Genomic DNA, 130,752 nt, shown 5'->3' on the forward strand with positions numbered 1-130,752 from the left:
TCTGTACTCTGCCCTTGGGTTTTTACGTCCAAGATGCATTATCTTGCACTTATCCACATTAAATGTCAGTTGCCACAACTCTGACCATTTTTCTAGTTTACCTAAATCATTTGCCATTTGGCTTATCCCTCCTGGAACATCAACCCTGTTACATATCTTAGTATCATCCGCAAAAAGACACACCTTACCATCAAGACCTTCTGCAATATCACTAATAAAAATATTAAAGAGAATGGGTCCAAGTACAGATCCCTGAGGTACCCCACTGGTGACAAGCCCAAGCTTCGAATATACTCCATTGACTACAACCCTCTGTTGCCTGTCACTCAGCCACTGCCTTACCCATTCAACAATATTGGAATCCAAACTCAAAGATTGCAGTTTATTGATAAGACTTCTATGTGCAACAGTGTCAAAAGCCTTACTGAAATCTAGGTAAGCAATGTCTACTGCACCACCCTGATCTATAATTTTAGTCACCCAATCAAAAAAATCAATAAGATTAGTTTGGCATGATCTCCCTGAAGTAAACCCATGTTGTCTCTGATCTTGAAATCCATGTGTTTTTAGATGTTCAACAATCCTATCCTTTAACATAGTTTCCATCACTTTCCCCACTACTGAAGTAAGGCTTACTGGCCTATAGTTGCCCGACTCCTCCCTATTACCTTTCTTGTGAATGGGCACAACATTCGCTAACTTCCAATCTTCTGGGACTACTCCTGTTAACAATGATTGGTTAAATAAATCTGTTACTGGTTTTGCTAGTACACCACTAAGCTCTTTTAATAGCTTTGGGTGTATTCCATCAGGTCCCATTGACTTATTTGTCTTTACTTTTGACAGTTGAAATAGAACCTCTTCCTCTGTAAACTCACGTGTAATAAATGACTCATTTATCCTTTTTTTTAACTGATCCTTGCTCCCGACACCATTCACCAAGCCACAAGCTAAAGTCCCTAATACGCATCCGCCTGCCATTCTGAGTGTTTTTTTTTTTTGCTTAACTTTGAATCTTTAATAAAATGCTTGATTTGTAAACTCAATTTCTATTCCACAGTCTGTGTGGGAGCTGCCCCTGTTCCCTTTCCTTCATTTTCAGCTGTAAATACCGAACAAAAATATTCATTGAGGCAGTCAGCTAGACCTTTATCCTCATCTACATACCTTCCTTCTTTTGTTTTTAATCTAACTAATCCTTGTTTTACTTTTCTTTTCTCATTTATGTATCTAAAAAAAGTGTTGTCCCCCTTTTTTACTGACTGTGCTATTTTCTCTTCTGTGTGTGATTTGGAAGCTCTTATAACTTGCTTAGCCTCTTTCTGCCTAATCTTATAGGTCGTTCTGTCTTCCTCACTCTGGGTTTTTTTATAATTACTAAATGCTAACTTTTTGTTTTTTACTATTTTGGCCACATCTGCGGAGTACCACAGTGGTTTCTTGAATTTTTTGCTTTTACTGACAAGCCTAATGCAATTTTCTGTTGCCTTCAGTAGTGCAGCTTTTAAATAATCCCATTTATTTTGGACTCCATTTAAATTGCTCCAGTCTGATAATGACTCCTTTACACATATTCTAATTTTAGAAAAGTCTGTTTTTCTAAAGTCTAAAACTTTTGTTTTTGTGTGGTGTGACTCAGTCACTGTTCTTATATTAAACCACACTGACTGATGATCACTGGATCCTAAACTTTCACCTACAGTAATATCTGATACCAAATCTCCATTTGTTAACACTAAATCTAGTATGGCCTCTTTACGAGTTGGCTCGTAAAGAGTTGGCTCCTCAACGACCAGTTCAGCTGAAGTGAGGAGACGAGAAAAAAAATAAAAATAAAAGAGATTGTCTTAATGTGAGAGCCACGCTGCTGAAGACAGTGTGTTTTCAGGTTTGCCGGATCCCCTGGATCCCGAACTGTCCTGCCGCCGACCTGTGAGTGATGTGAGCCGGATCGTGATGGGAGGGTGAGTCCTGTATCTGTGGGTCGTCTTGTGTCCTTGCCCGGAGGATGAGGGAAGCGCCGGGACCCCGCGGAAGGCACTGTGCTTTCAATCTCGATGGAGGTGGGTTGTTTGATGAGGTCCGAGGGTGCATGGGAATGGCTGCAGATAGGATCTGTGCCGTTAATGTCAACGGTCCGCCCTGGGTTCTGCCGGTGCGGGTGTGCAGCTTGTTGGGGCTCTGGTTTTGGCACCATCACCCCCCCGGTCCAAAGGGGGGGGGGGTACGGAGCCGGTTCCCCGCGGGCTGACATGTGATTTAGCGCTGTTTGACAGGACAGCGGGGCAGCGGCCGTTCCCCTCCGCTCACTGCTGGAGTAGGCCTTGAAAATGTCAGCGAGGAATCTTCCTCCAGGGGACTGAAACCCTTAGAGCCAGCCTCACCCTGGATCCAGAGCCCTCTACCCACTGAGTGCCACCATTGCCGGTTGGTTTTATATCATTAATCATATTGTTTCATGCTTATCTGGGCTTAGGTTGCAGGAGCTGGTCTCGCTTGCGACCATCCAGCTCGGCGGTCCGGCCCCGCCCCCGGGATAGCTAATATTTTGACGTCTGAAATTAAACTTCTATGAACGGCTGGTCCAAACTTTAGGCAGGATGCCCTGTACAGATAGTTGGGTCTTACGTTTATGTTAACATTTTTCGTTATTATTGTTTCAGTCTTTTTCCTTTAACCATATGTCTGGTTGATTAATTATGATTGGAAACAAGCATGCAGAATGTCTCGAAATGTACTGAGATCAATGTACCGGTATGTCCATGTAAATGATGACTTATGCACGAAAAGACCTTATGTACAAATGGAAACTATGGATTGTATTACCGAGATATTATGTAATGTTATTTTTTTGGTGAAAATCAATAAAACATTAATGAGGGGGGAAAAAAATTCACTTTGAAAACTTTTGTAAATGTCTGAGCGTTGGCTCTAACACCCGGGTATTATTTTTGTCACCATGTCGCACTGGGTTTTTTTTTTTTGGTTTCCATGGAAATACATTTACATTCTCCTCAGGTATTACAGTGTCAATAAAATGTCACATACTTGTTTATTAATCTTCAATTAATCTTCAATTAATAAACAACATCACCAAGACGGAGAACAAATACACTATCCTTAAAGTCTATAGCGCTGCGGAATTTGTTGGCGCTTTATAAATAATAATACATTCTTTAGAATAGGATAATTTGATAAATCTCTTTAATGCTGGATACACTTTAAAGTAACATTGCCCATCATAAAACCATATTTTCCTAGTCAGGTGCACATGATACTCTTTCAAAAGGAAAAAGTAACAGCCAATGTCCACAGCAAATGTGCATCCCTTCACACCCTCTTCTATACCCTTGACGTGGATACAATTTTTGCCCATACTTATCATGGCGGCCGCCTTACAAGTCCCAATTCGTTGCCCTTACTAAAAATGGCCGCGGGGGCTTCGCGTGATGTGTGCCGTGCCCTGGAAGCCTATTGGGCAGGGGCATGCATTGTAGTGGCAGCTGTCGGGGGCTTGCAGCAGCAGCAGCAGCGATTCCCGTAATGTGTCCGGTATAGTATGGCCGAGGGTGGGGGCAGCGCGGTGCTTCCTGTAGGTTCCACTTCGCCAGGTGACCATGAGCGGGCCGAGGCCGGGGATAAGGGGCGCTCCGTGGGGCCTGCTCCAGACCCGCCAGAGACCCACTACCACAGGCAGGAGAACGAGCTGCAGGTCCTGGATGCCATCTATGGGAAAGACTTCGAAGACCTGAGGAAGAACTCCGCCTGGAAGGTACATCCTGTCAGAGACACCCCAAAAACCAGCACTCTGATATGTGGGGGCTACCTTTTAAACAATAAGGGCTAACAAAACATTGACCCCCTGCAGGCAGACAAGAGGGCTAAAAGTAAAAAAAATGTATTTATTTTTGACAACCCCTGACTTACAAAAAAAACCCAAAACAATTATAGAACTTTTCCAACTAGTTCCAATAAAAGGAACTCTCTCAGGTCCATTAGAACCATTATGGAATGCTGTGTTGGGTACGTTAAAGTAACTGAGCATTGTTACCAGGTTTGATGTAAAACTGGTTAGATATGGCTCCTCATAAGGGAAGTCTTTTTCCTGACTCCCAGAGACCACTTTCTACCAGTTTGCATTGATAATGTTGAATTAAAGCGGCTCTCGGTATATAATATTGATTTAAATACTAATGCAGACTGTGTTGGAATGTCATTGAAATTCCAATACAATCCAAATATACCATAGCACAAAACATTATTATTTATATAGTAGGGGACTATTTTGTCTTAACCCCTTAAGGACCGGCCTGTTTTTGCAATGTTTGTACGTTAAGGACCAGAGCACTTTTAACACTTTTGTGGTGTTTGTGTTTAGCTGAAATTTTCCGCTCTCTCATTTACGGTTCCCATACAAGTTATATATTTTTCAGGACAAAAGGGGCTTTCTTTACATACCATTATTTGTATTATGTCAAATATTGTATTTAAAAATAATAATAAAATATGGTGAAAAATGTAAAAAAAAACATGTTTTTGGACTTTTACTTGAAAAATCTTTTACTTATCTACAAAAGCTAATGAAAAAAACTGCTAAATAGATTCAAAATTTTGTCCCGAGTTTAAAAACACCCAGTGTTTACATGCTTTATTGCTTTTTTTTGCAAGTTATAGGCCTATAAATACAAGTAGGAAATTGCTGTTTCAATATATATATATTTTAAATGTATCAATAGTGACCATGTAACACCGTTATCTGTCATAAATCCCCGAAACACACCTAACATGTACATATTTTTTTAAAGTAGACAACCCAGGGTATTCAAAATTGGGTATGTCCAGTTTTTTTTAGTAGCCACCTAGTCACAAACACTGGCCAAAGTTAGCATTTATATTTGTTTGTGTGTTAAAAATGCAAGAAACGCTAACTTTGGCCGGTGTTTGTGACTAAGTGGCTACTAAAAAAGGCTGAACATACCCCATTTGCAATACCTTGGGTTGTCTTCTTTTGCAAATGGTATGCCATCATGGGGCTAATTCTCATTCCTTGGCTACCATACGCTCTCAAAGGCAACCTAACCAATCCGACAAATTTCAATAAAAAAAAAAAAGTAAAATCAAGCCTTATATTTGACCCTGTAACTTTCACAAACACTATAAAACCTCTACATGTGGGGTACTGTTATACTCAGGAGACTTCGCTGAACACAAATATTAGTGTATCAGAATAGTAAAATGTATCACAGCAATAATATCCTCAGTGAAAGTGCTGTTTGTGTGTGAAAAATGCAAAAAACTTCACTTTCACTGACAATATCATCGCTGTGATATGTTTTACTGTTTTGAAACACTAATATTTGTGTTCAGCGAAGTCTCCCGAGTAAAACAGTACCCCCATGTACAGGTTTTAGGGTGTCATAGAAAGTTACAGGGTTAAACACAGTGCTAGCAAATTAAATTATCTGGACTTTCGGCCTGGGTTGGCAGGCAGGTCCCTCAAATTGCAATCATTAAAATTACTTAATTAGGTAAAAATATTACATAAATACACATGTAAAATTTTAATATATATACATATTTATATATTTGACGTCTACGTGTATATTTATGAAATTATTTATGTAATTATGTATATTTCATATGTATATTTTGTATTGTTTTTATTTTATTTATATATATATATATATATATATATCATTACATTCTAAGTGTATTTTGAGTTAAATAAATATATATATATATATATATATATATATATATATATATATATATATATATATATATATATATATATATATATCAAAATACTGTTAGGATAAAATTGCATATATAAATATTTTTTTTATAATTATTAAAAATTATTTTTATTTTTTGTTATTTATTTTTATTAACATATTTGTATTTTATAATAATATATATATATATATATATACCATATATATAGCAATTATATATATTGTATATATTCGTGTGTAATTTAAATATAAGTGTATTTTTATATTAATATACGTGTATATATAAATATAAAAATACACTTAATATGACATTATGTATGTATGTATGTATATGTATGTATATATATATATATATATATATATATATATATACACACACACACACATATTATTTGATTTTATTTTTTTTTTACACTGTTTTTTTTTTTTTTACTTTATTTTTTTGATTTTTCACTTGCAGGGAGACTGCCTGTCAGCACAGACAGTCCCCCTGCAGGCAGATACACAGACACCTATTGCGGTCATGTGATCGAGTGATCACATGGCCGTGGGGTCCTGATCTGCCGAGGGGGGACTGCCCGGGCAGACAGGCAACCCCCCTGGACCGGGTGGAGCACTGATTGCCGCCGTGGGACCGACGGCGATCAGGTAAGTAGCACCAGACCGTTATGACGGTTCAGGACCGTCAGCGGTCCAAACGCACGTTTTACCGCTGACGGTCCTGAACCGTCAGCGGTCCTGAAGGGGTTAAAAGGACACTACAGGCACCCAGACCACTTCATCTCATTGAAGTGGTTTGGGTGCAATGTCCCTGTCCCCTTTCACTGGGTGTCAGGGGCTTCCTGGAGTTTAATAACATGAAACGATGCTGCACTTCCTCAAGCTTTGCATTGGTTCAATGCTATTCAATAGAGTCGCCTTAGAGCACGTGTCGCACATGCGCAATTGGTTCCCCCATCACCATCCGGGCTGGAATAGGATGTCACTCTGGCCCGGCATGATGTGTGTGTGTGTGTGCGTGTGTTTAGGTGACCAGCTCCCCCCCTCCGAATGCATATAAATGGTGTTTTTACTCACCTCATATATCCATGCTGTGTTGGTCTCCCCGCGCCTGGCTCCGCCTCTATGGCAGAGATAATCAAGCTTGATGATCTCCGCCAATCCATTGCTTTCCCTTAGGGAAGTATTGGGAAGCTATTGCACATGCTCTGCAAAACACTGCACAAATCGGCATCCCCTCATAGAGATGCATTAAATCAATGCATCTATATAGAAAATGTTCAGCGCCTCCATGCAGAATGTGGAGGCGCTGATTGTAGATGCTGCACACTGTGCAGCACTGAGATAGGAAGCACTTTAGCGGCCGTGTGAGTGACTGCCACTAGAGGTGTTACTAGGCAGCAATGTAAATACTGCCTTTTCAGAGAAAAGTGCTTACATTGAGAAGTCTGCAGGGACAAGCTATAGACCGCAGAACCACTACATTAAGCTATAGTGGTCCTGGTGACTATAGTGTCCCTTTAAGAATTGTATTTTTGTCTTTGAAAATATATCTTTAAGTGTAAAGAGAAAAGTTTCTCTTCCCTAGGAGGTGAGAGAAGTCAGGCCAAGTTGTGTATGCACCGTGGAGATGCTTACAAAAAGTGGATGACATTGATATACCCAGCCGGTACTGTTATTCTTGGATGGCTTCTTGACATTAGCTGGAGATAGAATTATAACCCATCCCAAAAAATCAAAATATCGCTGGACCGGATGCTTTTTGTAGTAGAAATGCTGCACGTACCTTGTCCTTGCACCCTAACCACTATTATAGAATAATCATTATGTCTTCTTGCAGTGATTGTGGTGCAATAACTTTCTATGTGCAGTTTTTTCTGTCACGGTGGCACCTCCCAGAGGATTAAAGGGAAACTCCAGTGCCAGAAAAACGATCCGTTTTTCTGGCACTGGAGGGTCCCTCTCCCTCCCACCCACCAATCCCCGGTTACTGAAGGGGTGAAAACCCCTTCAGTGACTTACCTGGGACAGCGGCGATGTCCCTCGCCGCTGTCTCCGCCTCCGCGACGCTCCTCCTAGTGATTACGTCGGCCGGTGGGCGAGACTAATCTCGCTCACCGGCCGAGGAGACCTAATGCGCATGCGCGGAAATTCCGCGCATGCGCATTACGTCTCCCCATAGGAAAGCATTGAAAAATCATTTCAATGCTTTCCTATGGGGTTTTGAGCGACGCTGGAGGTCCTCACACAGCGTGAGGACATCCAGCGACGCTCTAGCACAGGAAACCTGTGCTAGAACCCAGGAAGTGACCTCTAGTGGCTGTCTAGTAGACAGCCACTAGAGGTGGAGTTAACCCTGCAATGTAAATATTGCAGTTTATGAAAAACTGCAATAATTACAGTTGCAGGGTTAAGGGTAGTGGGAGTTGGCACCCAGACCACTCCAATGAGCAGAAGTGGTCTGGGTGCCTGGAGTGTCCCTTTAACAATGTTTTGGTATTCACAACCTGCTAACATGTATAAATGTTGTTTTAAACATACCAAATGGAGGGGATGCTCCTATAGAGACCTATTCAATTAGCTAGTGATTTTGGCTTTAAGAGTGTCCCTATAACTGTCACACTGTCTCTCATTCTGTGAGGGAATCTGAGGAGCCATTATTCTGCCTCTCCCCTCATGTTTCATATTTTTTTTTAACCTGTTGCCTGCTTGCTGCTCGTTTTTTTTTTCATTTTAGATGCAAAGAATAGGCACACCTACATATTCAAAATCAGTCTGAATTTTGTAATAAATATTTGAATTTTAGTATTTAATAATTATTTGAATTTTTTTTTTACTTTTGTTTGTAATTCACACATTTCTATTATTTGTTTTATATGTTTATTTATTTTAGCAGACCGATTTTTATCCCATATTGAATTGGCATGTTCAGGGCTAATCACCAAATGTACCTGTAATTTGCTTCTAGTGTATGCCCAAGTGGCATGTATGGGAATTTCCTACAAGTTTTGACAATTCAGAGGCAGATTTGGACCTGTAGCATCATGCACTTATGTCTAGGATAAGTGCTACAATACATGGCTTGTATATTAAGCGCTATGGAATCTGTTGGCGCTATATAAATGGTAATAATAATATACACTCAAAAAAGAGAAATGTTGATCATTAATAAAGGTACTTGCAATTTTGACTTTGTGCAACTTGTTGCAGAGCCTGTGCCTTTGTTGTTTTGTTGCTCTGTTTCTGTCGATGGATAGATAGGATGTGATTTAGATTTGTTATTGGTTAAACCTGTTTAACCCCTTAAGGACACGACATGTGTGACATGGCATGATTCCCTTTTATTCCAGAAGTTTGGTCCTTAAGGGGTTAATTCAGGAGCTTGTAAGGCTTTGCAGAAGTCATTGATGCTTTCTATAAAATGGAACCAGTAAGAGATCGAAAGTTAAAACACAGGAGGCAAACAGCACAGAATAGCCACAGTCACGAGCCTGGGAAACAAAACAAAAAAAGGAATGGTAAACATTGACATTACACCCAACTACTGAGCAATGTCCACCGAGTTCACACAAAAAAATAATTTTTTTTTTAAACATACGGAGGCTCCTATTATGCTTCTCTTTCTTTAATTCTCCCTCAGCAGCGAAGAGAAATATATGCAAAAGAGAGAAAAAAACAATATAACATTAGCATATTGACAGTGCTATCATTGGTATCCACCCCATTATTATATAAGGTGTAGCACTCCATGCTTCTTCCTCTTTCTTCGCTGCTCCCTCAGACCAGATAAGTACACTCTCCTCTTACCTATAGTGTGCTCTGGTGGGATTGTATTGTGTTTGCATTATTTGCTCTGTTTATTTGCTCTGCTTATTGGGATGTTCTTTATTGTTTAATCCCTTCCACTGCTTTTGATCATTTATCTGTTTTTTGCTGTACATTGCATTTTTTTTGTGTGACCGATTTTATACTCAGGTTTTTCCCTTTGGACATTTCTGTTTCCCTCCCTCCCCCCTCGGGTTGGGGCTCCCTTCCCCGGTCACACTCTGCCGGGTATCGTCGGCGGGGCTCGTCCAGCACCCCCGCAGCGTTTTCCCAGCACTAATTTCTATACCACGCGGCTGCCATTTTTTTGGTTTTCCTCGCGGCTGCCATTTTTTTGGTTTTCTAGTCGCCTATTAAGGCGGCTGCCATTTTAAAGAACTAGTACATCGTGGGATTTCTTCTCACACGATCTGAGAATCGATCTTTTCTCTCTCCAGACGGGTACAGTTTATTTATAGCAGATATATACTTTGGAGCTATCCTCCATCTCCCTGTACCTGGGTTAATCAATCCTCGTACTCGGTCTTTTCAATTTGTTATTTTCTTACTTGCACTCAGTTATCTACCATTCAGTCTGGTGATAACTTCCCTGGCAAACCTAGTCCCTCAATGGCCACTACTAGCCCTGACCCCCAGGCTGACCCTGGGCTCATGGGCTCGGAAGAATTCCAATCCCTTCTGGACACCACCATGTCCAACTCTATTTCAAAGGCCATATCATCAGCCATGGGCGCTATGTCCTCTACCATTTCGAACTCCATTACACAGGCGCTCAGGCAAGTCCAACCTCACGCTACCCCTGCCTTGACACCTACCCCTCTTGAAGGGACACTACCAGGGCGCAAAGCGCTAGGCAAGCGCAAACACTCTCAAGACCCCCCCCCCCCCGATGCAGGTTAAACCTGCTCTGATTGACACGCCTCAGGCTGTCCATGATGGCGCGCAACAACCGCGCAATAGAGCTCCTGGGCGAGCTACGGCTACCAGAGACTGGAAACGGGCAAGAGCAAGGAGGCAAGGAGGGGGATGAGGGGTCAGACGTCCCATACTCTGACCCGTACGAGCGAAAGCAATTCCCTTTGGCACCGACACGTGCCTCGACACAATCAGGGGCGCCCGGGGCAGAAGCGGCCCGCGACTAAAGATATACCTCTATTTGACCCTGATAACTTAAGGCACCCACGCTCTGCTGAGTGGGAACCCTCTGAACACATCGCCCAATACCTGGCCCTCAGGGTACCTAAGTCCCTCTCCCAACCCATAATACCAGATGCTGTGGCAAAAACCCCAGAAGTGGACCCTCAGCCCAGTTTCTAGCCGGCTGGAAACCTAAGAGGGGACTAGACTATTCCCTCCGTAACTGTCAGGACAAGTTCCTAGACACACTGGGTCCCGTCACTAAGCTGTATGAACTGCTGGAAGCAGCTCAGTCGGGTGAGGCACCCTTGGATTTTGACGTGGCGTTTGGCTGGCTCCAACGCTTGGTCTGCATGATCGGCAACGCCAATACAGCCATGTCAACGGAACGCAGGAAAGCTATCCTGCTGAAGATTGAGCCCAAACTGGCTAGCATGGCCTCCTCTGAACCAGGGGCCTCGGCTAAGGGTCTGTTATTCGGCGAATCCTTCGTCAAAGATCTGGGTTCCTATGTTAAAACCTTCACGGCTCTGGATAAAGCACAATCGTCCATTAAAAGAGTCTTCCACCCAAAGGTTTTCGGTGGGGCCGGTAGAGGTAAGAGCCGTCTACCCGGCCGCAATCCCCGAGGTTTCTCCAGACCGGGCAGAGGCTCCTTCAACACTTGGAGGCAAAACCAGGAACGTTCCTACACGGGCGATTTTCGGTTCCACTCCAGATATAGTAATAGAGTCGGACGCAAGCTTACATGGCTGGGGCGCGCGCTGCGGCTCCATATCCACAGGAGGCAGATGGTCAGTAAACGAATCGTTCCTACACATAAACTCACTGGAACTACATCGGCAGCCTCTCACCCAGGGGCATTTCTTGCTCAATCCTCCTCAAGTTGGACAACATCTCGGCGGTCAGGTACATAAACCATCTAGGAGGTACCAAATCCCGCATCCTGGCAGTTTTGGCTTGAGACTTCTGGCACTATTGTTTGCGAAACAATGTGTCTGTGACCGCGGAACACATACCAGGCCTAGACAATTACACCGCGGACTGGAACTCCCGATACCTGAGGGATTTAGGGGATTGGAGACTTCAACCGAAGGTATTCTCCAAGATCGCACAACTATGGGGACCCTTGAGTGTGGATCTCTTTGCGTCCAGACCAAACACACAACTTCCTCAATTTTTCAGCTGGCGACTGGACCCGGAGGCCTTGGCAACAGATGCTTTTCTCCAGGACTGGACCGGGGGACGAGCATATGCCTTCCCCCCCCGTTCAACCTGATTGCCCGGACGCTGGCGCACATTCGACGCTACAGGACCACATTGGTCTTGATAACACCATGCTGGAGATCTCAACCTTGGTTCCCTCACCTTCTGGAAATGGCGATCGATTTCCCACAGTTACTACCGGATCAAACCTCCCTGTTAACCAATCCGGATGGGGAGAACCACGACCTGATAGAACGGGGAATCCTCCGGCTCATGGCATGGCTCTTTCCGGGGACCCTGGAAATCACAGAAATTTCAAGAACTACCACCCAACTCTTGGCGAACGCCTGGGCACTAGGAACACGGCGCACATATGCTACGGCATGGAGAGCTTGGTCCGATTGGTGCCTGGAAAAATCAGTGGATCCCGTATCAGCTTCTGTAAAGACGGTACTAGATTTCCTCACACAACTATTAGAATCGGGCAAAGCATTCCGTACAGTCAACATCTACAGATCAGCTATCTCGGTACGTCATGATACTGTGGACGGAATTCCTCTCGGACAGAACCCCTTGGTCTGTCGCCTACTCAAAGGTGTACGTTTCTCACGTCCACCAAAATCCAGATATGGATCCTTTTGGGATGTCAACATAGTGTTCAAATTCCTAGAGGAATGGCCCGACAACACGGCACTGTCAATTAAACAATTGTCGGCAAAATTACTCATGATATTCTGTTTACTATCCTGTAAACGAGTGTCTGATGTAAGGGCCAAATCTGCCAAATCTGTGCCCGATACTGTGCTTAAAAGAATACGAATCCCGTACTTCTCCCCTACGATCATCAAACGACGGTCCTTTGTTTATTTCACTGAAGAAACAGCACCTTCCAGTAACTACACCTACTCTCGCTCGTTGGGCCAAATGGTTATTAGCTTTGGCCGGGATAGACATCAGTCTTTTCAGACCACTCTGTCAGAGGCACTATGGCTTCTAAAGCATCGACAATAGGATGTCGATTGGAAGACATCTTGAAGGCCGCAGACTGGTCTACGGAATCCACATTCCGGAATTTCTATTTTAAATCAATCCAACATTTCTGGGAAAGAGTTATTGCTCAGCTTTGAAAGAGCATAATAGGAGCCTCCGTGTCTTTAATAAAATTCCTAGATTTTACTATTAACATGACGTAAAGTCATGATTTTATTAAAGACACGGAGGCGAGTATTATTCCCTCCCGCCCTCCCTGGGTGGAGGGATTGGATTTCACACGGGTATCAACCACAGATTGGGTGTGTCTTTATGATCAGGTTACCATATTAGAATGTTTCCGGTACGTCACACAGGTAAGTGACTATAATTTGATGTAAGTAGACATAATCTTAATTAAAAATATCATATGTTATGACGGCATGACAACAATTTTGTCCATAATAAGTTAAAGACCTATGTTGGAGTATATGATACAACCAGTTACCAACCAAATATTACCATACTTTCTCCTCTCATTTTAGCCTGAATAATTCTATCAAGGTGTTGAAGTTTCGAAACAAGGTGCTACAGTCCACCCATAAAGAATGGACATTTGACTATCGCCCACTGTTCCTGTTCGGGCCAAGTTTATCGTTTGGTTATTGATCTGGTCTTCGGATCGCTACAGAAAGAGGAAGAAGCATGGAGTGCTACACCTTATATACCAAGGGGGTGGATACCAATGATAGCACTGTCAATATGCTAATGTTATATTGGTTTTTTTTCTCTCTTTTGAATATATCTCTCTTCGCTGCTGAGGGAGAATTAAAGAAAGAGAAGCATAATACTCGCCTCCGTGTCTTTAATAAAATCATGACTTTACGTCATATTAATAGTTAAATTGAGGAATTGTCACATTGTGTACATACAGCTGGGTTTCAAGGCAGACCTTTGGTAAAGGATTGTTGAGTTAGTTTCGGATCACAGAGAGAAGTTTCACCATTTGTGAATAAGTTGGGAGAGTTGGACACTCTTGGTACTTTCCTGTCTGAGTCATTACAGAATTGGTTTCCTTGGATCCCTTTTGCATGTAAGCATAGTTTAGTTGTATTACCAGTGTGCAAATATCAAGAATAGCCATTTACATCTTTGGTATTTTTTATTTAAAGTACAGTTCGTCAGCAAAAAGTCCCAACCCCCTCCCGTCCCCAGATTTGCTGTGGCATTAAAGGGACAGTCTAAACAACAACATTATATTGTCTTGAATAGACACAGATAACTGGCCCCTGCAGCCTTGCAAATGAAAATATTGCCATTCCTGTGAAATTACACTATTTTTTTTGTTTTTTTTGTTTACGGCTGCTAGGGGCTTTTGACTCCAATAGATCCAATTATTGCGTGAGGTCCTGTGTCCATGTGCAACATAAGCTAATGTTGAACTCTCTGCACGTCCTTGATTGAATTGGTGGATTGGAGCAACGCCCCCTGCTTTGACAAAATTCATCTTCATTGATGATTTCACAGTAGTAGGATTGGGCTGCAGTGAGTTGATTCTCCCGATGCTAAAATCAAAGAAGCTTAAGTATTTTAATCAAAAAATGGGGTTGGACAATATTCTAAACTGGAAGGAATGCATCTTCTGTTTAAAGGCCCATTCCTCTTTAAAACCTGGGAGAGGATTTTATTTCAATGCATTTAAGGGGAAATTGGGAACATTGAGTGTTGATCCTGAACTCAAGAGCGTGTGCTTTTTAACTTCAACCCTGAATTGTGTATGGTTGGCCACCAATTTGGAATATTTCCAATTTCATTGTAGACCACTCTAGAAGTATTTTCATTTTGTCTGGTTTTAGCCTAAAATTGTCTGTCTCAATATTTATTTTGGATATTTTCCAATATTTTTAGGTCCAGCAACCTCCAGAAATCACCCTTGCATTACGTCCTCTTGGTAATGAAGTTCATGTGAATGTAGACCTTTGGATTAAATGCCCTCAAACCTACCCAGATGTGTAAGTATTTTGTATATTCTTTCTTTCTCTTTATTTATTTTTTCTTCCAGAGGATTCTGTAAAGATGAATTATTTATGAAAGTTTGAGCAGTGCACTATTCCATTTAAATTCCACATTGATTGCTTAACTTTTTTGTTTTGTCTCCATATCTGACCTTTGTACATAACACTTATTGTGTCCAACATTGCCTCTGTTTTGCTATGTATATTCTGGGCCAGTAGTTTATGAATGGGATACTACAAGCAGCATTACCACTACAGCCCGCTTGTGTGCTTTTGGTGCCTGCGGGTTATCTGGTCCAGTTCCGCCGGGCTCTGATTGTTCCTGGTGGCTGCCATTGATTGGCTAAGACTGTTAGCTGATTGTTCTCAGCCAATGAATGACATTGCGTAGCACAGAATTAATATTAGCGGTCTGGACTGGCACCCCAATTATGCTGCTGTAGGTGGAGTTACACCAATGTCAGCTAAGGGCTTTATCTCTGTATGTTCAGCATATCAAAGTGAAATGCTGCACATACAGACTCCAGCTACCATGACCACTTCAAATCATTGACCTGTTTTGAAGCGGGTAAGTGCTAAACTGTATTAAAAATGGTTTGACAGATTTTTCTGAAAGGACACTGGGGCTCTCGTGGCACCATAACAGTGAGCTACCTTTATCTCTGAATCAAGTACGTGGTAGGTGAGATCAAAACCTGTATTTGTTGATTAATTTTCAAAGTGGTTTCTACCTGGTTTATTATCTTTTAGTTGGGGTTGCTTCTATTGGTGTTTATAGAATTGTATAACCACAAGTAATTTGTTCACTTTCATTTGCTCCAAGATGCAATTGAATGTCTTTTTGATTATTTTTTTAATTAGGAGCTCTGCTTTTTGTCTCAGAATCTATTGTAGAGTTCACGTTCTGAATTAAGCTATGCTTGTTGCCTGTCCCATGAGCTGTCAGTTCCATTGTGACTTTTTGATGCCTGAGGTGGTGTTACAATTGGCCAGCAAACAAAACCATAATTACATGGCATGGAGGAAGCTTATTACATCATTAGACAATGTTATGAGCAAGCTGGGGATTTATTATAGTTACAAAGTACAGCTGAATTAAAAAATGTTTTTTTTTCTTTTTCTGCATGCTTTAATATTTAAAAAAAAATACAAAAATCTTTAAGTGTTCACCTGGGAGTGTCACCTTAATATCTGATCATTTAACCACTGCATAAACCTGACGCCTAGGAGGTAGTTCACTTGACTTTTCTTCTCTAGCATTTTATTTAAGGAGTTTTGTTTATTAAAAATAATATAATATATATTCACAGGATAGCTAGTCAGGTTCTACACCGCCCCAAGTCAAAGGGAGGTTTGGGGCTTCCCAATTTATACTTATACTACCCATCGGCACAACTGGCCCAAGTGGTAGGTTGGCACTCTCCAGTGGACTCCCAACACTGGGTAGATTTAGAAACACACCTCATGAGTACTGACTTACCCCAGTACTGGATCTGGGTGCCCAAAGAGGACAGACCTGCTTTTTTTTTTTTTTTTTAGAGTTTAGCACTGCCAGACAGGTCGTTCTATCAGAATATGGGATCTCACGGCCACTAAACACTCCCTAAAACACACTCCTTCTCCATTGACTACATACCTGAGAAACGGGGCGTTTTAGCCCAGGATGAGCGCAAGGGACTTCCGGGGTTTAGAATCCACTGGGCTCCAACGATATTATCAAATGTTTGAAAATAACACCTTTAGGATATTCGAAAACCTTAAAACGCTAGCACCACTTACAACCAAAGACTATTTTCGGTACATCCAATTAAGACTTTGCACGAAACCCAACTGTACACAAGGCAGCGCACATCCCCATGACCTTCTTTGGGGAACTTTGTATCACAGATTCCATCCAGAAAGACTTGACTAAAATACTTTATACCCAACTGAGTGCCCCGGAATGGGATGACGATGGCCCCAGCTACATAGGCCGCTGGGGAAAACGACCTGGGACAGACATTAGAGGGGGAAGACTTGGCAGACATTTGGGAAGCGATAGCCAAAACATCCATTTACGTTCTACAACAGGAACAATCATATAAAATGCTGATGCAGTGGTGCACCATCCCAGTGCAACTATTTAGAATGGGAAAAGCCACAACAGACGTATGCTGGAAGGGCTGTGGGGACAAGGGGCCTTTATACATATGTGGTGGACTTGCTCAAGAGTGCACCAATTTTGGGCATAGGTCCAGACCCTGTTAACAGACGTATTTGAAAGACAGATAGGTATAGATCCTTGGTCCTTCCTCCTATCCAAACCCACTGATAAACTCCTATCATAGGAGCAAAAACTTCACAACAGCAGAACTCTGGCAGCAAGACAAGCCTTGGCTTAGTCCTGGCTCAAAAACACTGCCCACGCTAGCAGACGTAGTAATCAAAATCATAGACCATTATCTGATGGACAAACTGACCGCCGAAATTAGAAACACAGAACAAAGATTCCCAAAAAATCTGGCAGCCTTGGGAGTCCTTCATAAAACATTAACACACACCACAGGGGAAGGGAATGATGATGCAGTGGGGAAAGCCCGCCCCACCCCTGCCGGGTCTGCCATGGGAGGTGGAGGCATCTTCCCCTCACCACTCCCAACCCCTATAGAAGGCCCATTATCAAGAAGCCATAGCGAAAGGGACGTCATCATACACAAACAACCAATTGCAAAGATAGCTCTGATAAGCGCGGTGGACGGGGATTACCTTTTTAGAACCCCCTCCAAGACCAGCAGAAAACAAAACCACCACACAATTAATGAGAGGAAACTGGGGGAATGTAAGGAACAACCTATATCACCTTTCAAGGGACCCGCACCACAACCTCGAGAGAAAAAGAGCAGAAGGATCACCACAACCCCCTGACGCAGCCACCCGAAGCCAAAGAAACCAACATTACCCTGGTTACCCTCCTCTGAGATCACTGACCCCCTGTTTACATCCTACAATATCTATCACTTTAACCTCTCCAATAGAACATATGTGGGTAGAGATAAGACATGGGTATATCCGCCACTTATTGGTGCGGCTGAGCAATGCATGTGTGGCTGCAATTGAGAGGCGTACCCCATCCTATTCATATTAAATGAACTAACCACAGTTTTCTTCTTCCCTGAACGACCTCATCCTCACTCACTGTTAAAATGTGAACATTTTGTGACGGTCGGAGCAGGGTGGCTAGACAAACCTACAAAATAACACTATGTATGTAATAACAATATAAGGACACCGAAGTATAAATGGCAATATGTTGTTGTAACCCGAATCGTTAAAGGACCACTATAGTGCCAGGAAAACAAACTCGTTTTCCTGGCACTATAGGGTCTTTGGGTCCTGCCAGGCTGAAGGGGGAGGAAGGAGTTAAACTCTTACCTTTCTCCAGTGCCAGGCTCCCTCGGCGCTGGGAACTCTCCTCCCTCTTTCGACGTCATCCACCAAATGCGCATGCGCGGCAAGAGCTGCGCGCGCATTCAATCAGTCCATAGGAAAGCATTTCTCAATGCTTTCCTATGGACAGCAACATCTTCTCACTGTGAAAATCACAGTGAGAAGCGCGGAAATGCTTCTAACGGCTGTCAATGAGACGGCCACTAGAGGCTGGATTAACCCTATTGTAAACATAGCAGTTTCTCTACATATATTCTCATTGGCTAATCTTTGTAATTTAGCTTACTGCATACTAGTGACTATTTCTGTGTTTTGATATCAGTCCTCCAGAGATCAAGCTGAAAAATGTTAAAGGATTATCAAATGAAAATGTGAATTCTCTGACGTCAAGTTTGGAAGAATTGGCCAAACAACTATGTGGAGAGGTATAATGTGGGAAATAATTATAGTTTATGTAATAGACTATTTAACGGGGGGAAAAAATACTCCCCCCTCCCCCCTTCATCTGTGGGTGGATTTTAATTTGAAGAGATTATTTTACCGACCAATTTGTATTCTTATATTTGCTAAAAAGCCCACGGTTTGTCAGTTTTTAAGTGTAAACAATGAAATTACAATTTGAAGAGGAACAATCATGTTTTCGTTTTGACGCTACACAAATAGCTTGCTTTATAATACAAGAACGTTTTTGAATAAAATAACCCATACAATCGTCCCATTTAAAAACTAAAAAATACAGTGTGATCCAACACCGAAGCTGAATTCAGCCTCTAGCTCAAACCACCTTAGTGATGTTGGTCCTAAGCCCCCATCACCCTGCTAATGCAGAAGATGGGGCAGATGTTCATGGCAAGCATGCTGTACCTGAGGCCCACGAGAATGGACAGCACCAGCCTGGAACAAGCTAAGGATGCTGTCAGAAGTGGAGTCAAACCTCCAGCACCGATACCAACAAAAACATAACTGAAAAGCTGCACACACAGACCCCAAGTTTAAAGGAACTACCCCTCCCCTTCCCCCCAAAAAAATTCTATGCAGTTTGCCATTTTCATCTAAAAAATATATATAAAAAAATTTTGTGTGTGTTAAATGAGGGAGTATGTTAACACTAGATTTATTGTGGGAAATCCTATGTGATCTAATAATCTTGTGGTTAGAGACCGATTTCCTCCTAGTCTGAAACCGCTTATTGTTTGTTTTTCTACATGTGTTTCTGAAACAGGTCATGATCTATCAGCTGGCGGACCATATACAGTGTTACTTAACTGAAAAGAACCATCCACCCCCGAAGTCATTTCATGATGAAATGCTGAAGAATATTCAAAAACAGCAGGAAAAAAATGCCCTCGAAGAAGAAAAACGAATGCAAGAAATAAAGCGCAAAGAGGAACAAGCGGTAAGCTACGTGGGACAATAATTAGACACTGAGAGTAGGGCTGATATTTGTATCCTACAATGTGTTTTCCAGGCTGAGATCTCAGACATGACTGAATAGTCGGTCAGCATGCTCTGTACGCAGCTAGAATACACTCACTTACTGTGTTTAAATAATTAGGCCTTGAGTATCCATCACTGTAAACACTATTATGGCGTGTGTTTGTTGTGTTTATGTCGCTATTTACAATGTCCCTTTTTACTTGTGATAACATACTGCTGGAAATATTTTTTTTTTTTTTTTTTTTCCAGAGGCGTGAAATTCTTGATGAAATCCAGAGGAGGGAAGAAGAGAAAAAGGAAGAAAAGAGGAGAATGGAAATTGCAAAGCAGGTAATTGGCAGTTGAAAATGTATTTCTAACAAGGAGCCAAAGAAGCCAGGGTTTTGTAACGCGTTGTTACTTTAAAAGGACAGTACACTTTTAAAAAAAATATTTGTGTGTATATATATATATATATATATATACACACACACACACACACACCAGGTAAGCCATAAGACTTGCTTTTACCACAGAAATCTCACTTTAACAGTGCTCTCACTACTGCAAGGGATTCTGGGTAGGGGTTATGCAAATGAGCTCCACAAAAACTACATTTTTGCCTCATAATTCCACTTTATACATGATTTCCTTGGAGTATGTGTCTGCTGCATACAACAGCTTTGAAACACAACTCAGGAAGAGGTGCAGTGCCAGTGAACCACTCATGGACAGCTGTTTCGTTGTTATTTCAACTCCTCAACGAGAGATGTTACTGGGTTGCTATGGAGGCTTGGTGTTCGTACATACTAAATAAGTTGTGGTGGGGAAAAAGTGTGGATGAAAACTCCTTCCACCTGAAGTGGATAGTTAATGCAATGTTAAACACAAAAACACACACCAGGCAAGCCATAGGACTTTCTTTTACTACAGAAATCTCACTTTAACAGTGCTCTCATTACTGCAAGGGATCCTGGGTAGGTGTATGCAAATGAACTCGACAAAGAACCACAATTTTATTTATATATATATATATATATATATATATATATAATATATATATTTTTTTTAAATGCATTCATTCATTCACTGGATTAAAGTGTGTGTGTGTGTGTGTGTGTGTGCATATATAACGTTTTTAACCTTTGCTAATGGGACATTCTAGATAATTAAAAAGTATAAACAAACATAATTAACATTTTTACATAATGACAAGATAATCACATAAAAAAAAGTGAGATTACAGTAAATCCCCAGTCATCATTGCAGCTTCTGTAGAGACCTCTCCCCATATTAGGATGTAATTCAGCCCATCATGTTTATTTGATTTTTACCTAGCCCTGCTGTATCCCACTAGTCCTTGAACAACAATGGTGCATTGGCAACTAATTGATATGTTCACAGCAAGGAATGCATTAGGAAATATAAGTTGTTAGACAAACTGAGATAATCTTTCCTAAACAGTAAAAAGATCTGTCATGGGAGGTAGTAGTATAAAACCGGTTAAATGAGAAATTAGTAATGTGAGAGAGAGGAGGAGGGAGGAATAAAAGAAACTTCTTTTCAATACTTCCTGCAACCTCATTGGTTCATTGTTAATGCAATTTATGGTGTAAGTAGTAACGTGAGCACGCAGTATATGGACTGGAAAAGTGATCCCAACATAAATTTTACTTCTAATTATCGTATGTAATTGTAAAAAGTTTAATGATATAACCTACATTACAACAATAAATGTCTTTGTGTAGGGATTTTTTCCTGTGACCCCTATGCAGAGGATGTCGATATATTTCATGTTTGTGGTTGCAGGAGAGGCTTGAAAATGCCAACTTAACATGTCAGGAAAATTCAACCAAGATCACCAATACAGGAGCCAGAACACCAACCAATTGTAATGGAACATCAGCAGATCAGGGAGGAAATACCAGACATCGCCCTACTTCTACTGGTCGTTCAAAGTAAGAAAACAGTTTGTGTTTCATAGAAAAGGCAGTGTTTACATTGTGGTCTACTAGTACCTCTAATGGAAATCACTCAGAGGGCCACTAGGGCCACTACTCTCTACATGCAGGCGCTGAACATTCAGTATAGAGATGCATTGATTCAATGCATCTCTGCTGCTGTGGTGTTTTGCTGCGCATGTGTAATAATCTCCCAATGCTTTCTAATGATAAAGTGTTGGATTAGCTGAGATCCTCAAGACTGGTCTCCGCCATGGAGCTGAGGCAAGCTGCAGTAAGACTGGAGCGGCGTGGGAGAAAAGGTGAGTAAAGTCACATTTTTACTGCATAGAAAGAGGGTAAGGGGACATCCACTTCAGTACTATAGTGCTAGGAATACATGTTTGTATTCCTGTCACTATAGTGTTCCTCTAACACTTTGAGTTTCTGCTCTTATCTGTTTATATCCACATATTCACATAAGGAATATGGACAAAGGAAGACAAATGCATTTATTGCTGGATTGTTAATATTCGTAGAACTTTATATGCATGTGACCTGTTTGGACTTCCAAAACCATAATGGCAAATCTTGGCACCTTTTTTTTTCTTTGGGAAATACAGTTCCTGTGATGCTCTGCCACCTTTTAGGTAGGATGGGGAATCATGAGAATTGTGGTGCCAAGACTGTTTCATATATGAGTGCTTAAAGGGACTCTCCAGTGCCAGGAAAACATGTTAGTTTTCCTGGCACTGCAGGACCCTACAGTGCCCCTCTCCCTCACCTCCATCCCATGTTGCTAAATGGGTTAAAACCCCTTCAGTGACTTACCAGAGTACAGCGCCGATATCCTGCGGTGCTGGGTCAGGCTCCGCCTACTCTCCTCCCCCACCGACGTCAGACCTCCCCATTTAATGCTTTCCTGTGGGGATTTTGGCGACGCTGGAGGTCCACACTTTTTGTGTTCTAAGAACACTGAAGTCCCTCTAGGGACTGTCTCATAGACAGCCACTAGAGGAGGACTTAACCCTGCAAGGTAATTATTGCAGTTTATAAAAGCTGCAATAATTACATTTGTAGGGTTAAGGGTAGTGGGAGTTGGCACCCAGACCACTCCAATGGGCAGAAGTGGTCTGGATGCCTGGAATGTCCTTTTAAGCAGGTTTCAGAATTGTGGATAACCATCAACATGTTTTTGCCTTGTGGGATTCACATTCTTCTGCAGTACACCCAGACATGCAGGCAAATCCATTATGTGTATGTACAGACCAAAAAGATTTGCACTACACCACAATTGTCATCTGAGTGGTCAATGCTGAAATATATTTCTGGATTCACAAGTGTGTTGAATTTGAATCTGATTTACATACTTGTGTTTTTTTATTTATTTTTTTACATTTTTAATTTTTTTGTTTAAAGGCGCGACCGACAGTTTTCTGTTTGTAGCAGTGATGACCAAGCAGCATCATATGAAGTTTTGGTGTTTGATATTGGATGCAGTGGCCAACTTGTTGTCCACAGAGGGAAATGCCTTGGTGAGTATATGCTTACTTAATAGGTAAACTAGAAAAATGGTCAGAGTTGTGGCAACTGACATTTAATGTGGATAAGTGCAAGATAATGCATCTTGGACGTAAAAACCCAAGGGCAGAGTACAGAATATTTGATAGAGTCCTAACCTCAACATCTGAGGAAAGGGATTTAGGGGTGATTATTTCTGAGGACTTAAAGGTAGGCAGACAATGTAATAGAGCAGCAGGAAATGCTAGCAGAATTCTTGGTTGTATAGGGAGAGGTATTAGCAGTAGAAAGAGGGAAGTGCTCATGCCATTGTACAGAACACTGGTGAGACCTCACTTGGAGTACTGTACACAGTACTGGAGACCCTATCTTCAGAAGGATATTGATACCTTAGAGAGAGTTCAAAGAAGGGCTACTAAACTGGTTCATGGATTGCAGGATAAAACTTACCAGGAAAGGTTAAAGGATCTTAACATGTATAGCTTGGTGGAAAGACGAGACAGGGGGGATATGATAGAAACATTTAAATACATAAAGGGAATCAACACAGTAAAGGAGGAGACTATATTTAAAAGAAGAAAAACTACCACAACAAGAGGACATAGTCTAAAATTAGAAGGACAAAGGTTTAAAAATATCAGGAAGTATTACTTTACTGAGAGGGTAGTGGATGCATGGAATAGCCTTCCAGCTGAAGTGGTAGAGGTTAACACAGTAAAGGAGTTTAAGCATGCGTGGGATAGGCATAAGGCTATCCTAACTATAAGATAATGCCAGGGACTAATGAAAGTATTTAGAAAACTGGGCAGACTAGATGGGCCGAATGGTTCTTATCTGCCGTCACATTCTATGTTTCTATGTTTCTAATATCACACTCGTTCCAGTAGCCGACAGTATTATTGTCACTTTTTTCTTTTATAGTCCACAAATTTCTTCTTCTTTAAAATACTGTCTTTGAAAAAGCCTAAGCGGTTATATTAGAGATCTTTTACATGTTTGTGTTTTGTTTCAATAACATATTAATTGTCTGATTCTACAACTGACATATTTAACCCCTTAAGGACCAAACTTCTGGGGAAAAAAGGGAATCATGACATGTCACACATGTCATGTGTCCTTAATGGGTTAAAGGGACACTATAGTCACCAGAACAACTACAGCTCAATGTATTTATTCTGATGAGTATAATTCCCTGCAGGCATTTTCATGTAAACACTGCCTTTTTACATTGCCCCCTAGGGACACCTCCACTGGCCACTCCTCAGATGGCTACTAGAGATGCTTCCTGTGGCAGTGCTGCATAGTGCAGCACTGCTATTTAGTGTCTCCACCCTCTGCATGGAGAACCGAACTTTCCTCATAGAGGTTAATTGATTCAATGCATATCTATGAGGAGGTGCTGATTGGCCAAGCCAGCTATTGACTCCGCCCCATCTTGCCTCCTTGCCGATTTCAGCATTGGCTTGGCTAAAAATCATACATTCTGATGTCGGAAAGGAGGCGGATCATGGGCGGGGCCAGCGCTGGCTGACTCGCACGTCGCTGAAAATGAGGTACATTGTTATACTTTTTAAGGGGTTGCAAGCCACCTAAATGGTGTTGTTTTTATTTATTTATTTATTCATTTTTAACACTATAGGGTCAGGAATACATGTTTGTGTTCCTGACCCTATAATGTTCCTTTAAAGGACCACTATAGGCACCCAGACCACTTCAGCTTAATGAAGTGGTCTGGGTGCCAGTTTCAGCTAGGGTTAACCCTTTCTGCTGTAAACATAGCAGTTTCAGAGAAACTGCTATGTTTATATTTGGGTTAATCCAGTCTCTAGTGGCTGTCTCATTCCTGGCACTATAGTGGTCCTTTAAGTGAGTGAGAGGAAGATTTCCACTCTTGTGTATAGTTATTTTTTTTTTTTTTTATATACATCTTTTTTACACGTTCTATGTGTAAATATACATTTTACATGCAGGGAAAGATGAGCAGCTTGGCAAATCTGTCTACAATGGCTTGGATGTTTCTTCTGGACAATTTGTCATTGTGTATGAATGGCTCCTCCAGTGGCAGAAAAAGATGGGAAAGTTTCTTACTAGCCAAGAAATTGAGAAAGTAGACAAGTGTAAAAAACAGGTAAAGTGTCTATTATTTTTGCATGAATTAGGAAGCTGCAGGTTTTTTTTTTAATCTAAATTAAATTAAACTTATGACATATAACTGACTGCATTGTACTGCATGTTAAAAAGTTAAATTAAGTTATCTATGAAACCAGTTATATAACAAACTGTTAATCCTGATGAACTTGTGTATCAGTGCCTGAAGTGTCCTTTAAAAAAAAAAAAAAAAAAAATTATACTGTGTTTGTATATTTGCATATATTAATAAATATATGTATATTTTTTATTATATGCAAATATACCAACACAGTATAACCTTTTATTATTATTATTTTAATTTTTTTTGTGTGGGGGTTTTTCCCAATTATTTTTAAAACATTTGAGTACCTCAGTAATAAAATTACAAAAGCAGTCCTGAATCACCATGTATGTCTTCATATTGCAAATTTGTTTCTTTTGGTTTTAATAGTTGTTTCTTTTTATTATTTTTAAAATCTTCTCCTACAGATTCATGGCACGGAATCTGAATTTAATTCGCTCATCAAACTCAGCCACCCTAACATAGTGCACTATCTAGCGATGACGATTAAGGAGAGAGAAGATTCCATTTCTGTCGGAATCGTAGCGGAACACGTTAATGGAACAAAGCTCTCCAGTTTTTTGGAGCAGGAAATGCCAGTTCCAATAGACCAGCTCCGAAACTACACCTCTCAGCTCCTGTTGGCTCTGGACTATTTGCACAATAATTCGGTGGTACACAAAATCCTGTGTGCTTCTAGTGTACTGGTAACCAGTGATGGCAGAGTAAAATTAACAGACTATAGCCTTTCCAAACGCCTTGCGGACATATGCAAGGAGGATGTTTTTGAACAGACCAAAGTCCGTTTCAGTGAGGATGCCCTTCCAAGTAAGACAGGGAAGAAAGGAGATATATGGAAGCTCGGTCTCTTATTATTATCACTTAGTGAAGGAAAAGTGGCAAAGGAGTATCCAGTAAAAGTGCCCAATGAATTGCCCACTGACTTCCAGGATTTCCTGAATAAGTAAGTGTTTTTGTTTTTGTTGTAGGAATTTAGCATTCATCTTGCACTTTTGTGTTTCCCTCATCTATTCTTTTGTCCCAGCACCTGGGCTTCCTCTTAATCATTGTTCTGTTTAGAAATCCCATAATTAAAATGCCAGCAACTTCAGTTATCCCCAATTAAATTCTAGTCCTTATAAATATATATGAAATGAGTGACCTTTCTTCTTATTTTTCTAATTCGTGTAGATTTACATTTTTAAGAGAACTTACTTGCCTATCTTTCCTAGTCCCCCTACCTGACAGCCGTCTTTATCACCTTTGCACAGATCGGTAATAATCGGATAGAGTGCTCACTATTTTGCAAAAACCTGCTGCTATTTCCCCCCAAAATTCCAGACTGAAAATTCTGCAGACAGAGTGCATAATATTGGAAAAGTAACAATCATTGCAAAATAGTAAGCAGTAGGTCAGGTAACTGACAATTGGACCAAAGTTGCACAAGGAGGCAGAATTTTCTGACAAAAACAAAACTGTATACTGTATGTGGAAATGTTTAAGCACCCCATCACTTTATCCACTAGTGATTTCTCTGTGACCGTTCCAGAGCTTCAATAAATTCTATGACTCTAAACCTCAAAAGCAACTCTCTCTAAATCATCAATTAATTGTTTCAAGAAATGAAAGGTTAATAAGGCGTTGGAAAGGCCTTCACAGTCCCAAACTTATTGTACAAAATTGTAACTGTTCATTAAAATATGAAGAAAGAAAGTATTTAGTAAATTAGGCAAGTATTCAGGAAATTGGTCAGAGTAGATGGACCAAATGCTTTCACATTCTATGTTTAAATACCGAGTTTTCGCTGCAGTGTCCTTTCATGAAAAATGAACAAAAAATGTTCGTTATGTTTGTCTCTATGGTGCTGAACCCTTATTGGAATTCTGACTCTCGTTAGATGTGTTTGCTTAGAAGACAAAGAACGCTGGAGCACTCAGCAGCTATTAGATCACAGCTTTCTTAAGCCTCCACCTCCGAAATCTAGTGAGAGCGAAGAAAGTCCGAATGGTAAGAAAAGTTCTGTTGCTTTTTTTTAAACCCCCCATGAGCCCCCTTTCCTTTTTTTGATGTATTGAGTTTGTGTCTCAGCCTGTGAGATATCTTAGACTTTAGTGTTCCAGCAGCTGTATTTCTAGTGTCTGCTAAAACCTCATTTTGCAAGTTTAGTTCCTGGCAGGGTCCTAGTAGAATTGCATTTGCTTGAACTGAACTTTCAAAGTTAAAGGATTGACTCATGTAGCGCATGTTTTGTCCAAATATTATCATACCAGATGTAATATTTCTTTGGTATTCCAAAAGGTGACTTAATTTTATCTCTGCCAATGAACTGGTGATCCACTATGTTTTATATTGATTTTTGTATTTATTTTTTGCAATATAACTCAGGCTATGGTTTTTATTCTCTTTATAGTGATTTGAAATACAAATGGAGAAATTAAAGGTTCAGTCTAAGCACCAACATATCTTTAGGTTAATAAAATAGCATTGATGCATCATGCCACATGCATTCTCAATTCTGTGCTATTTAGGAGTTTAGGAGCCACTGTATATTTTAATCCTAATTCACACTCTACTGACTGTGACTCACACAGCCTCCCTTCCTGAAAAGTTTAGTTTTCAAACCTCTCTTAAAAGTGTGTTATTTTAGAAATTTATAGATGATGATGTTCTTTTTTTTTTTTTTGTAATTTTTTTTTCATTTTATTTTAATTTAGATCTTCCTTGTTAGGCCAAAATAGTTGATTTGTAAAAATTCTCCAACTAGGTTTATGGTCACAGCTTGTTTATTTGAACTTAAAATGTTGCCATTCAGACTTCTATTTGCCACATTTCGTTGTTGAGTGAATAAACCGCTTTATCTGAGAAGAATTTAAACTTTGTTTAAAATATAATTTTTTTTTTTTTATTGTTATTAATGGACAAATGAATATGGAGGCAATTTTAATGTGCATTCCTTTATTTTTGGGGTGATTTTTATTTACTGAAATTCCATGCATTTTCCTGGCTCATCCTCTTTCTTGGTCACGGCACCCTATCCCCTCTGACATGTTCCATAGCCTGTCAGCATGGATTTGTGTTTGCATGGTTCCAATGCGTGCTTAAATCCTCAACACCAATAAAATTAGGGGCTTATGTGTCTCATTTATTAGCGTGTTTTTATGTATTTACTTATTTTAAATAGATTGGTATTGTTTTGATCCTCAAATCACTAACCTTCTGTGTACAGATTTTACAGGTGTGGACTGCACAGGGACTGTCACACCCAGCATTCCTATATCTAATTCCACATTCCACGTAGAATCACAGAGCCATTTTTCTCGCTATTTCAGTGAGTTTGAGGAATTACAGATGCTCGGGAAGGGGGCCTTTGGTGCTGTTCTTAAGGTAACCAGTTTAATTTAAATGATAACGGATAATTTAATATCCAACTAAATAACCCCTCCAGTTTGTTGAAACTGAATAAAGTCTTACTATGCCTTAAAATTCAGAAAAAGTTGTACTAAAGCACAAGATTCTGTTTCTAGTGCAATATTTCATAGAACTTGATTGGACCTTTAATGGAAAGATGTACATCATTGTCAAATTGAACATGTTTTTTCAGAGGTGTGGAAATTCAAAAAGACAGAGAAAAAAAAAAAGAGAGTCTGCTGCTTAAAAAAAATAAAAAAAAAAAAAAAAAAAATATATATATATATACCGTATATATTCGAGTATAAGCCGACCCGAATATAAGCCGAGGCCCCTAATTTTACCCCAAAAAACTGGGAAAACGTATTGACTCGAGTATAAGACTAGGGTGGGAAATGCAGCAGCTACTGGTAAATTTCTAAATAAAATTAGATCCTAAAAAAATTATATTAATTGAATATTTATTTCCAGTGTGTGTATATAATGAATGCAGTGTGTGTGTGTGTATGAATGCAGTGTGTGTGTGTGTATGAATGCAGTGTGTGTGTGTGTGTATGAATGCAGTGTGTGTGTGTGTGTATGAGTGCAGCGTGTGTATGAGTGCAGCGTGTGTATGAGTGCAGCGTGTGTATGAGTGCAGCGTGTGTGTGTGTATGAGTGCAGTGTGTATGAGTGCGTGCAGTGTGTGTGTGTATGTGTGTGTTGCAGAGCCTGGGGGGGGGGGCAATTTTATTATTTTTTTTTTACATTATTTTAATATTTTTTTTTCATTATTTTTTTTATTTACTTATTTTTTTTAATTATTTTCATATTTTATTATTATTATTTATTATTTGTAATGTTATTTTTTTTTTTTTTAATTTATTATTTTATTATTAATTTATTTTTGTTTTCGTCCCCCCTCCCTGCTTGCTAGCTGGCCAGGGAGGGGGGCTCCTTCCCTGGTGGTCCAGTGGATGGGCACTGTGTAGGTGGGGGCTGCAGAGATGTTACTTACCTTTCCTGCAGCTCCTGTCAGCTCTCTCCTCCTCCGCCGGTCCGTTCAGCTCTTCTGTCAGCTCACAGTGTAAGTCTCGCGAGAGCCGCGGCTCTCGCGAGACTTGCACTGGGAGCTGACCAAGGTGCTGAACGGACGGCGCGGAGGAGGAGAGAGCTGACAGGAGCTGCAGGAGAGGTAAGTAACGCTCTCTCACAGCCCCCACAGCCACTGTCTGTATTATGGCAATGCAAATTGCCATAATACAGACTATTGACTCGCGTATAAGCCGAGTTGGGGTTTTTCAGCACAAAAAATGTGCTGAAAAACTCGGCTTATACTCGAGTATATACGGTGTGTGTGTGTGTGTATGTGTGTGTATGTGTATATATATATATATATATATATATATATATATATATATATATATATATATATATATATATATATATATATATATATATATATATATATATATATATATATATATATATATATATATATATATAAAAAACTTGGAGCATTAGAAGTAAATTTTTATTTGAAGATAAAGACCGTGGAGTGCTATCTACTTTCATATTTGTATCTTTGCTGATCAGCACCAGGCAGTGAACTGAGGATGAAGGGAGTGCAGCACTGTTTGTATATATATATATATATATATATATATATATATATATATATATATATATATATATATATATATATATATATATATATATATATATATATATATATATATATATATATATATACGCACACACATTATATAATATAATTTTTAAAGGGTGTAGTTCATTCCCAAGAGCAGTTTCACTAGTCACTTGACTGTTTATTAAACTGGGCTATGTGAAAACCTTGACCTAAGTCACGGTTCACAGAGAGAGAACGTGGCGACACATTGAAAACATTTCATATAGACTGTTTAGAAACAAAGTTATGGAGTTACAGCCTGAAACGTTATTTATCTGGCAGTATTTCTAGAAGAAATGCTGCATAGACCAGGTCCTTGCACCATAGTTGAAGTAGCCAGTTGAAGGCCTACACACCAGTGGCGCCATTCATCATAAATATGACCCCATCTACTCTGGTAAGGTAGCGGAAGCTAGTAGGTGGTTTCTATTAACTTGCCAAGTAGCTGTTCTTTTTCTAGATTGGCTACTCCTGGTTATGCATATACATGGCTGTTGCATAAGCTCTTCCATAGAAAGCTAAAACTGAGTCCATAAAAATTGTGTAGAACTTGTACCATGTGTGAATGCCACACAATGTCTTGGATATATCCTCAGTAACATTAGAAAGTAGGGCATGCGGAAGTTCAGGTAATTAACACATTACTAAACGGAGCAACCATTGTCCCAGAACTGATATAGCATCCCCACTCCTTATCCAGATACATTGTTCTACAATTTATTCAGAAATCTGTTCATCTCCTTTTAAAAGCAAAATACCAGTGGCATGGAGGTCTACATGTGTATAAACTACTTTTATTCAATTGTATCTTATTTATAAAATACATTTCCTGTATTTTTTTTTATTTATTTTGGTTTTAGGTACAAAACAAGTTGGATGGCTGCTATTATGCTGTGAAACGGGTTCAAATAAATCCTGCTAGTAAGCAGTTTAGAAGAATAAAAGGTGAAGTTACACTACTGTCTCGACTTCACCATGAAAACATAGTCCGATACTACAACGCATGGATTGAGAGACACCAACGTCCAGCTGCTGCTTCTGCTGCTCCAAAAGTAGATTTTCCTGGTGATACCAAAGTGACTGTGAAGCCTGAGCAATGTGTGAAGAATGAGCTCGGGTTGTTAGACAATGTGGAGGAGAATGCACCTGCCCCCATCATGACCAGTTCTGTTGAGTGGAGCACTTCCTGTGACCGCTCATCAAGCGGGCACCACAAGAGCTCTGATCAGGATTCAAGTGATGAAGATGACGATGATGAAGAGGGAGTCTTTTCACCATCGTTCCTGTAAGCATTTTATAAACCAGGTCTACATTTTGTTGTATCTGCTAAGTACGTCTTGTGTGGATGTGGCAGAGGAATTTGGGATGCATATTTCCTTGTGAATGTGTCCATGAGGGTGTGAACCTTGCTTGCGGTAATGTCCCCAACAAAGCCAATAGCATAGGGGGGCAGGGGGTTGAATGTAGCAGGGGTTAGTGTTACATTAATGTAAGACTCATGGAGCCTTCAGGATAGCATTATTGCATGACCAGTAGTAAGTAAGTAAGTTACCTAATAAATTAAATATGTAAATTGTTTCATTTAAATAGAATCTAGTTATTACTGTTTTTGACTTTGACTCTTATCAGTAGAACACATTGAGGAGCCTTCATAAAGATGGGGGGAACAAACATGGGAAAACATTCTACACTTCTAATTGAAACTGAAGTAAAACATTGCTTTAATATTCCTCCTGCTGACATACTGATCAGAAAATTAAGAATAAAAGCCTGGCAAACCAACAAAATCATTTAGGTTTTTTTTTTGTTTTATTATATATGTTTTGATTGTTGCTGTAAAATTTGGCAGCATTTGCTGACGAACAGCTGCAGCTTAATGTAGTTATTCTGGTGATTATAGCATGTGCCTGCAGGCATTTTAATGTAAATGAACTGTTTACATTGCTACCTTGGAACACCTGCAGTGGCAGTTACTCAGATGGCGACTAGAGGTGCTTCCTGGGTGAGTGATGCACAATGTGCAGCACTGACTTTCAGTGTCTCCACACATTGCATGAAGGCGCTGAATGTTCCTAATAGAAATCCATTTATTCATTGTATAGATCTTCCTATGGGTAAGCATTGGATTGGCTAAGATGAGCAAGTTTAATCTCAGCCAAGAGGGTAAAGTGGGGGCAGAGCCAGCCGCGAGGAGATCCATACATCGCTAAAAAAAGTTGTCAGGAATAAATGTTTGTATACCCGACGCCATAGTGGTTCCTTTAATGCACCAAGATTCTAGTCTAGTGCGTTCAATTGGTGCTCGAATGGTGAGATAAATGTATCACCACCTTTGGTTTCCTGAATGCAACATTAAGCACATCACCCTTATTAATTTGGAATGCAACCCCTTCATTTTCTTATGTGTGGTGACAATCCCTGAAGCTATCACCCATTTGTTTTATTTATTTATTTTATGTTGGGTGCTGGTGCCTTTTCGCTCATTTCTCATCTTTCATGTTTTGGTTTCCTCCTCTTCCTGTAATGCTTCACCACTATATCCCGCCTTGCTATACAATGAACTGGGGATCCTAGGATGAACACAGAAAAGTGGAGATGCAGAGTGTTCAAGTCATAGTCTTTTATATTCTTTAGTACTTTAAATGTTTTCATTGTCCAAATTCTGTTCTTGTTTTGTTGCGATTTTATTACAGGCCGGGATCAGATTCAGACAGCGAGATCATCTTTGAAAACGAGGACCTGAATAGTCCTGATCAGGTAATTTTTAGAAAATATATGTATCCAGATGTTTTTGTATTTATTGTACAGCATAAATTTATCTATCTATCTGTGTTACTTAACCTGCCCCATATTTCAGTTTGCAAATTATGTTTTCTATTCCCTTTCCATATTTTTTTGGTTTCCTGAAATGGTGATCTCCTGGAACTGTAACTCTTATCTTGGGCAGCACTGGGTCATATGTTTTCTAGTGCTGCTCTAATGATGAACACCAGTCTACAGTAATCGAAGCACTGAAGTGTAAAAGAATGGAATGGTCCGTCAAACTGTATTTCTGCCCCGTATTATCTCTAACAACTTGAAAACCATTTTTTCACTACTTTAATTTTGCTTTTCACGCACTACATCTTTACAGATAATGAAAAGTACGAAGGTGTTCCTCCATTTTAAAATATTTCTTGTATTGGCTAATTTACAGCCCACTTTATAAATATTGTATTATTGAAGATTGTTAGGGGTTGGCTCCTTGGTTTACAGATTGCAGGTAGACGGTGTTCCATTGTATATCACTACTCTCAAAAAAAGTCCTTGGGAATTGGAACTTGCTTTGTGGTAGCACACAGGCTTGCTTGAAAGTAAGAAAATCCATCCAAATTGAATCAAAGTGCAAAACCAGGAAGGGATGAAGAGAAGTTATAGTAACTTAATGTGTGTGACGCTTCCTGGAAAGAAATGCAATACAAGGACAGTGTATGTGTGTGGCTTGTTTAGACAGTGAATCTCAGCCCAGCAGGTGTATATAACTAGAGAATGGAAAGGAAACCATTTAGAATGCTCAATAATTGTCAGTCTAATACTGTGTGTGTGTGTGTGGTTTTTTTATTTTTATTTATTATTATTATTATTATTATTATTTTTTTTTATTATTTTATTTATATCCAAATAGGATGAGGAATGTGCCAAAAGCCTTATAGAAGATCGAAGCTCCTCTCCTGAGACTGGTCAGACAGTGCATTACTTGTTTATCCAGGTAAAAAGGCTAAACGGTTTGGGTTGTCTTGGTTTCAAATATAAATATTTTATTTGAGAAATCACTGTAGTTATGATATATTGGTGTAAATAAGTAAATTTTGTGTGAAACCTTGATTAATGCCTTTTTTTTTTTTTTGGAAGATGGAATATTGTGAGAAAAGCACATTACGGGACACAATAGACCAAGGGCTATACCTGGATATCAGCCGCCTCTGGAGATTATTTCGAGAGATTTTGGATGGTTTAGCTTATATTCATGAACAAGTGAGTACACTTCAGAAGTAATTAATTGCAGAGACACAAATATAAAGCTATGCAGGTTGTAACATATGGTATAACCTTAAAAATGTCTTATTTAAGGTCTTTAACACTAAAGGAACACTTTAGATGTATTCCTAACACTAAAGTGTCCCTGTGGCCCTTCCTGGCCTCTTCTTTTACTTACCTGATTCCATCGTGCTGATGTCCCTCGGCACTGGGTCTCGCTGTTTCTCTGCCAACGCCAGGCAATTGAGGGGGGGCTAAATTGCTGGGCATAGATAAACCTCTGACGATTTAGTTTTAACTAATATCAAGTAAGATTTGATGCCTAATTTTCCTGCCCATATTACCTTTTGCCACACAGGATGCCAAGTGATAGAACCAAATACATTTTAGCTTAAAGCTTATGAGGGACATTTAGCAAACAAAATGTTCATGCTACACCAAAGCCCAGACTACAGCTGCAGTCAATTGTAGGCTATTTCAAAGAGGCAGATGTAAAGACTGGTGCAGTCCAGAATGACTGACTTCAATTCTCACTACACTTGGCTAAACATTTTTAGAGATCCTTCCACTCACCCAAAAATAAACCCACAAAACTGCTCAATTATTTTCCACCTAGGGCAGTCTTCTCTGACCACCCCTACCCTTGCTTTGATTGCCCTCTTCACTTTCTGCATTAGAACCGGACTCCCTTGTAGTTCAAACAAGATTGCCAACACCTGTTCTCCTTTCCGTTTTACTAATCTTTCCTCTTTCAATAACATTACAGAATACATTGAACCATCATACAGTAATCATACACTATCACCTACTGCCACTCATTCTATCTTACCCTTATTCCTTTTCTGACTAATTGTTCTCCTCTCCTCAAATGACATCCTCTTTAGAAGTCCTGACTTATTTGACCTCATTCTGTTCCTACTTTTTATCTGTTCCCCTCCAGTGTGATTGATTTGACCTCTCCCAAGTTTTCTCTATTTACCAATAATTATCCTCAAATTCTGCCTGTCGTTACCAGATTATGTAATCTTTGATTTACAACGTACTTATGTACATAATCCTCTATAAGGATTCTTAATTAAGGAAGTGCAAAATAGACTTCATGTTTGAAAAAGGCTTTTGGTGCCCAGTGTCATTAACAACTGTGCACGCGAAAGGAGCTACACATGGTACTCTATATATTTCAGTACAAAAAGTACTATAAATAAATGAACGTGCACTCTAAAGGGATGGTGAGGGTAAATGCAAATTGCAGGAGGAGAGAAAATAGAGGCTGATGGTTTAGATTATGCTGGGAATCTCCAGAATGTTTGGGTTCTGCGCAGTTATAAAGATGGTTAGAATGTGATTTACCTTTAGATGGAGAATTGCGTGCAGACAAAACCAGACTGGCAACAATTTATTTTTAGTTTTGGCTTTGGTATAGACCTACAGGGTAATAAACACGCTGGTGAATGATCCTACCATGGCAACAAGTTCATTTCATAAACTCATGTACTGCAGGAACTTATTAATATTTTTTGTAAAAACAAAACAAAAAAAAATCTGTTATTACATTTTACATATTCTATCTGGAATCGTATATCATCACAGGAATCGTATATCATCACACATACAAATATTTGTGATTGCTTTCCATATAATCAACGTTACAATTATTGCCTATATGCTAGTTGGGAATAACTATATAAACCGAATGGCAACACACAGCTAGTGTATTTCCACTGCATTCCATTGTAAAAGCATCCCAACTGCTAGAACACTATATGTAATGTTCTAACGAGAATTGCTAGAAAAGTGTGTTTACACAATTTCTGCTTTAACCAACAGGGCATGATTCACAGAGATTTGAAACCTGTCAATATCTTCTTAGATTCTGAAGATCATGTGAAAATAGGGGATTTCGGCCTGGCGACAGACCACCCTGCCTATGTTGTGAGTGTTTAAATAAGGTGTTTTAATGCTGATTTCCCCTCAATAACGTATTCCACTTGGTTACAAATATTTACAAATGTAGCAAACGTGCTACAATTCATCAACTTCAATGAGCTCCTATTACCTACGGATCATATATCATTGTAGCATTTATAGGAGACATGGCAGAAAAAATAACCAGATTTGAGTCAAAATAATAATTATACAGCAGTTGTACATGATATTATGTACATCAAAAAGATTATTATTTTTTCTTTAACTAAAAAAAAGAAAGTATGAAAAACTATAAGTAGAGGTCCATAAATAATTACTAAGAACGTGTAGAGGAAAGCAAACTAATTCCATCTAGAAAGGGAAAAAAAGAAGTCCCAAAGTTTATAAAGGAAGGTGCTGTATGAAATAAAAAAGTGTGTAAAAATATGTGATACTCTTGTGTGTAAATTCAACCAAAGCTATTAGTAGCATACTGAAAATGGAGAGGAACGAAAAAGAGAAAATGGAAATAAATATTAGACAGTGTATGAAAAGTGCTGCCCCCGTGGTATTAAAGGATCACTATAGGCTCCCAGACCACCTTCAGCTCAATGAAGTGGTCTGGGTCCCAGGTCCATCTAGGGTTAACCCTGCAGCTGTAAACATAGCAGTTTCAGAGAAACTGCTATGTTTACATTAGGGTTAATCCAGCATCTAGTGGCTGTCTGACAGCCACTAGAGGCGCTTCCCCGCTTCTCACTGTGATTTTCACAGTAAGAAGACGCCAGCGTCCTTAGGAAAGCATTGAGAATGCTTTCCTATGGACTGACTGCACATTCAGCCGATGACGACCGAAGGAGGAGGAGAGTCCCCAGCGGCGAGGGAGCCAGGCGCTGGAGAAAGGTGAGTGTTTAACCCCCTTCCTCCCCCTTCAGGCCGGCGGAAGTGGGACCCTGTGGGTGGGGGCACCCTCAGGGCACTATAGTGCCAGGAAAACGAGTTTGTTTTCCTGACACTATAGTGGTCCTTTAAAACATAAAAGTGGCGAATAAAATCACCAGCAAATAATGTTGCAACTAAGAAGGAAGGAAAAAGTTAAATCTATATAAATACCAGCACCGACAATTCTTATTCATGTTACCTGACAAGGACACATTGGCACCCAGAGGGTTAAATGAAAAAGTGACCAAGGCCTTAATCCAATAGGCTTCTCTTTGTAATGATAATTTAGATCTATCCCCTCCCCTGCTTGTTGGAGGGCCATGCTCAACCACTATGACATTAAGCATAGTCAGTCTGTGTTGTGAAAAAATGTCACGCTACCAGTTTGACATTTCTTGAACCACAAAACGCCAAATTAAGGTATTTTTGACTATTTACAATGTTTATTGATCACATGTGAATGGTCAATCAAAAAACAAAATAAAACCTACGTATTTACAATAAGAGTTAATCATTAAAGTGGGAATTACCAGGAATTTAACATGTTACTTTTAAACAAACTTTGTGTGTTTTGGCTTAAAATTATAGTATTTTTAAATTCCCAACATATCACGCTAGTGAATAACCCTGATTGTAGTTAAACACATAATCCACAATAGCTTATTGTGGTACTTATGGAGGTAGGAAGCTTTGAGTGCGGTCCATTTGGTTTATGTGAAGCCAATATCAAGAAGTTTAATGGAGGCTTCCACATGGTAAAGCCCCCCAAATCTCATTTTGTGTGTATTGCCCGTGAAGAGTGGGTTACTGAACACATTTTCCAATTGCAGGTCGAGTTGTCAATATGGTGCTATGTACATAATGTGAGCAATGACAAAAAATAAAAATATCAAGCAGCCATGCTGTATAAGGGTGCTTGGAATAAAACAAAAAACACTGTAGTGGTTATGGTAGTAGGAGTCACATTACTTCAGTTCTCTCGTTACAGATTTTGCTAAAGTATAAATCAATGATGCCCCTATTAGGACTTATTTTATTGGCTATGAGCAGCCTTTGATGCTCTCAGCCAATAGATTATGTCAATATATGGATGACATTGATAACTAATGTGGAATGGATAGTTCCAATTTAGCCATTCCTGTGTAAAGGGTCCAGACTGTAGGCACCCAGTGGAACCAGGTAAATGTCACCCCATTTAAAAAACACTAACAGTCGTATGGTAGTCCAGATGGTGCTTATAGTGAAGCATTGTGGAATAAGTTGGCGCTATATATAATAATAATAGTGCATCTTCAATAGTAACTAACAAGCACGTTTTTGGGGTATTTTTGTAGACTGACCCAAAGCAAGTAGAAGAAGACCAGCTCCATGTTCACTTGGCTAAAATTGATCCTGAAGGTAATTCACTGGTTAGGGGTGAAATATTTCAAATGTAAACCTAATGATTTATTCACTAAACCAGGAATTACAAGTCAAGGTAATTGAAAACTCTAGCATAAGTGGTCAGTTGAAGGCAAATCCTCCAGAGAAATTTTGGGGCAATCCACTGTATTAAAATATAAACCTTTCAGTCAATAGATTCCTAAAAAAGTATAGTGTCGAAGAAACTAATCAAAATGCATGTTAATTTTCCAGGAGTAAATTAAATTATTGCAGAGATATAATGGCAACATTAACAAACCTGTTTGTGCTTACGTGACTTGTTTGTTACATATAATATATCTTGTAAACCATGCTGAATGACTAAGTTGTGTAATAAATCAAACACTTGTTAAAGGGTTACTCCAATGTACTTTTAAGGGGGTGGAGTGGGCAAAACAACAAAATAACTGATTTTGTTAATTGTATCTTGCTTTGTATAATCCTCATAGGAAAGCTCACTGGTATGGTTGGCACTGCTTTGTATGTCAGTCCAGAGGTTCAAGGGAACACCAAAGCATCCTATAATCAGGTAATCCAGAATTTATGTTGCTAAGCACACTGGCTTAGAACACATTTGCTTTGTAAGTGGAGCAGATGGTTGCAGACAGAAACTAGAGAGGAAATGTGACTGGTTAGCTTGGTACGGTAGACTTCAGTGCAATATTTATGTATATTTAAAGACAAACGATCACTTTTTAGGACTTGTCCCCTATATTTAACAAGTCTGTGGTTTGTGTGGTATGAGTGCAGAAATCCACTCGACTGTTTGCCCCTATCCTGGAAATTTAGTGCATCCAGCTTGGCTCTCTGTCATTGTTATAATAAGCTCTGTCATTTGTACCTGGATGCCAGCATAGAAATAATAAAAGGAGGGGCTAGAAACCACGGAACAAATCTCTTAATAATGACAATGAATGTCATGTGTTTTAGAAAGTGGACCTTTTCAGTCTGGGTATAATACTGTTTGAGATGTCCTACAGACCAATGGACACAAGCTCAGAAAGGATATCCGTGTTAAGCAAACTAAGACAGGTATGTATTTTGGGATTTATTCTATTGATTAAAATGGGGCTGAAGTTTATCATCTTACTACGTTATTATCGTTGTTAATACTATGTTTTTGTACAGGCACCTATTGTCTTCCCAGCTGATTTTGACACAAAAGAAAATGAAAAGCAGGTAGTCATTTTGTCTTATTGTATTGGATATGAAAACCTGATTGCACTTTTTCTTTTTGTTTTGTTTTGTTTTTTGTGTGGAACTAAATTGAATGCAGACCAGCATGAATATATGATATAGATGCGTTACTTATGGTGGTTTTTGAAACCATCAAAAGGTTAGGGTGAAGACATAATATATTAGTATTTACTGAATTTACCCATCACATTATTACAATTCCACCCATCTTTATAGCAATCCCACTTTTTTTTACAGTTATTTGTGTCTACACACCATATACGTTTATTATAAAGGTTGTTTAGTACAAGATAGAATGCTGTGCTCACTATCTGTGCAATGGGGAAAAAAATAAATCTAGATCAGTTCTTATGAATTTAAAAATGCGTCGAATATTTTTGTCCATTCTTTTTACAGAGAAAAGTAATGACTTGGCTTCTCAACCATGACCCTGCATCTCGTCCCACCGCCATGGAGCTGTTGAAATGTGACCTTCTACCTCCACCACAGTTAGAGGAATCTGAGCTCCATGAGGTTTTACATCACACGTTGGCCAACATTGAAGGAAAAGCATATCGTACAATGATGAGCCAGATTTTTGCCCAGCGCATTTCTCCTGCCATGGACTACACTTACGATAGTGATATGTTCAAGGTATGTAGGTCCTGTATGAAGATGTTTGCAACAAGATGTGTTGGACACAGAGGAACAGATGGTTTAGAGGGCCCTGCTAAAATGAGCTTACATTCTACATGAAATAGCTATGTAACTCATGTGCCACACTGTTGCTGATATAATGTGGTATTCATCCCATCACTGGCACGCCTAATATAGGAAACATAGAAACATAGAAACATAGAATGTGACGGCAGATAAGAACCATTCGGCCCATCTAGTCTGCCCAGTTTTCTAAATACTTTCATTAGTCCCTGGCCTTATCTTATAGTTAGGATAGCCTTATGCCTATCCCACGCATGCTTAAACTCCTTTACTGTGTTAACCTCTACCACTTCAGCTGGAAGGCTATTCCATGCATCCACTACCCTCTCAGTAAAGTAATACTTCCTGATATTATTTTTAAACCTTTGTCCCTCTAATTTAAGACTATGTCCTCTTGTTGTGGTAGTTTTTCTTCTTTTAAATATAGTCTCCTCCTTTACTGTGTTGATTCCCTTTATGTATTTAAATGTTTCTATCATATCCCCCCTGTCTCGTCTTTCCTCCATGCTATACATGTTAAGATCCTTTAACCTTTCTTGGTAAGTTTTATCCTGCAATCCATGAACCAGTTTAGTAGCCCTTCTTTGAACTCTCTCTAAGGTATCAATATCCTTCTGAAGATAGGGTCTCCAGTACTGTGTACAGTACTCCAAGTGAGGTCTCACCAGTGTTCTGTACAATGGCATGAGCACTTCCCTCTTTCTACTGCTAATACCTCTCCCTATACAACCAAGCATTCTGCTAGCATTTCCTGCTGCTCTATTACATTGTCTGCCTACCTTTAAGTCATCAGAAATAATCACCCCTAAATCCCTTTCCTCAGATGTTGAGGTTAGGACTCTATCAAATATTCTGTACTCTGCCCTTGGGTTTTTACGTCCAAGATGCATTATCTTGCACTTATCCACATTAAATGTCAGTTGCCACAACTCTGACCATTTTTCTAGTCTACCTAAATCATTTTCCATTTGGCTTATCCCTCCTGGAACATCAACCCTGTTACATATCTTAGTATCATCCGCAAAAAGACACACCTTACCATCAAGACCTTCTGCAATATCACTAATAAAAATATTAAAGAGAATGGGTCCAAGTACAGATCCCTGAGGTACCCCACTGGTGACAAGCCCAAGCTTTGAATATACTCCATTGACTACAACCCTCTGTTTCCTGTCACTCAGCCACTGCCTTACCCATTCAACAATATTGGAATCCAAACTCAAAGATTGTAGTTTGTTGATAAGCCTTCTATGTGCAACAGTGTCAAAAGCCTTACTGAAATCGAGGTAAGCAATGTCTACTGCACCACCCTGATCTATAATTTTAGTTACCCAATCAAAAAAATCAATAAGATTAGTTTGGCATGATCTCCCTGAAGTAAACCCATGTTGTCTCTGATCTTGAAATCCGTGTGTTTTTAGATGTTCAACAATCCTATCCTTTAACATGGTTTCCATCACTTTCCCCACTACTGAAGTTAGGCTTACTGGCCTATAGTTGCCCGCCTCCTCCCTATTACCTTTCTTGTGAATGGGCACAACATTCGCTAACTTCCAATCTTCTGGGACTACTCCTGTTATCAATGATTGGTTAAATAAATCTGTTAATGGTTTTGCTAGTACACCACTAAGCTCTTTTAATAGCTTTGGGTGTATTCCATCAGGTCCCATTGACTTATTTGTCTTTACTTTTGACAGTTGAAATAGAACCTCTTCCTCTGTAAACTCACGTGTAATAAATGACTCATTTATCCTTTTTCTTAACTGAGGTCCCTTTCCTTCATTTTCATCTGTAAATACCGAACAAAAATATTCATTGAGGCAGTCAGCTAGACCTTTATCCTCATCTACATACCTTCCTTCTTTTGTTTTTAATCTAACTAATCCTTGTTTTACTTTTCTTTTCTCATTTATGTATCTAAAAAAGGTTTTGTCCCCCTTTTTTACTGACTGTGCTATTTTCTCTTCTGTGTGTGATTTGGAAGCTCTTATAACTTGCTTAGCCTCTTTCTGCCTAATCTTATAGGTCATTCTGTCTTCCTCACTCTGGTTTTTTTTTATAATTACTAAATGCTAACTTTTTGTTTTTTACTATCTTGGCTACATCTGTGGAGTACCACAGTGGTTTCTTGAATTTTTTGCTTTTACTGACAAGCCTAATGCAATTTTCTGTTGCCTTCAGTAGTGCAACTTTTAAATAATCCCATTTCTTTTGGACTCCATTTAAATTGCTCCAGTCTGATAATGACTCCTTTACACATATTCTAATTTTGGAAAAGTCTGTTTTTCTAAAGTCTAAAACTTTTGTTTTTGTGTGGTGTGACTCAGTCACTGTTCTTATATTAAACCACACTGACTGATGATCACTGGATCCTAAACTTTCACCTACAGTAATATCTGATACCAAATCTCCATTTGTTAACACTAAATCTAGTATGGCCTCTTTACGAGTTGGCTCCTCAACGACTTGTTTTAGAGACAATCCCAGTAGGGAGTTTAGAATATGTGTGCTCCTGGCACAAGTAGCTATTTTTGTTTTCCAATTTATATCAGGAAGATTAAAGTCACCCATGATGATAACTTCCCCCTTCATTGTCATTTTAGCTATTTCTTCAACTAGTAGATTATCTAACTCTTCAATTTGTCCTGGGGGCCTATAAATCACACCTACACGAGTTACTGTGTGATTACCAAATTCTAACGTAACCCAAACTGACTCTATGTTCGCCTCACTAACCTTTATTAGACTAGATTTTATGCTATTCTTTACATACAGGGCCACCCCTCCCCCTTTCTTGCCTTTCCTGTCTTTTCTATATAAAGAGTACCCAGGTATTGCTATGTCCCAGTCATTTTTCTCATTATACCATGTCTCAGTAACAGCGACTAAATCTACACTATCAGTTGCCATTATTGCCACAAGTTCATGGATCTTATTCCCTAAACTGCGAGCATTTGTAGACATGACTCTAAGCTTATCATTTTTTAACACACTTGCTACAGGCACCTTCTGTCCTTGTTTTGGGGGACAAAAGGCCTCCAGGAAGGCCTCCAGTGCAAGTTCAACTTTTTATGCTCACAATTTAATTATTATGTGCGCACAATTTTAGCAGGTTGATAAAAGTATGCACACGTTAAAGGACTCGTTTTCCTGGGTGCCCCCACCCTCAGGGACCCACTCCTGCCGGGCTCTGGGGGAGGAAGGGGTTAAACTTACCTCTTTCTCCAGCGCCGGGCGGGGAGCTTTCCTCCTCCTCTCCTTCTTCCTTGCGACGTCATCGGCTGAATGCGCATGCGCGGCAGGAGCCGCACTCGCATTCAGCCGGTCGCATAGGAAAGCTTTATCAATGCTTTCCTATGGACGCTTGCGTGCTCTCACTGTGATTTTTCACAGTGAGAAGCACACAAGCGCCTCTAGCGGCTGTCAATGAGACAGCCACTAGAGGTTTTGGAGGCTGGATTAACCCTCAGTATAAACATAGCAGTTTCTCTGAAACTGCTATGTTTATAAAAAAAAGGGTTAATCCTAGAGGGACCTGGCACCCAGACCACCTCATTAAGCTGAAGTGGTCTGGGTGCCTAGAGTGGTCCTTTAACTATTGTGTGCAAGCTGTACTGTCTTGTGGGCACTATCTTCTAAATCATGCACACAAGAAAGTCCAGAATGCCTTTGAAAAAAATAATAATGACCTGACACCTTTTGGGGCTTAGTAGATTTCACATGTTGACAAGCTTTGTCTTTTAGTTCTGTGATGTTGTTCTAAAACTTTTTATGATCATTTATTTGAACTGCATTTCCCAGGGAAGTTTCTCTACACGCTCGGCCAAGATCCATCATCATGTTTGTGAAACAGTTTGCAGAGTATTCAAACGGCACGGTGAGTACACCATCCGTATACGTGTGCGCGGGCACACACCTGTCAGTACTGCAATAATTCAAATGAGTACCCAGTATATATCAGTAGCTACCCTTTGTTGTACTGATACCAGCAACCTATATAAATGGTTTACTCCTATTTAGGTAAAAAAAAAAAAAAATCGGTACAGGAGAACAAACTGAGGCGCAAAGTGGTCTTGCTGGTGCCATAGTGCTACTGAATAATGTAATCCAGGGTTTTATACAACGGTACAGATGTTGCAGGACATAGATCTTTGTACATTGATAAAGGGCTGTGTCCTGAAACGCTTGTGTATTTATATATCCCTGCATTAAATGTTGTGGTATAACTAGTGCACCAACAAGACCGCTTTGCACCTGACAAGTTCTCTATGCTTTCCGTTCTGCTTTAAATTTTTCAATAAACATTGAAAATATATATATATTAAATGTTTTATTGTTATGCATGCATAGCCAACAGTTAGGATTTAATCCAGCCCTTAATGTCAAAACTATTTAAAATAATTTTTCTTTTCTGCTTTACATTCTCCTGAAGTATACATTAGATGTTGCCAAAAATGTTGCCAAAAATGTGTCAAACATTATTGAAACCATATATTAATACCCTTCATGGAGACAGCTCTAGTGTAATACTCCATATGTGGTGTGTGTGTCAAAGAGCTCCACAGCAATGAAACTCTGTGTAGTGTTTTGTCTCCAGGAGATTCACACAATAAAACATACAAAAGTGTGTTTGCGTCTCTCATAGAAGCCCACAGCAATAACATGCATAGTAATATTTAGGGGGGTGTCTTGTGTATCTCCACAGTAATACATTTTTATTTGTTTTGTTTCTAAAATGTGTTTGTACAAACAACATTGATCAATTATAAATGGTTTATCATATTGCTTATAGCTAACTGTACCTTTTAAATAAATAAATGTACCTATAAATCTCTATTATGACCCACTTCCTAGTTATCCCTCCTCCCAAGTTCTCTCCTGTAACAGCAGCGCCCCTGATAGTAATTTTAAAATAATGGGTAGAAATGTATCACATTGAGACTTACTCACGGAACACAGAGTTTTAAACCATATTGCTAAATTTGCTTACATTGCAAAAGCTGTGACTAGTGGAGTTGAAGAATTTTCTAGTTCAACACAGATTTGCAGTTCGGTTTTCAATTATCTACAATTCCATGTTAGTAAATAAATGATCTGAAATGCATGTAAGCAACTGTATTCTGTTTCTGTCCCTCCCTGTTTCTGACTTGGTACAGGAGCAGTGAAGCTGCACACACCATTGCTGATGCCCAGAAGTAAAGCGCTGTCGGATGGTGGGGAATCTGCATGCTTTTTGGATCACAGTGGAATGCTCGTAACACTTCCCTACAACCTTAGAGTATGTCCCATCTCTTTATGTAGTTTGTTTTGTTTCTTTCCTATTTGGGCACGGTATTTGATGCAGCAAACGTTTTGTATTTTTTAAATTTATTTTTTTTAAATTGTATTTTATTGACATTTTAAAGACCACAAATACAGTATTTTGACAAGCGGTTGGTACATGCCATGCATGTCTGCAGATCTGCATAGAACATTAATGTAACAGTGATAACTGGGGGCAAAAAGGGTAAGCGGAGGGAGCGGAGGGAGGGGAAGTTGGGGGTAGGGGGGTTGAAGTGATCAAGTATACTCCCTTGCCATCACTGCTGACTTGGCTTGAAATTAGGTTGTACAGGAATAGGAGGGGGCAGGGGGGCAGCATTGATGCAATCCAAGTCATTGGATAAATATGGTGACCATTAGGCAGCCGTGTTACCCATTCATCTCAATTTGGAGCAGTTTACCCCAGAGAAACTAACCTGTTTATCGAACAGAAAAAGAATCAAAAATATTTAAAAAACGCAAAACTTATAAAAAAATTTTTTTGTGTATTTGACTGACAGCAAAAGTTTAAAACACTTTTTTTTCCATTTTTTTTGTTAAGCTGGAAAAGTATGCCCTTCTGGCACTGAACAGGTGAAAGCAGAGTTACAGTACAATGTATCACTCATGACTCTCTAAATTTGAAAAACCTCATAAAGTTAATTGATATATTTTTTTCTGACAAACCTAGGCATACAAACAGTTTATTATTGTAACTTAAAGGGGCTCTTTTGAGGGAAACAAAGCTTTGGGAAATTGAATATTTTGCATGGGTGGAAATTTGATATCCAATAGAATCCTAAATCTTTTATCTCTCTGTACAAAAACTCCAGCTAGAATAAAGAAACGCGGGAATTAGATGGCAATTCTAGTTTTTGTCTGTTTCCTGAACTCTGATTTTCTGATTTGACCTTGGTTTACCCAGGTGATATAGTCTGATAAGAAATAAATAACTTCACTGCTTGATCAAAGTGATAAATAATTGGATCACTTTTTAAAGATCTCCACCTTCAAGACATTACCATTATGGGAAATATCTAATAATCATCAGCAGATTTGAAATACCGTATATACTAGAGTATAAGCCGACCCGAATATAAGCAGAGGCCCCTAATTTTACCCCAAAAAACTAGGAAAACTTATTGACTCGAGTATAAGACTAGGGTGGGAAATGCAGCAGCTACTGGTAAATTTCTAAATAAAATTAGATCCTAAAAAAATTATATTAATTGAATATTTATTTACAGTGTGTGTATATAATGAATGCCGTGTGTGAGTGCAGTGTGTGTGTATGAGTGCAGTGTGGGTATATGAATGAAGTGTGAGTGTGTGTTTGTGTATGTGTTGGTGGGGGTGGGCATTTTGATATATTATTAATTATTTTATTATTATTTTTTTATATTATTATATAATTTTTATTATTATTTATTATTTAATTGAATTATTATTAAAAAAAAAAATGTATTATATATTTTTTTCGTCCCCCCTCCCTGCTTGATACATAGCAGGGAGGGGGGCTCCTTCCCTGGTGGTCCAGTGTCATTGGCAGTTCAGTTGGGGGAAAGGGGGGCTGGCAGAGCTGTACTTACCTGTCCTGCAGCTCCTGTCAGCTCTCTCCTCCGAGGTGCTGAACGGACGGCGCGGAGGAGAGAGCTGACAGGAGCTGCAGGACAGGTAAGTACAGCTCTGCCAGCCCCCCTCTCCCCCCCGGTCTGTATTATGGCAATGCAAATTGCCATAATACAGACTCTGACTCGAGTATAAGCCGAGTTGGGTTTTTTCAGCACAAAAAATGTGCTGAAAAACTCTGCTTATACTCGAGTATATACGGTAATTTTATTTTTTGTGTTATTTTTTTTTTTTTATATTGTGTTTATTTACATTTTGCAGTATACCAACAATGGGTTAGCTTAAAAGACCACTATAGTCACCCAGACCACTTCAGCTCAATAAAGTGGTTTGGGTGCCAGGACCCCAGGTTTTTACCCTTTAGATGTAGACATAGCAGTTTCAGAGAAACTGCCATGTTTTCATTGCAGGGTTAATCCAGCCTCTAATGGCAGTCTTCCTGACAGCTGCTAAAGGCGCTTCCCCGATGCTCAATAACCTATGGGCGTTATTAATGCACGCTACTCTGGCCGGGCATGTGCATTCGGCTCCACTCAGGAGCTGACGTCGAGGGGTGGGGGAGAGCCAGCGCCGAGGGAGCCTGGCACTGGAGAAAGGTAAGTGACTGAATGGGGGCACTCAGGGAGGGGGTTGGAACCTAAGGATTGTATAGTGTCAGGAAAAAGAGTTTGTTTTCCTGACACTATAGTGATCCTTTAAGGTTTGCGGTGGACATTGTAAAACTAACAAGTTAATATTTTATTTTTTATAGATTCCCTTTGCGCGGTTTGTTGCGCGAAATAATATTACAAATCTAAAAAGGTAACTTAAATTTTTTTTATTTTTTTTTATGTGAAGCTGTGCAATTATCTTCAGGTTTAGAGTAGAAGACACTTTATCAAAGCATCAAATATATCAGGGTGTATTGTAAGTGGTACTCCTTAGTATCTACGTGTGCAGTGACAATACAATTTTAATAATTAAATTCAAGCTGTCTTACATCTTTCGTGTGTGTGTGTGTGTGTGTGTGTACACTAATCAGCCACAACATTAAAACCACTGACGTGTATTGTTACAATGGCACCTGTCAAGGTGTAGGATATATTAGGCAGGAAGTCAACAGTCAGTTCTTGAATTTCATGTGTTGGAATCAGGGCAAGCCAAAAAAATCTGAGTGACTATGACATGGGCCAAATAATGGTGGCTAGGCGACTGGGTCAGAGTATCTCCAAAACTGCAAGTCTTTTGGTAGGTTTGTACCTACCAAAAGTGGTGCAAAGAAGGACAACTGGTAAACCGGCATCAGAGTAATAGGCGCCCAAGGCTCTTTGATGCACATGATGAGTGAAGGCTAGCCCGTCTGGTCTGATCACACAGAAGAGCTACTCATGTGACCTGTTACATTTTGCATAAGTACCATATCTTTCCCTTTAAAAGCTTTGTCCTATTCAATTTACATCTCATTCAATTTACATCTCTGTTACATCATCCTTAATCTCTTGCATCCTGGTTGCATTCTGCTTGTATTAATATTCCATCTGAGAGTTGTATATCTCTCTCTGCAAGTTCTTTATGTAACTGTGTGTTGGCTTTGCTGTCACGCAGTAATAAACCCCACATTTATTTTAAAGAAGTAACCTCTCATTATTGTCTACATAACTGGAACATAAAGTTTTAACCCCTAGACCAGGAGTAGGCAATCTTCAACACACCGGTTGTGTTGTCTACATCTCCCCTGATGCTTTTCCAGCATTATGGGAGATGTAGTCCACAACATCTGGAGCACTGAAGGTTGCCTACACTTGCCCTAGAAAAAAGTGCCTCGGCACCCCAACTCTGACACCTAAGACACAAAATCACATCTCATTAAGCGTCATGATAATTATCCTTATTTTATTTGGTTTAAATAATTGCACTTTCTCTACAACATCAGTTTTATTTCATGGTATGGTTTCAATGCATTGTCTTTGTTGGTCCTTTTTTTTTTTTTTTAGAAATGATAGATATTAGTGTCTGTGTTTTGTGGGGTGGCTCTCCCACGTTATTGTTTTTCTAAGTCAATCTCTGTTACTTCATTATCCTGTTGCACCAAATGCTGATTCTCGTCTAGAGTCTATACACATGTACTGAAACAATATATTGTGTTATAGATACTGTATTGAGCGAGTTTTCAGACCACGAAAACTGAACCGATGCCACCCTAAGGAACTCACAGAATGTGCATTTGATGTCATTACATCCTCTTTGAATAGCCACTTACCCATTGCAGAAACCATATACACCATATTTGAGGTTATCCAAGAATTTCCAATTTTACAGGTAACCTAGTATTTTAACATTCTTCTACCAGTCTGTGTGACTTTAACGCTCTGTATAAGTCAAACTCCAGTCCAGTAAATGCATGTTTTATATAAAGGCACACATTTTAAAGTATGACCGTTATCTCTTTGTACATCTGTGTGTACTTTGGATTTGGATTGTAAGCTCTAAGGACCAAGCCCTCTGTGCAGTTTTTCTCTCCGGTTTGATGTGTCACAAATTATACAGTTTCTGTAGGGCTGGAGTCTACTGGTCCCTTTTCATGATTAAACACGAATAACAAAGTTTATATATAATTGTCATGTAATTTTTTTTTTTTTTTCCATTAGGAAAGAAATTACAGTATTTACGTAAACCATACATCTATACTGAAAGCCATTCTTCTTCATTGTGGTGTGCCAGAGGACAAACTAACGCAGGTCTATAATATTCTGTATGATGCAATGGTAAGCACAAACAACCCTGTATTTCATTACTGTTAACATGATGGGTTTTATTACGTGATAGCATTTAAATTAGATTACTGTTTTATTATGTGCTCGCAGTGAGGACTGTCTGACAAGCTTCTCTTTAAGAACTAACTCTGGAGAACTTGGATGTTAAATGGTTTTAAAGGACCGTAATTCTAATCTGAAATAAAAGGGCAATTAAGAGAAGTTTATTAATAAAAGATTAAAAAAAACAATTCCCACTGCTTTAGAAAATATAGCAGGCCATTAGATTTAGAAAATATAGTCGGCCATCATGAGTATTTTTTTTTTTGTTCTTTATTTTTGTGCATATGATGACAACAAGCGTGTGGAGCCACAACAGCATCCACGAGCATTTTTATAGCATTTCACATTGTGGCAGTTTGGTCAGCACATTTTTATATATTATGAGGTTACCAGGCTAGTGGACATCGCTTAAATGATATAACATAGTTGGGCGGATATGCCTTTTACAAGTCTAGTTGCGCTAAAGTTTAAAAATATATAACTTATACGAAGTACGATTTATATGTCTTGGAAACATAGTATTATGATTTACTGATTAGTAAGCTAGCAGGGGTAACATTATACTATGTAAAGCAGGCTAGTATTCTAGGTTTCATGCCTATATAACGTATTGAGGGACAAGAAAGAAAAAACGGAACACATAAATTTAACTGTATGCTTTGCCAGGCAGTTCAAGGTGTAAAATAAGACTGGTTAATTACCAGCTGGTCATTGGTGACCGTTGGTTAATCATGAGTATTTTATATTGATTGCGTGTAATTTCTATTTTATTTGTTTTAGAAGAATTTTCTGAGCAAAAAAGTCAACCTTGCAGGTTGAAAAAGAAGGGCAGAAAGAGTGGATTTACTAAGCCAAAATATTTATTTTAACCTAATCACGAAGAAAACACTCCTAGTGTAAATAACTGTAACCTAACCTTCACATTGCATGTCATGTTTATAAGTGATCATAGAAGACTGACAGCTGTCCGTCTCGGATGCTTCAAGGAAAGGTTGTTTGATTTGTTTGAGATGCTCCCAAGTGGTTGCCATGCAATAAGGCAAGCTTTTTTTATGTCTATCCCCTTGTGTTGTTTATTTTTTTTTTTATTTTGGCAATATCACTTCTCCCTTTACAGTATCGAGCTTTCTTTTTTTAGAAATTTATTTTTTTTATTTTTTTGTGCCATCTCCGATCAATGTCTTCTTTATAACTTTGTAAAACTAAATAACCTCTTCTTCCTTTTCTATAGATTGAAAAGTTGACAAAAAGGGAAGTGGAAGCCAAATTTTGCAATCTCTCTCTTTCTGAGAACAATGTAAGTTGTGTATAATTTTATTTATTTTTTTCCTTTGATTTGTTTTCTCAATTTCATAATCAGCTGCCAGAAGAGGGCGCCTGTACATAAAATTCACGGTTCCACAGTGGAGCACATTTGGTTTAATAATGCTGAAATCAACGCACACACTGGTTGGTGTATGTTCATCACAAGTAATTTCTTAGGAATATTTGTAGCTTTCCAATGATCTCTAGTTTAGATCAGGGAGTAACATACCTAACTGTAAAAATGCTTCACTTTGAAATTGTATTTCATGACCTCTAACTTTTTTTTAAAAAACTTAGACCTATGATGTACTCTGTAAAGCAGGACAAAGAAATGTAAATTCAGCTGCACACATTTATGGCCAAAAATGAGAATTATTTTTACTATTTTAAATTTAATTTGATCATTACTATTATTCTAAATTTTAATAAATGAGAATTTATATATGCATATGTTGTATCAAATGTTTTTTGGTTTTGTTTTTTTATGTATAATGTGTGTCGATGGAAATTGCGGTTAAAGACGCACATCAAAAATTGCTCTGGTCCTCCAGTATAAAGCAAGCAGACTGAAGCTTGGTCCTTAAGGGGTTAAAGCAGTGGTTCCCAATCTTTTTAGGTTCAAGGTGCCCTTAATATTTCAATAATTTTCCAAGGCTCCCCAAGTCAAAATTTCTAGGTTGTATTTACTGGCGCTATAGTGTAATGTACAGTGTTGGCATGTGAAGGGGTGCTTGTACATAGTTTTAGTGTTTTAATACAGGGGTGTGTTTTGTATGTAATGTTTGAGGGGGCGTGTTTAAATATAATGTTCATTTTTAAATGCGGATGTACATTTCGGTGAATTATTTGTGTTTGAAGGGTTGTATTTGTATATCCTTTTGGAGTTTGAATGCATGTGGTTGTTTGTATGTAATATTTGTTTTAGACTGCAGGAATGTGTTTGTATGTTGTGCCGGTCTATGACTGCTTCAATGTATGCACATACACTACTATATATATGCTTCAATGTATGCACATAAACTACTATATATATATATATATATATATATATATATATATATATATATATATATTTACACTGATACATACACACAAATTAATATAGACCGCGACACATACACTGACCTATACACTCTCGCACACGCACCCTGACACACACAAACATTGATCCATGCACACACCATGATACAGATACACACACCCTGACAAACACACACACAGATGTACAACCTGACACACACACACACAGATGTACAAATGGAGGCGCACACATTATTTGCTGCCCCCATGTAGTGACCTCACAATGTCCTACCCATATGATCCGCCCATGTCATGACAGCACATATGCCCAATCCCGGAGGGACTGCTTCTACAGCAGTCTGTCTGGCTCAGGCTCCAGTAAACCCGCCACATGTGCGCATAGGCATGTGCAGCCCATTTTATTGGGGTGTGCACCAGAAAATTCTTCCCCTATGTTATTTTTTTATTGTTATGTAATGTGGATATTTTAAGAAAAAGTTAAGTGGTGTGTTATGTTGTGTAGGGTGACTGAAAGTGTTGTAGCCATGTGTGAAGTGTATGTTGTGGCTTTCTGTGCGTGATGTATAAGGCTGTGTAATGTGTGTGTGTGTATGTGTGTATAGCTGTCAGTGTCTGCGTGTGGGTAGCTGTGAGCGGTATGTGTGGCAGTGTGAGAAGCTGTGAGTGATACGTTTGGGCCGCTGTGAGTGTTATGGGTGGCAACGTGTGTCGTGTGGGAAATTTAAGTAGGAAGTAGTAGAATTTCCATTTAGTACAAGATGGGGGAAAAAAACTGCTTAGAATCCCTTGGATTGCAAGAAGATCCAATAAATCCATACTACAGGAAATCAATATAAACTGTTCCCTGGAAGCTATGATCACGAAGCTGAAGCTCAAATATTTTGGCCAGAGATGGATAGAGGACAGAGATGGATAGAGGACAGAGATGGATAGAGGACAGAGATGGATAGAGGACAGAGATGGATAGAGGACAGAGATGGATAGAGGACAGAGATGGATAGAGGACGTCACTGAAGCCACGAACATGAAGTTGTTGGAGCTCAGAGGGGCAGTGACTGACAGATGTACCTGGCGTGCTATGGTCCATATTGGGGATCGACCGATTATCGATTTTACTGTTATTATCGGCTGATATTCTGTATTTTTGGCAATATCGGTATCGGCCAATATAGCTACAGAAATTGCAGATAATACATAACAGGACCGCCGGGCTCATTACAAGCCCGGTGGTCCTGGGGGGGCCGGCAGCAAGCTGTGACTTACCTTTCCAGCAGCTCCTGTCTGAATCGGGTTACCGTGGCAAGGCGGCACGCAGGCCACGAGATTTTCACAGGGAGTGGAAGGGAGCTGCTGGAAAGGTAAGTCACAGCTTGCTGCCGGCCCCCACTGCACATCCATGCCACCTGACCACCAGGGACTGTCATAGCCCCCCTCCCTGGCTAGGTAACAAGCAGGGAAGGGGCCCAAAAATCTCTCTCCCTTCTCTCTCTCTCTCTTTTCTCTCTCTCTTTTCTCTCTCTCTCTCTCTCTCTCTCTCCCCCCCCCCCCCCCCCCCGGAGGGGGATCCGGTTCCAAGTCTGCACTCCTCAGGGCGATGCGCATCAAATTGCAGGCCCTCCTGGCGCCCACGACTCCCTGTCTGGACGTGTGCAGACACTGCCGCCATGGCACTTCTGTGGCATGAAAGGTGTGCGCTGGGCACCCCTGCCAAACGTGTGCCCTAGGCCAGCACTTACTTCGCCTATAGGTGGCGCCATGCATGTATGTACGTACGTGATATTTTTAATATCTCCAGCCACCCTGCTTTTAGCTTACCGTGTGTATACAGGAGGGTGGCTTGGAGCACTGGTCCTGCTACTGCTGGTGGGAGTGAGGAGTTTATTTAGCAGCTCCTCGAGTTCTCCTCTCCCCTCATGCTGCAGCTGCTTCCTCTCTCTACCGCGCTGTCTCATTGCATGATGCTGGGAGGAAGTCACAGGCTATCACTTCCTTCCAGCCGGCTGACTTTACAGAGGCCGTGTCGCCGTCTTAAAGGACCGCCGCAGCCGACCGGGCCCCTGTTCTGCAGTATTGTTTCCTGGTGCTATAATCATAGCACCGGGGAAACATGGGGTGCCGCGGCACACAGTTTGGGAACCGCTGGGTTAAAGTACTAAAAGTGGGGAAGTTGCCTTGACAACCAGTGGAACCAGCAGACACATTTCTTTGGAGACTATGCCTCTTCTGCATATTTGCACTGCTTTTAAGAACATACACTTTTTATATCTAATCCTGCTATATGTTTGTGTCTTTGTTTTCTGTATATTTTAATATATTTTTTACTTTTTATTTTCATGCTTTAGTTTCAGTTGAATCGCTTGTATCGGTTCATCGAACAGAAAGGCGACCTTCAAGATTTGGGGCCAATGATGGCTACTCTTACCAAGCAGAAATCGGCAGTTGGCATATTGGCAAAACAAGGTTTAAAAGACCTAGAGGAGGTCATTGGGCTGGTGAAGAGACTTGGCATTAAATTACAGGTTTGTATGAAGTATTGCTTATTAAAGGGACACTGCAGGGAATATTTGCCACCACTTTTTAATACAGAAAAATGCGCGCGCGCACACGCACACACACACACACACACACACACACACACACACACAAAAACACTGTCAAAGTTGCACATTTTCATTGTGTTCTAATTTGTTGCCTGTGACCATAATGTAGTACTAGAACTGGCCAAGTTATCCCAGTCAATACCTTCCTCCATTGACTTGAATCAAAGTATGTATCACCATGCACGCAAGTATGCCATCAAACTCACTCATACTCCTTAAGCTCTAGGGTTGCTACTATATATCTATACCCAGGATTCCATTCTTATCAAACAGTTGATCCCTGACTTGTTTATTTCATAGATGGCGAGAACACCTCTTTGAATAGTCCTCTGAGCAGATCCAATGCCATAGCTTGTTTTAGAAGTCCGAGGTCTGGAGTATGCACTATGGCAGGTGCTCCATAGATGGCATATAATTATACATACAATGCCGATACTTAAGGATTCAAAAGCTAGCTTTAAACTTGGCATTTATTAGAAACAAATTAAAGAAAAAAAATACAACTAGTCCACTGTTAGGTCTACAGCAGAGTATGCCGATTGCTTGTCAAAAATAAAGCCCAGCCCAAAAGCTTAAAATTATTGGCTTTCATCTCATGTGCCTTTAGCGCTTGCAATGAACACTTATTTATAGGTGACCCCTGATTTGTATAAGAGTTTTACGTGTGTTTGTTATTTATGAACTAATGTACTCTGTTACAATTAGAAAAGAAAATAATGGCTCCAGATGCAAAGTTAATCTACCTTGCTCTGTTGCTTTAAGTGGGCTAGGTAGGTAAAATGGGCATAACCCACTACAGACGTCCCCAGAACACAGAGACCAATGAATGCAAGGCACCTCCCAAAAAGAGGAGGGCACCTGACTTTATTGAAATTACCACCAATTGATAATCATTCCCACAGGTTAAAATAAATAATTTAATTAAACTTTATTGAAACTTGTGTAGAACAAACGGGTTAAAAATAAGTGTAGTAAGTGCAACACGTGTACTGTGAATTACAGAATGGAGGGGCAAAAAATGATTATAGATCAGATGGAGAAAAGGCAAAATATAGGGATCAATTAGTTGGACTATAAATTTGGATTTCAAAACCTGTTTTTTTTTTCTTTTCTTCATTTTTAGATTATTGTGAACTTCGGACTGGTGTATAAAATGCAGCAGCATAGTGGGATCATTTTTCAGTTTATTGCTTTTATTAAGCGCAGGCAGAGGATTGTTCCTGACATACTTGCAGCTGGTGGAAGATATGACCATCTGGTGAGAACAGATTTTGAGATTTTCCGGTGTAACGTAGGAGCGCATACAGTCCCTGAACAAATAATCTTTTGTTTTCCCAAATAGTCAATTGTGATGGAAATATGACCGTGATAGATGTGCAAATCTGCAACCGAACCCTGATGCTTTTTTTTTTTTTTATCTCGTTGAGATCGGTGCTGGAGGGGACAAAAAAATAAAATTTAAAACTTAATCAATGGGTTTTCATGACTCAAAGTTACTTTCTATCATCATGAACGAACAATGCGGGAATAGTGTGGCTTAAATATGGGTCCCTTGTATTGACTAAATATAATGGGAAGAAAATCAGCATAGCAGGTATTATACAGTCAGCATGACCCCCATGGTAACAGTGGTGCCCTTATCCAGTTACATACCATCCTTGGTGCCTGCTGGTATAGATGAAACTGAGGGTAGCAGTTTGAAATTATAACAAAGGCTTATCTCTTCACTGCTATATTGTAGCAGAGAACAGAAAGTACGGAAGTGGTGCAGATAGTCCGTTCCCCATGGAAGACTACTGGTTAAAGGCAGTGATGCTGTAGTGAGGAGCCATTCACAAATCTAGGATTGCTGTAGTTCTGCCACGGTTTTCACGATATTCTACTAATTGGTTGGCATAGGCCATGCCATTCCAGCTTTGTTACATGTGTCTTAGGAGACCACTCCAGGGTTCTGAAAGCTTTTACTACACTCACAGGAGCACCTTTTTAAATTTGGGGCAAAACTACGACATTTAATATTGCTCATACAGATAATCATGTAAATTATCCTTTAGCTAATATTATAGTTACTTTGAGATTTCGACCGTTTGGAGTTGACATTGAAACTTCTGTTTTCCATTAAACCAAATTTAATGAAATTGATAAATAGACTATTTAACTCGAGCCATAATCCCACCAGCATGTTGCATTGTTTGGAAACACTAAATTTACTAGATGGTGTACTCCCTAAACCAAGAACTGTGTAGAATTGATGAGGAATATTAAGATCCCATTGATCTGTGTCTTCCTCTGATAATTGTATGTATGTGGACATTTTGTTTTTCTTCTTCTTTAGATTTCCCAGTTTAGAGGACCTCAGACTGGAGCGTTGTCTCTACCTTACGCTGTTGGTGTTAGCATAGCAATAGATAAGATATGCGCTGCACTCTCCAGTTCTGATGAATATGTAAGTTTATGGCGACAGTGATCCGTTTTTCTCGAAAATGTTTCTTATTTTATCCTGTTAACGCTACCTCTCTTAATAAGGGTTAGAGTTAGGTTAGGTAGTAATAAGATAAAATGAATATTTGAATATGCCCAAGCTACAATATTTTTTTGTGGGGTGGATCAAATCGGAAAAATAAAGTGAAACATAATTGTATTTTTTTATTTATTTACATTTTTTTATTTTTATTAGTGCAGTGTGAAAGAATACAGGTTTGTAAGGACATTTCAGCAATATGACATTCAGCAAGAGAAATTGCAAATTATATTGGGACGTGTCAAAAATACTGCACTTCAGATTAAACCAAAGCATAAGAAAATATAAAAGGGAGGGAGAGAGTGCTTTGATGCAGAGAAAAACAGACACAGAGTGCCTCAAGTAGTCGTGCAGACAGCCGTGACCGCTTGGTAGTGAGATTTAGCCTATGCCCTGGATGGGAAAGACCTCCGCTTCAGATATCAGGCGCAGTCCTGTTAAGCAAACTTCATAGTGCCCAGGAATATTTTTCAGCTCCAGGCTCCAACAGGAAACCTAGTACATTGTCCCTTTTGGGGGGAATTCTCCCAGGTATTTGGACTCTGCCTAGGGGAGGTTCCTGGCCCAGATTGCGTGGGTCAGCCCTCTCTGCCATTGTGATCTACTTGCCCAGATGATCAGGCAGCTGGTGTGGTCTGTGCCAGGAAGGTCTCCCTCCAGTTCCGGTAGCCGTCCATCTCCAGCAGCTGCGAAGCAACTTGGTCCACCACGATCTTGAGGCTCTATTAGCCATGCACCTCCACAGGACTTGGATATGCTTCGTGTCAAGAGATGGGTGAGTAACAGGTTCTACAGCGACCGGGATACCTCCCACTGGTCTAGAGTGGGATGAATACGGGACTCTCCAACAGTCTTGTCAGTGTTTGGACCACGCTACACTGCACTGCCTAAAAGTTGGGCACTCTACCGCCAGCCACTGCTGCGTTACAGCAGAGTTCCTGGTGGCTCCTGTATTCAACTAGGTAGCCGCCGGAGGCAATAACTTAGCAGGGAGAGCTGGCAGATCAAGATTACAGGCATTTCACAGGAGGAGTACTCTCTGCATGCAACTGCTCAGCATGGCAGTCAAGCCCCGACCCCGGCTAATCCTTTTATTTGCAGAAGTTTTACATTTGTGTTTTGTGTGCAGCATTTTTATTTTGAACTGCAACAGTCCTGCATGTCTAAAACAATCTTGTATATTGTAGGTGAGCAGCTGTGACTTGCTAGTTGTAAGTGCCGGGCAGATGTCTGTAAATAGAGCAATCATAATCATTCAGAAGCTGTGGACTGCGGGCATTACAGCTGAGATCATGTATGACTGGTCAGAGGTAAGTGACAGAAGCCAGAGTTTTATTCTGTGTTTGTCAATATAGGATAATTTACTTACTAAGCACATTGCATAGGAGCTGAAGTGAAAAAATTATCTATGTTTAGATAGCAGAATAGCAGGTAAAAATTACAAGTAAGAAAAAAACTGGTTTAGAATGGATTGCCTTTGCTCCCTTGGTAATGTCACCATGCAACGTAATGGAGATATTGCCATTTGCATTTGTGCATACACTGTGATATAAGAAATAGGTTGAAGACCTCTATTTTTTTTCTTACATTTCCTATATTGCACATTGTGTTTAAATTTCTAATGATCTCATGTTCTGTTAATATACTGCAGGGGCCTCCAGTGTGTGATTTACGTTTAACAGGAGATAAGAACTAAAGTAAATACAATGTGCAGTTAGATTAAATTGAAAATGAAACATTTCTTTCATGCATGCTGTGTCAGTCACAGCCAGGGGAGGTGAGGCTAGGGCTGCATAAACAGAAACAAAGGTGATGTTACTACTAAATAGAGAATTAAGCAATAAGACTGCAAGGGCATGATCTAAACACCCAAACTGTTACATAAAGCTCAATTAATGTGTAGAGTACTCCTTTAAAATGTGGAGCTTGAAATATATTGAATAGAGGATCCCTGACAGGGAAACTTATATTATTGGAAAAGAATAACATTGAGGGATTCTGGAGTCAAATAAATAAACCCAAACAATAAAGAATGAGTCATGTCTTAATGTCAGCAGGAGCCTGAGATGGTGTTATGGTCCCCTAATACACGCGTCAGCTCTTGGCACAGAAAATAGGTCATAGCCAGTCGTAGCGAATAACTTTGTTTTCACTTCTTGCACATTAACAGCTGAACCCCAATTCCCAGAAACCACCTTTACAGCACTATTTTTTGGTGGAAACCGAGAAACACCACCTGTTAGGAGGGGGTGGCACAAAGGGTGGACTTATGGATCAAAAAACAAAAAAAACACACTACCTTGCTTGAGTAACTCTCTTACCTAAATATACATTACACTTAATGCATAGTTGCCTGTAGTGCTTCACCGAGCTACTTTGGGTGTCTCCATCCATGTCATACTATGTAGCTGGTCCTCAAACACAAAGAGTTTTACAAATAGGTCTTTGGCCCATGCAGAATATTTCAAAATTAATTCCTGCACTCAAACTCCCACTACTCCTGGGCGGAAGCAATGACTATAGTACACATCAGCCCCAATACATACAATAAAAAAAACAAAGAAAAGTGTTAGTGTAGGACTCTCCTAAGAGGTTTGCTGTGACGTGGCAGATGAGCTTGCTCTTAAATGGCCTCTGGAGTGATACTGAAAACCTCCAGTTATTTAAATTTGCCTAGGGATTTGGCATAGTGCCCATGCAGAAACTTGCTAGAGGTGCAAAAAAATAAACCACTTTCTGGATTTATTTTTTATTGCCAATATCTGTAATGTTCAGGAGTGATTTGTATAGCCTTTGATCTTGCTTCACACACACACACATATCTAATCTTGACTCCACTCCATAGTCGCAATACATGTAGCACATAATGCCTTATTGCCTCTACCAGAAATTTACAAAAATTGCTTCAAGTAATGTCCTGTTTATTTTAGTCCCAAGATGAATTACAAGAATATTGCTGGCTTTCTGGGATTACATACGCAGCAATTATCTCGGACAAAGAAGGAAACCACATCAAGGTAGAGATTTAATAATTATTTGTTTTCTTCTTCATGTAATATAGTTATACCAGCACTAGTGTAATACTTAAATTTGCATCACAAGCTATTTCAGTCCAGGCACAGCATGGCACACAATGCAAATGAGGTAGAGAAATAGAAGCAATGTAAGCTTTGTCTGTGCTGACTGCTAGATGCATAGGACAGAGCTTATAGCAATAAATGACAGTGAGCCAAGATGGGGGCGCTCAGTTGAAGGATAAATAGGTGTCTATTTCTACATTTAAATTTGTATTTCAAGCCTCAAAATACATATTTGTTTAATTTATAAGGATAAACATAATATTAAAAATAATGGAACATGACCGATTCCATTTAAAAAAAACAAAAAACATTTCACAACAAGTAAAATCCTTTTTGAAGCAGTGTTTTGAAGATCTAATTGTCTAATGTCTAATTGATGGTTGTTTCATGTTTTGAGTTTTGCCAGCAGCAAAACTGCTCATTGAGGTATATACTCGATACCCTTGTGTAGTTTAGCTGATTAGATCATATCTCTATATTCACATTGTTAGGAAGCATTTACTATAGGAACAGTATGAAAACGGTGCCCCGACTTCTGTTATTTCGTAACATTTAACATTGTGGTATCGTTAAGTGATTTATAGTAGATCAGATGGATGAACTACACTAGGGTATTGGCATACTGTGTAAAGTACCATGGTAAAGTAACTGTCCCTATACAAGTAGCGGTAATTGAGATAACACAAATCCTGATTTACCTTGGTTGCCATAGAAGATATTTTGTATATAAGCAGTTTTTCCCCTTTCTTCCATTGAAACAGTTGAAAACATTTGAAAAGGACAGGCAAAGTGAGAAGAGAATATTAGAGGCTGACTTTGTGGATCACCTGGTAACAAAACTTCGGCTGAAATCCTTTGAAGAAAGGAACAACAGGTATGTTTTATGGTTGTCATTTATAGAGGGAGCAGCAATACTTGTGTATTTTTATACACAATTGAGGGGTACTGCTATTATAATGCCGATTGATTTGCATTTTTATGGCTGATATACATGTATACCAGGGCTCGACAAAGCCTGGGAGATAATGGTGGGGGGTCGTGGAGGCAAGCGGCATGCTGGGGGGGGTCATGGAGGCTAGCTGTGCTAATAGTAGGCGGGCGGCGAGGGAACTGTGATGTCTCTGCTCTGCTCTCCCGAGCGCAGCTTAGTGAGACTGGGGAAGGAATATGACGTTCTATTCCAGCCCCTGCCTCATTAAGCAGCGCGTGGGGGAGCAGAGCAGAGACATCACAGTTCTCTCGCCTCCCAGCAGCAATACACCCAGCTAGCCGCCTGCCCCAACGACCCCCCCCCCCCCCCCCCACGTGAGTGTATGGGTCGCTCTGTCATAGTGTGTGTGTGTGTGTCATGGTATGTGTCTGTCAGTCTGTTTGTCATGGTATGCGTGAGTGTCAGTCATAGTGTATGTGTGTGTGTGTGTGTGTGTGTTTTACCAGACCCCTTCCGTTCGCAAGGGAATGGTGTTTTTACTCACCTTTTTTTCCCACGCCATGCTGGTCTCCCCTCGACTAGCACTGCCTCTATGGGTGAGATTATCAGGCTTGATGCATATCTGTGTGTAACATTTAGCACCTCCATACAAAGCGTGGAGACACTGAATGTAGGTGCTGCACACTGTGCAACACTGACCAAGGAAGCACCTCTAGTGACCATCTGAGTGACGGTCACTAGAGGTGTCACTAGGAAGCAATGTAAACACTGCCTTTTCTCTGAAAAGTCAGTGTTTACATTGAAAAACCTGCAGGGACAGGCTATAGACACCAGAACCACTACATTAAAGGAACACTATAGTCACCTAAATTACTTTAGCTAAATAAAGCAGTTTTAGTGTATGGATCATTCCCCTGCAATTTCACTGCTCAATTCACTGTCATTTAGGAGTTAAATCACGTTGTTTCTGTTTATGCAGCCCTAGCCACACCTCCCCTGGCTATGATTGACAGAGCCTGCATGAAAAAAAAAACTGGTTTCACTTTCAAACAGATGTAATTTACCTTAAATAATTGTATCTCAATCTCTAAATTGAACTTTAATCACATACAGGAGGCTCTTGCAGGGTCTAGCAAGCTATTAACATAGCAGGGGATAAGAAAATCTTAATTAAACAGAACTTGCAATAAAAGCCTAAATAGGGCTCTCTTTACAGGAAGTGTTAATGGAAGGCTGTGCAAGTCACATGCAGGGAGGTGTGACTAGGGTTCATAAACAAAGGGATTTAACTCCTAAATGGCAGAGGATTGAGCAGTGAGGCTGCGGGGGCATGTTCTATACACCAAAACTGCTTCATTAAGCTAAAGTTGTTCAGGTGACTATAGTGTCCCTTTAAGCTGTAGTGGTCCTGGTGACTCTTATGTCCCTTTAAGAATTGTGTTTTTGTCGAATATAAAGCTATGTTTATAGAGCAAAAAAAATAAAAAAATCTGGCTCCTAACTTTTTTAAGCTGGCTCCTAGAATCAAGGCAAATTTGTCAAGCCCTGATTTACACCTCTTTTCTATGGGTGCCAGGGGTTAGACATCATCCCCAAGTTTACAAACTGGGCATCCTACAATCTCATTCACTAATATGTTACAAATCTTTCAATTGATTGAGTTAGAACAGTCTAATAGCATTCTAGACCTAGACAACATCCTTTCGAACATCCAGAAAACTGGCCTTCAGGATTCTTTACTACGAGTTATTTTATATATATTTATAAAATATATACATTTTATATATATATATAAAACATGTAATATTTAGTATATTGCATGTTGTCCAGTGAACAGGCTGATGGCTGCCATGGTGTTGGCTTAATACATAGCTGTTTTAAACACTTTACCCAATTTTTCTTTCAAATTACCTGCCACTGATATCATTGTAGGTCAGTAATGAATAACCTTGGCACAGCAGATGTTTTTGAAAAAACATTTCCCATGATGCTTAGCCAGTCTTTATTGGCAGGCCTCTCATAAACCATGAACTCGTATGCCTGCAGAAAAGTTCTTCTTGTATATAATTTGTAAAGATGTTGTGACATTTCTTGTTAAATGCTTGTAATATTTAATTATTTTCAGATTGACATTGCCTTCTAAAACCAAGAAACAACCAGTCCAGTGTTTTAACAAGCTTTTTCTTTCTTCCCCTCTGCATTTTTAGAGAAGTATCAGACAGTGTATCTGTTCAGAATGTGAAGGGATCTTTTTCAAATTCGCAGAGTAAGTTATGAAATTCTAATTCAAACACTTTAGTGGGTTAATGCTGGCCGCATACATTGCATTCTTACAGTACACAGAGTATGTCTTTGTATAAAGCACTCAAACTGTATTTGTTGGGAACTGAGATATAATGACCATTTTAAATGCAAGTATAGAAGAAAAAACACATCCCATTCCTGCAGTTGAGCTACATCTACAATACAAAAAAAGTGTAGATATTCTAAACTTGCACCCCTAGCTCATGATGCATAGACCTTTACTTAACCATACCTTGCTATAGAAGCTGAAAAGATAATTTGAGTTTGCTGTATTATGAATGTATTATGAATGTATTAACTGGACATTGCAGGCCTAACATCTAAAAGAACATATTTGACAATTGTGTGTGTGTGTATATGTGTGTGTCTTCTGCTTGTAATGTATTACGTTTGCTTCTGGTGAGTACAGTGAGTTTATGCAGCTGCGTAAATTCATGTAGGGATAAAGAATGTTAAAGTGGTTTGAGTGAAGGAGGTTTAAGGTTAGAGAAGGGTTAATGTCCGAGGTAGATTTCATAGGGTGTTTAGTACTAAAACGATTAACCGCATGAGAGGGGTTTAAGTGGTAGTACAAAGGCTGCGTAGGATTGCGTTTAGGGCTAGAGTTGGGTTAAATTTGGTATTTGGGTACATGAGGTGTTTGGTTTTTAAAAGGAGTCAGATATAGTTATAATAAAGGGTTACGTTTAGGCTTTGAGTGCTGGAGTATGAAGAATTATTTACAAAATACTCTTCTTTACAATGTCTTCTGTAGTCCAGTCATATTGATGATATTAGAGCTGCAGAAGAGGTTATACAGTGTGCATCACTGAGCGCTTCCCCTGCTCCTCCTGCAAGGCACTTCCTGTGTGAGAGGTTACTAGTGGATAGATGGGAAGCGATCCCTTCCTCTTACTGTCCAGCCTCACACACAGACACTGGAGGAGCTGGGACAGCACTGAGTTTCACACCCTCTATAAGCATTTCAGCAGCTCTGCTATTAAGCATAGGGGCTGACTGGACTACAGATGACACTGACTAAGGCTCCTCGTACTTCTCTCCACACCAGCCCATTTTTTTTCCAGTTTATAATTTTCATTATAGCATATCATGTTCACACATGAGAAATTATTATTTATAAAGCACCAACAAGTTCCATAGCGCTGTACAATGGGTCGACGAATAGACACGTATTTGTAACCAGACAAGTTGGACACACAGGAACAGAGGGGTTGCGGACCCTGCTCAATGAGCTTACATGCTAGAGGGAGTGGGGTAATGTGACACAAAAGGTAAGGGTAGGGTAGAAAAGTAGGTTGCTAGGATAGTATTCACTGAGGGCTTAGTGTTTTGTTTGATGACAGTTGCAGGAGAGGAATCAGGCTGCGGGGAGGGAAAGCTGTTCACAATTTAATAATATGCATTCCTAAAGAAGAAAGTTTTCAAAGATTTCTTTTAAAGGACTGGAGATTGGGTGAAAGTCTAACAGAGAGGGGAAAGGCGTTCCATAGAAATGGTGCAGCCCTAGACAAGTCTTTAAGGCGTGCGTCAGAGGTAGGAGTACGGACAGATGTTAGACGTAGGTATCCGGCAGAGTGTAGAGGCCTAGACGGGGCCTATTTGTGTATTAGTGAGGATAAGTTGGTGAGAGCAGCATTGTGTAGAGATTTGTAAGCAAGTATCAGGATCTTAAATTGAGTCCTATAACTTACGGGGAGGCGTGGAGGTGCGGGCGGACAGGAAGATGAGCCTTGCTGCCGCATTCATTATAGACTGTAACGGGGCAAGTTGGGAACACGTAAGACCACTGAGAAGCAGATTACAGTAGTCAAAGCGAGAGAGGACAGCAGCATGGACAAGCACCTTTGCCATATCAGGCGTTAAATAGGGTCGGATGCGCGCAATATTTTTGAGATGGAAGCGGCAGGATTTGGCAATTGATTGGACATGAGGGGTGAAGGAGAGGTCGGTGTCAAAGAGAAAACCTAGGCAGCGAGCCTTAGAGGTAGAGCGGTAGTAGCACCATTGATTTGAAGGGACACAGACAAGGGAGTATATAAACACTTGAGGGTGGGAAGACCAGAAGTTCTGATTTGGACAGGTTCAGTTTAAGGAAATGAGCAGCTATCCAATTGAAAAATAGCAGAGAGGCAGTCAAAGACACGAGTCGAGGGGTGGTGAGAGATCAGGGGAGGACAGATACATTTGTGTGTCATCCGCATAGAAATGATACTGGAAGCTGATGAGTTTACCAAGGGAGGCAGTGTAGATTGAGAACAATAGGGGACCAAGGACAGACCCTTTGGGGCACACCAACAGAAAGGGATTGGGGAGAAGAGGCAGAACCAGAGAAAGAAACTATGAATGAGCGCTGGGAGAGGTAGGAAGAGCACCAGTAGAGAGCGGAGTGGAAGCTGTTGATGATCAACAGTGTCAAAAACAGCAGAAAGGTCAAGGAGAATTAAAGTAGTGGCCATGAGATTTTGCAGTGATAAGATCATTGGATACTTTGGTCACAGATGTTTCAACAGAGTGACGAGCACGGAATCCAGACTGAAGCATGTCAAGTCGAGTGTTGGATTCGAGGAGTTCTGTCAATCTCGCATACACAACTCTTAAGGATCTTGGTGACAAATGGCAGTAGCGAGATAGGGCGGTAGTTGGATGGGAAATTAGGGTTACGGTTTCGTGTTTGAAGGGTAGAGGAAATGTGCCAGAGGATAGGGAGAGATCGAAAATTTTAGTGAGAGGAAGAGCAAGAGAAGGAGACAAAGTGCGGATGAAATACGAAAGAATAGGTTCGAGGGAACCGGTTGTGCTGGAGGAATGGAGCAGACCAGAAATAAAGCATATTCTCCCACATTTTGAGTGAAACATAGAATAACAATGATTTAGGTTACATAGGCATGAGATAGAAATGTATAGAGCTGAATTCAAGCTGTATTGGTAAATGCTAGCGATAGGTTGAACAATTTTTAAATGGTGTCTGATATCTGAAACAGGTGAACTGTTGTTCTGCTGGGCACTAGTAAAATTGGAGAGAAACTGATTTCAACCAATGTCACAGGTAGGCTAGAGAGAACTTCTTAGTCTCAGGCTTCTTTCCTCCTCTCGCCCCTTCAGAACTCTGTGAGAATTGCTGAATTTCCTATTATGGCATAAAACTTTGGGTTAAAGTGCCTCCGTTTCACACCCCTTCAAGCCCAGGCCTTAATGGGAGCCAGTGCCCATGCCCGTGGATCCCCCTACTCTGTGTGGCAGAATCGTGGGCCCACAGATCCTCTGGAACTCTGAGACCCCTTCTCTGTGAACCTGTATGGGCCCAATCCCGGAAGAAGAGCTGGTAGTCAAGGCAGCAACATGGATCTTCTTTATAGCAGGGAAGGTTGGGGTGCAAGGTCTGCTATTGATCCTGTGCCAAAACGCCTAGTTATCAAATTTAGTATTGAAGGTGTCCCTCCATGTCCGGCTCCTTTAGGACTGCTTGACCTTGCCAAAGCTCTGCTATGGCCACCATGTTAGGCGCCATCTTAGACTCTACAGTAGCTGAAGTTTAGGTCTAAACTGCAGAGATGCGTTCAGTGCGAACCGAGATATCCCCCACAGTTCCAACGAGGGGGGGCGGCAGGGTTGTAGTTGCTTTGTTGTTGGACATGCGTCCAGAGCCAGAAGTTTGTCTGCCGCCTCCAGCGGATGGACTGCCAGTCCTGTTAGGCCTCAGAATCCGTATCCTGCATTGCACCACAGCGTGGGCTTATGGGGTTACAGCTTATTGAATTGCAGTTTCACAGCCCACACCAAAGTTGGCCAACACCGTTTTTATAAGGAATTTGCTTGATTTTTATCATACAAAGATAATGAAAATAATTAACCTAGGGCCAAATTTTAGATATCACAAGGTAGAGGGCACAAAAAAAGGGGGTAACCCCTAAATGGTGAATATCATAGAGAATAAACAAAAAAAGAAAAACATGCCATTCTACCTGTGTATGATTTACTGAGAAGATTATAGGCTTAAAAAGTAACTTTTAATAAATAAATCTAAAATAAAAATATATTAAAGAAAAATCATATGAACAACAGGAGTGGGTGGAGACTATACAGTGAGTAAAACTCTGACTACTTATACAAGCTGTAAAAGTGTATACATAACACTAATGCTGAAGCAATACTGTTTTGCTACAATATAACATCAGTGTATTCCCAAGTAATAGAAGTGATACTATATTATATATCACTAATAGCTGTAACAAGAGGGGGGAGATAAGACGACTGCTAAACCAGTGCTGTCAATAGTTAAAAGATTTATGGATAAGTAAGTCCCTACATGATAGTACAACTAACGACATGGGTTAGCTCCACATACAATAATTGATAATGTTCTATGGTGCTTAACCTCAGAAAGATCCAAGATAATGGTTCAGCTAAGACAGATTTCTGACAGACGGCGATTAGCCAGTTAAATATCACAAAAGCTGCCTAGATCATAGCAGCATATTGATAATAAATAAAGGTTGCTGTCAAGCAGTAAAGTGTAAAATAGGGGTTGCTGACCTGGCTCTGTTTTTTCTCCAAGATACCTAGCAGTATATTCTAGTGTAACAACGGCTGCCTGCACTGAGTTATCTTATGCTTTACCACAGTGGAGCACAAAGTAGTAGCTCACCTGTGAAGGACTGCTGACAGGACTGCTGACTAAAAGTTACTTTTTAAGCCTATAATCTTCTCAGTAAATCATACACAGGTAGAATGGCATTTTTTTTTCTTTTTTTGTTTGTTCTCTATTGCTTGATTTTTAGCTCGGAAAAAAATACGTCCGGTCATTTTTGGTGTTAGCTTTCTCCTTTTTTTTTTTTTTTTTGTCCAGGAACAAAGCACTGTAGCAGAATAATTATGACCTGTATGCTTGTTTTGTCATCACAAATAATGTAGATGGTTCTGGAAAATTATCATTTTAAAATCATTTATTTATTTATTTCCGTTCATATGTTGAGTAACAGACCTGACCAGCTAAACCTCTAGATTAATCCTATACTGTACTAACGTTGTGGTGGGAGTATACTGAAGAGGGGATTTGCCCTGACTCTACCTAACCCCCAGGCTCTAATTTTACCTAAACTACTATTTCTAGTTTGTGTGTGAATGTATGTTTTTGGATAGTGGGAGAGGATTTAGATTGTTGGCACAATTTTACATAGGTGATACAAAAAAAATAAAAATAATGACTTGGAAGAGGGATGGGATTAATTGGAGAGAAAGGAACGTGTGGATAGAATGTAAAAGGAGGTATAGATGCAAGGTATCTGTATAACTTTGGTGTAGGTGTAATTGCATAACTTCCTCCCTATGGACATAGGTGCAATGCCCATATCTTCTCCACACATTATGAAGGCACGGGTGGCGGGCAGTGTTGTATGGAAGGCCTCCGATGACCACACAGAGCTTGCAGAAATACCAGCAAATGGAGTGCCAACTACGAGCCCCCAGTAGGAGTAGGGCAGCTTCTTTTTATAGCCAGTTAGAAGTAATGCAGTAAAACCTTATATGAGCCTCTGGGCACTTCATTGTGTATGTAAAGCTTGTATAAGTCCAGTACCTTTGAGTCTAATAAATAAGTGCAGCCAGCAGGATAATCTTTATAGTTTAAAAAAAATGTGTATGTATATATAATATCCTGTTCAACAACTTAATTATTTCTCCCCCCCTATAACAGGTGTGTTTGAACAGCACAGCGCTACCCTAACCCCCAACGTCAGTGTTATTTCTCCAGAAAAGTTGTCTTCAAGTGCAAAACGCCGGTTTGAAACGCAGGTGCTAATTTCATTTGTACACAGTCCATCCTGTTGTGAATATTTGATTTCCTATTCTACACTGTGCACTCTTTGTAACCTCTTAAATAGGATCATATTTTGCCAAATTGTGTCCATTTAAAGAAACGATAGATCTGATTTTTATTTATTTATTTTTGCATCATATTGCGGGACTCTGAATACTTCTTCTGAAGTCAAGAACTGGCTGATACTGATCCTCCTGATTAGGGAGTATGTGAATATGATATTGCATGCATACATTCTGCCTAACGTATCACTGCATTAAGTTACATCATTTTATAAACCACTTTTTCCAAAATAATTGGATTCCGTTCTAATTCTCTCACTTGTAAGCAAACCCCCCTTTTGACACAGTGAAAATTCTGCACATGGAACTCCTTTCTGAGTTTGGAGATGTGAGACAAGCCGTGCAGAGCTTTTGTGTAAGCTTGTATTAATGGAAAATAATGGCATTGAGAGCTTCTGGAGACAAAATAAACCACAAGACTGAGTGCTTTAGAAATGTCATGAGAAACTCAAAATGGCATTATTTTCCCATAATACATGTTAACTAGTATTTTTTTATTTTATTTATTTATTTTTGTATTTTTGCAGTGCATATGCTGATTACAAACAAGCTAGAGGTACCCCAACGGCATTCCTCAAGCATAGTGTCACATGTTACAATTGGGGTATTTAGAAAGGACTTGCACTATTTTATAATATAATAGAAACAGGATAAACATCAAGCTAATCAATTATGTCTAACTACGAGAGTAAACAAAGGAGGGTCATAATATTAGCTAGTACAGTGAATTGAACTAGATATGCTCATTATATGTTGATAACCTGGTATCTAGTCAGACATGGTGATACATCAAAGTGTTACGCTAGGTAAACATGCTAATAAGATCACTGTTAATGTACCCTTGGGTGCAGTGTCAGTAGTAAGCTGTACTGCAGTGATATTAGACAGTGTATGGGGAGGTAACATAAATGAAAAGCAAATCATAACAAAAGGCATAATACGCAAGGCTTAGTGCATGGCATGTAAAACGCAAAAATAGCTTCTCTGGTTGTTAAGGAGAAGATCTGTCTAGGTATCAGTACCAGAAGCTAGTTTAGCTGATTCCTCTAGGGGGCAGGGTTGTTGCGTTACTTGGGCCAGTGGTACTCTGGAGCATGGTGCCTCTTCGGCCCCAGGCCTGCAGGAGAGCCGGCAGCTGTAAACCACAGACTTGGGTTCATTGAAGGACAAGGTCTATCCCCATCACAGGGGGGCAACGGTGGTAAGGAATCTTCTCTGCTGGTATGCGGTTCTCCGACGATGCTTGGAGGTTTTGCCTCGTGCTGGCTGCCTGGTGAGTCCGGTAGCTTCCTCTCGGGGCCGCTGTGTTTCATGGCGTGTGTGGGGAGTGCTCGAGGCCAGCCCCGTTGTGGGAGCACCTGGCTCGGCTGCTGGGTCGGTGGTTGTTGGCGAGGATACTTGTTGTGTGGTGTGGCAGGTCGTCGAAGCTGCTGTTTGTGGGGCCACAGTGCAGGACAGGCAAGTTCTGGGTTCTTTTAGCCCTCTGGGGGCCTTGTTGGTTTCTCTGACCTGTGACTGAAAGCCTCCGCCGATTCCAGCGCACATGTCGTCCGCCATTTTGGGCGCCTTGGCCAGCGGCAGCTTTGGGCTCGGGTTGCAAAGCCTCTGAGTGGGTGAGGACCGGGATCACCCCCCCGGTCCAAAGGGGGGGGGGGGGGGAACGGGGCCAGGTCCACCTGAGTCTCGGCTCCCAACTGGGCACCTTGTGGCAGGATAGTGGGGCGGCGGCCGTCCGCCCTTCTCACCGCCGGCGTCGGCCTCAACTTGGTCGTCGAGAGCTGCGCCTCCTGGGGACTGTAGCTCATGGAGCCAGCCTCTCCCTGGAACCGGTATCCCTGTGGCGCCGAAGACCCGCTGAGCCGGTCAGTAATTCGTTGATTTTCTTTATTTAATGCGGTTTATTTGGTCTGGATTGTAGGAGCTGCTCTCGTATGCGGCCGGGCAGCTCGGTGGTCCAGCCCCGCCCCTTTTTATTTTATTTATTAATGACCTTTTGTTTGTTGGACACTCCAAGTGTGCAGAAATGGTTATGGCACCCCCATTGCCTCCTGTAAGTAATCAAACCATTTACCAAAGGCCCATCGGATGCTGGTCACCTCCCCTTGTGCGGCTGAAAACTCTGCAGGGCTTAGTTCGTGGGAGCGAATAGAAATTTATTATGGAGGCTATGACCGGTGCCCAGCAGACCCCAGGAAAGTTGTCAAACTGCTTGCAAACACAAGGGGGGTGCCAAGGCACTCATGGCACCATAACCACTACAGCAGCAGAGTGTACCTTTAATGTTTACTGTTAGTATAATTTAGGGGTTGTCATGCAGTGTAGAAGATAACGTTTAGTGTGATAGGAGTTAAAAAGAGGACTTTACTGTAAGGGTAGCACTGGGACATACATGTCCCTTTGCTGACTGGGATTTGTTGGAGTTACTACTCAGGAGTGTTCTCGTGCCGACCAGGACATATTTGTGCCTGATTTGCTATGAGGGCCACCAGACTGTATATGGGTAATCCACACATTATTACTTATTCAATACATGGATGACATCACCTTTGCTTCAGTATGGGATTCTGAAATATGAGCTGTGCATTTAAATACTTTTGGGATTTTGTCCCAGCATTTATCATCACTGAGTTTTTCCTCTGGTTTTGTATGTGGATCCTGGTAACATGACATGTCACAATATTTACTTACAGCAGATTTTCAAAGGCTGATTGTATGTATCTGATATTCATCAATGAGACATTCTAGAATAGAAACAGGATACTGAAAAAAAAATGAATACCGTATTTATCGGCGTATAACACGCCCCGGCGTATAACACGCACCTCATTTCCAGAAGGAAATTCCAGGAAATTTCCACCTCTCCCATAGTATTCCCCCCCTCATCCCATAGTGTTCCCCCCCCTTTCCATAGTAATCTCCCCCCCTCCCATAGTATTCTCTCCCCCCTCCCATAGTATTCTCTCCCCCCTCCCATAGTATTCCCCCCCATAATATTCTCTCCCCCCTCCCATAGTATTCTCCCCCCCCATAGTATTCTCCAACCCCATAGTGTGTCCCCCCTCCCATAGTGTCCCCTAGTGCACTTTCCCTCTGTCCCATATTTACTTACCTGTCTTGAAGCGTGGGCCGGCTTCACAGCGCGCACCGCGGAACTGGAACTTAAATTTCAGGTTCCGGTTTCCGGCGGGACTGAAAGGAAGTGTGCACACAATAGTGTGCACACTTCCTTTCAGTCCCGCCGGAAACCGGAACCTGAAATTTAAGTTCCAGTACCGGCGGGACTGAAAGGAAGTGTGCACACAATAGTGTGCACACTTCCTTTCAGTCCCCCTGGAAACCGGAACCTGAAATTTAAGTTCCAGTTCCGCGGTGCGCGCTGTGAAGCCGGCCCACGCTTCAAGACAGGTAAGTAAATGTAGGATATCGGCGTATAACACGCACCCATGATTTTCTCCCTATTTTCAGGGAGAAAAAGTGCGTGTTATACGCCGATAAATACGGTATATATATATATATATATAATATAATATAATTTTTTTAAAAAATTTTTCCAGTATCCTGTTTTTATACCAGAATGTCTCATTGATGAAACAACTTGTAGGCTTTTACTTAGGCTTCCCTAATTTAAAATCTGAATCCAGACATTCTCACTGTGCCTAAGGGGTTATGAACTAAAAGTGACTGAGGCCCATTGAAGGTCAAAATGACCAACTTTCATATTTAGACTGTGGAATCAGTCTGAAATGTGTTTTTCTTTTTGTTTTTTTGGGGTTTTTTTGTGTTTTTTTTCCCTGTAATAGCACATGTGAACTAAAACTTGTTTGTTTTGACTCCACTGAGGTCTCAGTGAGTGGTGCCAATTATCTGTTTCAGATCTGCATACAGTGTATAAAGCTTGTAATGGTTTGGGAATGTTTATTGCATTTCAAAAGAGAAAGGTTTGTATTAATCATATTCTACTTCAGTGGGTACCGTATATACTCGAGTATAAGCAGAGTTTTTCAGCACATTTTTTGTGCTGAAAAACCCCAACTCGGCTTATACTCGAGTCACTGTCTGTATTATGGCAATTTACATTGCCATAATACAGACTGGGGGCTGGCAGAGCTGTTACTTACCTCTCCTGCAGCTCATGTCAGCTCCCTCCTCCTCTGCGCCGTCCGTTCAGCACCTCGGTCAGCTCCCAGTGTAAATCTTGCGAGAGCCGCGAGGCTAGAGTTCACTCTCGCGAGATCCGGCCGTTGCCATGGCAACGCACCGGATCTCGCGAGAGGAACCCGGCGGAGCTGCAAGATAGAGCTCCGCCGGGTCCTCTCCCTCCCTCCCCAGCCGCATGTTTCTCCAAGTGGGCCGGTGAGGGAGATCTTTGATCTCCTCACCGGCCCCTCATTGAAAACAGCGGGGCCGGCGCTCAGATAGTGTCGGCCCGGCAGGGGAGATCCTGGGACTTCCCCTGCCGGCCTCGAACCCTGGCCACCGCGGCCCACCGGGCATTTGCCCGGTGTGCCCGATGGCCAGTCCGGGCCTGATGCACACACGCGCACACGCACACACGCGCGCCGCACACGCGCGCCGCACACGCGCGCCGCACTCGCGCGCTCGCACTCACGCTGCGCTCGCACGCTGCACACGCACGCACGCTGCACACGCACGCTGCACACGCACGCTGCACACGCACGCTGCACGCTGCACACACACACACACACGCACGCTGCACACACACACACACACACGCACGCTGCACACACACACACGCACGCTGCACACACACACACACACGCACGCTGCACACACACACACACACGCACGCTGCACACACACACACACGCACGCTGCACACACACACACGCACGCTGCACACACACACACACACACGCACGCTGCACACACACACACACACGCACGCTGCACACACACACACACGCACGCTGCACACACACACGCACGCTGCACACACACACACGCACGCTGCACACACACACACACACACGCTGCACACACACACACACACGCACGCTGCACACACACACACACACACGCACGCTGCACGCACACACACACACGCACGCTGCACACACACGCACGCTGCACACACACACGCACGCTGCACACACACACGCACGCTGCACACACACACACGCACGCTGCACACACACACGCACGCTGCACACACACACGCACGCTGCACACACACACACGCACGCTGCACACACACACACGCACGCTGCACACACACACACACGCACGCTGCACACACACACACACGCACGCTGCACACACACACACACGCACGCTGCACACACACACACACACGCACGCTGCACACACACACACGCACGCTGCACACACACACACACACACACGCACGCTGCACACACACACACACACACACGCACGCTGCACACACACACACACACGCACGCTGCACACACACACACACGCACGCTGCACACACACACGCACGCTGCACACACACACACGCACGCTGCACACACACACACACACACGCTGCACACACACACACACACGCACGCTGCACACACACACACACACACGCACGCTGCACGCACACACACACACGCACGCTGCACACACACGCACGCTGCACACACACACGCACGCTGCACACACACACACACGCACGCTGCACACACACACACACGCACGCTGCACACACACACACGCACGCTGCACACACACACGCACGCTGCACACACACACGCACGCTGCACACACACACACGCACGCTGCACACACACACACACGCACGCTGCACACACACACACACGCACGCTGCACACACACACACACACGCACGCTGCACACACACACACACACGCACGCTGCACACACACACACACACGCACGCTGCACACACACACACACACACACGCTGCACACACACACACACACACACGCTGCACACACACACACACACACGCTGCACACACACACACACACGCTGCATTCATTATACACACACACGCTGCATTCATTATACACACACTGTAAATAAATATTCAATTAATATTTTTTTTTAGGATCTAATTTTATTTAGAAATTTACCAGTAGCTGCTGCATTTCCCACCCTAGTCTTATACTCGAGTCAATACGTTTTCAGTTTTTTTGGGTAAAATTAGGGGCCTCGGCTTATATTCGGGTCGGCTTATACTCGAGTATATACGGTAATTTTCAAATTAATTTTAAACTGGTGTTAAATTCAAGGCTTAAGTAGCCAAACTGGAAGCATGGCTGACTTGGCCTTAACCCCTTAAGAACCAAACTTCTGGAATAAAAGGGAATCATGACATGTCACACATGTCATGTGTCCTTAAGGGGTTAAAGGGACTCTCCAGTGCCCAAATACAAAAATAAGTCCGTCTCCGTAGTGTATTTATATCTCCAGTGAAAGAATGCATTTAATTTTGGCTTTTTTTCCCCCCATTGGCGGTGTATTGAAACACTGCTTGCAAAAGCTGCAGATCTCTTGTCTTTTCAAACACTCCTCCTCTAACCCAGGCCACTGTTTCTGTGGCTATACAATCAGACTTCAGTGCAGCTTAATGAGAAGTCTTTGAAAGGCAGATGTTCTTGGCAATTGCTAACTCTGGAATTTTGCTCTAATGAGCTACAAAACCAGGAAGTAACAGGACCTGTTGCCTGATTGACAGCCAGGAGGGGGTGTTATAAGGTTAATTTATACAAGTGGCAATTTATATTGAAACCTTTGTGCCCTATTTTTTTTTTCTTCTTCTTCATTTTACCAAGTCTTCTCACATCAAACACGTAAAGCACTTTATCTTGAAGTGTTTTGAGTGTTTCTTTAAATTTGAAATTCACTTTGCCATAGAAGATTATTCCCTAATGTGTGAGTCATCGGGACTTTAAAGGTACGAGTTGCTGACAACTAATTAAATCTTCTTTACATTTGCAGGTTCTTTCAAAACTCCAGACATTTATAACGCAATTTCAGCAGAGAAACAGTGAGATTGAGATTCTGGCTGTAAGTAATCCATTTGTCTTGTTTTTAATTGGTAAAATTAGGGCATTGCTGACTGAAAGACAACATCATTGTGTTTAGAGAGATAAAAGTAAGAGAGGGTTTGGACACTGGCTATTAAAACTAATCAGAAACTTTGATTAGAAATACAATCATACTTTGCTTTTGTCTCCTAAATTTCATGTTGGGCTAAACAGACTTATTTTTTGGTCTGCACAGTTGTTAATGTTAGGAGGATTATGTGAGGGTGATGTGAAGTTTATGGACAAGGGAAACAAGTTAAAAATTCTACAATGATAGTTTACACACCATGATTTAATTTGACATGGTGTTCTATAATCTATGCATAAACAAACCTGATCTTTCTATAACTGAAGAAGTTCTAGCCATACATTATATTTTGATATTGTGTGCATAATGGAAGGGGATAGTTAGATGCCGAAGGTAACTTAGCATAATGGAAGGAGTTGGTGAGACACTGGAGGGAGCAGTGTATAATAGAAGGAAATAAAGTTAGATGAAAGGTATCTGGTAAAGTCAGATGTGCAGGGTTTTCACACTACACATAACCAGGATAGACATCCCTTCCGTGTGTGTGTGTGTCAGAGTGTCAGATAACAGCCCGTTATTCAAAAAACAAAACCCAACTAACTGTATGAACTGATGATAACAGTGGTATCGCAGCTCCCAGCTTATTGAGCCGTTCCACCAATCCTCTTTGATAAGTGGCATTATGGCTGGTTAGGTGTTTTTGGAATATGATCAGACAAAAAAACAAAAGAGAGACTCCTGGTTAGCCTGACTGTCTGCTGACACTTGCCTTTGCAAGTGCAGCAGCTTTATGAGTTTAACAGACAACCTGTTTTATATTTTCCTTTCTTCCATATTATGAATGTAAAGCATTACAAAAAAAAGTGGTGGGTGGTCCAAGTCAATTCTTGCCAACTGTGTGGCTTTAACTTAGAAAGCTATGGATGTGATTTTGAATAGAGTGCTTATCATGAGTTGGAATGAAATCCTAATAGAAGTGGATTATTGTATTCCAAGGGACGTTGCTTAAGGAGTGAAAGGCTAATAATAAAAGACTTAGAAGCACCACCTTAGGGGTTCATTCGCTTGGTGATTTAAAAAAAGTTTTTTCTTTATTTTAGGTTGACATGTCAAAAGAAGCCATTCAGAATTTGCTGTCCCTGGAGGTGTGTTTATGTATATAAAGTTGTAGTAAATAGAAATAGCAATATTAAATAATGTGTCAAATAACACTCACACATAATAAGGTAATTACATTAAAGAACTGCACTATACATTGCCCTTCTGAAAGACACTTCATTCCCTGAACATCAAATTGAATTTTTCAATTCGATTTTCAGTACACTACCCAGACTGTAATATCCAAGCTGCGATTGAAGCAAAGTTTAATAATGTTTCCAAATCTGCAATTTTCGGTCTAATTTTTTTTAATACAGTGTTTAGTCCCGTACAATTTATTGTTTAGTGAATGCATCCGTTGGGCTACACTTTGAAATTCAGCAAGTAACTCCTATTTATATAAAAAAAAAAAAGTCCTGCGCTCAAACTCCCACTACGCTTGGGAGGCAGCAACGACCATAGTACACATCAGCCCCAATACATACAGTAAAAACCAAAAGAAAAAAGTTACCTGCACTCTTCCCAAATCCCTCTGTATATTTAAACAAATGGAGGTTATTTAGTTACTCCTATGGCCATTAGATGTAAGCCCACCTGCCACGTCAAGGCAAACCGCCTAGGTGGGTCCTACACCATTCATTCACTTGCTTCCTTGAGCTTCTGGCAAAGATATCTCTGAGACAGAGAGGGGTATCTGTCTCATTAGAGAGTTCATTTGTTTAAATCTACAGAGGGATTTGGGAAAGAGCGCAGGTAACTTTTTTTTCTTTGTGTTACTATTTGTTTGCGCAATACTCCCACAATGTTTGTGACTGAAGTACCTGTTGTCACATTTTAAATTAGCTGAACGGTGTCATTTTTCAGTTCTGCTAATTTTATCTTAACTTTGAAATTCACTTTTCTTCCTTCACGTACATTGTATGTATCCGGTTACATTCATATATGTAAAACTACACTGGTACTTGAAAGAGAAACTTTATGGCTAATATAAAGGAAGATTTAAGGATTTTACATCTAAAAGCCCAAAATTACTACCTGCATTGCGCCCGTACTGCATGTGTCGGGCAATATAATTTCCTATCTATGGTTTTACATTATGTGTCTGTTAGATACCCTAATGTAAGAACACATTTGTCTAGGTAGGATTTACACCCTGTATGTCACAAAGCACTTGGCTCTGTGTGTTTTGGTAAGGTGCAATCCTCATTTTCTGTTGTGTGTTTTACCTTCTCGAGGTAACAGACTTTTATGGTTTGAAATGGAAATATTACACACAATCTACACACCATTCAAGTACAGTATGTGAATGGATGTTTGTATTGATTAAGCAGTATAAGACCTTTAGAACAGAATATTTTAATACAAGCTGCAGGAATTTAGTAGCATATTCTTTCAGTTCTATTCTCTCTAATTTGAGGTACATACCTGTAGGAGCGGATCTAGTTGTACAAAGCAATCAACTATTGGGAAGAGAAATGTTTGTAATGACTATCTAAATTGATTTACAGTTTGGAGACGAGCAAACCTTTAATGCGTCTGTGAAGCCACTGATGTCTCGATTGCCAAAGCAAAGGTATCTGAAACAAGTGTTCGATGAAATTTACACCATCAAAATTGAAAAGAGGTAAGATGATTTGCCTGTCCCTGTTATTCAATGTTTCTCCACACTCGTAACAAATGTTTATATTTATATCTTTACAAGCTGATCATATAACAAAGCCAGCACCGCATGCATTGCCTTGCACACAATCTAAGCTGTATAAGGCATCGTTCTTTGCCTGATTTTTATAGCACCATTTTTTGTCTAATTGCCTTTTTAATGGTTTGACAAAGAGTTGCGGGACTGCTGTGCGCTAGAGTTATATATTGCTTAGAAAGTGTCCCTTTTACACTCTAACCATGCCAGAAAGTTACTTCTCACAAACATTTTCTTTTGAATTCTCATTTGGCTGCCTGGAAGGTAGATTCTCATAGGTTTTAAAACTACAGCTTCCATGATGCTTTGCCATTCTGAAGGCATGCAAAGCATCATGGGAGTTGTAATTCTACATTTGGGGATCTACATTTTGGGCACCTCATCTATAGCATGTTGTGTCTAGAATGTGTGATTTGTATTTGCACTCACCCTTCCTCCACACGGTAAGTAACATGTAGAAGAATAGAACCAGTGTCCGTTTCTAGATCACTTGTGTTATGTACAGTGTGAGCGGCACAGAGCATGGCTCCCGTGCTTGTAATGCAGAATGCCAGGTGTCATTATAAATCCTTGCAGAGCGAGTCGCTGGGTAGCAGTGTTTCTCTGTGCTAAACATGCACTGTACATAATGAGTGGAGGTGCCAAGCCCCTGTCTTTTTCCCTCTACCCAGAGGCTGTATGTGGATTGTGACTGCAAGTAATCTCCATTTCTAAATTGCATTTGAGGGTAGGGGTGTGGACACTTTAAACTGTTCTGAAGGTTGGTTTTCTATGCATAACTTAGCTATGATTTTAAAATCCCAATGTAAATGCATTTAATACGTGCATTATTGGCACAAAGGGAAAACTTGAAGGGATACCACATTATTCAATAAAGTGTTCAAAGTAAATTTCAAATTTGAGGCCAAAGTAGCCGAAGGGAAAGCATAGCTCATTTAGAGAACGGTTCCAGTTCAGCTATTTACCTTTTTAATTTGAAATTCACTTTCGTAAATAACGCTAGTGAATAACGAATGTGTTATATGCTGAAGTTATAACAATGTAGTTTTCTTGTCCCCATTTAAATTAAAATCATTGATTAGCCTACCTGTAATCCAGCGTCAAGGTGTTCCTGTAGCAGCTCCTCTCCACCTTGCCTGCCAATAAATCATCTGCAAAGTAGATGGTGGGAACCGCACTCAATCCCAGCGGCCAAGGGTGCTCCGGATCAGGACCAGCAATCCCAGAATTATACACGAAAGAAGAAAGGACCACAGGCACTCCAAATTGAAACCGTATGCAGATTTATTGCATTTTTTCCTAATAAATCTGCATACGGTTTCAATTTGGAGTGCCTGTGGTCCTTTCTTCTTTCGTGAATAAATCATCTGCAGACCAATAGAATGCCTCTCATAGAAAAGCCCTCAATTCTAAGAGAATGTGGAGTGTTCCTTTAATCCTGAACAACCACAATTTTTACATTTTAAGATACATATTGGTGAATAAATAAAATGAAACTTGCCCTCAAAGATCCTGAAACTGAAGTTAGACAGGTTAGCCAGCTTCAGCACTCTTTGAAAACGAAATGGAGGTCAATGATTTTGTTGAATACCTAGGAGTTCATGGGTTATGTAATTCCATTTGGCAGCAGTTTAATTCATATAACTGCAGGGGAAGGTTGTTGATTGCTAAACCTCAGACTTCTCCGTTATGTCTGTTGTACAATCAGATCACTAGTTATATATCATCATTAGGAACAGAAAACCTACAGAGCTCTGCAATAAACCCACTAACTAATCTACTCATGTCTTTACAGAGTGCCAGTGCTGGTGTTGTACAGTTACAGAGACGATTACTACAAGATTCTCGTTTAGTCAACATCCAAGGAGTGGGAAACGGCAAGTTTTTGTTAACTCAATGTTTTAACAAATTCAGGACATTTTCATCTCTTGAGACTAAAGTACTGTAAATTTTAGGTTCTTTTTTTTTTTATTATGAGACTGTGAGCTTACATTTTGAAAATGTTTTACAATCAAAAACTGCAGCTTGGTTCCTCTTTACAAAGAAGATATTCTATTTTTTTTTTTCTTTTTATTATACATTCCTGAAAAGGGTACGGGTAGGGGGGGGAGATACATTTATCTTGGCAAAAAGGATCAAGCTGGTTATCCTAAGCAATCAATGAATTTTAAGTGTTAAACCTGATATTGATGGTTAATAAATTGCCATTTTTTAGACACCGTATGAATAAATATTTTTCTTTAGTATTCAATTTTGCCTTTTTTTTTTTTTTTTTTTTTTTAAATACAGCTGTGTGAATTAAATGATAAACCTCACCCATACAGTATTGTAGAAAAAAAAATCTTTATTAAATACAAGTTAGGGGTATAAGAGCTTAGTAATTATCTATCCCCAACCCCCAGTTAGATGCACACATCTCCAACAAACTGCTATGCAATACTACTTTACAGATTCTGCTAAAATGTTGAATAGTTTACTGAATGCCAATTTCATTTCCGCATTTTGCAATCTGTCGTTAAATTCCAATGCAAGTTAGTTCTTTTTAAAGCAAAAACTCTTAAGCTACACAGTAGCCTCTAATCGTGTGAGCAAACACAGTGCCTTTAAAATACTGTTTAATACGTCATATACATATAAAAGCAAGCTTAAATATGCCATTATGTTAAGGAACATTAAACTCCCGTACCCAGACTGTGTTAAATTAATACTGGGTTTTATAGAAGCCATACATCACTCACAGCAGATTGGGATAGAATCTTTTGTAGCTGTACATTGCCCACTGGAATATCTACATGTAGCATTTGTCCAATAGCGATAGCATTCAGCTGCTTTGAACAGAACATAAATAAGTTACAAATATAGGCAAGTAGTATTTAGAGTTTGAGACTGGTGGTAAAACTACAAGTTGAGGAGGATCAATCCTTATTCCTATACACATTGATCCAGTCCATAGCCCTTTTTCTTTGCAAGTCACACTACTCATTACAGACATGTGACAGAAATTAGTTACCTTGTATTAAATTAGCATTGGAGTGGGGATACGCATTTAGTTGGTCAGCAGAGCCTCGAAAGTACAAAGTTAATGCTATTCAGAATCTGATCATGGCTTTCCGTGTATTAATATGTAGGCCTGTGGGGGAGGGGTGGTCTCTCCTTTAGATTGTGCTAGTTTTTCCTGGAGGTTTGTGGAACTTCCTTCTGTCTGAAGTGCATTATGGCTCCAGCAACTTTATCCGGGCTAACGTTATACACAGGGTGAGTGTGATTCTGTTAAATGAAAGTAAAGAGAATTTCAGTAAACCTAAATATTCTGCTTCAAATATGCACGAGTGAAACACTAATTTGATACTGGATCTTTGTAAAGCACCAAAACCATTACAGTAACTCAGACTATAAGCACAATGTGAGCTAATCATGTCCAACAAAGTTTAGGGCCATAGTAACCACTATGAGCTTTAGTAAATCTGCAGTTTAAAGTTCACTTATAACATCTCCCACTTTTACAGTAACTATCGATCGTGGGACAGCGCACTCTAACCACCATACCTGCTACTGACCCCAGAGAATCTTCTCCATAACCACTACAATGTGCTGTAGAAGTTATTGTGCTTAGGTTGCATATAATGTTTTTATTTTTTTTAAAGGGACACTAATAATTTTGTTTTGAAAGTGTTATTGAATCTTTTTATTTGGATGATGGCTCAAGGGATTGTTGTTCCCTCGGAACTAGTTTTAGAGCTGCGTAGTGGGTTGGTCTCTTGGTTTTTATAGAATTATTTGCAGTGAAATATTGTAAATATCTGATGGGGATGGGCAAGGCTATTTACTTGTCTAGATTACAAAACATTCAAAACATAATATTGAGCCTGACTATTAAAGGAGCACTTAAAGCATCACAACTACAGTAAGTTGTGTTTATGGTGCTAGGAAAGTGGAGAAACTTTAGTAATAGCCTGACTTGTCAGCTCAATGCAGAGAATTTTTGGGTGTAAAACGATTTAACTACTTGTGGGGGCAGGGGGGAGATCAAACCTTAGCATTGATTATTTAAGGTTGTTTCTTTTTAATAAAACGTGTTCTGTGTGGCAGACGCCATAGGTACCATTTAGGAGTTGCATCACTTTTAATTCTATTTATGCAGCCTAAGCCGCACAGCCTGCGTGTGGAGTTTAATTTTCAAATCTGATCTTACAGCACAGTGGGTTTAAGTGTTTGTTTATAGAAATTCTTATCTCCAACAACATTAAAACAAAAACTGAGCCTGTTGTGCTGCTCATTACAAAAGGAGATAAGACATTCTAAATAAAAAAACATACTGCATTAAGGGGAGATTAAAAAAACAAAACTTTTCAGGAAGTGTTGAGGGGCTGCATAAATAAATGGATTTAATTGCTAAATGGCAGAGAATTGAACAGCGAGTCTGCAGGGATATGATTTATACACCACTTCATTATTCCTGTTTTAAAGTTAGAGTGCCCCATTTAAGGCCTTAATTATTTCCTTACCAATCTATTTTCTTTGATTCCGGTTATGATTTCATGTAGGATATCACCGCCACCATAATGCTGTGCTATTGACAGTCCACTCAGACAGTAGCAGGTATGGTAAAAATCACGGGATCTAATAAAGAAAGCGAGAGGAAACAAAATTGAAATCCTGTTAAGACTCTTCTACAAATACATGCTTATTCTACAGCACCATAAAATGGCTAGATAACATTCACACATTTATACTTACAGAAAGTGAGGCCCTCTGACTGCAAGGGAAAGATTTCCACGTCTGTCAGCATGCAATGTGCGCTGACAAGATGTATATTATGCACAGAATTGACTGGAACAGGAGATCCAGGCTGCCCAAGTCATGTGTGCTGGGGGTGCAACTACCTCTGTATGTACAATGTTTTAAGCAGCAACCCTGCACATACTGACTCCTACCACCATGAGCACGTCAAGTCACTGAAGTGGTCATGGTGGTTAGAGTAACCCAGTGGTTCCCAAACCAGTCCGCATGGCCAACCAACAATCCAGGATTTATGCATTTTTTTATTTTTCTTTCTCCAGTGGAGATACTGACCAAACCTGGACTGTTGTGGGTCGTGAGGACTGGCTTGTGGAGTAACCTTTTAAATACTGCAAAGTTACTGTTAAGAACTGTTAAACTTTTACTTTATTGATTAAGCTTAATTTTATATTTATTTGAATGAATCTCACTTTATCTGGCTACACAGCTATATTTGGTCAGATTCTGCGGTTTTCCAATTGACAGCTGGTCAATCTAGAATGCCTGATTCTGCATGTCCCACAGTGCAATGACATCACGGCTCTGTACGTACCTTATTGCTGCCGGGCAGACCGGTCAGTGTGTATCTCTGCCTGCTCTCTCCTCCTCTGATTTCATCTATTTTAAAACCGTAATTGAATTATCCATTAAATTTGTTTGTTTCCAGTCTGCTCCCTTCTGACTGACCAGATCAATATAGAAGTGCTCTCTCTGTTCATTAAGCAGTTTCCCAGCTTAGTACCTAGTACTGGCTCACCTCTGCCCGTTTATATAAGTTAGAGTTGCACAGGGAGAGAATGAGAGAGAAAGATTAGGCAGCAGGACTGTGAAATGAAAATGCTACATATTTGGAAGGGATCCGTGCGCACACAGTTGTTTCAGTCTGTAAGGAGGGAGCACATTGGGAACCCTTCAGTACAGGAGTGCTCTCTTGGACCCTATGTACCAGTTTAAACTTTCAGAGCCATGCTGCTTATCCGCTCTCTCGTTCTGCTTGTGTCACTTCTTTCCTGGGCTGCTCAAAAAGATAGTAAAGGGAATAATTAAACAGAAGTGAGAAAAGAATGCAGAGAGAGCAAGTAAGTAGCATGGCTCTTACAGTGAAATTTAATCAGATCCCTATTAAGACAATATACACATTATCCATCACGGTTGTTGTCAAAATACTACTATGGTGGAGGCAGCATCAGACAAGCTAGATTGACCGGGTCTGTCAGATAACCACAGAATCTGACTGTATGGCTATTCAGCCAGAGTTACATTTATTTAAATTGTGATTTAAAATAAAAAAAAAAGTTAGTTAACATTGATAAGCTTTTGAATGAGAAGTGAAAATCTGTTCAGTTGTCCTTTAAAGGGATACTCTAAGCACAAAAACAACTTTAGCTTAACCCCTTAAGGACAGACGACTGATATATTCCGTCATGATTCCCTTTTATTCCAGAAGTTGTGTCATTAAGGGGTTAATGAAGCAGTTTTGGCAATGCCCTGGCAGTCTAAGTTTTCTGCTATTTAGGTGTTAAGTTACTTTAATGGAGACCTAGCCACACCTACCCTGGGTGTGGCAGCCTCCGTGAAATTAGTTAGGATAGACTTGTGTGTTTAGGTTAGAAGTTCCTGTACCCATCTATTACTTTAATTACACAGGAGGATACGTTATGTTCTAATAGGTAATTAAAAAAGCAGGCGCTAAATGCTTATACATTAAAAACAGTGTGCAATAAGGTATGTACAAACATAGGAGGTGTGACTAGGGCTGCATAAACAAACAAAAATGGCAGATAACTGATTAGTGAGACTGCAAGGGTGTGATCTATACACCAAAACCACTTCATTAAGCTGAAGTTGTTTTGGTGCTTAAAATATCCCTTTTAACCCCTTAAGGACCACACTTCTGGAATAAAAGGGAATCATGACATGTCATGTGTCCTTAAGGGGTTAAGCATGTCCCCATGGTTTGGGGCTTTGACTTCTCAAAGATTGGCTCTCTATACAAAGAACAGCTAAATGTTTCCAGACAGTGTGCAGCAGTTTTGCAAACACTTCTTCCCTATTTTCTAGTAGCTCATACTATTTGTTAGGGGGACAGTGGTAATATAGGACACTAGAACAAGAAACCTTTAGAATTTGAGTGACTTACTTTCCAGGCTTATCCAGTAATCCCCCTGTTGGTGCCTGACAGCACAAGAGAAGATATTCTTGCATTGCTTGCTGATCAAACATCCAGTTGGTGAGACTGAGGGCAGGATCCGCTGTGAGAAAAAGAACAAAGTTGGTCCCAGTAAGTCTCTGTGTTTAAGGCTGTAAAATATAATTTTAGAAGATATCTTTTGTAAACAGTTACCTTCAGTGTGTAAACTTCTATGAAGTAGAGGCATTAACCCAGCTTGCCAGAAAGAGTAACAGCCATCAACAAGCTTATTGCAGCGGCCTTGGAATCCACCTTCAAACCTCATTTGTCGGAATGCAACCCATCGCTTTACAGAAAGGGAGAGAGAGCAAAAAAAGTTATTGATAAGGGTGGTGGGTCCTCACATCCCATCAAGAGAGGTTTAAATGTGAACTGGTTCTTCTCTGGCATTTACACCATTTTAATAAACATTGAAAGTCTTCTATAACCTGTGTTGACAATTTTTTTTCATGAGGAGCGGTTTTCTTTTAAAGGGATACTATCATCAGAACAGCTTAATGTAGTGGTTCTGGTGGTTATAGCATGTCCCTGAAGGCTCAGCCTTTTTTTTTTTTTTTTCCAGAGAAATGGCAGTGTTTACATTGATGGCCATGGAAGGTGCTTTATAGACTAGTGCTGCACAGTGTGCTGAATGTATATCTAAGAAGAGATGCTGATTAGTGCAGTGCTGCCTAAACAGCCACTCCAGGACTATAGTGTTAATACATGATTTTATTGCTAACACTATAGTGTTCCTTTTAAATATTTAGCAGAAGACAAAACAATCCAATTCAGACAAAGCAAAGCCCGCGTACGCCTGCAAATGAGGAAATAGAAACATATCCCCATAGAGAAAGCATACAATGATCGATAATGAGCTAAGTAACCCTACCCAACTCTTCATGCTTCAACTAGGTGTTTAACGGTTACTCTGAGCATCAAGACCACTTCAGTGGAGGTGCACAAACAGGAGTTTAACCACACTAATCCTGGAGGTGTAACTCCACCTCCTGCCAGGTCACTGTATGTCATTAGCTACCTGGAACATGAGTTCTGCACTGGCTAATGTGAATTCATCACAAATTTAGCATAGTTCCTTGCAGAAGTAGAAATCAAATCTTGTACCACCACTTAAAAAATGTGCCTTTATTCCAGCCACCATGGGTTGACCTGGCAAGGTTTCCATTTAAAAAAAAAAAAAAAGGACTCCCTCAAGGATCAGGCTTGATAGACTCCAGGGCAACCCATAGTAGCTGGAATAAAGGCACAGGTTCAACTTAAGAAAATTTCAATATCTTATAATTCGCTGTGCAACTGTCCATATCATTAGAAAGGTTTCTGAATTCTTTTAATGTTATTCCATGATCTGCCTATTTAAAAGGGACGCTCCAGATGCCAAAAGTAAACTACTTTTATGTGCATTTTTTTGTAAAACTGCAAATTTCAATAGAAATTGACAGTTAGGTATGCAACAACGTGATTTTTATAAAATGTGCCAGACAACCAATCTGGTTGTTTAGCTCAGTGGAGCTAAACTCAAGGGGGCAGACAAGTTATCTTGCACACACTTCTCGTTGAGCTGCATTGGGAAGTCTGACTGGACAGGGTTAAAAGGATTTAATAACCGCTTACAAAATCTGCAGATCTTGTTTTTCTAGACATAACTCCAATAAAAACATGCATATAAACAGTTGGTTATTTTTTATTTGGACAGTGGAGTGTCCGTTTAACAGGCAATCATTTTATAATCCCACTTCATGTGCAGTCTGGAGTCCCTAAGAACAAGGACATCTTCCACTCTGACTAGTTTCAGGCTGCACTGGGACACTTTTTTTTGCAATGCCCCAACATGGGACACATTCTTATTACATAATGTAAAAAGAATAGAATTTATAAAGGCAATAAGACATGCATTATGGAAAAACAATATCATCTTGGGTTTTTTGAGACATTTATACACAACATTCCCATAATACAATGATTCACATTGTGCACATTTACATATTGATTGTAAACACACACACACACAAAAAAAAAAGCTTGAAGGACTCTACTTCCCCTAATTCTTGGTAGTCCAACACACTTTTTTATTAAAAGAAAAAAAAATATATATAGCATTTATACCTTGATAAATATTTGACAATGGTAAAAGCACCTCTTCCCATCACTTACCAGCATGCTCTTCAGATCCAAAAGGTGTACTCTGTTCAAAATGACCAAAGCAGACAGGCCGCAAAACGTGTACCCGCCATGGGCTTCCAAGCCTGGAACACCTCCAATGCCACCCTCCCAATTCTGACACCTGCAAGAAAGTTAAAGATTTCAACCATTCGCAATACAAAGACTCCATTTTATAGCAAATTGCTTAATGAGCAGTTTAACAAAGTCTAATTCCCATAACTCAATGCCTTGTAGCCCTAAGTCACTCTAACATTACCCCCAACCATGTAACTACATCTAAACCATAAATAATCCCTAAATCTTACTCTTACTTTAGCAGTGAAATTTGGTTCAAATATCCAAAAATTCAGTGCAACAATACAAATTGGCGCTAAACAAATAGGTGCATCCAATCTCCACTGTGAAATCAATCACCTAATTTCACCTTAAATGCAATAGACAAAGTGTATGGCGCACAAAGTGAAACACACTCACAGAGTATGTACAGTGACTTAGTGAATTAAACAATACCCTGTATAGATTCCTCTCAAATGTAGCTGAAAGATATCATTATTAATATAGGGTAGGTAGTACAGTTTGAATAAAAAAAAAAAAAAAAAGGTGCACCTTATATTGTATTCCAACTATACTACCTACCTTCTATTAATAATTATATCTTTCAGCTGCATGTGAGAGGAATCTATACAGGGTATTGTTTAATTCACTAAGTCACTTTACATTCACTGTGTGTGCCACACACTATATACACACACTCGTTGTCTAGTGAAACTTGGCTGCGTTAGATTGAATACACCATAACAGCAGCAATGAAATGAATTAGAAAATAGCCAAGACCCACTCCGCACAATTGACTTAGCATTCCGCTGACAGCAAAGACAGAGAACATTAGAGTCATTTGATCAACCACTTCCTAAAGAATGCAGCGGAAAGTTTTGCTTTATTTATCTCTTTAACTTTTATCAATAGACATTTTACAGGGCTACTAACTAAGGTGACAAGTCAAAGTGAATTTCAGATTCAAGGTAAAAATAGCAGACCTGGAAACATTCTCTAAGTCAGCGTTTGCTTCCACTATGGCTGCTTTGGCCTTAAATTTGACGTTTGCTTTGAATTCTCATCTGTGAGTGTTAGTGTTTCCAACTTCCAGTGTTTTGTCTATTCAGACACTAGAAATTAAAAGCACATTTTACACAAACAAACCACATGAAATGCAATGAACCAGAATCCACTAATAGTTTGTTTATAGTAGCTCGTGAAATGTATTCCTACCTTGCAATCCACTCAGCGGTGCCGTCAAACAGATCAGGAGTGAGGACATTGGTAAGTGATGCAACAGAGGCAGCACAATAAGCACTTCTATAATGAAATAAAGCCATATTTTAGTACACATCACTCCCTAACAAGAGCCAAGTGACCGTTAATAGTATTCAATATCTAGAACATGTTGCACATATTTTATGTCAAATAGTATGAAATGTATAAAAAAATATATATTATATTTGGTTTGGTTTACAGCGTGGAAGAAGAAAACCCTACATTCCATTGATTGAAAATATTTAAAGGGTTACTTTAAGCACCATAAACACTGCAGCTGACATCAACTAGCAGTCCCAGGCCAGAGATATCTAAACACAAGAGTTCCAAACTTCCAATAGAAGAACTGAAACCATTACGACTTATTAATATCTGGAAGAAAGAGACTTCCAGACATGTCGAGAGCCCCTCAAGTGCTCTTTTACATGTTCAACTATATTATATTAATGTGTCTTTATTACACTATAGAACTGACCTGACATCAACTTCTCCACCAAGGTGCATATTGAAAGAGCCATCTGGTTTTTTTAATGAATACAAAAAATCTTGAAGCTTTTCCCTGGGGAAACACAAAGGCATACATTGGAAAATCATTTTTCACCTGTAAGGACTATCATAAAAAAAATGCAAAAATCCATGCCAAAAGTGCAGAATGTAGAATGTAGAATGAGACACGATCACTTGTTACTCCAGGAAGAGGTTATTCAGTGAAGCAGCATACGACTACTGTCACATCCTGCCTGCTTCTAGCAAAATATAGTTTAGGCCAACAAATGTACACACTACATTTTATAACATTAATTCCTAAGAGCTAAATTCTACAAATAAGACGAGCAATGCTTAGCATTGTGAGACGCTACACACAAAATCCCGCAATGCAAAGCATGTCAGTGGAATCACTCTACACTATGGCAGCAACACAGTTTTTTTTTTTAATATAATAAAAAGGATCTACATCTTGTTGCAAAATGATTATGCATGTACCTATTAATTACATCAAACGCCTCTTCTGTTCCGATGCTACACAGAGCGTTAACAGCGGCATATGTAGGAGCAAGGTGGGGTTGTTGGCCAGGACCCCCAGCAAAGCCTCCATTCACATCTTGGCATCGTGCAAGAAACTGGCAAACGCTGTAGCCAAAAAAAAAAAAAAAAAGTAAATACATTAGAACATTTTTAAAAAGGCTTTTATTTAAAATAGATTTTTTTTTGGTTATTTTTTATAAAACTCACTCCTCTCTAATATTGCATATGTCGCACTTCCTACCAGACTCTTTCTAGCATTTAGAACGTTGGGTCGTAACATCGCTGACATCATCTAAAACAGAAGACTGAGGGGTGGGCCCATTGCAAGAAGGCACCCTGGTACCGAGATGAGGCTTGCCGAGGGGTTCTAGTCCCTTGGAGGGGAGCTCCTTGTCACCCAAGAAGAGGATTACCCTGGCGGTGAGTGGGGTGGACGGCCGCTGCCCCGCTATCCTGCCTACCAGCTCCTTGCCAGAAACACGAGGCTGAGTGGAACTGGCCCTGTTCCCCCTCCCCTCCCCTCCCCCCCTGGACCGGTGGGGGTGATCCCGGTCCCCACCCCGTGGCCCCTGTGGTGCAGATTAAGGTTGCCTAGCAGCAATATACTCTGAATGTTTCTTACTGTGTGACATATGCGCTGTTGTGGCAATGTCCGCATTTTCTGTATTCACATGCACTACAAAAATAAAGAATTATAAAAAAAAACAACAAAAAAAAACAGAAGACTGAATTGGACTCAGGGACTGATTGTTCAATGTACATTATTGTATCTAGTACTCCCCCGTTCAAAGACAAAGGGATCTTTTCTTTCTGAACATTGTTTCAAAACATTTATGAGGACACAGCGAGCAAGCATTGACCCAGGACACTAAACAATATGAGCCATTATTTCAGTTTTATAGTTTTTGCTTATCGGTGAACAGCTGGCATACTGCACACAGAAATAAAACGATGTGCAGCATTCAATTGTTCATATTAAAATGGGGACGTGTGATTTAAGAAGACAAAAACAGATCCCTACATTAAAAATTAACCAGTAACGATGGCTGGTTTTGAACCTATGCTACTTGTTAACAAAAAAAAAAAAAAAAAGAGAGCTAAAACAGTCAGTAAGCGCCATAGTTCATCCCTCACAACAAAAAGTGTCCATTTCTCATAAAGCAGGCATTCGCATTTAAACATCAGAATTGTAGCCAATACGTTATATGTCAACATTTCAAGGAACTGAAACCAAATTGTAAAAACTGCAAAATGTCTAGTTAGGGAGGAAAAAGAGAGAAGAAAAATAAAAACAAAAATTAAAATACAACTCTGCTATAGCAGTCTTCACCTTCATCTCCAATTTGTGTTTTAACGCACTACAATCTGTCATTTAATGAATAAGCCTCATCAGTGTTTTAACACCCAAAGCCAGCAGGACTCTCCATTGAGGTAGGAATCTCTTGTGTATTGTTATTGTCCACTTTCCATCAGGTTTTCTCATCCGATTAAATCGTGTTGCCGAACCACACTCAAAAGCCACATAAGTCCAGGGTCGTAGTGGTGAGTAGGTTGGGGATGTCCGTGTCTGGGCCCACAGTATGCAACTGGTTACTCACGGGTATCAAACTGTAGCTGAGGTTATACTGCCTACAGTTCCATCAAATAATCCAACTTTGGAGCAGTTGGTTTCCAGGAGCTCAGGCCCTGAGCCAAGATAGGTGGCCTCCAATCAGACCAGCAGTCCCGCTCCACCCTCTGATTGTGTTTTGTATCACTTAGTTTGCTGCTCAGTACATTTATTTTGTTCATCCCTACGGACAGGTGTGCTGTGCTCACATAGCTAAAGGAAACCTCTGACACCACAAAACTATTTAACTCCTCATCTAGACTTTACTGTCCCCCACTCCCTACGTCTACTGCAGCTGGAAGCTCTCCACTCTATACCAAGCCTGACAGCCAGTCATTGCTCTCAGCCAATAAGCTAAGCACTGCACTAAGAGGGGGGGCAGCATCCAGCAGACCACATGCAAGAAATCAAACCTTTCTAAAAATGGGTTGATTACTTATAATTGGGAGGGAGGGGTGCCTGGACCACTCTTTAGCAGTTCAAGTGCGTAAAGTGTTCCTTTAAATAACACACAAACAAACACTGCAGTAGGAAATAATGAACTTACTGTGATGCCACAGATTCAGGAATTGGTTCATTTAGCAACCCCAAACTATGTACAATCCAATAACAGAGCCAAGGACGGCTGGCATCCAGACACTAGAAAGAAACAGAACAAATGATTATCCATGTTTAAAGGAAAAAACAAAAAAAAATGTATACATACATACAGGTGATACAATTAGAATATCGTGCTAAAGTTAATTTATTTCAGTAATGTAACGTAAAAGGGGAAACTAATATATGAGATAGACGCATTACATGCAAAGCAAGATTGTACAAGCCGTGATTTGTCATAAGTGCGATGATTATGGCTTACAGCTCATGAAAACCCCAAATCCACAATCTCAGTAAATTAGAATATCATGAAAAGGTGCAATATTCTAGGCTCACAGTGTCCCACTCTAATCAGCTAAGTAAGCCATAACACCTGCAAACAAAGGGTTATGGTCTCTCAGTCTGGTTCAGTAGGAATCCCAATCGTGGGGAAGACTGCTGACCTGACAGTTGTGCAGAAAACCCATCATTGACACCCTCCATAAGGAGGGAAAGCCTCAAAATGTAATTGCAAAGGAAGTTGGATGTTCCCAAAGTGCTGTATCAAAGCACATTAATAGAAAATTATGTGCAAGGGAAACGTGTGGAAGACAAAAGTGCACAAGCAGCAGGGATGACCGCAGCCTGGAGAGGATTGTCAGGAAAAGGCCATTCAAATGTGTTGGGGACTTTCACAAGGAGTGGACTGAGGCTGGAGTCAGTGCATCAAGAGCCACCACACAAAGACGGATCCTGGACATGGGCTTCAGATGTCGTATTCCTCTCGTCAAGCCGCTCCTGAACAACAAACAACGTCAGAAGTGTCTTACCAGGGCTAAAGAAAAACAGACCTGGTCTGTTGCTCAGTGGTCCAAAGTCCTCTTTTCTGATGAGAACTTTTGCATCTCATTTGGAAACCAAGGACCCAGAGTCTGCAGGAAGAATGGAGAGGCACACACTGCAAGACGCTTGAAGTCCAGTGTGAAGTTTCCACAGTCTGTGTTGATTTGGGGAGCCATGTCATCTGCTGGTGTTGGTCCACTGTGCTTCATTAAGTCCAGGGTCAATGCAGAAGTCTACCAGGAGATTTTGGAGCACTTCGTGCTTCCTTCCACAGACGAGCTTTATGGGGATGCTGACTTCATTTTCCAGCACGACTTGGCACCTGCCCACACTGCCAAAAGAGCCAAAGCCTGGTTCAATGACCATGGGATTACTGTGCTTGATTGGCTAGCAAACTCGCCTGACCTGAACCCCATAGAGAATCTATGGGGCTTTGCCAAGAGAAAGATGAGAGACATGAGACCGAACAATGCAGAAGAGCTGAAGGCAGCTATTGAAGCATCCTTGTCTTCCATAACACCTCAGCAGTGCCACAGGCCGATAGCTGCCATGCCATGCCGCATTGAGGCAGTAATTGCTGCAAAAGGGGCCCAAACCAAGTACTGAGTCCATATGCATGCTTCTTCTTTTCAGAGGTCCGATATTGTTCTATGTACACTCCTTGTTTTATTGATTGCATGTAATATTCTAATTTACTGAGATTGTGGATTTGGGGTTTTCATGCGCTGTAAGCCATAATAATCGCACTTATGACAAATCACGGCTTGAACTATCTTGCTTTGCATGTAATGCGTCTCTCATATATATTAGTTTCCCCTTTTACATTGCATTACTGAAAAAAAAAATGAACTTTTGCACGATATTCTAATTGTACATACACACATATGCATGTATATCTATCTTTAGAAACAGCAATTTTGTTAATTTGAAGTATGAGATCTAATCACAGATATTAGCCAAGATTATTGTGTTATTGTGGGAACAATGCAGATGTCTAAACCACCTAGAGCCAGGACCTATTTGGCTTTTATCCAGGTGAGCACATCCAGCTTGTTTCTTTATATTGGAGTGGTTTAGACACCTGCCATATTACTGCCTTTTTTCCCTTCTCCCTTTTGAATGTGGTGTTTCATTAGAAGAAAGGTGTGTTGCTACCTTCAAAGGCAAACCTGTGCCAATATTAGCCTTATTGTTACCAGACACCGCTTCATGCGAGTGCTCCTAGTCATTTGAGCTATACCTCAATTGTGGACATGCCATCAGCACTATATTTTGATTTAGCATATGCTTCTCTCCTGCCTAAATATCACTGTTATCAAAGGGTGAGACACCTCATTTTAGCACATTTTCTATAGGTGTTTATCACATATCAGCATTTTTTTTTATTTTGGCGAGGGGAGAAAGGCTAACCCCACACAAGTGTTTTGAGCTCCTAATCTATGTTTAAGTATGTTAGTGCTTTTTTGCACACTATCCCCTTGTTGTTTATTTATTTTTTGACGTTTTTGATACAGTGTCAAATAAAAAAAATATATATATATAACTGTTTGGATACCAATAGTATTCCTCTAAGGTAATAAAGCACCATAACAACTTCATTTAGACTAACAAACTTCTACTTCCTACAGAAAAACAAGTAAAACAAACCAGAAAATCCAAAACTTACAAAAAGCAAAATGCTACTCTGTAAGACAAATTATTAGAATCCTGGGTTTGTTAACCTCTACTATTCCACCAGTAAACTGGTCAAAGTCACTCATGAGGGGGGGGGGGGGGGGGGGGGGGATAAACAAACAGAGCTTTTATGGTGGGCAAAATCAGATGAAAAATGAAATTTAAGGTAAAAAAATAAAAATAAATAAATACATATATATTCTATATCTCCATCCATCCATATATTTCTCTCTCACTATCCTACTTTCTCAAAGCATAAATACATATTCTGAGATTATACAACCAGTTTAAAGCTTTGGAAGTACTTGACCTAACCCAAGGTGAAACGCACACTTGAACGGTCAAATCGGGCTTTAAAATGTTTGTTTGCACAGCAACTACAGCGCGTGTGCTACTACTTGGGGCTCACAGCAGTGATGGTTTGCTTTAACAAGTCCAGAGATTTTAAATAAGACTTATTTGGATCGGTTAGAATTTTGAGGTATGCATTTACTTTTGGAAGGAGAATTGTAACTATTCTTTATGGTAATAGATTAATATTGTGTTTACTTCCCATATATTTAAGTAATGTGTTTGTGATGTCTGAAAAAAAGTTACATTGAGAAATCCACACCACTGCATAAATCTCTATCCCAAAACACATTGCCACCATCCTGGCTCCCTGTAGATCATTGGATTGCGATGCCAGTCATTAAATACTTAGAGGGGGGGGGGGGGGGGGGGAAGGCAATTTATAAAAACCTAAAGACCATGATCACAGACATTGTTCAGTTACCTCATATCCCTCTGAAAGATGCTGTAAACCTTTTCTCAGATAGTGAGTATGTATGTCTCGCTCCAGAACAAGTCTAGAAAAGAGGGTGAATAAAATAAAAGAAATGATGTATTGAACACATGATTATAAAACGGAGTTAATATATCAAGTAATCTGCACACCAATGTATGGGCAAGATAAAAAAAATTAAACTACCTTTAAATAGAAAAACATTATTATTATTACATTATGAATTATTATCTTTATAATTATGATCCCATATACTAGGGATTTTGGTGTGGTGTGGATATACACTTGGGACTTACAAACAGGACAGGATTTGAGATTTGTTTTTGTCTGCATGTTTGTGGCCCTAACTAAAAATCGTATTGACTACAAAATACGTTACCCCACTATTTGGATCGAAGATAAGAGGACAACACTTTCTAAATTAGTGTCACTGGGTTCATTCTGAATGTATTCTGATGGTGACCAGAATTTTCTGTGCCCTCGGTGGATATTTTATAAGAACACCCCAAGGTTAAAAATAAATATTTTTAACTTTAAGTGTTCATTTTCTTACTTAGATTCAAAGTCTTCCTTTTAAAGATTGTGGGGGTGGGGGAGGGGACTACTTTTAGGCCAATGAGAGTCTGAACAGCTGCTCTGTCTGAAATCTCCAATCCAAGAATTCTCATAGAGTAGCAAGGACATGGACATGAATCACTTCAATAATGCAATATTCTTCGTAAGGGAGCATCAAGCCAAATGCTTCTTTATGAGACACTTTGGACCTCTTTGGCGTTGTCATGCTGTATGTGAAAACCTTAGAAATGAAACACATGGTTTGTGCACCAAAACCACTACATTAATATTAAATGTTTTTTGTGCATGGAGTGTCCCTTTAACAACTTATGTTACTCCAAACCTTTTTCACAATTTATTTTTATTTTTTAAATTGTTGATGGTCTATTGAGCACTAGAAACTTGGTCCCCCACCGACTTATTTTAATTAACAAAACCAGTAATGGAATCAAGCACCAGTTCTCCTCAATTCCTTTCCATGCTCCATCCCTGATCACACTGCACCACTGCTTGTTCTCATAGAGGAGCATCGGATTGGAATTATTTTATAGGCTAACAGCGCATGTGTATGGTCTGAGCCAAGGAGGGGAGGTAGGGAAGGATCGATACAGAGAGGGAGGAGACATAGAGGCTTCTCACTACTAGTACACGCAAAACCTTGCCTGAAAGGATAGAAGCTGATTACATCTGTCACAACGCACAGTGTGTGCTGACAACATATGTAATTTTTTGTACAGAATTAACATTAGCCAGCCTGAAACACAATTCTGCCCAAGTCATGCGTGCCAAGGGGTACAACTGGACCCCGGCAAAAAAACTGCAGATTGTCTGTCTTTGCAGCATTTCAATCAGAAACACTCTAAGTACAGATTGCTGCTCTAACACAACTTCTATAAAACAGAAATGGTCAAGTAAGTTGGAGAACCCCATTTAAAGCGTCGAGAATTCAAAGTGATTTTGACATTTTAAGCCCAAAATGACCAAACTAAAAAATATTCTTCAAATCAGCCAGCCATTCCGTTTCATGGAATAGGATGGCAAGTTAAAGAAACAGTGTCAAAAATTAAAATAAAATGGGGTATGAGCTATATAGCAATTACACCTCTATTAAATATACACATTCAATAAGGGACCACAAGTGAAATTTTGGACTATTTTGGTTATTTTATTGCACTTGATCCATTTTTAATAACAGGAGTATTTATGTAGCATAAAGGTTTCAAGACGGTTAGGGCTGTGATATCAGCTAAAGAGAACATTTATACCCATTGCAAAGCGATGAGTGGATGTATGCAGATACTGTCTGTTAGAGGTTAGGCTCTTAAAACACGAGCCTTATTAAAGCAAGTCTATCTTAAGTCTGATTAAACATCCAGGGTTTTTAGATCCCCAAATCAAAAAAATATTCAGATTGCATAATGTAATATGGAAATGAAGTACTTGGGTACAATGCAAATAATCCATTTTTATATATACATACATTTTAATGAAGACAATTAGGCATATTTACTGAATAGATTGAAAGCAATGACAAGAATAAGTTAAAAACAGATTTGCCATTCATATACACCAGTGCACCTCAACCTTTTCTCACCGAAGGCACATCAAAGATCTTCCCAGAATTCTGTGGTACACCCCAAGCAAAAATACAAATAAAAATAGGAGTAATACAGTGCATACACAGAAAAAGATAAAACATGCATATGCAAGCCAGGTGCCCATTAATAAATACCACAGTAAGTTTGTCAAGTGTGTTTGCATGTAGCGTTGGCGTTTGATAGGAGGAGTGTGTTTGCACTTGGCGTTTGATTGGAGGGGATCGTTTGCATGTAGCATTGGCGTTTGATTGGAGGGGATCGTTTGCATGTAGCATTGGCGTTTGATTGGAGGGGTGTGTTTTTATGTAGTGTTGGAGTTTGATTGGAGGGGTGCGTTTTTATGTAGCATTGGAGTTTGATTGGAGGGGTGCGTTTTTATGTAGTGTTGGAGTTTGATTGGAGGGGTGCGTTTGCATGTAGCGTTGGCGTTTGATTGGAGGGGTGTGTTTGTATTTAGTGTTGGAGTTTGAATCTGAATGCTGGGATATATGCCCACATACAAATATGCGGCTACACAAAGAGATACAAATATACACTGACACACAGAGGTTGCAATTTATTAACCGGCACCCCCCCTCCCCCCATGCATCCAGGGAGAGGGAGAGAGAGTATTTATTTTGTATATGATAATGTTTTGCTGATATCTTGCAGATGTTTTCCATAACATTATCTGCGGTGATCATACTTGTGAACAAACTACTCATCACCACTTGTGTTTAGCTCCAGAGAGCTGTGAGTAATGTACTACGAAACTCCATGGAAACATTCCATCCAGCAAATCATCTCTCTTGCAGCATTTCTACCAGTCTTTAAAAGGGACATCTGACCCCATTCCCTTTTTAATAGTAGAGAGTTTACTTTACTAAATAATAACTGGTACGATTTCTAATTGGATATTGGTCCTTCCCAAATTTCTAGTGGAAGGTTGCACTTTCCATAGATGATGGGATGTGCAAGTTTGGACTCACAAGTGGTCTTATTCATGAAAAATATGAATACATTAGAATTTCCCCTGCCCCCTACCCAAGAACAAAGCTGCTTTTTAGTCTCTTTACTGGACTATCTTAGACAGATTTATCTGTGTTTATAAAACCACTCTGTGCAGGGGACTCTGCACCACATGTTTTCTCATAACAGAGTTAACCTGTCACTCTGACCCTACAAGTCTGCAGAGAACATCCACTACAGTTCAATTCTAGGTACAAGCTAAAACAATATTGTCAGTATGCATTGCGCCAGCAAATGTATATGTAAAGTGTAAAATGTGTGTCATTGTTCCTAATGTGATACTACGTTACCAATATACAGTTAAGAGTTTTTAGTTAACAGTTAGGAAAAAGAAAATCCTATTTTACATTTTTGGTTTTTCAGAGTGTGTTTAGTCAAGTGTGTGAGCACTATGCAGTGTATAACGTGAAACTCAGTAGATCCACCAAACACCAAGCACCTATTTTTGTTGAATAAAGTTCTGTTAGTTTACACAAATCATTAAAAGGTACACTATAGGCTCAGCTTATTAAAGTGGTCTGGGTGCAATGTCCCTGTCACTTTAACCCTGCAATTGTAATTACTGCGGTTATTGATAAACTGCAATAATTACCTGGCAGGGTTAACCCCACCTTTAGCTGTCTACTAGACAGCCACTAAATGCACAGAGAACATCCAGCGTCAGCTCAAACCCCATAGTAAAGCATTGATTCGATGCTTTCCTATGGGGTAGTCCTAATGCATGCGCATTAGACCCCAACATCATTTTCGGCTGAAATGTTGGCGCATCATTACTTCAAATAAATACTTGATGGCATATCGGTGCACACTACAACTGGCAGCGCAGACCACATGATGGGATTAGTGGGATTAGCAGCATGACTGTTATATCCAACTCAACACCTAGGAGGCAACGGTTTATATTTCTCCCTCATCCTTTTCATTCTGCCGCTTCCATTGGCACTGCAGCTCCTCCAAGCGTCACATAGAACAAAAGAGGTGGCCATGCCCATGATTTTTTATTTCCCACAAATCCTGAAATCTAGCTTAAAACTGTCTGGCAAAACAAATAGAGATTCAGTTCAGAGAAACAGAATAAACCACATAGGGCAATAAACGCAACCACAAAGGTGAGCTAATTTTGGACTAATTACATTCACCCAAAGACAGGCAAATAGGGAATTCAGATAAGTAATAAAATAAAGCGTCAGTTATGCGTAACTTGAATAAAATCTCTTTCAGAAATTATATTTGACTGGAAATATAGAGGTAACAATTCTCTAACTCCACTATAGTCACAACATGGCTATTTTAGCCTCAGTTTTGACGTTTGGATTTATTTTGCAAAGCTTTTGAGTTTTGTTGATTATCCTGAGCCTCCCACTCTCTATCCTCTCAGAGCCTCTCTTTTTGTAATAGTGTGCTAGATATCCCAGCGTGCATTCAGACTAACCAGAGAGCGCCAGATCGCAAGAGGGAGATCACTGATGTCTGCACATGTCAGATGTGCAGACCTCACTTCTCATGCCCTGGCACCAGGGACTTCAAGGTAGCCCTGCCACTTGCTAAAGGCAGGCTAAATCAGAGGTATTTAGGGGTAAGCGGTGCCCTTGAAGGCATTAAAGAAACTAGGTTGTTTCAGCTCTCCCTATTCCTATCCTCCCTGAAAATACCACTTGCTTGCTGAAATAGCTTACTCACAGCACTAACTATGAGTCTTACTTTGTAACAGTTTGTGTATATGGTTCTAGCACAAATGTAAATCTTTCTTAATATTGATACATATAAACTATAGCAACAAGTGTCTCTCTGACACAGTGCAAAGCGGAATATTGTTAATACAGGCATTTCTCACTTTATGAACTTTTTCTGGATGCGCCGCCATTTTGTGTCAGTGGTCCACGGATCAGGACCGAGGAGAGTGCTTTGGAGCACAAACAAAAAGAGAAGAAGAAGAATTTGTGGTCAGGAGTAGACAAGAAGAGAGATGAGGATCAGGAACATAGTTTCTGAAGATAAAGGGAAGTCTAAAAAACAGATTTAGATTGTACTGTATTCTTTTTGTGCTTTCATGGTCATACATTACAGATCCTGTAATATTATTGCACTGTGTGCTATTGAGTAGAGATTTGTCTGTGTGTGTCCGACATAGCTGTCTGTGTCTATGTGTGTTTGCCATTGTGCCATGTTTTGGCCGGCAGCAATAGTAAGGAGCAGGAGGAGGGCCGAAAAGCCTGAAAAGGGGAGAAGTAAGAAAGTTTGAGAGCTGTAAAAATAAAGGAGTAACAGAAAAGTGTTAAAAAAGTGATGAAAACTTGAAAGTAAGAGAGGAGAAGGAGGAGAGTGAGAGCTGTAAAAATAAAAGGAGTAAAAGAAAAGTGATAAAGGAGAGGGGGGAGCTGATAATGAAGAAAATGAATAAGTAGGAGGGCTTAAGAGAGGTGCCCAATTCAACAAGTGCAGCATGTCTCTCCATTGAATAGTAGGAGGATTGATGATAATTTGATGAAGATTTCAATATGGTATGCATGCCTTTAATGTTCCTACAACATACATGTATTTTCTATGCTTTAATTTTGTATTTGTACTTAAAGGACCACTTTAGGCACCCAGACCACTTCAGCTTAATGAAGTGGTCTGGGTGCCAGGTCCAGCTAAAAGAGAAACCGCTATGTTTATTAATGGGTTAAGCCTTCCCCCAAATCCTCTAGTGGCTGTCTCATTGACAGCCGCTAGAGGCGCTTGCGTGATTCTCACTGTGAAAATCACAGTGATAGCATGCAAGCGTCCATAGGAACGCTCCGTTCCGCCCCGTCGGCTGAATGCGCACGCGCGGCAAGAGTTGCGACTGGCTGAATGAGCGCGCAACTCTTGCCGCGCGTGCGCATTCAGCCGACGGGGCGGAACGGAGGAGGATCGGAGGCAGAGAGCTCCCGCCCAGCGCTGGAAAAAGGTAAGTTTTACCCCTTTTCCCCTTTCCAGAGCCGGGCGGGAGGGGGACCCTGAGGGTGGGGGCACCCTCATGGCACTATAGTGCCAGGAAAACGAGTAGGTTTTCCTGGCACTAGAGTGGTCCTTTAATAATTTAGGTTTTCAATGGTAAAATGTGTCGGTCAGGAACGGAACCCGTGTTTATGGGAAATTAGTTCTCACTTTATGAACTCGGCTTCGGAACCAATTAGTTCGTAAAGTCGGGAACTACCTGTACTAGGAACCCTCCACTTACAGTGAAACAACACTAACAGTGATAACAAGTGAATTGATTGTATATATTAAAAACTTGTTTTATATTTCACTGTTTAGCTGAGCGCCCCCCTCTTTCGCTATAACAGACCCAATAGAATCTACCATAATAAACTCTGACTAGTAGAGGACAGCATCGTTCTGCTCCATCTACCTGACGTAACTATCAAAACTTATTTTTTTCATTACTTTTTCCTTTCTATATTTTTTCTTTTCTCTCTTTTTTTTTTAAATTATTTTTTATTTACACATGGTGGAAATCTGGGTATGATGGGTGTTTGTATAAATACATTTTATTTGCATATAGTATTAAACATTAAGTTCTAACGATATCTTTTATAAGGACTCCTGACAACTAGTGATGACATGACCTTACCCTAACAAACTCCTGACTTAGTTTGTTTATGTATTGATATAAGCAAAATACAATCAATTCAAATACATAATGTCCATATACCCGTGTTCATAGTTTTTCCATTGGGGACATATCTAAAACAGCTTGGAAAAGTTGCACAACACGCACTTTTTGAAAAAAAAAAAAAGAAAAAAAAAAAAAAAAAAAAAAAAAGGAAATTAAACACACTCCTAATACATAAAGCACTTCAAGTTGCTTTAGGTTTATGGAGTGAACCCAATTGGCATGCCCTCCGGTATCCGTCCAATCAAAATACTAGTGTCATGCACTATTATATTTGTTGCTGCTTTCAATTAGAGTTCAAGCGCAATATCTGCTTTGTGTCTCCAAGAAGCAACTAAAGGAGTGTGTTACAGAGTTGGATCATCAGAGCCACTCTTTAGTGTTCCCAATAGAGATGTCGCGAACATAAAATTTTCCGTTCGCAAACGGCGAACTTCCGCAAATGTTCGCGAACGGGCGAACCGCCAAAGACTTCAATAGGCAGGCGAATTTTAAAACCCACAGGGACTCTTTCTGGCCACAATAGTGATGGAAAAGTTGTTTCAAGGGGACTAACACCTGGACTGTGGCATGCCGGAGGGGGATCCATGGCAAAACTCCCATGGAAAATTACATAGTTGATGCAGAGTGCGGATTTAATCCATAAAGGGCATAAATCACCTAACATTCCTAAATTGTTTGGAATAACGTGCTTTAAAACATCATATATGATGTTGTATCGATCAGGTAGTGTAAGGGTTATGCCCGCTTCACAGTGACAGATCAAACTCCCCGTTTAACGCACCGCAAACAGTCCATTTGCACAACCGCAAACTCCCCATTTGCACAAGGTTGGATACCAAGCTAGCCATGTCCCGTTCCTTGTCCTCACTGATGTCATTGAAGGTCTCTTCCTCCACCCAGCCACGTACAACACCAAGGGTCCCCGAAAGGTGACAACAAGCCCCCTGTATTTATTTTTTTTAAATGTACACTACTGTTACACCAGATATGAGTTGCACTGGCGCGACACTGTGCCCTGGCAGGCCCTGAAATGCACACGTGTAAAGGAAACTGACTGCTATTATATTACAGTCAAAAAAGTTTTGATTTTTTTTTAAATTCAAGCTATTGTGACACCAGATATGAGTGGTGGCACTGGGCAAGTGGGCACAGTATACGCTGTGAGTCTGACACACACGCTGGCAGGCAGGCAACTGCAATTAGATTACACAGGAAAAAAATAAATAAAAAAAGCAGACTGATGTTCTAGCCCTAAAAAGGGTTTTTTGGGGTGCTGTCCTTACAGCAGAGATCAGATGAGTCCTTCAGGACTGTAGTGGACACTGAATACACTAGCCTAGCTATCGATTTCCCTATTAAATCAGCAGCAGCTACACTGTCCCTCCTCTCACTAAGAATGCAGCTTCCGGGGGGCGGGGCCTAGCTGTCATGGAGGAAAGACGCACTTCGTGTGAGCTCCCTCAATATCTCACTTTAAGCAGCTATCAACAAGCGAATTTCACCCCAGAAGGGGATGACCCAGCAATGTTGCTCCTACCTGACCAACCCGACATGCTTAATAGCGGTCAGCAACTCGACAGAGTCTTACTTACCTCCGCGTGGCAAGTGTGGCCTGGTGCTCACCGGGTGGGAGAGGCGGCCGATCTCCTGATCCTGGGATGCCCAGGAGCAGCTACTTCCCGGCAGGAGCTCCGTTACCCCCCCCTCGGACCGGTGGGGGTTATCCCGGTCCACCCCTGAGAGGCTGTCTGGAGCTAATGGATGCACAGAGCACAGCCGCCCTGGCTGACATACTCATCTGCGACTCTCCCAATATAGCGGCAGCTGCGTGTCCTCCTGGTACCAGCAAAGCATGGCAGGATATTGAGTCTAAGCTGGACAGACTCTTTAATCAATTTTGGAAGCAAATAACAAGCAGGAAGCCCCAACAAGCTCCACCACAGCTAAGCGAAGCAGTCCCCATTAAAATCCACCAACGCAAAAGGCGTCGAAGACGGGACCGGAGGCACAAACAGAAATGCAGAGCCTGCCCCACGTCAAGCACTCGCCTCCACCTTAAGCCACCACAATCCCGCACCGGACGTGAAGCACCACCGGGACATATCCGACCACCCGACAAAACAAGCTTCCACCACCTCAAGCCACGAACCCGGCACTCAGCCAGAGACTTGCCTTTGTTGTTCCAGGTATCAGGGACTCCCAGGGTCTGCACCTGGCGCCCAGAAGGGATCGTATGAGCACAAGCAGTAAACAGCAGCCTGCCAAGCATGTCCCACTATAGCCGATCCTCCACACCATGCCTTTGATCACATGAACTGCTCTCTGCACATTAACTAATCGTAAAGTAGCAAGCGTTTAAACATATCATTATTTCAACCCCATAAAGAGTTTATTGTCGTAGTTCCTTACATGCCTTTACCTTAACCGTTCATGTATTATGTTATTCACTAGTCTCATCTCATGGGGCGACTCACACTTGATTTATAACTAGTGGTGGAGCTGCTGATATAAATACACAGTTGATAACGTGCAAGCTACACCCTAAACATGACAGCCATCTTTCACAACAATGTACTGCTATATACTCATACCCTCAGTGCAACTAGCCATGATATACGCACGTTCAGCCTAGCATGCTCAAATATAACACTTCTGTCTAAAAATAAATAAATAAATAAATAAATAAATAAATAAATAATGCAGCTTCCGAATGAATCTAAAATGGATGCTGTCCAGGAGGTGGGAGGGAGGGTCTGCTGCTGATTGTCTGGAATGTGTCTGCTGACTGTGAGGTACAGGGTCAAAGTTTACTCAATGATGACGAATAGGGGGCGGACCGAACATCGCATATGTTCGCCATCCGTGGCGAACAAGCTATGTTCGCCAGCGAACCGTTCGGGACATCTCTAGATCCCAATGTCTGGTATCAGCAGTGAGGAATCCATAATTCTGCTTCCTCCACCAGTGCAGGCAATGGGCAATTTTACTAAGGTCCAAGAGCGAATTTACTAGGAGTAAGTCAAGGATAAGTATATTAAACCCAAGAATGCAGAGTATAACCTCAGTTAATAGGCATGTAATCGGTCCTTAGACTTGGCCGGGCTTCATGTAAAACAGTATGACAGAAAAGTCAAGACAAGCCAGAAACAAGGAACACCAGAAATCAGATAAACGGAAAGTTAAAGCCAGGTCATGGTTTCAGAATACAGAATGGTCAAGTGGAAAGCTGGGTAAGGAACAATAATTCAAAACAGTATAAAAGTGCTGTTGAGTCAAGGAGAAACCATAACAGGGAACTTGGAAAACCGTAGTTTTTATAGGTTGGGTGCGTTATTGTGGTAACCATGCCCCCAAAACAAGAGAGGGTACCAGCGTTTTGCTAAATTGTCCAATCAGGTTCACAGAAGGCAATCATCTCATCACGGAGCAGTGAAAGAGGTGACGGAGAGCTGAGAGCAGGATAACAAGGTAGTTTTTGTGAGGACTGCCTTCTGAAACGATCGGGTGATTTATCATAACTGACTGAACAAAGAACTTGGTGGTGGTATAGTACTTTTTGGCACTGCTTACCCCTCCACCTCCTGCAGCCATCCCTCCTCCACGATGGTCTGATGCAATGCACCTCATAGAGGAGTATTGAGACCTGATGTGCATGTGTGAAGAATGCCACATGCGCATCCAAGCTTCCCCATAGAAATCAATCAATTCTTTCCTAAGGGGGCTTCCGTGCCAAGTGACAGAGTTTTACACTACCAGTACAGCGGATGTGCCTCTAGTTTGCTAGAGGCCACGTGAGTATGGATTTCATTTATAAAACCAGCAATGTTTTACATTGCAGGGTTAAAAATTAAAGGACCATTGCACCCAGTGATCTTTTAAAGGAACACCCCAAACCCTAAAGCACTTCAGCTTATTGAAGAATCTCTTTGTCTCTTTAACCCCTTAAGGACACATGACATGTGTGACATGTCATAATTCCCTTTTATTCCAGAAGTTTGGTCCTTAAGGGGTTAAAGAGAATCTAGAGGCAATGCTGAGCCTTTGTGGACATCTGGCAATATAACTACTACAGCAAGCTGCAGTGGTTTTGTTTTTTGAGAGTATTTTTACATTTCTGAAATGGGAACGCATGCATATAACATGGAGTAAACTAGTAACTCCTTGGCTAATAAATCGAAGATGAATTTTCCTTATTTATTCAAAAGGTAGATAGATGAATACAATTCAACAATGAATAAAGCATAATGAGTTAAATATATTTACAATTGGAAGGGACTAATCAAGAAAACCTAGGAGAACCTGAAAAGTGAGTTGTCATAGTGATAATGGTTGAGGTGAAACAAAGCCCTACATTTTGAGTGACTTTATAGCAGAAAAGATAAATAAATAAAAAATTTGAATACAGTGACCAATCATTCAAATGGTTAATTTCAAACACCATGGACCACTTCAATGATGTGAAGTGGTTATGGTGCCTGTATATGCAGTGTTTCACTATTAAACATTGCACATAAATAGTTTAAACCCTTTGCTACCAGAGATGTAACTACACCTACATCATCATCATTGGGGCATCATTAGGCAGCCCGGAACTTTGCACTTCAGTGCATATTACACATTTTTGTTTTAAACTTTGACCAAGAGGGACCAGCACAGGAAGGGTTACTCTAACAAAGGCCAATATTTTCTGAAAACACCAGATATTGGTTGGAATAACCCTTAAAAGGAACACCAACATGTATTCCTGACCCTAAAGTGTTAAAGGGACACTCCAGGCACCCAGACCACTTCTGCCCATTGGAGTGGTCTAGGTGCCAACTCCCACTACTCCTAACCCTGCAAGTGTAATTATTGCAGTTTTTCTCCAGCGTCGCTCATTTCCCCATAGGAAAGCATTGAAAATCTTTTTCAATGCTTTCCTATGGGGAGCGCTAATGCGCATGCGCATGCGCATTAGGTCTCACCGGCCAGTGGGCGGGATCAGTCTCGCCCACCGGCCGACGGAATCAGAGGGAGGAGCGGCGCGGAGGAGAAGACAGCGACAAGGGACATCGTCGCTGCCCCAGGTAAGTGACTGAAGGGGTTTTCACCCCTTCAGTAACCGGGGATTGGGGGGTGGGAGGGAGAGGGATCCTGCAGTGCCAGGAAAACAGATTGTTTTCCTAGCACTGGAGTTTCCCTTTAAAACCACCATCTAGCCCCCCTGGCCCACCTAAATAAAGCAAAATTTTACTTTTATTTCAGTCTGTTGCTGCTGGCTCTTCCCCTTAATTTGCCTGCTTGTCTGATATCATCAGAAGTGGTGTACTGAGCCAATCACAATGCTTTCCCATAGGAAAAACACAACCCTGGCCAATCAGCATCTCGTCATAGGGATGCATTGAATCAATGCATCTCTATGAGGAAAGTTCAGTAATCTGCAGGCAGAGGGTGGAAACACTGAATGTCAGTCAGACTGTGCAGCACTACCCCAGGAAGCACCTCTAGCATCCATTTGAGGAGTGGCCAGATGAGGTGTCACTAGGCTGTAATGTAAACACTGCAAAAAGCCGGAAGGGAATGATTATGCTCACATGCACAAATACAATAAGCTGTAGTTGTTCTGGTGACTACATTGTCCCTTTAACAGTACAAACAAAATGATCATTATTCACTAATAAAAAAACAACCCTGATAATTCACACAAGATTAAAAAAGTACTTACGGTTCTTTGATATGAGTCTTGTACATATTGAATATTGTGCCCACACACTGCTCGACTCTTTTCTGTTAAAAAAAGAAACAGACTGTATTTTATTAATGCAATATTATAATTGGGGTCAGGAGGACATAGTTCTTGCACGCTTTTTAGTTTTATACGTTAAACTCAGCACATACAGTTTCTAGAAGTTGATATTACAGCTATAGCTTCCGCAGTAATGTCAGGTAGATAGTGCCCGGAACATTCTTACAATAGGAGCTGCATTTTAGAACTCCACAACTTCCGGCTCAGTGACTACATTAGATATTAACACATACAGGTATTCTCTCTACCTACACCTTCCCCTCTCCTTTTTCTTTTGAGAAGTTCTTTAAATGGTTATGACATAAGAACCTCAGAATTACTGCAACTATTTCGAATACACATTTAATAATATGTATTATTCACCAACGTCAGCATAGAGACAAGACAAACAATGTCCGTATTTATTCTATTCATTTGCAATTTGTGCTCTGGCGGTGCCTGGTCTGAACTGGATCATGAAATGAGAGGAAAAAAAAAAAAAAAAAAAAAGTTAACAAAAGTTACCAATAACACAAAAGAAGTGTGCATGCCTGCTCATATAATGTGCACCTTGCCCCGCAATGTGAGAGAAGAGGCATTTTTAGCACCAAATCCTAAAAGTGAAGCAATCAGAAGAATAGATTAGTTACTATGATGATTGCTCCACTTGTAAAATGTTGCCCTAAAAACAGCTACGAGTCTCAAAACAAGTTTTTATCCAGTAGTAAGGTAACAGCATGTACAAAACATACAAACTTCAAGTCACCTGATCAGTTTCACTTTCACTAACAAAACGTTTTTTGAAACACAAGTTGGACAACAGACAACCAAATCCTTGTATTCCAGCCTCTAGGAAGTAAAGACAGATAGTGTCACCCAAGATGATATTCAGAAGGAAGTAAATGGGAAGTGGGCACTGATGAAACTGTTGACACTTCAAGTACAACTTTAAAAAGAGTCCCTAAAACTTGCCTTTATTTCGATGCCATGACTGAAGCCCAATCCTCCGCAGGTGACATAGTCAAGCTCTATGATTTGTGTCCAATCAGATGCTTCTCATGGCATTGAGAACACAAGGGGTGTTCACAGCCATTGGTGTGATATGCAATTTTAACGTTTCTAATGAGAAGCATCTAGCACCTCTCTCTGAGAAGCACAGAATCTAAGCATTGGACGCACAACGGACAGCCACTTGTAGGTATGGAAATAGCATGTTAAAGGGACACTCCAGGCACCCAGACCACTTCTGCCCATCGGAGTGGTCTGGGTGCCAACTCCCACCACCCTTAACCCTGCAACTGTATTTTTTTTTTTTATATTTAATATTTTTTATTATTGTGCATATTTGATTTTAACACAGTAGCTTGTGGTGCCCCGACGGCAGTCCTCAAGCGCGTTACTTCATACAACATTAGGAGCATTGGTAAAACTTTTTTTCACTTAAGTGAGTGAGTATATTCATGTGTCATGATGTCTAAAGAAGAGTGGTCACATGTTTTACGTTAGCTTATAGTTGGGCAGTAACATGTCAGTGAGTTTGCACAAGCAATTTGTCAGAGGGTGAGCGCAACATGTCAGAGTATTGTACGTTTAAACATACGGTAAATACAGGAAATTCAAATTGCAGGTAAACGTCGATTAGCAGGCTTGCTACATACTTTATGCTGGTTTGTTAACCCAAACATGTGTAGGAGCCTAAGCCTGTTTTAAGGAATAGAGTAATGTAGGAGTAGCAACTAGGTTAGATAGGTACTTAGTGAGTATGCCTCCGGGGACCCGCTACACAGGGAGACAAAGGTTAATGCTAAAGGCACATCTACATAGTAGCTGATCTGGGTTACCCCTCTGCCCCCTCCCTCCATCGGCTTGGCTAAGGGTGATAGGTAAGGTGTCCCAGTATTGTGGTAAACCCAGCTAGTTCGCAGCACCAGTTAGTTGTTGGCGTCCTCCGATCATGCTCTATCTGGATTCGGCATCAGAGTCCGCAGGTGTGTCCACCCAGATGTCTGGCAGCGATGTGAGGTTTTTCCCTCCTCGAGGCTCTCAGTTTAGGTGAGTGGTCGTTGGAGAGTCTGTGCTGGGGTGCGAGTGGGTGCTGCCAATCAACTGTTGGTCTTTCTGCTCCTTGGACCCCGTGAGTGAGGGCAGAGGTCCTTCCACAGCCTCTTTAGGGATTCCTCTTGCAGGCTGCTCAAAGCTGGCTTTCTTGTGGTGGTATAGGTGGCGGCCATTTTAGCTTCAGAGTGCGGGAGATTAAATTGTAGCATTCCCTTCCCCGCTGCCATGGGCCCTCCAGTGGGGACCGGGATAACCCCCACCGGTCCAGGGGGGGGGGGGAGAAACAGGACCAGGACCACATCAGAGAGCCGGTGTGTGATAGCCGGGGGAGAAAGCAGGATGGCTTCCGTACACCCTGCCTCTTCCTCGATTAGGCCGCAGACACCATAGTCTTCTTTTCGCCCTCCCGGGCTCCAAAAAGTCCCGATCTCGGGGTCTGCTGCATCACCGACAGCCAAGTAGTGTTGTTGTTGTTATTTTGGGTTAATTTAAGCTTAGTAGCCGCATTTTTCCAGCTTATGGGGCTGATTCCCTCAGGAGCCTCTCCAGCATGCGACCGGTCAGCATGGCGGTCCGGCCCCGCCCCCCGCAAGTGTATTATTACCTTGCATGGTTAAGTCCTCTTCTCGTGGCTGTCTATCAGACAGCCACTAGAGGGACTTCTGTGTTCTGAGAACCCCAAAAAAGTGTTTTAAACTAAGCTGGACGCTATGCATGAGGACCTCCAGCGTCGCCGGAATTCCCATAGGAAAGCATTAAATAATGCGGTCCTATTGGGAGGTCTAATGCGTGTGCGCGACCACTGCCGAGCATGCGCATTAGGTCTTCCCCGCCGACGGATGTCAGCAGGGGGGGGGGGGGAGAGTGGGCGGAGCCTGACCCAGCGCCTAGGGACATCAGCGCTGGATTCAGGCAAGTCATTGGAGGGGTTTTAACCCCTTCAGCAACATGGGATGGGGGAGGAAGGGTCCTGCCGTTCCAGGAAAACGGATATGTTTTGATGGCACGGGAGATTACCTTTAAACTGTCCTTTTGAAGTGAACCGTAGTAAATTGAAAATACTAAATTAAATACGTCACAGTAATAAAAGATATATTTAACAGCTTTCTGTGTTATTACACCACTTACATGCTCTCCAGCGCTAGCAAACCAAGAGCACACCTCCCCAAGATGTCAATATGCTGGCTTAAAGCAGATCTGTCACTTTCGTGAGTCTTTGCATATTTATGCAACGTTGATGGTCTAGTAGTCGTGGGGTGCAGGGGAAGGTAGTTGTACTTACCTGAAGCTGTCCCTTGCGGCCGCTGCCATCTTCTCTCTGCGTATCCTGTTCAGTGCTAAGCTTCTTCTGCGAGAGTACATCAATGAGGTCTATGGAGGATCTTGAGAGACCGTCGGAACCTCCATAGAGCTCTATCCCACAGCCGTCAATCGTGATGGCTGTTGGGATTGGACAAAAGTTGACAGCGGAGATCTGCATTTTGTCAACCTCAGATTTACCATAAGACAAAGTAATATCTCTGGATTGCATTGGAATTTCAGTAAAATTCCATCGCAATCAGGATCAGTGTTTCATAAATATTTTATCTTTATAAAATGCAGAAAAGTGACAAAGTCGCTCTAACTGAACAAAATTCAGGAGCTGCACACGTATTATGCCGGAAACCTCCCAAGATCCTGCTTTAACTGTCAGTCATTCTACATTTGAACAGAGTGACATGTCTTTCTACTCCTACATTCTACTTCCAGCAAGACACTCAAACGTATGTGCTGTAGTTGTTATGACAGAGCAGGATACTCAAACCCTTGCAGAGTTCTTCGCTCTCCCCTATCACTCAATTAAAGGCAAACTCACAGCACCATAACCACTACAGTTCACTGTAGTTTTTATGGTTCTAGGGGTGCCCAGGTTTCATCCCATCACAGTTTGTCAAGCCATTTTAGCACAGTTTGCCACTTGACAAGGTCCTACCATGCATCGGCTCATTTAGCTCACTCACTGGAGGAAAGCACTCAGCGGAAGCTTGTTAAATCAACATGTACATCAGCCTCTGGCTTATCCAGCTCAAATAGGCCAGTATCCAGGAAAGTGTGAAACTGCGATAAAAAGATTTGAAAGATTGGGCTTGGAAGGCACCAAGGCTGCAGTGGTTATGGTGATTGGTGTGTCCCTTTAGCCACATAGCGATGTATGCCAAGAATGAACTGACAAATATTTTGCATATATATATATGCAATTCTAAAACAGACTAGTTTCAAGAAAGGTACATTGTAAAAATGACAGCTGGCTTTTAACACTTTGGTTTAGATTCTGCTACACATTCACAAGCACTGTTTTACATACAATAAAAGTGGTGACCACAGGCCAGAATTGCAACAACCTTAATGCAGGACTTGCTTAATGGATTAGTCTACGCACCAGCACCACTTTACTGATTTTAAGTAGTCATGGTGCACGAAGTCCGTATGCAATGTTTCACAATTAACACTAATCCCGACAGTGTCACTGGGGTAACATGAGCTTGTTAGAAAACAAGAATTCCAAGCTGGCTAACGTGAATTCTGTGCAAATTTGGCATCTGTTGTCAGCACATCACATCCTCCTTCGCTCAGACTGTCCTCCCATGGCAGCTAGTGCCCAGACTGGCACAGAAAGCCCTGTGAGTGGGTCTCAATGAACTGACAGGTTAAACCAGGTGCCCAGACTGACACAGAAAGAACTGAGTGTGAGTGGGTCTCAATGAACTGACACTGACAGGTTAAATCAGATGCCCAGATTGGCACAGAAAGCACCGAGTGTGAGTGGGTCTCGATGAGCTGACAGGTTAAACCAGGTGCCCAGACTGACACAGAAAGCACTGAGTGTGAGTGGGTCTCCATGAGCTGACACTGACAGGTTAAACCAGGTGCCCAGACTGGCACAGAAAGCACTGAGTGTGAGTGGGTCTCAATGAGCTGACACTGACAGGTTAAATCAGGTGCCCGGACAGGCACAGAAAGCACTGAGTGTGAGTGGGTCTCAATGAGCTGACACTGACAGGTTAAACCAGGTGCCCAGACTGACACAGAAAGAACTGAGTGTGAGTGGGTCTCAGTGAGCGGACACTGACAGGTTAAATCAGGTGCCCAGACATCACTGAGTGTGAGTGGGTCTCAGTGATTTGACACTGAAGGGTTAAACCAGGTGCCCAGACTGGCACAGAAAGCACTGAGTGTGAGTGGGTCTCAGTGATTTGACACTGACAGGTTAAACCAGGTGCCCAGACTGGCACAGAAAGCACTGAGTGTGAGTGGGTCTCAGTGATTTGACACTGACAGGTTAAACCAGGTGCCCAGACTGGCACAGAAAGCACTGAGTGTGAGTGGGTCTCAGTGATTTGACACTGACAGGTTAAACCAGGTGCCCAGACTGGCACAGAAAGCACTGAGTGTGAGTGGGTCTCAGTGAGCGGAAACTGACAGGTTAAATCAGGTGCCCAGACTGGCACAGAAAGCACTGAGTGTGAGTGGGTCTCAATGAGCTGACACTGACAGGTTAAATCAGATGCCCAGAATGGCACAGAAAGCACTGAGTGTGAGTGGGTCTCAATGAGCTGACACTGACAGGTTAAACCAGGGGCCCAGACTGGCACAGAAAGCACTGAGTGTGAGTGGGTCTCAATGAGCTGACACTGACAGGTTAAATCAGGTGCCCAGACTGACACAGAGAGTGTTGGAGCCCCAGCCATGCACACCCTGCCATGATGGATACCCAGCCCCTGTACCTGCTCTATGGAGGTCTCAGTGGGCACCGAGTCATCCTGCAGCAGCTCCTGCCCATGGTGCTCCCGGGTACACCGCAGCTGGCCCATGCTCTCCGCCATGTCGGCTCTGCAGTTCACTAACTACGGCTGCCCGCCAGGGTCAAAATACATCCAACCGCGCCCACAGCCACACCTAGCTGTCACTGCTCTAACAGAGGAGGCTCAGCCTTCCACAAAGCTGGGATAATGGAACTCAGTGATGGCCAAAATGTAAAGCCATGGTGTGACAGGACTACAATTCCTATGATCCCTGGCAGTATCATGGGTGTTGTAGTTGCCACCCCTATGGATATCATGTATGACTTTACTGTAACGACATTTATATGTCCCATTATTGTTTGAGGGTTGTTGTTTTTTTGTTTGTTTGTTTTCCCAACTAATATTTGCAATTAAATATGTATTTAGATGTATTTGTATACAATAGTTTGTGTCATTCTGGAATAATGTGAATGTTAAAACAAATGTTTTAGTGAACGGTTTGTGGAGATAAGTCATTTAAAAAGGATCATTTAAAAACAAATAATATATCTGTGTATTTATAATATATATTTGTGCATATATTTAATTTTATTTATTTTTAATTGAAGGGTTCCTATTTGTGTTTAGATAACTGTTCTCCCCCATTCTGGCACTGAAAGGGTTAAACGTAATCGCTGTCCCAGTGTTGTGAGAGTCGGCTAGGACACATTATTAAAGGAATACAGTAAGCACCATAACCACTACAATGGATTAAAGTTCTAGGTGTTGGGAGTCTGTGGACTACATGACGGTTAATCCACCATTTTGTAGAGATTCTCAGTCCCCAGCAGCATTTAGCTGGGATTCCATGGAACTATTTTCGGCTAGGGGACCATGCGTGCGGTCGGTCAAATTATGACTTCCAGGAAATTCCTGAACCCCTGAACATATCTGGGTGATTGTTGGATATGTTGGTCTCCCAGATCGGGGCTATCAGGGGATATGGGGGTTGCTCCTTGCACGGGGACCTGCATATAAGGCCAGTTGTGACTGCCAATAGAGGTATTCCAGTTTGTACTCCCAGAACTATGTGTTGTCTGGTTACTGGGAGGGGAAATGGCTATTCTTTATTCTCTGTTCCAGTGTGGAGGATTTAGCGGGGAAAGTCCTTGTAAGGACTAGAGCTCCCAGGACTGAGTGTCGTCCAGTGCCTGGGGGTGTCTAGAGCGAGTTCCCCATTCAGCTCCAGGAGGAAGCGGTTCCAGGGCCCAGGTCAAGACACGGCGTCTGTGGGCAGAAGTGCTGCGGTTTGTCCCCTGCTCCATGACGGAGGTATCCAGCCAGGGGTACAGGGAGCTCCGTCACAATGCTGGATTACGGGACAAATCTGATTACCTTGGAGAAAATCTGTACCAGATGTTTTTACTATCACAATATGAGTGTGCAAGTCACAAGGATGTTACTTTAGGTTCACAACCCAGTCCTCAAGTACCCCCTAACAGTCCATAACTTAGGGATTGCCCTGTTGCATCTAAGGTGTTCTTAGAAAAAAAAACACTTTAGACAGAACAGGGTAATCCCTAAATCCTGGACTGTTAGGGGGTACTTGAGGATTGGATAGGGAACCACTGCTTTAGAGGAATGTTCCTACCATCTGCTGGTGATTTAGAGTACTACACTTAGCTGATGGAAAGGTTTATCACTAATATAGTAACATCCAAACGGTACATTCATGCCACCTGCTGGTGATTTAGAGTACTGCACTAAGCTGATGGAAAGATTTATCACTACTCTATAGTAACATCCAAACCGTAAATTTATGCCATCTGCTGGTGATTTAGAGTACTACACTAAGCTAAAGGAAAGGTTTATCTCTACTATAGTAACATCCAAACTGTAAATGCATGCCATCTGCTGGTGATTTAGAGTACTACACTAAGCTGATGGAAAGGTTTATCACTAATATAGTAACATCCAAACCGTACATTTATGCCACCTGCTGGTGATTTAGAAGTACTACACTAACTGATGGAAAGGTTTATAACTACTATAGTAACATCCAAACGGTACATTTATGCCACCTGCTGGTGATTTAGAAGTACTACACTAACTGATGGAAAGGTTTATTACTAATATAGTAACATCCAAACGGTACATTTATGCCACCTGCTGGTGATTTAGAAGTACTACAATAACTGATGGAAAGGTTTATTACTAATATAGTAACATCCAAACTGTAAATTCATGCCATCTGCTGGGGATTTAGAGTATTGCACTAAGCTGATGGAAAGATTTATCACTACTCTATAGTAACATCCAAACCGTAAATTTATGCCATCTGCTGGTGATTTAGAGTACTACACTAAGCTGATGGAAAGGTTTATCACTACTCTATAGTAACATTCAAACCGTAAATTTATGCCATCTGCTGGTGATTTAGAGTACTACACTAAGCTGATGGAAAGGTTTATCTCTACTATAGTAACATCCAAACTGTAAATTCATGCCATCTGCTGGTGATTTAGAGTACTACACTAAGCTGATGGAAAGGTTTATCACTAATATAGTAACATCCAAACCGTACATTTATGCCACCTGCTGGTAATTTAGAAGTACTACACTAACTGATGGAAAGGTTTATTACTAATATAGTAACATCCAAACGGTACATTTATGCCACCTGCTGGTGATTTAGAGTACTGCACTAAGCTGATGGAAAGGTTTATCACTACTCTATAGTAACATCCAAACCGTAAATTTATGCCATCTGCTGGTGATTTAGAGTACTACACTAAGCTGATGGAAAGGTTTATCACTACTCTATAGTAACATTCAAACCGTAAATTTATGCCATCTGCTGGTGATTTAGAGTACTACACTAAGCTGATGGAAAGGTTTATCTCTACTATAGTAACATCCAAACTGTAAATTCATGCCATCTGCTGGTGATTTAGAGTACTACACTAAGCTGATGGAAAGCTTTATCACTAATATAGTAACATCCAAACCGTACATTTATGCCACCTGCTGGTAATTTAGAAGTACTACACTAACTGATGGAAAGGTTTATTACTAATATAGTAACATCCAAACGGTACATTTATGCCACCTGCTGGTGATTTAGAGTACTGCACTAAGCTGATGGAAAGGTTTATCACTACTCTATAGTAACATCCAAACCGTAAATTTATGCCATCTGCTGGTGATTTAGAGTACTACACTAAGCTAATGGAAAGGTTTATCTCTACTATAGTAACATCCAAACTGTAAATTCATGCCATCAGCTGGTGATTTAGAGTACTACACTAAGCTGATGGAAAGGTTTATCACTAATATAGTAACATCCAAACCGTACATTTATGCCACCTGCTGGTGATTTAGAAGTAATACACTAACTGATGGAAAGGTTTATTACTACTATAGTAACATCCAAACGGTACATTTATGCCACCTGCTGGTGATTTAGAAGTACTGCACTAAGCTGATGGAAAGGTTTATCTCTACTATAGTAACATCCAAACTGTAAATTCATGCCATCTGCTGGGGATTTAGAGTATTGCACTAAGCTGATGGAAAGGTTTAGCACTACTATAGTAACATTCAAATGGTACATTCATGCCACCTGCTGGTGATTTAGAGTACTACACTAAGTTGATGGAAAGGTTTAGCACTACTACAGTAACATCCAAACGGTACATTCATGCCACCTGCTGGTGATTTAGAGTACTGCACTAAGCTGATGGAAAGGTTTATCACTACTATAGTAACATCCAAACTGTACATTCATGCCACCTGCTGGTGATTTAGAGTACTACACTAAGCTGATGGAAAGGTTTAGCACTACTACAGTAACATCCAAACGCTACATTCATGCCACCTGCTGGTGATTTAGAGTACTACACTAAGTTGATGGAAAGGTTTAGCACTACTACAGTAACATCCAAACAGTACATTCATGCCACCTGCTGGTGATTTAGAGTACTGCACTAAGCTGATGGAAAGGTTTATAACTACTATAGTAACATCCAAACGGTACATTCATGCCATCTGCTGGTGATTTAGAGTACTACACTAAGCTGATGGAAAGGTTTATCACTACTATCGTAACATCAAAACAGGGGGGTGGAGCCTGGAGCCGGAGCTGAATGGCCACCATATCCATTCACTCCTGAGACTGCTGCTGACAATCCACGAATATCCCCTTACCACGACACCATCCGACCCTGTAACCGGGGGAACCGGCACCGGGACACATACCCACATCGCTAGATGCCTTTCTTTCAGAGCCCGAAGTCCGGGAGAACGAAACGGCAGACTCGGGCCTACCTTCCAGCGGCTTACCGCGACCTGGATTTCCTCCTCGGCGGGACGCCTGAGCAGAGCTGCCCTGCAATACAGAACACACCTACCTCTCTCGGCGACAAGACACCGGTAAATATGGGGCGCCGCACGCAAAAAACACAACCAGGCCCCTCAGCTGTGCATCCAGACATTGGAGCCATGCTACAACGGCAGCCACAACCCAAGATGGCCGCCGCAGAGGCCCCAGCCATACCATCACAACCCCACTCGGGGGCTCAGCCTATACCGGACCCAGCACAGGTCCAAGCACCATCACTGGTAACTCCGGATGATAACTCCTTAGCCACAAAAAGGGACGTACAAAACTGGGTGCTAGACATACAGCAAATGCTCTCTGCTGACATAGGGACCCTCAAAGCTGACATGCAAAAGATTACAGACCGTGTCAAGGCGACTGAGGATCAACTAACGAATATTCACAACAATATGTCCAATATGAGAGACCACATGCAACACCTGCACGCAGTGCAACAAACCCTCACGCTGCAGATGTCCACCCAGGAAGACCGCGCACGACGCAACCATATTAAAATTCGCGGCATACCAGGTGACATAACTGCAGACGAACTGCCACACTACACAAGGAGACTCCTAGCCACCATTGTGCCCCCGGCAACAGCCCGTAAAATAACCCTGGACGGGATATTCCGTCTCCCAACTCCACCGAATGCACCTACCAACGATGCCAGAGACGTAATCCTCCGCTGCACCACAACGTATGAGAAAACTCAAATTATGACAGCACTCCGCGGCAAAACACCCCTCACATTTGAGAACTCACATCTTTCCTTCTTCCAGGACTTATCCCGAGCAACACTTCAGTGGCAGTGTTCACTCATATGCCTCAAAAATAAAGAGATTTACAAAAAAAAAAAAAACAGTACATTCATGCCACCTGCTGGTGATTTAGAGTACTACACTAAGCTGATGGAAAGGTTTATAACTACTATAGTAACATCCAAATGGTGCATTCATGCCACCTGCTGGTGATTTAGAGTACTACACTAAGCTGATGGAAAGGTTTTTCACTACTATCGTAACAACCAAACTGTAACTAGTGTAATACGATTCATCTAAAGAAAATAATGAACCACAGTGAAGCTAAAACAGTGCAACGTTCAGCTGTTGATTGTTTTGTCCCAGAGCTGCTCATAATGGGACTTAATAGAGCATGGAGTTTAGTGGTGCACCGTATGCTGTATCCTAGTATTATTGGTGCATGGTAGTAGGTAGTGTCAATTCTGTGCATATTTCTATGCACGTTTGGATATTTACTGCTCTGAAAGTGGGCAATTGACACTCTACACCTTTACTTAGTCCTCCAACACAATATGCACCCAGAAAATGCTGTGAACTGTAACTACCATCACTTTCACCTCGACAAGATTTTGATTGATAGGAGAATGATGAGCATTACAGTCCACAGCTACTTACCACTATCCAACGTTGATTATGCTCTAATGCTACACATGGATACAGGTGTTTGGGGTAACCCCTAATGTTTTTGCATGTGGCAACAAGCAGGGGTAGGGTTGTAATTTCCCCCTCTCCCCACCCCATGTCTCTGGCATACAAACTGCAGCCTCACACCATACTTCTGCAGATTACATTAAGAGGAATGCCTTTGGCACAGTGCTGCAGTAGTTAGGAGTAGTTAGTAGTTATCTAATGAGACAACGAAGTGGTGGGAAATTTAATTCCTCCAAAATTATATAAAGGAAGGTTGGATTCCAAGGGGATTATGAGTTGACAAGATGCCAGCATATGGTTTGGGAAGCGAGACATTTGTTTTTAAAAATGGGAAGAGATCCTACTCAATTGTTCAATTCAGTTAATTAATTTAATAATTAAATATTCTAAGGAAATGAAAGAAAAAATAAAACAAGGCTTAAATTCATTAGAATCCACTAATTCCTTTGACAAAGGGGAAGAGGATTATTAAGAAAAAGAAGAATTAATGTATAATAAGATAAAAGTTTTGGATGAGAAAATTGCAGAAACAAATAGTTGGAAGTATAAAAGAGATAAGGAGGATAAAATGTTTAATACTTTTTCACTACAGAAGAGAATAGCCAATAAGAGAGGTGGACAATTTTTTTGTAAATCGTAAAAGATTAGAACAGAGAAGCATTTTCTTCTACAGGGCCCCTTATGAAGTACCATTCTTCCAAAAAAATCCACAATAATTTTTAAGAAAAACTATAATTTAAAAAAAATCTCCTAGCTATGTAAAGGGCCTACAAACAACATACCAAAGTAAAAACATGAGAGAAGCCCACAAACCTTGTGTTTCTCTTTCTCCCCCTCACTGCTCCTCTGTGTCTCTCTCCCCTTCTCCTCCCTGTCTCTCTCCCCCTCTCTCCTCCCTGTCTCTCTCCCCCTCTCTCCTCCCTGTCTCTCTCCCCTTCTCTCCTCCCTGTCTCTCTCCCCCTCTCTCCTCCCTGTCTCTCTCCCCTTCTCTCCTCCCTGTCTCTCTCCCCTTCTCTCCTCCCTGTCTCTCTCCCCTTCTCTCCTCCCTGTCTCTCTCCCCTTCTATCTCTCTCCCCCTCTGTCTCTTTCTCCCCCTCCCTGTGTCTCTCTTTCCCCCTCATTCTCCCCCTCCCCCTGTTTGTCTCTCTATCCCTCTGTCTCTTTGTCCCCTCTCCCCCTGTGTCTCTCTCTTCTCCTCTGTCTCTTTCTCCCCCTCCCCCTGTGTCTCTCTCTTCTCCTCTCTCTCTTTCTCCCCCTCCCCCTGTGTCTCTCTCTTCTCCTCTCTCTTTCTTCCCCCTCCCTTCTCTCCTTCCCCCTGTCTCTTCCCCCTCCTCACCATCTCTCTCTCTTCCCCCTCTGTCACTTACTCCCCCTCCCTCTGTGTGTCTCTCATCCCCCTCTGTCTCATTGTCCCCCTCCCCTGTGTCTCTTTATTAACCCTCAGTCTCTTTGTCCCCCCTCCTCCTGTGTCTCTCTCTTCCCCCCCTCCCCCTGTGTCTCTCTCTTCCCCCTCTGTCTCTTTGTCCCTCCTCCCCTGTGTCTCTCTATTCCCCCTTCCCATGTGTCTCTCTCCCCCTCTGTCTCTTTGTCCTCCCTCCCCCTGTGACTCTCTCTTCCCCCTTCCCCCTGTGTCTCTCTCTCCCCCCTATGTCTCTTTGTCCCCCCTCCCTCTGTGTCTCTCTCTCCCCCCTCTGTCTCTTTGTCCCCCCTCCCTCTGTGTCTCTATATCCCCCTTGTCTCTTTCTCCCCCTCCCTCTGTGTCTCTCTCTTCCCCCTCTCTCTCTTTTCCCCGCTTCCCCCTGTCTCTCTCTTCCCCCTCCCATTGTGTCTCTCTCTTCCCCCTCCCCTGTGTCTCTCTCTTCCCCCTCTGTCTCTTTGTCCCCCCTCCCTCTGTGTAGCTCTCTTCCCCCTCTGTCTCTTTGTCCCCTCTCCCCCTGTGTCTCTCTCTTCCCCCTCCCCCTGTGTCTCTCCCTTCCCCCTCTGTCTCTTTGTCCCCCCTTCCCCTGTGTCTCTCTCTTCCCCCTCTGTCTCTTTGTCCCCCCTCCCCATGTGTCCCCCCTCCCCTTGTGTCTCTCTCTTACCATCTGTCTCTGTCTCCCCCTCCCCCTGTGTCTCTCTCTTACCCCTCTGTTTCTTTGTCCCCCCTCCCCCTGTGTCTATGTCCACCCCCTGATGCTGACCTTGTCACTGGAGGACTGAGGGAGTGGGCAGACCTGACTATCATGCTCCCTTGTAGTTCCCACAATTCCCAGCATGGACACATCATAGAGTAATCACTACTCTATGATGTGGCTGTGCTGGGAATTGTGGGAACCGCGAGGGAGCATGATAGTCAGCTCTGCCCCCTCCCTCAGTCCTCCTGTGCTAACAGCTGCACGGCTGTCAGCATTAGTAAGTTAGGCGTCCACCCGGCACCTCCATACACAACATGAGATGAGGCCGCCGGCTGCAAGTTATCTATCGGACGCGACCGGTCCCCTCAGAGTGTGCCACCGGACTACATGCGTCCGAGATATTATTGAAAACAGCCGCGGGGCTCCCTCTCTATAGGGAATTAGAGTTGTGCAGCCTCCAAATACCGCAGCTCACCGGGAAATTTCACCGGTGGACAAGAATTGCTCACTGAGAGCGCAGTACAGCTTCCTGTCAGACCAAATAGAGGTTACAGGGGGTCCTCAAGCGCGGTCCGAAGCTACACCATACTACACAGGAGGAAGATGAGCAGGCACAGGAGGGGTGGGAGAGAAACCACAAAGAGGGAGGGGCATTAAAAGACAGTGGATGGGGCACAAAGGATCTGGGAGGGACATAAGAGGATGGGGCAGGAGACCACAAAGGGACAGAGGGAGAGACCACAAAATGACAGGGGGAATGATATGGGGGAGAAAGAGACACACAAATTGGCTGGGGGTTGCTAGTAGCTGGTCTTGCCTAGTGTGCAAAATAGTCTTGCACGGGGGCGTGGTTTCGGCTCTGAACGGGATGGCCGCCTAAGGAGTGAGCTCCGCTCCACCGAACCCCGCAAAGCGTTATAAGTTCAGCGTACAGTACCTCATGGGGCGCACTAAACGCCCGAAGCAGCCCCAGACCCCGAGGCACCCCTCACAGGGCCCGCTGGACGGATTGAGTGTTAATGCTATATATATTGTTCTCTTTTGCTGACTGACCCGCGGCCCCCACTAAGTCCACCCCCTCCCACCACTTGGGATGCTTTCGGTGGCAGTACGTTGATTGCATCCTAACTGGGCCCCGCTGGTCTCACGTCCCTTATCACTTAGACTGACTGGGCGGGCTACTACGGTCCTACCCGACGCACGCTGGACCTTCCCACCACCATCCACGTATGCAAGCAGCCGACTCATGGTCTGGGCCCACACGTGCCACGATTACCTCCTGACATCACCTTATCTACCTAGAACACGCATGCCCGTAGCAGTACTCAGCCCACATGCGGGTGACCGACTTGAGCCTCACTTGTATATGAACCCCCCCCCCTTCCCCCCCCATTTGTAAACGACGGACGCAAAACGGGAATGTGACATGCACATGATGTATACTGTAGCGGCACCCCGGAGTAGTAGGGGTTTTACGCCGCTGAGAAGGTGTTCTTTTCCCCCAAGACGAAGTCAGCTATAACAAAACAAAAAGAGAATACGAATCAGCATAATAACCATCCCCTCCAAGCACGAGACGAGACTCTGTGTTGAGGGTCAAAAGTAGGAATAGTCTTTATTCTGCAGCTCGGGCTTTTATGCCGTACAACAACTCCTCCCCGTATCCGGAGGAGATAATACATTTACAGTGGGAATCCCTCCCACTGTACCGGACAGAATATTTCACGGTTATTACAACGGTTAATAACACACACAATATATAACGAAAATACAATGTGCTACGTGTATTAGGGAACGGAGATCTAGGGGAACATTATATGTGAAAATCCCCCAGATCGGTTGGGCCGTTCGCTAGATACACGTTCGCACCATTTACCCTGGAACCACATAACATAAACGAAAACTCTCTCGTGGATCCGATGTCTCTAGTTCGGTACTCTGGATCTGTCGAACAGCATGGATGTAGGTCACCGACAAGGTGGAGAATCGTCGTGTGCAAAGTTCGGGAGTGTTCGGGCATTAGTTTGTGCGGTCAAAATGGCCGCGACCCATTGTTCTCCCCACGTGGCTGCGTATACCGTACAGATCCAGAGATACCCGAAGCCCACAATAATCCAAGTAAAACAAAAAGGCAATTCTCTGAGAGGGTTCTCGGTTACTCAAAATGGGGTCTGTCACACGGCTCCCTCCTAGTGGTACACTCCGGCAGACCTGGCTTGATCCTTTCGGATTAACTTAGGGATGACCGGAATTCACTTGTCCGGAGAATTGTCAAGTTGCAGAGACAGCCCATCGGCGTTGCCATTTAGCTTACCGGGTCGGTAGCTGATGGTGAAATTGTATGTTTGCAGGGCCAAGCTCCATCTTAGCAATCGGCCATTGTCTCCTGCGACCCGGTTAAGCCATACCAATGGATTGTGGTCGGTTACCAGAGAGAATTCTTGTCCATAGAGATAAGGGGTTAGTTTTTTCAATGCCCATACCAGGGCCAGGCACTCTTTCTCTACAGCCGCATAACTCACTTCCCTCGGTAACAACTTTCTGCTGAGGTATGCGATCGGATGCTCTTTTCCATCTTCCCCGACTTGGCTCAGCACAGCCCCCAGTCCATACATGGAAGCGTCTGTATGGACAAGGAAACGTTTGTTAGGTACTGGGGCAGCCAAGACAGGAGCATTAACAAGTGCATGTTTGAGGGATTGGAATGCGGCTTCGCAAGCGGGAGACCACAGGACCTGCCTAGGTAAATTCTTCTTGGTCAGGTCAGTCAAGGGCTTGGCTATCGTACTATAGTCAGGGACAAAACGCCTATAATACCCGGCCGTCCCTAGGAAGGCCAATACCTGGGTCTTAGTATTAGGTGTGGGCCAGTTAGCCACTGCTTCAACCTTGGCCGGCTCCGGCCTCTGGTTTCCACACCCTACTCGGTGACCCAGGTATTGTACCTCGGCCATTCCTAAATGGCACTTCTCTGGTTTTAGCGTCAGGCCCGCGGCCCGAATCTTATCTAGGACTACCCCTATGTGGACCAAATGTTCTTCCCAAGACTCACTGTAGATCGCAATGTCATCCAGGTATGCACACGCAAATTCCTGGAATCCATCGAGGAGCCGATCCACCATTCGCTGGAACGTAGCCGTGGCATTTTTCATTCCGAATGGCATGACCTTGAATTGGTATAAGCCAAACGGGGTGACAAATGCCGACTTGGGGACGGCATCCTCGGCCAGGGGGATCTGCCAATAACCTTTGCAGAGGTCTATGGTAGAGAGATAGTTACCCCTGGCTATGCGATCTAATAGTTTGTCTACCCGAGGCATCGGGTAAGCGTCAGTGGTAGTCTTTTCATTAAGTCGCCTGTAGTCTACGCAGAACCTAGTGGTTCCGTCTTTCTTGGGGACTAGGACTACGGGAGAGGCCCAGGGACTGTCTGATGGCTCAATGACCCCCAGCTGGGTCATTTCCCGTATTTCCTTTAGCATCCCGTCCCGGACGGCTTCCGGAATACGGTAAGGGGGTTGTCGGAGGGGGGCCTGTCCTGGGGTTTCTACCTTGTGTATGGCCAGTGTGGTGTATCCTGGTTCCTGGGAGAAGGTGTTTTGTTTCTCCCATAGGAGCTGTCTAGCTTGCTCCAGCTCAGTAGGGTTCAATCGATCTCCCAGCTTCACTAGGCTAATGGGGTCGGGGTGAGTCTCCCTTTCTAGCAGGTCAGGTAGGGGTAAACTTTCGGGGTCATCCGTAGCTGGGGCACAAACAGCGTGAATATCCTCCTGTCTTTCCTGGTATTCCTTTATCATGTTCACATGAAAGGATCGCTGGATCCTTTCATCCGCACAGCTGGCAATAAGATAGGTGGTGTCACAGAGTTGGGCTAGAACCTTGTAAGGACCCTGCCACGCAGCCTGCAGTTTGTTGTCCTTTACCGGTTTTAGCACCAATACCTTCTGCCCTATCTGGAAGAGGCGTTGCCGGGCACCCCTATCGTACCATCGCTTCTGTCGCCCCTGGGCCGCCTGGAGGTTCTCCCTTACCAATAGAGAGAGTTGCTCCATGCGGTCCCGAAGTTCCAGGACATATGGCACAATAGGTGTCCCTGCCTGTTCGGTTTCCCCCTCCCAGTGGTCTCGAATGAGATCGAGGGGGCCTCGCACCCTCCTCCCATACAATAACTCAAAGGGGGAAAAACCCGTAGATTCTTGGGGTACCTCCCTATAAGCGAATAACAGGTGGGGTAGGAATCTCTCCCAGTCTCTGCAACCGTCCGTAAAGGTCCTCAACATTTGTTTGAGGGTCCCATTGAAGCGCTCACAGAGACCGTTGGTCTGGGGGTGATACGGGGAGCTGAGCAGGGGTTTAATGTGGCATACTTTCCATAGCTGTTGTGTGAGTAAGGCAGTAAACTGGGTTCCCTGATCGGATAGGATTTCCTTAGGGAACCCCACCCGAGTGAATATCTTAACCAACGCATCGGCTACCGTCTCAGCTTCAATATTTGACAGGGCTACTGCCTCTGGGTACCGGGTCCCATAGTCCACCACAGTAAGAATGTACTTCTTACCGGATGGACTAGGTCGAGCTAGGGGGCCTACAATGTCGACAGCGACCCTATAGAAGGGTTCCCCAATGATCGGCATCGACATTAATTTAGCCTTCGGGTGATCCCCCCTCTTACCCACCCGTTGGCAAGTGTCACAGGTTCTGCAGTACTGTCGCACGTCCCGGTTAAACCCTGGCCAGAAGAAGTTCTGGGTAATTCTATGGGCCGTGCGACGTACTCCTAAATGGCCAGCTAAGGGTACATCGTGGGCGATCCTCATGATTTCTTGCCTGTACTTTTTAGGTAGCACTAGTTGCTTCTGCGGGACGGGGTTTCTGCCTGCTGCGGGTTCCTGAGGGATCCTATACAGTCTATCCCCCACCCACTCGTAGCTTTCCCCATCTGCCCCTGGTTCCTTTTTGTCAGCCTTATCCCTATACTTTCGTAGGGTGACGTCTTCCCGGGTCTCCCTCCCAAAGGCCTCAGGGGTATCCCAGTCTAAGGTGGTCTGCCCTAATGTCACAGTCGGAGGGTTAGTTCTTACCTGGGTCTCCGCGACCGGCGGGCCGATTCCAATGGCATGAGTCTGAGCACGGGTGGTGACAGGGCAGGCTCCAGCAGGGCCTTGAGGGGCAAAAGCGGACAACAGAGGGGCCAAATCATTTCCCAAGAGGACTTCAGCTGGTAGCCCCTTCATCAGGCCCACATTTACTTGGCCAGCCCCCACCCCCCAATCCAAATGCACTCGGGCCGTGGGGAGACGATGCACCGCACCCCCGGCCACTCTAACGGCTACCGTTTGTCCAGTCTGCTCTTTTTCTGGGACCAGGTCGTGTTGGATCAATGTTAGGGTGGCCCCAGTGTCTCGTAATCCACTGACAACTTGTCCATTTACTCGGACTGTTTGTCGGTGATGTTGGCGGTTGTCTACGGCAGCTGCATATAGGGGGTTGGCCTCGTGCAAAATTTCCCATTGCTCTTCCCCCATGGGCCGGGCTTCAATGCAATGGGCCCCTGAGGTAAAGGGCCGGGTGTTCCCTTCAGCGGGCTTTCTCCAAGAAGCTTGTCGAGCTGGATCTAGTGGGCATTTATCTCTCAGGTGGCCCACCTGCTGGCACCTATGGCACCGCCGGCGGTCCGTGGTACTGGACTGGGTGAAGCGGGAGGAACTGTTGTAGCTAGGTTGATTAGCGGGGGTGGTTGGAGTAGGGCCGACGGGGCGGCTTTCTATTCGGGGAGCTGTCTTTTGGACCGAGGGGTCGGGTTTGCGGGCGTCTGCATACTCGTCGGCCAACCGGGCGGCTTCTGGTAGGGTAAGGGGTCTCCTATCCCGAATCCACTCTCGGATCTCCTTGTCCACTTTTTCAAAAAAATGCTCCAACAAAAACAATTGTAACACCTCCTCCGCGGTGGTAGCTTGGCATCCATCCATCCAGTGGCCAGCCGTGCGTTGTAATCGGCAGGCCCACTCGGTGTAGGAGTCACCGGTTTGCTTTCGGGATTCCCTGAAGCGTCTCCGATATGCTTCGGGGGTTACCGCATACCGGGACAATAGGGCTTCCTTGACCAAGCGATAATTTCCCACTTCATGGTCAGGAATTGCCCGGAAAGCATCACTGGCTCGTCCGGATAACTTGCCAGACAAAATTTTAACCCACTCCTCGGAGGGTACTTTATGTAGGGCACATTGACGCTCAAAATCCGCTAAGTATTGGTCAATCTCCCCCTCCGTTTCCACAAAATTTTTAAAAGCGGCAAAGTGTACTTTCCTCTTTTCCTCGGGAGTTTGAAAAGTCCCAGCAATTGGACTGGCGCTGGCTGGAGTCTGGCGCCGGTTGGCATCGACCGCTGCAATTACTTGGGTCACGATCCTAGGTGAGGGGTTCGGTCCGTAGTGAGCCAGCCTTACCCTCACCTCGTGGTCGAATCGTTCGTCTTCCGGGGTTCGGACCAATGCGACCTCCGGTTCTGGGTTTAGTTCGACACCCAGTTCGCCATTCTGTTCAGCTAAGTCCAATGCGACCAATTCTGCCAAAATATCTCTTTTCTTTTTGTTGCTAGCCGAACGACCACGGCTCTCCAACAAGTCTTTTAGGGTAGATCGTTTCAACCTTCCGTAGTAGGCTTCCATCCTGATTGCTCTCGGTAGCTGTCCTTCTGGGGTGAAAGAACGATCCCGCCGCTGCCACCAATTGTAGCGGCACCCCGGAGTAGTAGGGGTTTTACGCCGCTGAGAAGGTGTTCTTTTCCCCCAAGACGAAGTCAGCTATAACAAAACACGTTCCAAGAGAATACGAATCAGCATAATAACCATCCCCTCCAAGCACGAGATGAGACTCTGTGTTGAGGGTCAAAAGTAGGAATAGTCTTTATTCTGCAGCTCGGGCTTTTATGCCATACAACAACTCCTCCCCGTATCCGGAGGAGATAATACATTTACAGTGGGAATCCCTCCCACTGTACCGGACAGAATATTTCACGGTTATTACAACGGTTAATAACACACACAATATATAACGAAAATACAATGTGCTACGTGTATTAGGGAACGGAGATCTAGGGGAACATTATATGTGAAAATCCCCCAGATCGGTTGGGCCGTTCGCTAGATACACGTTCGCACCATTTACTCTGGAACCACATAACATAAACGAAAACTCTCTCGTGGATCCGATGTCTCTAGTTCGGTACTCTGGATCTGTCGAACAGCATGGATGTAGGTCACCGACAAGGTGGAGAATCGGCGTGTGCAAAGTTCGGGAGTGTTCGGGCATTAGTTTGTGCGGTCAAAATGGCCGCGACCCATTGTTCTCCCCACGTGGCTGCGTATACCGTACAGATCCAGAGATACCCGAAGCCCACAATAATTCAAGTAAAACAAAAAGGCAATTCTCTGAGAGGGTTCTCGGTTAATTAAAAAAAGGGGTCTGTCACATATACTATTTACGTAGTCCTTGGTTGCGGGATTCAGGGGTGACCGTAGGACAGTTCACGGTTCCCCAACATAGGACATCTTCCCGCTTTTGGTTGTAGGGGAGCTAACACTCAGCGACACTC

General features: G+C 41.6%; 2 protein-coding genes across 2 annotated transcripts; one reads left to right on the top strand and one right to left on the bottom strand.

Annotated features, from left to right (window-relative positions):
* The first annotated feature begins 3,470 nt into the window (after positions 1–3,470).
* On the top strand, positions 3,471–82,115 carry EIF2AK4 (eukaryotic translation initiation factor 2 alpha kinase 4). The gene is made up of 39 exons (XM_063439792.1): positions 3,471–3,772; positions 14,781–14,884; positions 18,636–18,738; positions 19,536–19,709; positions 20,000–20,080; positions 21,539–21,687; positions 23,089–23,204; positions 25,161–25,318; positions 25,810–26,345; positions 27,279–27,388; positions 28,608–28,765; positions 31,319–31,743; positions 33,152–33,215; positions 34,123–34,206; positions 34,350–34,472; positions 36,303–36,407; positions 38,657–38,720; positions 39,194–39,273; positions 39,675–39,776; positions 39,873–39,923; positions 40,338–40,574; positions 44,442–44,517; positions 45,797–45,918; positions 48,322–48,371; positions 49,700–49,868; positions 50,198–50,314; positions 51,597–51,662; positions 55,054–55,230; positions 56,435–56,569; positions 57,647–57,757; positions 59,020–59,142; positions 60,763–60,849; positions 61,674–61,786; positions 64,051–64,109; positions 69,840–69,937; positions 76,959–77,027; positions 78,176–78,220; positions 79,682–79,797; positions 81,665–82,115. The coding sequence occupies exons 1-39, from the start codon at positions 3,560–3,562 to the stop codon at positions 81,720–81,722; spliced, it is 5,028 nt and encodes a 1,675-aa protein (XP_063295862.1). The 5' UTR covers positions 3,471–3,559; the 3' UTR covers positions 81,723–82,115.
* FNTB (farnesyltransferase, CAAX box, beta) lies at positions 82,100–115,327 on the bottom strand. Its single transcript, XM_063439795.1, has 12 exons — positions 115,216–115,327; positions 109,334–109,395; positions 96,817–96,889; positions 93,496–93,587; positions 91,298–91,444; positions 90,789–90,872; positions 90,269–90,355; positions 88,991–89,120; positions 86,993–87,125; positions 86,789–86,900; positions 84,375–84,489; positions 82,100–83,136 (listed from the first exon to the last, which is right to left on the bottom strand). The coding sequence occupies exons 1-12, from the start codon at positions 115,312–115,314 to the stop codon at positions 83,035–83,037; spliced, it is 1,236 nt and encodes a 411-aa protein (XP_063295865.1). The 5' UTR covers positions 115,315–115,327; the 3' UTR covers positions 82,100–83,034.
* Positions 115,328–130,752: the final 15,425 nt, after the last annotated feature.

This window comes from Pelobates fuscus, chromosome 13 (genome assembly GCF_036172605.1).
Source record: "Pelobates fuscus isolate aPelFus1 chromosome 13, aPelFus1.pri, whole genome shotgun sequence".
NCBI classification, from domain to species: Eukaryota; Metazoa; Chordata; class Amphibia; order Anura; family Pelobatidae; genus Pelobates; species Pelobates fuscus.

What these genes read in the sequence shown, in the direction of transcription:
- EIF2AK4 (XM_063439792.1), top strand. Translation starts at nt 3,560, where the DNA reads ATGGCCGAGGGTGGGGGCAGCGCGGTGCTTCCTGTAGGTTCCACTTCG. An exon ending in TAGCTTATATTCATGAACAA is followed by an intron (nt 34,473 to 36,302) that starts GTGAGTACACTT and finishes TTTAACCAACAG; the next exon opens with GGCATGATTCACAGAGATTT. An exon ending in CCAAAGCATCCTATAATCAG is followed by an intron (nt 39,274 to 39,674) that starts GTAATCCAGAAT and finishes CATGTGTTTTAG; the next exon opens with AAAGTGGACCTTTTCAGTCT.
- FNTB (XM_063439795.1), bottom strand. Translation starts at nt 115,314, where the DNA reads ATGGCGGAGAGCATGGGCCAGCTGCGGTGTACCCGGGAGCACCATGGG. An exon ending in AAGACTCATATCAAAGAACC is followed by an intron (nt 96,890 to 109,333) that starts GTAAGTACTTTT and finishes CCTCTTTTCTAG; the next exon opens with ACTTGTTCTGGAGCGAGACA. An exon ending in TAGAAGTTTACACACTGAAG is followed by an intron (nt 86,901 to 86,992) that starts GTAACTGTTTAC and finishes TTTTTCTCACAG; the next exon opens with CGGATCCTGCCCTCAGTCTC.